At 39.8% G+C, this 138,171-nt stretch overlaps 4 protein-coding genes and 1 long non-coding RNA gene across 8 annotated transcripts; 3 read left to right on the plus strand and 2 right to left on the minus strand.

Annotated features, from left to right (window-relative positions):
- Positions 1–11,252: 11,252 nt before the first annotated feature.
- Positions 11,253–114,683, minus strand: prdm6 (PR domain containing 6). 4 transcript variants are annotated; one of them, XM_056376517.1, is made up of 10 exons: positions 105,243–105,440; positions 103,014–103,762; positions 93,174–93,322; positions 92,149–92,307; positions 77,039–77,166; positions 42,566–42,690; positions 32,272–32,653; positions 21,348–21,524; positions 19,856–19,876; positions 15,237–15,353 (listed from the first exon to the last, which is right to left on the minus strand). In XM_056376517.1, the coding sequence occupies exons 2-9, from the start codon at positions 103,744–103,746 to the stop codon at positions 19,870–19,872; spliced, it is 1,860 nt and encodes a 619-aa protein (XP_056232492.1). In that variant the 5' UTR covers positions 103,747–103,762; positions 105,243–105,440; the 3' UTR covers positions 15,237–15,353; positions 19,856–19,869. The 4 variants fall into 4 exon arrangements, with proteins under 4 accessions (XP_056232491.1, XP_056232490.1, XP_056232493.1 ...); XM_056376516.1 differs by lacking the exons at positions 19,856–19,876; positions 105,243–105,440 and adding an exon at positions 114,517–114,683 and having other exon boundaries at positions 11,253–15,353; XM_056376515.1 differs by lacking the exon at positions 19,856–19,876 and having other exon boundaries at positions 11,253–15,353.
- Positions 51,071–52,352, plus strand: LOC130169630 (GTPase IMAP family member 4-like). The gene is made up of 2 exons (XM_056376530.1): positions 51,071–51,797; positions 52,183–52,352. The coding sequence occupies exons 1-2, from the start codon at positions 51,109–51,111 to the stop codon at positions 52,274–52,276; spliced, it is 783 nt and encodes a 260-aa protein (XP_056232505.1). The 5' UTR covers positions 51,071–51,108; the 3' UTR covers positions 52,277–52,352.
- On the plus strand, positions 56,842–59,260 carry LOC130169621 (GTPase IMAP family member 8-like). The gene has a single exon (XM_056376514.1). The coding sequence runs from the start codon at positions 56,906–56,908 to the stop codon at positions 59,210–59,212; it is 2,307 nt and encodes a 768-aa protein (XP_056232489.1). The 5' UTR covers positions 56,842–56,905; the 3' UTR covers positions 59,213–59,260.
- Positions 113,551–119,793, plus strand: ppic (peptidylprolyl isomerase C). The gene is made up of 6 exons (XM_056376532.1): positions 113,551–113,788; positions 115,582–115,695; positions 116,008–116,101; positions 116,250–116,317; positions 116,538–116,654; positions 117,559–119,793. Exons 1-6 carry the CDS (start codon positions 113,684–113,686, stop codon positions 117,685–117,687), a joined length of 627 nt encoding a protein of 208 aa, XP_056232507.1. The 5' UTR covers positions 113,551–113,683; the 3' UTR covers positions 117,688–119,793.
- Positions 119,794–129,622: 9,829 nt separating this feature from the next.
- LOC130168978 (uncharacterized) lies at positions 129,623–133,905 on the minus strand. Its single transcript, XR_008827764.1, has 3 exons — positions 133,818–133,905; positions 130,087–130,214; positions 129,623–129,770 (listed from the first exon to the last, which is right to left on the minus strand). It is a non-coding gene; the product is annotated as an uncharacterized LOC130168978 (long non-coding RNA).
- Between the last annotated feature and the right edge of the window lie 4,266 nt (positions 133,906–138,171).

The following is a 138,171-nucleotide window of genomic DNA, read 5'->3' on the forward strand; positions in this document are numbered from 1 at the left end:
CAGTATAGTAAGGCATAAAAAGTCAAAAAAAAGTCATAGTATATTAGGTCATAAATAGTCATAGTATAGTAAGGCATAAAAAGTAAAAAAAAAAGTCACAGTATAGTAAGGCATAAAAAGTCAAAAAAAAGTCATAGTATAGTAGGTCATAAATAGTCATAGTATAGTAAGGCATAAAAAGTAAAAAAAAAGTCATAGTATAGTAGGTCATAAAAAGTCATAGTATACTAAGGCATAAAAAGTCACAAAATCGACATAGTATAGTAAGGCATAAAAAGTAAAAAAAAAAGTCACAGTATTGTAAGGCATAAAAAGTCATAGTATAGTAAGGCAAAAAGAAGTCACAGTATAGTAAGGCAAAAAAAAGTCATAGTATAGTAGGGCATAAATAGTCATAGTATAGTAAGGCAAAAAAAGTCACAGTATAGTAAGGCATAAAAAGTTAAAAAAAAAAGTATAGTAAGGCAAAAAAAGTCACAAAATCGACATAGTATAGTAAGGCATAAAAAGTCATAAAAACGTCAAAAAAACATCATAGTATAGTAAGGCATAAAAAGTCAGAAAAACATCATATTATAGTGAGGCATAAATAGTCATAGTATAGTAAGGCAAAACATAAAAATCGTCATAGTTTAGCAAGGTATAAAAAGTCATAGGCATAAAAAGTCTTCTGGGGACCTTTTTCTCTCCCTGTGTGTGGTTGTGTTGTGTTCTCTCTAGGTCGCCTGTTGTTGACGTCTGACCCTGTGAGAGGGGATGCCCGTGACGTCACCGGGATGTTCTGGGAGTGCTCCACCTTTTCGCCGCACATTCCATGCTCCAGCTGCAAGCCATCTCTCCTGATCAGCTGGTCCCCCCTCTTGTCTCCACCCAGTGTATAAAAGAGCTGTCATTTGTTTGTCCGGGGCGATCTGTGTTGCCCGTACGCAGACTTGCCACCGTGCTGTGTACCACTACTTGTTTTGGTGGTGGATAACTGTTTAGAGTCGAGTGAAACTCTGTGAGAGCTAGGGTTCTTTTTTTTTGGTTGTCTAGCTTAAAGCTAAGTGCAGCTCTGTTTGAGAGCTGGTGTTTTGTTGTTTAGTTTTTCTTTTGTTAGCCGCTGGTGTCCTTTTTTGTTAATTGCATTATTGGGTGGCTCTGTTTTTCTTGTGCCGCCTCTCTTTTGTTTAACCTGCATACTTTTGTTAATAAATGATTTTATTTAACCCTTAACATCTTTGGTTTTATGTTACGTCCCTTTCCCTTAATGAGCTGGTTGTAACATATAGTAAGGCATAAAAAGTCAAAGAAAGTCATAGTATAAAGGCATAAAAAGTCATGTATAGTAAGGCATAAAAAGTCAAAAAAAAAAGTCACAGTATAGTAAGGCATAAAAAGTAAAAAAAAAGTCATAGTATATAAGGCATAAAAACTCAAAAAAACATAGTATAGCAAGGCATAAAAAGTCATAAAAACGTCATAGTATAGTAAGGCAAAAAAAAGTCATAGTATAGTAGGGCATAAATAGTCATAGTATAGTAAGGCAAAAAAAGTCATAGTATAGTAAGGCACAAAAAGTCAAAAAAAAGTCACAGTATAGTAAGGTAAAAAAAAGTCATCGTATAGTAAGGCATAAGTAGTCATTGTATAGTAAGGCAAAAAAAGTCATAAAAACGTCATAGTAAAGTAAGGCAAAAAGGTCATAGTATAGTAAGGCATAAATAGTCATAGTATAGTAAGGCATGAAAAGTCATAGTATAGTAAGGCAAAAAAGTCATAAAAAAGTCACAGTAAAGTAAGACATAAAAACATAGTATAGTAAGGCATAAAAAGTCAAAAAAACGTCATAGTATAGTAAGGCATAAAAACGTCATAGTATAATAAGGCATAAAAAGTCATAAAAACGTCACAGCATAGTAAGGCATAAATAGTCATAGTATAGTAGGGCATAAAAAGTCAAAAAAAGTCATAGTATAGTAAGGTAAAAAAAAGTCATAGTATAGTAAGGCAAAAAAAGTCATAAAAACGTTATAGTATAGTAAGACATAAAAAGTCATAAAAAAGTCACAGTATAGTAAGACATAAAAACATCATAGTATAGTAAGGCATAAAAAGTCAAAAAAACGTCATAGTATAGTAAGGCATAAAAACGTCATAGTATAGTAAGGCATAAAAAGTCATAAAAACGTCACAGCATAGTAAGGCATAAATAGTCATAGTATAGTAAGGCATAAAAAGTCATAGTATAGTAAGGCATAAAAAGTAAAAAAAAAAGTCATAGTATAGTAAGGCATAAATGTCATAAAAACGTCCTAGTATAGTAATACATAAAGAGTAAAAAAAAAGTCATAGTATATTAAAGCATGAAAAGTCATAAAAACGTCATAGTATAGTAAGGCACAAATAGTCATAGTATAGTAAGGCATAAAACGTCATAGTATAATCATAGTATAGTAAAGCACAAAAAGTCATAGTATAGTACGGCACAAAAAGTCATAGTATAGTAAGGCATAAAAAGTCAAAAAAACGTCATAGTATAGTAAGGCATAAAAACGTCATAGTATAGTAAGGCATAAAAAGTCATAAAAACGTCACAGCATAGTAAGGCATAAATAGTCATAGTATAGTAAGGCATAAAAAGTCATAGTATAGTAAGGTATAAAAAGTAAAAAAAAAGTCATAGTATAGTAGGGCATAAATGTAAAAAAAAACGTCCTAGTATAGTAAGGCATAAAAAGTAAAAAAAAAGTTATAGCATAGCAAGGCATAAAAAGTCAAAAAAAGTCATAGTATAGTAAGGTAAAAAAAAGTCATAGTATAGTAAGGCAAAAAAAGTCATAAAAACGTTATAGTATAGTAAGGCATAAAAAGTCATAAAAAAGTCACAGTATAGTAAGGTAAAAAAAAGTCATAGTATAGTAAGGCAAAAAAAGTCATAAAAACGTCATAGTATAGTAAGGCATAAAAAGTCAAAAAAAGTCACAGTATATTAAGGCATAAAAAGTAAAAAAAAAGTCATAGTATAGTAAGGCATAAAAAGTAAAAAAAAAGTCACAGTATAGTAAGGCATAAAAAGTCAAAAAAACGTCATAGTATAATCATAGTATAGTAAGGCATAAAAAGTCAAAAAAAAGTCACAGTATAGTAAGGCATAAAAAGTCAAAAAAAAGTCACAGTATAGTAAGGCATAAAAAGTCAAAAAAAAGTCACAGTATAGTAAGGCATAAAAAGTAAAAAAAAACGTCATAGTATAATCATAGTATAGTAAGGCATAAAAAGTCAAAAAAACGTCATAGTATAGTAAGGCATAAAAACGTCATAGTAAGGTAAGGCATGAGAAGTCATAGTATAGTAAGGCAAAAAAGGTCATAGTATAGTAAGGCATAAAAAGTCAAAAAAACGTCATAGTATAGTAAGGCATAAAAAGTCAAAAAAAAAAGTAATAGTATAATAAGGCATAAAAAGTCAAAAAAAAGTTATAGTATAGTAAGGCATAAAAAGTCATAAAAAAGTCACAGTATAGTAAGACATAAAAAGGTCATAGTATAGTAAGGCATAAATAGTCATAGTATAGTAAGGCATAAAAAGTCAAAAAAAAAGTAATAGTATAATAAGGCATAAAAAGTCAAAAAAAAGTTATAGTATAGTAAGGCATAAAAAGTCATAAAAAAGTCACAGTATAGTAAGACATAAAAACATCATAGTATAGTAAGGCATAAAAAGTCAAAAAAACGTCATAGTATAGTAAGGCATAAAAACGTCACAGTATAGTAAGGCATAAAAAGTAAAAAAAAAGTCACAGTATAGTAAGGCATAAAAAGTCAAAAAAACGTCATAGTATAGTAAGGCATAAAAACGTCATAGTAAGGTAAGGCATGAGAAGTCATAGTATAGTAAGGCAAAAAAGGTCATAGTATAGTAAGGATTAAAACTTCAAAAAAAACGTCATAGTATAGTAAGGCATAAAAAGTAAAAAAAAAAAGTAATAGTATAATAAGGCATAAAAAGTCAAAAAAAAGTTATAGTATAGTAAGGCAAAAAAGGTCATAGTATAGTAAGGCATAAATAGTCATAGTATAGTAAGGCATAAAAAGTCAAAAAAAAAGTAATAGTATAATAAGGCATAAAAAGTCAAAAAAAAGTTATAGTATAGTAAGGCATAAAAAGTCATAAAAAAGTCACAGTATAGTAAGACATAAAAACATCATAGTATAGTAAGGCATAAAAAGTAAAAAAAAACGTCATAGTATAGTAAGGCATAAAAACGTCATAGTATAGTAAGGCATAAAAAGTCATAAAAACGTCACAGCATAGTAAGGCATAAATAGTCATAGTATAGTAAGGCATAAAAAGTCATAGTATAGTAAGGCATAAAAAGTAAAAAAAAAAGTCATAGTATAGTAAGACATAAAATGTCACAGTATAGTAAGGCATAAAAAGTCAAAAAAACGTCATAGTATAGTAAGGCATAAAAACGTCATAGTATAGTAAGGCATAAAAAGTCATAAAAACGTCACAGCATAGTAAGGCATAAATAGTCATAGTATAGTAAGGCAAAAAAAGTCATAGTATAGTAAGGCATAAAAAGTAAAAAAAAAAGTCATAGTATAGTAAGGCAAAAAAAGTCATAGTATAGTAAGGCATAAAAAGTAAAAAAAAAAGTCACAGTATAGTAAGGCATAAAAAGTAAAAAAAAAGTCATCGTATAGTAAGGCATAAAAAGTAAAAAAAAAGTCATCGTATAGTAAGGCATAAAAAGTCACAGTATAGTAAGGCATAAAAAGTTAAAAAAAAGTCATCGTATAGTTAGGCAAAAAAAAAGTAATAGTATAATAAGGCATAAAAAGTCAAAAAAAAGTTATAGTATAGTAAGGCATAAAAAGTCATAAAAAAGTCACAGTATAGTAAGACATAAAAACATCATAGTATAGTAAGGCATAAAAAGTCAAAAAAACGTCATAGTATAGTAAGGCATAAAAACGTCATAGTATAGTAAGGCATAAAAAGTCATAAAAACGTCACAGCATAGTAAGGCATAAATAGTCATAGTATAGTAAGGCATAAAAAGTCATAGTATAGTAAGGCATAAAAAGTAAAAAAAAAAGTCATAGTATAGTAAGACATAAAATGTCACAGTATAGTAAGGCATAAAAAGTCAAAAAAACGTCACAGCATAGTAAGGCATAAATAGTCATAGTATAGTAAGGCATAAAAAGTCATAGTATAGTAAGGCATAAAAAGTAAAAAAAAAAGTCATAGTATAGTAAGACATAAAATGTCACAGTATAGTAAGACATAAAAAGTCATAAAAACATCATAGTATAGTAAGGCATAAAAAATAAAAAAAAACGTCATAGTATAGTAAGGCATAAAAAGTCAAAAAAACATCATAGTATAGTAAGGCATAAAAAGTAAAAAAAAACGTCATAGTATAGTATGGCAAAAAAAGTCATAGTATAGTAAGGCATAAAAAGTAAAAAAAAAAGTCACAGTATAGTAAGGCATAAAAAGTAAAAAAAAAGTCATCGTATAGTAAGGCAAAAAAAGTCATAGTATAGTAAGGCATAAAAAGTAAAAAAAAAAGTCACAGTATAGTAAGGCATAAAAAGTAAAAAAAAAGTCATCGTATAGTAAGGCATAAAAAGTAAAAAAAAACATCATAGTATAGTAAGGCATAAAAAGTCATAAAAACGTCATAGTATAGTAAGGCAAAAAAAGTTAAAAAAAAGTCACAGTATAGTAAGGCATAAAAAGTCATAAAAACGTCATAGTATAATCATAGTATAGTAAAGCAAAAAAAGTCACAGTATAGTAAGGCATAAAAACATCATAGTATAGTAAGGAATACAAAAAACATGAAGGCAATTAAATTAAAAACTAATTAACTAAATAAAAGTCAAAAGACAAGATTTAAAAAACAGTAAATAAAAGCTTCAATATTAAAAAGAAAATGTAGAGGGAGAAAAGAAGCAGCTGGAGGTCGGCCGCGGCGTGTAGGAACCAGACAGACGACACGTGTTATCACATGTACAACAACATGTTAACACACACACAGAGCGGCATCTGTGTGTGTGTTGACATCTGGGCCCTCAGTGCTGATGGTGAGCAGATGTTCTCAACTCATCCATCTACTGAGAGGAGGAGGAGGAGGGTGAAGAGGAGAGGAAGATAACAAGGAGCAGCAAAAACAAAAAATGTGATGCCGAGGTCTAACGTGAAATACTCCTCCGAGTTTTTATCTGAAATTCCAGCTTGTAAAACTTGTTTTGACTGAAAACTGAATTCTGCTCACACACACACACACACACACACACACACACACACACACACACACACACACACACACACACACACACAAGAACAGGATCCATCGTCGGGATTTCTGAAATATAAAAAACAAACATCATCAGGAAAAACAAAATCAAACTCACTTCCAGGTCCATTTAGCAGCAGTTCAGGAGATTTTGATCATATCACATGATCTTCCTCAGCAGACGGAGTTTGTTAAGTTGTCACAGAGTTGTGTGTGTTGCTTAATTGGGTGGAAAATCTGTTTAAATGAGTGTAAAGTGAAAAAGACAGTTATTCATGTTTTAACATCAGCCTGATGAACATCTCTTAGTTTAGTCTTCGGCTCTGACTGATCTGAGGTCTGTGGATGTTCACACCGATCAGACTGACGTCGTCACCTGTAAAACAACATGAGGAAGCAGCACAATAAAAACAAACAGTAACAACCACAATAATTCACAGAAAAATCACAAAAACAAACCTATTAAGCCACAAATCAGAAAGTATATAATTTATCATCAGGTCTGACAACATGAGGACGTACTGTCTGTTGCAAAATGAGCAAAATATCATGTAAACATTGCAGGGACAGCTTGTTGTTACCATGGTGACTCAAAGTCAGTAAAATCAATCAACAGTCAGTGATGTTGGGATTTGAGCTATCGTGTAATTTTGTGTTCCTTTTTTATTTGGTTTCGTCTTCCATATTTTGACCTTTGACCCGTATTTGTTGAGCTCTCAGGGCCACCGTAGCCTTCAGCGTGGATACAGAGGAGCTGTGAATTGAAGCCGTTTGATCTGTCGTCGCTGCTGCAGGATAAATAAGGTTCAGTTCAAATCTGTGCTGCCTTTCCTCACTGTGGACACAGTAAACACATGAAGCTGTGAGGTCGCCATGATTTCAAACAATTCCTCTGTGAAACTCATCAGGCAGCTGAGAGACACAGTTTCTACACACACACACACAAACACATGTATGACATCACACACATGTAAATACACACAATGTACAGCCACACAAATAACATGGAAACAGAACGAAACACAACGTGGAATACTTGAACAGCAATAAAAAAAACAAAAATGAGTAAAAACAAAAATGAATTGAATCAAATTTAAGGCCTGAAATAAAACTGATAAATTTTGTGTTAATACGGAGAACACACACACACATACACACACACACACACACACACACACACTCTGACATGTTTAACCCCGGTCAAGTTAACAACAGTCAGATTTTCTCACAGTGAAACTTTCCCACTTTTCTTCTTCAACATGTTTCCAATTACAATAAAATAACTCCACAGCTTCTCGTGTAATTGGTTTTGAAAGTGTGACCTCTGTCTACTTAATACCCCACCCCACCCCCCTCACCCCCCCTCACCCCCCACCACCCTCCAGGAAATTCCACCAAAAGCAAACCATTACACCCATTAAGCACACTTAAACACTGATGTCCTATTTTCTGTATTATCTTATTCTTCTTCTCTTGAAACTGTCACAGTTGATAAAAACATCCTCAGCTCCCAGTGGGGTGGAGTTTAACTGAGTCACTTCACATGTTTTTCTCTTTACACAAGGATTTCAGTTCTGGGAAAATTTCTGCTTTTCTTCCACCTTGTAAGTTACTTTTTACATTCAGCTTTTTTATTCAATATGAGATAATTATAGCTGTTGTCAAAAAATGTCAATAATGTTTTTTACATTTACTGTCAAAGGTGAGAACTACTGGTGAAAGAAGAAATCAGATCCTTTACTGAAGTAGAAGTAGTACCAGAGTGTAAAACTACTCTCAATGTACAAAAGTACCATCATTAAAACAAGTACCAGAAGTAAAAATATTTGTTCAGAATGGTCCATTTGAGAATGATGTATATTAATGTATATGATATTATTGCATTAAAGGTTGCATTGTGTAGCACGTTATTGTTGCAGCTGTAAAGGTGGGAGTAATGTTAACTAGTTTACATCCTGCTGGGCAGCTTGGGGGATCAATACATCATCATTTATTTGTTGATTATATCTCGTTTTATTTATCTGAATCTGCAAAACAACTAAAGCAGTTGAATAAATGTGGAGTACAAATTATTTTCCCTCTGAAACATGGTTGAGTAGAAGGAAAGAGAAGCAGAAATTGGAAATAAAAGAAATTTGTACTGAAGTTCAGAACTTGAGTAAATGTACTTAGTTACTTTCCACCACAGGGAGGAAAAAGTAATCTTTTAATTTAAAGCTGAAAGCTGAAAGAAAGATTATTTCTTAAGCTGCCGTGAGGAATATTTGTATATTAAGAATTGATCACATGACCACTTGTATAAGAAAGGGGTCAGTCTTGCAGCCACAGAGCAGCTTCCCCTCGACTTCACAGAGCCGAGTTTCAGCTCATTGATTATCATCTGGTTCTGATTCCCCCTGACAGCATCGCGTTCGGCCGCAGATGTTTTCAGAGAAACAGCTGTTGACAGCCTCTGTCCTGTACCTGCAGACAGACTCGGTCGGAGAGCAGCTGCTGAACACAGAGGAGCATTTAGCAGCTAAAGATCCAGATGTTTCCCTAAGGCGCTGGAGGAGACCAAACACAGAGCCAAAAGAAAGAGAGGGAACACTGGACTGAGAAGTTCCACGTGTCAAATTAACTTGATGTGCGTTTGTTTACATCTTGTTTTTGCTGCTCACAAGTTTGAACCAGATATTTTTTAAAGTTAACCTTTCCCCAAAGAGTCATTGAGTGACTGTTTGTTTACAGTAACCATGTCTAGTTCCATTATTTATAATCCATTGACATTTAACATCCCTGTGATGATGATGAGGACGATGATGATGATGTCAGTCCGTTACTCTACAGCCATTACTAACACTTGAATTTTTCTTTCCACCCCAACCCAGTTTCCAAGTGATCGATTATTATAATTATGTAATTACTTATTACTAATGCATCAGCTTGTTGCTGTTTTTCTTTGTTAAACGATGTGGATGTGTCTTTCACATTGTGAATATGTTTTATATTATATCAGTCATTCTTCGGGGGTTTCCCTCCCTGCACATTACTCTGCCTTTTTTTTTTTTTAACTTGTTCAAATAAATAAAAGTCAAAGTCGAAACAGTTAAAAAACATTATTTCCTCCTCGGCCTCGTTCTCCAGTCAGCAGTTTCTCTGTTTGTTTTTCTTCTTCCACACTAACTGCTTTTAATTAAAACTACCACTTCCATAATCTCATTACATGTAATGTAATCCAGACTCACATTAAAAAAAAAAAAGAAAAGGAAAAAGACTTGAAACCTTTGGTTCTGCGATCATTTGTTTGGCCTCTGGGTTTGGATCCGGTTCCCACGATGAAAAAACAGCTGTGATTGATGTCTGAAAACTCGACTGTGTTTGTTTTGGTGAATTTGTCGAATCCTCGCAGGAATAATCTCTGAAATCAGGCTGGAAAGTGGAAAGTCCAGTTTGTGTTTTCAGACCGACTGAGCTGAGGTCAAGGCGGGGCTCCGTGTGTGTGTGTGTGTGTGTGTGTGTGTGTGTGTGTGTGTGTTACAGATTATTAGCAGTAAGTAGAGGCAGCTGTTGATCAGTCACTAAATCTCCAGTACACATTTCAGTGACACTCTGAGGAAACAGAGTCGTAGGACGCTGCTGAGGAACCTCATCTTTTTCTTCAACGGTCCAATCACAGATGAGCAATAACTTTGACTTCCTCTGAGAACTTTCTTGGTGTATTTAAAAGCTGAAATGTCCCAACAATAAGAAACCTTAAAGCTAATGAACATCTGAAGCTCACTAATTAACTCGCAGCATCTCGTTTGGTAAATATGTTCAAAAATTGAAATGTAGAAATGAATTGATGTTTTACTGAAGGTTAAGTTCTGGACGTTTCTGGGTTTCTGCAGGTTCAACAACTTAGTTTTAAGAGTCAAGTTAAGACCTCTGTTCACGATCATACTGAAGTATGATGGAAAACCAGTGGTGAGTAGATTTGTCATTACACTGTACTTCCCAGCAGTATGTAATAATTTCTAATTACTATTTGATTAACTATTAATTGTCAGGAAATGGATGGATGGATTAACCAATTACAAATGATTAACTGGTTTCAAGTCATTGAGGTTTTGTTGATGATGTTTCTCGCTCCTGTAAAAGCAGCAGCAGTGAAAGTTTTTGTCCGAAACGTCACAAAACAAGAACGAACGGCCTCCTGCAGCTCAATCCACTGTCACAACAATCCAGTTTCCATGTTTTGGCTGCACCACAACGGCGAGACCAGCTGTTTCAGTCTAATGGTCCGTTGTCTGACAACAGAAACAGAAAAACATGCAAATGAGGAAAGCTTTATGGTGAAATCAGCGTTCACACACAAAAACATTTGTTGACGTCAGGCTAAAGAAAACATTCAAGTCTTCTGTGAATTAAGTTTAAAACTTTTCTTTTCGGGGGGAATTAAATTAAATGGTTTTAAGACTTTTCAAGCTCTGCAGATATCATGTGTTTCTTTGTCAGGACCAGTGAATTCCTGTAGCTTCCACTGGTCATGGCCAAGAAACATTTCAACACTTTACTCACTTTAAAACTATGATTTGTTGTTTTTACATGTCATTTTTCGAACCGATTCAACAAACGAGATACAACATGTTAATGAGACACTTCAGTGGACAGATGTGTTGAGCTTTGACAGAGTCAGGTCACTGTTTCCCTTTGCTTCCAGTCTTGGTGATAAACTCAGTCAGTCGGCTGCTGGCACGAGAGTGGTGTTAATCTCAATTTTTAACCTTTTGGAAAAGCATGTGAGCATTGTATTTCCAAAAATGTCAAACTATTCCCTTCAGTTAAAAAGCCTAAAACTGCCTCAATGAAAGGTATACAAACTCAACAATCAATAATCTGTTATATTCTGCATTGACTTCTTTGAAGGAACATTCAAACTTGCATCATGTTTGTAAACAATATAGAATAATAAAGTCACAGAGAGCGTTAGTGGTAAGAATCAAAACTGGATTTCAGCTTTATTTCCTATGGAACAACATCTTTTTGGTTTTTGATCTGATTTTGTCATTCATTTAAAAAAAAGGGGGGGGGGTGAGTCAGGGGAAATCATGCAAACAAGATTGAGTCAAAATGGATCCTTAAGAGTCTGTTTGACATGACTGTTTTATCTCTTCAGATTCTGTCAGTCATATTACAGAGGACATGATTATCATCGTCAGAGGCCACGAGCAAGATTCACCTTCTGTTCAGATGATCTGAGCGATTTCACTGTTACAAACATCAACACACCAAATTTAGTTTTGGGATTTAATTTTTCACTTTTAAAGAAGTTTATATTCTTATTTCCAACTTCCTTGATGGAAGATTGGAGTTAAAAAATATCCTTTTTTAAACCCAAGTTCTCTCAAACAGGGATTGTTTGAGTTTTATAACCTCACGCACACAGCAGAGAGGACTTTAAACATGGCGTTTAATAAAATGCTTATGGTATAAATGTTGGTTGAAGTTCATCCTCTGGATCCTGACAGACGTGAGCAGAAAGTGAATCTTCTCTGAGCTCTGGTTCATATTCACATTTGTGTTTTGTCCTTCACTGAGTCAAACTATTTCACCTCAGTCCCAGATACATCATATAAAATCCCATTGTTTGTATTTTTCTATATACAGCACAGGATGAATCTGCATTTTGAACAAAGAGACGTTTCACTGAGACACAGCACTGTTTCACTCTTAGTGACACAAACACGTCTGTGAGAGCTTCTGGAAGAGCAGAAGGTTTCACCTCCAAACACCTGGACTCATTAGCAGATCTCAGATCAATAACTGAAGAGGCTCCTTTCAACATCTGGAAAAAATATCCATGGGTAAACGCAGCTGGACGACAGCTCGTCACTCCACTTTAGAAACTTTCATGTTAAACTTATCAGATAGATCAACAGCAGATATTACTCCATCTGTCATAGAGGTTCATCACATGACTGTGGGTTAAGTCATAGTTTTCTTATTATTTCCACATGTGAAATGTTGCATTAAAGTGAACTTTTTTTTTTGCCATTTTCAGAATCTGGAACCTGTTGCCAGATAATTACAACTGTCATTCACCTTTTTAAATGATCTCTAGAGCAGCAACATGATGCTCCTGCAACACTGTGTAACTTCAAACAGACAGTAACAAAATGGGCCTGAAGCTGGTCTGACTGAGGCTGGTTCTCCGCCAAGCCAGATATGGCAGACATTTATGGGCCGGGACCGGCTCACCTTCGTGGATACTAGTTTCCAATGACAATAAAACTATATATTTAATTTCTCGGTGTGTGTTAACATTTCTACTTACAAGCTTGTAACCAGTGTCATAGAGAAATACACTGATCCGCCATAACATTAAAACAGGTGACTGGTTTTACTGTCGTGGCTGATTGGTGTAGATCCTGTTCATTCTCAATCATTAGCAGTTACTTTGAATTATTTTCCAACATTAAAACCAGCCACCTGTTTTATTGTTGTGTCTGATCGGTGAAGGTCGACATGACACAGGTTCCCATGGAAACAAACATGACAGATGAGAATAAACTTGATGGAAACATCTTCATATCTTTTGCTCATCAGCGTTTTGTATTTACATCGTCTACAGATCCTCAGAGTCATTTTTAAACTCTTCCAGATGTTTGTGTGATAAAAGGAAATCAGTTTTCCTGCAGTGAAACTTCCCTTTTACTTTTGGTTTGGGCTGTAGATTCACATCCACCAGGTTCAACACTCTGTTGGTCTTTGGGAGGAGAAGTTACAGTTTTTTATATTTATTATCATTATTAAAGCTTTTTTAACTCTCAGGCACAAAAACCTATTTGGTGTTCACGTAGTAACTGTGCTTTACCCTCACTCGTTTGAATACAAAGTGTATCGTAATGACACAGGACTATTTACACATCTGAGATTGCTTGTGAATGGACTCAAACTTGCATTGCGTAGCAAATATACTCTGTGAGAAGACACGTATCATGAAGGAGATAAATTTCAAAACCGAAAAAACATTTGCCCTTCTTGGATTTTATGATCAGATGATCAGGTGTCATCTCTGAACAGATGGAAACAATGTGAGAAACTTTCACCCTGAAAATGTTTTAAATGCCAACATGAGAAAAAAAACGTAAACTGACTTTAACCAAGTCCATTTAAAACCGTGCTTCAACATATCAACACGTTTCTTAATGAACTGTGGGATTATTTCTATAAGAAATCACGTCTATTATCTCTTCAGTATTTCCCTCCGCCCCGCACCATCGTTCTCCAACATCAGAGCTGCAAAAATTAAATAATCAACATTTGAAAACAAAAGTGCCCGAAGCATGATATGAGCAAGAAGATAAATATAATTTATGTTTCTTTTGTCCCTTCTTTTGCTTTTCTGTTATTTTTTTGTTATTTTTTTTTTTACAATACATACTCCTCGTCTTTTGGTTTGGTTCATTTTATGATGTAAAACTCGAGCGTCATCCTCGTTTGTGTTGTTGCTCGTTGTGCATTCTCAGTCTGTTTGCTTTGGTCGCGCCCTCCTTTGGCATCGCTGTTGCAAAAAGAAAAGAAGAAACCGAGAAGTAAAGCTACAGACAGACCATCAGTCTGAATTTTTTGGTATTTCATTGTTTTTGTCCCGGTTTCAAGAAAGAGTTTTCTTTGGAGGGAAACATGATGGAACATGATTCCCAAAAGTCTCCAATAAATATCCTCGTCCAAAAAAACTTTTTGTTTGTTAGTCCGCCTCCTCCGTCTGAAAGGTCGGCCGCGCCGCTGGAAGGAAAAGGATCTTTGGTTTGGTTGAATCAGGATTCTCTCCAGCAGGATGAACGCAGCTTGAACGTCGCTCCTCTCCAGAGTCAGTCAGTCAAGTCAGAAAGCTGCAAACAGTCAGACGACGTTCACACTCAAGACGCCAAATCTGAAAACACTCAACTTCATGTAGTCGTCCTAAAGATCTCCGTCCGCACTGAAACACCGGGAAGACAAGAAAACCTCTGTCTTCACTTTCCTCATCAGCACCTGCGACGTGTTTGAATACAGAGCAACTGATAAACAAAAATATTTTCATCAAATATTGCATAAATATTGTGATTGCAATATGAGTCACAATATCAATTGGAATTTTAATTTGTCTGTAGCAAACAAACATGTTCCTTTATGTCTGGTAGCGGTTGAGCTTCATTTATAATTATATGTCACAAAATTCTGACAAAATAAATGTAAAATTAAATGTTTTCTTTAATGAAACTTGATTATTTTACAAAGACTCAAACTATTGCGCTGGATTTTTAAATAAAAATGCAAAATAATCAATTAATAATGTAAACAATGTTGAAGCTGATGAGAACTTTTACTGTGTCGCAGTCACAAACATATTTTTTCAGATTAAATACCTTTCAAAGATCATGTGACACACTGGACCTTTACTGAAAAACGATTACAGCTCCATGTTGCACTCGGCCATATTGAGGTTTTGATTGTATTTTAATTGTGCAGCTCTACTGCAAGTTATATGAAGTAAATTGATAAATAAAAACAATTCCTGGTATTATTTTTAAAAGCATCCTCACTTTACTTTTACTGCCACGTATAAATAACAATTGGACAAGGCCCCAGTTTTACTGAGAGCTTTCTGCTTTCACTATAAGAATATTATAGTGGGTTGGAAAATAAATCGATGATTAAAATACTGCTGTTTTCTTCCCGTGTGCATCATGTGAAACTATTTGCGTCCATTAGATCTGAGACATGCGTCGGCCTGGTGAAGACAGAGTGTCCTCTCAGCTGTGAGTCAGTGGGGACTGAAGTGATGGACGCTCCGGTCGTTGGCAGGTTTTACACTGTGTGTGGACGGAGGGACAACACAGAGAGAAAAAGATGCGTTTTCAGATTCAGCTGGCTTCATGTGGATGAAGTCTCAGTCAGTCAACAGTCAGTCAACAGTCAGTCAACGGTCGGGGGTTAATCCACCTCGATGGACTCGCTGCTTTCGTTCACTGGTTTACACTCGTTGGGAAGTCGCTGATGGCGGCTGAGCTGAGTGGCCTGTGTGAAGCTGCGGTCGCAACGCTCGCACCTGACACACACACACACACACACACACACACACAGAAATACACATAGAGACACACACAAAAAGACAGATAAGAGACAGCCATTAGTTTAAGAGTTTTCATGTAGAGAAGGTCAGAAAAAACACAATGTCACATTATTAAAGAGAAAGGGAACGACAAACACACACACACACACACACACACACACACACACACAACACACACACACACACACACACCTCTGCCTGTTAACTCTAATATCCAGTGACAGTATAAAGTGTGTGTGAGGCCCAGCGGAGCAGCAAGCTGTAATTGTTGCCCTGATCTTCACAACCTGACCAACAAATTACACACACACACACACACACACACACACACACACACACACACACACACACACACACACACACACACACACACACACACACACACACACACAATCCACCTGTCAATAATCTATCTAGCAGGTTGGGGTCGGGATTCCCATCTCTCTCTCTCTCTCTCACACACACACACACACACACAACACACACACACACACACACACACACACACACACACACACACACACCAGCCTGATAAGGCAGCGTCACTGTCACTTCCAATAGAAAGAGAGACGAGAGGGAGCTTTTAGTCTGAGCAGGAAGGCGGTGTGGGGGCTGTTAAATGTATATAAATGTGTGTGTGCTGGATGAAGTGTGTGTGTGTGTGTGTGTGTGTGTGTGTGTGTGTGTGTGTGTGTGTGTGGAGGCTCTTCAAAGAGAAAGCTGCGTTGAGGTATTGGACTCAACAGCCCTGAAACAAGACTAACATGCTGTTAGATAGATAGGAGGAGGGGGGAGGAGGTGTTGGTTAGATAAGGGAGCAGAGACACATTTTTTTGTATCGAGCTCGGCTCCAGATTCGACTCAACAACAGACGTTTAGAGGCTTTTTGACTTCAGGGTTTCTTCATTATAAACCTGCAGTTAGTGTCAGTTTGTAACATGATCTCTGTCGATGCAGGAAACAGGATTGAGTTATTCATCTAAGCAGGACCGGAGACACAGGACTTCTTGGCTGTGCACACATTTATTTTTTAATTATTAAAAAAATATGTATTTATTATATATTTATATGTATATATATAATTTTATTTATGTATTTATTTATTTTTTATTATTTTTATTTTACTTATTTATTATATATTTATTTTTCTATTTTATTTATGTATTTATTTATTATAAAATAGTGATTTGGATTTAAACTTGTCTGTGCACCCTTCAGACCAAAACTGCCCCTGTTTGGACAACTGTGAAATAATGACACATTCATTTTTGGTTTTGTTGTCTTCTGAAGAATTGCTGAAAACATTAAATTAACACCTCACATATTACTGTGAGGGTCTGCAAGTCGCAGACTGGAAAGTGGAGCAGCAGATTCACTTGCACAAACTACTTCAACATGGTCAAGAGGATGGTTTGTTATTGGTCAATTGATCCACTTTCCCCCGTCAAACAAATCAACTGATCATGGTGATTTAATATGAGAAAGAAGAAAGTGAACTTAATAATAAATAATAAAATGAACAAACTTTAAGTGACCAATTCCTTTGAAAACTAGAGGCAGTAACAGAAACTACATAGATTTTGAATCTCCTACATTTGTTTTTGCTTCACGAAAACAGAATGAGAGAAACTGAAGACGTTTCCCATCAGACATCTGATTCTAGTGAATGTTATAATCCTGCATGAATGCATCTGATGAAACAGACTCCAACATGTTCCTGTAGTCACATGAGACCTAAGTATTACAGTTTGTATGTTATGTGTATTTAAATGTGTGCGTGAGGATCGTACGGACTCGTAAACAGCAGAATTCATTCTGGAAACATTTCCAGCAGATGGATCTTCCACTTGAGTCCTTCTCATTTTGTAAATTTCCTTAAAGCACAAGAAAAAGAAAACAGACGCCTGACTGAACGGAGCCGCTCTGCCCTCAAGGTGGACGTTCTTGCTCCTATTCGCCTGTAAATCTACAAAACCACAGCAGCTACCGACATCAAAGCGTCTCTGAAGCTTCTCTGTCTCAGTGACTTATCCACCAGGACAGACACGAGGACGGTTCTCCCGCAGAACAAAGACCCGAGCTGAAATAAGGCGGCTGCAGTCTGCTGGCTATTGACCAGCGGGGAAAAATAACTTTGAGCAGTTTGTCCTGACAAAATGACAGAGGCAGCTTTAATCAATTCTCTCTCAAGGATCAGTGAAGTTTCAGCTCACCTCTTATCTTAATCTGGTGTGTACGACAGGACAGAAGGAACCGCTGACGGGACCCGAAACAGACAAGAGACGTGTTCAAGAACCGTTAACAGCAACGTTTAAATTTACTGCTGGAGAATTCAGGCCACAACTCAAACAAAACACGACTTTTACTACAAAACCAGCACAAAAGTGTCACCGTTTTCTCCCAGAATTCACTGCTGGTCAACTCATTTAACATTTCTGATTCTATTTAATCAGGTGATTTACTGTGTTGCTTCTAGAGCCAAACCCACGGAGAACAAACAGCTGTTAGACTCTTTTAGCTGATTGTTGTGGTTCTCCAGCTCTGTCTCAACTCAATCTCCCCGGAAACCAAACAGCAGTTATTTACCTTTTAATCTTTTAAACCTGTTAATGCAGCTGTAAGATTAAAATATAAAATTTTTATAAAACATTCTGTACCTTGCCAAGACGTTAGCTGAGATGTCTTCATTTCGCGGTTTGTTGTGTAATTGTTAATAATAATTATCTTAGTGTGAGATTACCATAAAATTACTCAAATCCAAAACTTTTTGTTGCAGCTTGATGTTTTGAACATTAACAGTATCATAGGAAATTCCTATTATAAAGATACTCTGCGTAATAATCAAAGGTCTGAAGACAGATTGTACAGATTGTGAAGCTCCCTGAGGCTTATTGATGATTCAAGATATTTGGCTATACAAATAAAAATTGACTAGACTTGAATAAAATGCTGATATAAAGTTAAATTCTATTAAAAAGGTAGAGAGGAACAACGTTTTACTTCTCAGCGCCTTGAAGCCGAACAGAGCAACAATCTTGTAAAATAAAAAGAAAGGAGAAAGAAACCAGGAGCATCTCATTACGTCTTGAATCTACTTCCTCTTTTGCCTCCTTCAGATACTTAAAGTTGTGATGTTGATGTTGCGAGTGTTTGTTTATGAACAGCAGAGAAAACGGCGGCAGCAGTTTGACAGGCTCCACAGTCCGGCGAGTATCGGTGCTGAAAAGCTGCCGACCACACAGAATCTCTGCCTCCGTCTCCTCAGCGGGAAAATAAAGTTGAGCGTTTTCCTCCTGACAAAGTGACAGTGGCAGCTTTAATCTATCCGCCGCACCGTCCGAAAGGAGATAACTCCCCGAGGCCATCGATCCGCTAAAGATTTCTGACGCCCGTCCATGATTGTCTTTGTCCCGCTCTGCCTCCACCGAGACTCTGAAGTGCTGATGAAAAGGTTCGGGGTTTCCTCCGATTGCTTATTAAGAACGCTGATTTGCTTTAACCGTATTTCTCGCCTTCACTTTTTACACCGTGATCTCTTGTTCCACCACGCTCTTCCTCTCCCTCGTTTTCTCCCTCTTTCTTCTCGCCCTTTCACTCCCCACATCAATGACAAGTTCTCTGATTGCTTATTAAGAGCGTTAATTTGTTTCCACCAGCTTTCCCCTGATACGTGTCCTCGAGATTTCCCACAACTCAAATCCCTTATTTTGCTTTCTTCACTTTCTTTTATGTCTCTTAGTCTTTGTCCTCCTGCCCTCTGCCTGGAAGCTGACCTCCTCGTCCACTGGGAGTGTCCTTATTGTCCTGCACTGCTGACGGGATGACAGCAGCGTCCAGAAACCCCTAATTGCTGTGTGGCTTGTCCTCTAATGATATCAGTCTGCACAGAGTGAAAAAATGGAAATGAGCGGCCTCGGCGTGGAGATTCATTATCAGGCTGCTCGCTGCTGCGATCCGGGTTCTTCTGTATTTACACTGAATGTTGTGGAGCGTTTTGCTGATGCTCTCGTCCGCAGTGATTTACGACGAGCTAAACACAAGAACAAGGCGGGAGTTTCTTGATGGTCACAGACAGCTGATAGTGAAGCACGTAAAAGGTCAGAGGTCACGCCAGCTTTGACGGGAGATGCAACAACATATTTCCCATATTCCACAGAGGGATCATGAATTATGGAAAAACACGTAAGAAAGAAATAAAATTTTGTTTTTCTGTTTTTGAGGGCCTAAACAAATTTCTGCCCATCCCCCCTCCCCCGTTTTGTAACTACGATAAAATGTAAATAAAACAGGAGAATAAAAAGATATTTAAATGGTTTAGTTTCCCACAGGTCTCACACCACTGCTTTTTGCTCATATTAATTTATTTTTCTTTCCTCCATGAAGAAATGTCCAACGTTTCAAGCTCAAACTGGCTGTTCGTTGTACTTTTCTTCATGTAATACATTAATATGATATAATATAATAAAGATATAACTCACAAAGTCTTTTGGAGTCAGCACCTGGACAAGAGAGATGTGGAAGAGTCTTTTAACAGTTTTTAATTAGCACAAGAAAACAATAAGATTAATCAACATTCACCCAGGAAAAAGAGGCGAATGACAGTGACATGAAGTGTTTTTTCAGTGTTTAAATATTTGTAAAAGTAATTCCATTTTTGTGTCATGCTTTGTTAAGAAATTGTTCTATTGATTTAAGAAATGTAAATCACTCACAGGCCGATACGTCTTGAATATTAGTCTTTATAGTTTATTCTCCAGAGTGAAACCAGGTGACATGTTGTTGTCATTGAAGTTTCATTTGTTTTAACGCTCCGTTCGTTTACTCTGACTTGTCTGTTGTCTGGCTGCATTGGTCTCATTGAACCAACAATCAACACTGATCCTTATTTATAATTATGAGCATTTCTTGGTCATTTCATGTCACTAGGGTCAGGAAACGCCTTTCACATTAAAAGGAATCCATGCGACCTTTGACCCCCTGAGTTGATCTATGGATCACTGAGCTTCATGCTGCTCTGGACACAGTTTGAGAGTCATACAGCATCATTCTCACGATGGTTGTGTTCTGGAAAATCATCCAGCCTTTCTATTGATTCAGTAAGATTTCACTTCACTTAAAGAACTGTACGTGCTACAGCTTCTGGAAGTCTCCAGTTCTTATCATATAAGACGTTTGCAGTCTAAATCTCGGTAAATAAGTGGATGTTTCTTTTAGCACCTTCACAATAAAAGCCTTCTGGTTGTTAGTCAGTGGACAGTTTCTACTGTGAAGCAGCAGCAGCAGCAGGAAGTATTCAATTTACATCAGTTTAAAACACCAATAGATCGAAGCATGGCAAAGCAGAAGGTGTTATTACATGGCAGGTGTCAGTGTGTGTAGTTAATGGAGCAGTAACGTTTTATTTGAAAATCAAACTTTTTTTTTTTAAGTTTAAATTTATATTTAAGGAAAAAACATGTTTTAAAATAGTACAATAGAGTAATACTGGAACAAGACTGAAATACCTTCTTGTTCAAAACATATGAACACAGCTGGCAGCAGAGGTTTAATAATGTCTTGTTAACAAATACAAAGCGAGAGCTTATATTAGTGTTTAGTCTCTTTGTTTTTGCCTCACTGTTGTAAAGGAGTCGTCTGAAAGGTTGTCACCTGAGTGATTAGGTTTTGTTTAAGTTTGTGGTTTTGTTGGTTTCATTTGGGCCAATTAAAATAAATGATATGGTTGTTTTCATTCATGTTTAGAAAATGTGACATCAGCAGTAGCTCGGACGCCGGCACATGACAGCTGGGGTGTCAGGGAGAGGAAGTGAGGGTGTCAGCAGGCAGTTAACAGGATGTGGGCGGGTGTTAGCTGGGTGTCGTGTCTAAGTGAAAGTGGTCAGCCCAGCTCCAGTCTGCGGCGGGCGGGAGGGAGCAGAGGGTTGGGTGGGTCGGATGGGTGGGTGGCTGGGGGTACTCACTGTTACTTACTTGAACGGCTTCTCTCCGGTGTGCGTGCGGATGTGGTTGTTGAGCGTTGTGGCCCCGGCGAACGCTCTGCCGCAGTATCCACATTTGAAGGGTCGGTCGCTCGAGTGCGTCACCACGTGGTTCCTCAACTCCGACGGCTGAGAGAAGGACTGGGAGCAGTGGCCACACTGGTACGGTCTGAGAGAGGGGGGGGGGGGGGGGGGGGGGAGAGAGAGAGACAGGTGAGAACAGGAAGGTACAGAGGTGGTTGTCCAAATTCTAAAGCTGTAAATAAACTTGAATTAACAAACAAATAAGACAAAGAAAAATTAACACAACATTCAAATACACTAACAGACGTATAGACACATAAGAATAACACAACAACAACAACAACAACAAATGAACCATAAAAAACTCAGTCAGGGACAAAAACAGACGTTAGACACAGAAACAGACGGAGAGGAACCACAGTGTTAGGTCTATAAACACACACAGGGCGAGGGGAGTCGGACACTGCTCCGGTAACCATGGCAGCATGACCCTCATCAACAATGCAGGCCTAGATCATGACTGGATCATCTATCACCGCAAGAGTATGTGTGTGTGTGTGTGTGTGTGTGTGTGTGTGTGTGTGTGTGTGTGTGTGTGTGTGTGAGGAATAGCAGTGAGAGAAAGTGAGATAGAGACAGTAACAGAACAAGAAAAGAAGAGATATAAAGAGATTGTGTGTGTGTGTGTGTGTGTGTGTGTGTGTAGCCCAAATGAGAGTTCACGGTGGGAGAGAATCAGAGTGAAACAAACAACCAAACAATAGCTGTGTGTGTGTTAATAGAGTGTCCTGCTTCCATACAGCAGCAGATCTAATCACACACTCTTTCTATTTACTGGGTTGAACACAGCCTCCCAACATTATCAGCTGATTGTGTTTTAACTTGCAGGACTCTTCCAGCGTGGTCACAGTGTCCGCTCATATCTTGTAAACCTTCTCTGTTTTGGCCTTTTATCATTTTCAACCTTTTATTCCATTTACAGATATTAAAAATAAATGTAATAATAAAAAAATGTACACTGCAGGGAGATCGGCTCAATTGCATCGCACAAGACGTCTCAATAATTGCAGGCAGCAAACAAGCATGAAAACTGTGGAATAAAAAGAAGATGCTTGAAACTCGTGAATGTATCAACAGATTCTTACTCACTCGTAAGTCACAGAGTTTTTAGTCTCACACTAAGACTGCGGATCTTTCCCAAATAACTCTGTTTGTATTTATTTTGAAATGATTTTCCTTGTGTTCAATTTACCCTTTCCTCCCTCATGTATTTAATGCCGTCGTTACACCAAACAATTCACATTCCTGCGCCTCCCCAGAGTCGTGTCTGTGCTCGCTATCAACTCGGTTTGCTGCTTCCTGGGAAGTTGACAGAGAGCGTCACTATTTGCACGAGCCAAGAACGTCGAGACGAGAAAATAAAAAGACACATTTAAGAAGCTCGGCTGATCCGTCTTACACCAAACGATCAAATGATGCAACTCTAGTAAAACTCTCAAGATTTTGTTCTAACATTGGAAATTTATCTGTGACAGTGAAATCGTTGTTTGGTGTAAATTACTAATGCTATTGGTTGTGACGAGGGAGGAAGGACGTGGGTCATTAAGGTCCCAGATCCCTGAGACTGAGGCGCAGCTCAGTTTGTGTTTCAGAGGATCTCCTTCCTACAGCGACGAGTTGCTGTGCATCAGTCAGCAGAGCGTATTGATGAGCAGACAGCAGAGACACTCGCAGCTCTGAGGTGATTAGCTGCTGTCTGTCTTCTGTCAATCACATTAAGGAGCCGATGAAGAGGCTGAGATCCCGTTATTAAACCTGCTTGTGATGACAGTTAGCAGGGACACTGTTAACACTGTGATGATTAGTATCGGCTCCATCACTGTTAGGACTGTTGGCATCATCACCACACAACGGCACCTACAACCAACCACCGTCTCTACTGTTCAACTGAGAACTCATCATCAATATAAAATCCAATCAGTCATCATCTTTACAAACTGTCAGGTCATTGATTATTACTCCTACCAGCGCCGTCATCAATATCACACCTAATCATTTTCGATATAACTGTAAGCAGCAACAATACCGCCATCATCAATGCCACTAGTATCTTCAATCAGCAGCAGCTGCTCTGATGCAAAATCACAAAGTAAACTTGTTAAATTAATTTATTAACTGATCTTAAAGGAAACTATTTCATTCAAGGAAAATTTGACGACAGAATTTATGGAACAAAATACAAAATAATAACAATAACTGATGATATAAACTGGAGTGAATGCATGAGATGAGGTTTAAGAAAGATAAATACATAGATACTTTATTTATCCCCTAGGGGAAATTCAGGGGTCCAATAGCTCATTAGTAATAATAATAATAATAATTATAATAATAATAATAATAGTTAAGAATAACTGATAGACAATAATAATAATTACTTAATCAATACTTTTTAAATTACATTTTTGTGGATCACAATTATCAGCATCATCACAACATTTGGATCTGAGTGAAATACAGTTAAAAACACTGCAGTGTAAATGTGCTGAAAACTGAATTCAGGTCCAACAATGATTTTTTTTAAAGGTAACCCTTGTTTTTTGGAGACAAAATATTATACTCATGAAGATGTTGCTTTATAATTTTTCTTGAATTGTTTTGTTGTATTTAAAGTATGTGTTTGTTTTTCTGACTAAACGGCATTTTAACCTTAAATTCACGATGAGTTTTAACATGACATTCCTATATGAAGCTCTCATCGCCATATTTCTCCATATGTTACTTGTATATCCCTCTAAGACAAACATTACATGTCTCCCCTGTATCTTCACTGTGTTCTTTATTAGTGTGTATATTAGCTGTGTGTGTGCAGCAGAGAAAATAAAGTGACTGTGATTCTGAGACCAATAAGACAAAACTGTGACATCAGTACCTAACAAATAGGTAAACACCCCAGAACTAGAATAAAACAAATAGACCGACATCTTCACCGCTCCAATAAATCACAAACCCCTACTGTACCCTGAGAGGATGTACAGAGAACACACACACACACACACACACACACACACACAGGAAAGTAATAAGAGTAAAATAGTGTAATATAAAATCGAAAAATTCTCACTTGCAGTTTTCCACATAAAAGGCGTCTCGCCGTGGGGGTCGGTTCATTTATCAGCCGGCTGGTCTATAAGTTCACGCCTCAGTGGGCCGCACCACTATTTATTAGGTGGGTTTTCTATGAAGAGCTGCATTGATTGTGAATAGTTTAAGTTGATGAATGTGTGGATATTATTTATTAAGGCAGCAGGCCGGGAGATTAATGCCCGGTTATTGTTTATTACAGTGGAGAGAGGAGGGAGGAGGAGGTGAAGCATAAACACCTCCATCACACACACACACAAACACACACAGGTATGTGCATGTGAGGTCGAAATATTTGCACACAAAAGCACATGCAAATATGTTCTCGTGCACAAATGAATAAAAATCTGCAAACTTGTGAACACAGTCGTACATATGCATGAATGACCACACACGATTTTTACCGCTCTGTCGTTTAGCATGAACCTCACACAACTCAGAGAAGCAGGACAGGAAAACATCCTCAACAACGGAGGCTCAGTCACATTAGTGACAAATACAACAAACACAAACATGTGCTAAAGCCATGTTCTATACACAAGAAGTGATGAGAGCACAGCAGGGAGGACGTCACAGAGCGCTCCGGTTTAAAACACAGTTTGTTCAAGAGAAAAGTCGAACCTCGCTCAACTTTTGATGAACTTGAGAGATCACTTTGAAATGCGAGCAGTGTAACGCTACTGTTTACTCAGTGAGCAGGGAAACATTGATGTGTCAAAGTAATGAAAAAAACAAAACAAACTACAGTGTTTTGGCCACCTACAACTCATGAATTACAAAACTCAAACTAGACTTCCTGAATCACATTTCATCATCTCACAGGAACAAACGCAGCCTCTTCTCAGTCTGAGCGACCGGTTAGACTTTTCTTTTCTTCTTAAACACCAAAAACGCAGCAAAAGAAAAGCTTTGAATTAAACAGGGCTACAACTAATGAATATCTTTATTATCTTTATCATTTATACAATGTCAGAAAATAGTGAAAAATGCCCAGTGTAATTTCCCAGAGCACGAGGTGACGTCCTAAATGTCCCAAAAAGAATCAGATTATAATTCTGTACAACACTGAAAAGCAGAAAACCCTTAAAACTGAGAAGCTGTGATCATTTCAGCTCTATAAACAAATGAACTTTTCTTTGACTTATATTTCTGTGGACTTTACAACTGACGCTATAAAACAACCTCCCTCCCTCTCGCTCCCTCTCGCTCAGTACTGATGTTATTACTGTGCAGAGCTGAGTATCATCTCTCTTGGTGCCTGTTAGCATCACACGGCGTTACAGCCTGACGGTGTTACAGCCTGTTGACAGCACAGTCAGCCAAATATGTTCAGAGTCAACACCGCAACAGGCTAACAAAACACTAAATAGATGCTTCGATGTGGTTCACAGGCAAACTAAAAATACTTGTTTTGGACGGGTGATGAGAGTAGAACCGACTGTGTCATTCCCACTTAGTATCGCCTCCATGTATGTGTGTGTGTGTGTGTGTTCATGTGTGTGTGCGTGAGATCTATAAAATTAGTCATTTTCAACACGTCTGTTAAATGTGGTTCAGGACAATAAACCTTGCGTCGCCTTTCAACACAACATGTGGTAACAACAACAGTGAGTGTCAACGTTGTCACTGTGTCCACACCTTTAACACATGAGCTGCTGAAAGAGGCAGAATGTGTGTGAGACCCGAACTACAGGTCCGTTACTAACAGTGCATGGGAATTAAGTTTCCTGGCGCGCACACACACACACACACACACACACACACACACACACACGTTTTCATTTCATTTCGTCAGGGGTCGAGATGGTGGTCGGTTTGAAAACAGTAAACTAAAAAATAAAAAATAAAATGTCCATGTTCAGGAGTTTCATCATCAGCTGTGTGTTGTGACCAAAACATCTTTCTGACTTCTGCACTGCCAAACAAGGAGAAACCCAACAAGTGGATTTCTGTGTCAGTCTCTCTCGTCAAATCAAAAGGAAGGGATTCTAGGCAGGTTACTTCATTGTGACTTCAAAATAAAAGCCCATATACAAGTAGCTTAAATGAAACAATGTATTTCCTGTCGACACCGGATCCGAGGCTCGATTAGAATCAGTGACACCAGCGGGTCTCAAATTGTTTTCACGTCGAGGACCCCTGAACTGACAAATTAGACACAGAACCAGATCTGACCAGATTCCCTCCCACGCTTTTTTCTTTTGGATGTTTTATTACAGAAAGTGTTTGAAAGCCACGACAAAGATAGTTGCACATTCTGCCCTTGTGTTACGTATGGATGGAAATATAGTGAAAATAAATTATTCCGCCTTTTGCTTGGGACCCCCAAGAACACCCTCAAGGACCCCTGGGGGTACCCGGACCCCACTTTGAACCACTGCTCAAAGCTTTTTACTTTTTCAAAGGATGCTCTTTTTAATCTGTATTTAAGCAATAAGTAAGTTCCATGAGCAAACTTTGTTTAATATATTATTATATATTATCTATAATATTCATTATAGATAATATCAATAAAATGTTTAAACATGTCTTTTAGCTAAATTTCTAGTTTCAGTGCTCTGAGCTTTAAGTTGATTTTAGCCTCGACCTCAGTGAGTCAGTGAATCAGTGTGTGTGTGTGTGTGGTGTGTGTGTGTGTGTGTGTGTGTGTGTGTTTGCAGCGTGCAGTGATGCGGGGTGAAGTGTGTTGATTGACCCGTATGGAGTCGGGCTAATCCATATGGAGTTATATCTGCGCTGTGAGGACGACTCCTCTGTCCGCCTCGTATGAAGACATTATTCCCCAGAGACCAGCAGCTATAAATCACTGCTCCAGCCTCGTCAATACCCAATCAATGGCTCTCTGAACAAACACACACACACACACACACACACACACATATATATACTGTATGTATGTGAGCAGACATGCGCACATCCAAATAAAATCACTGGTAGACCCCCAGACAAAAACATTACACTCCTCTTCCTCCACAAACATCCATCTCTCTCGTTGTTTCTCTCTCTCTTTCACTGTATTGACCAAACTATTAAAGCAGAAAGCTCATATAATGTCCTCTCATCAACCAGCTGCACTCATCAGCTCAGCCTAGGACTAAAACCAAGCAATATGGGTAGTGTAGTTTATGCAGGAGTTGTAGTCATTAAGGAGATCCTGCAAAGGTTTTTATCTATTGATGTTTTCCAAAGAACACTGGACACTTAAGCATCAATTTAGCGTCACTTGTTGTTGTTTAATGGTGCGTTCACTGCCACTCTCAACCTGCTTTTGGTTCATCTGATCAGGTGCAATGATGCAAGATGCCTTGAAATGTCTCGGGCCTCTCAGAACTGTAATGTGACTCTACTACATAAAACTAGATACGAGCAGCTGCTTTGAAAATGAACTGAACTGTGGCATCAAAACAAACAGCAACAAGAGACAAAACACATTTATACTGGCGTCAAACATGTTGAAATCCACTTGTGCAGATGCAACACAAAGTAGATTTTTGTTTTAGTGGCAAACATGACAGATAAAAATAGACTTTGAGGGAATTTCTACGAGCCCGTCCATCACAGTGATGGATCATTATCGGTTACTCCTGCGGCTACACACTGACAAAAAGAAAAAAAAGTCATTTTTCAACACATCTGTGTTAGTGTTAAATGCAAATGTGTCCTCAGTGCCTGGTGATAAATCTCCTAAATGTCAGCTTTTTATCAACAGAGAGAAACAGTCTTGCTTCGGCCTGACATGCAAACAGTTTGACTTAATTGTGTTTTGAGAATTTTCTCGGCTCCGAGCAGAAAGTGATGTGAAAACATGAAAGGAGCGACGCACCTTAACAACAATAAATCATTTATTATTTGAGACGTTACTCTGATTACAACAAAAGTTACGAGGCGCAGATTCTTACATTCTGTTGTTCTGAGGGATAAAAAGACGAAGCGTCTCGTGTCAGTTACACAACTGTCTCGTATTTGATTTGACTCAATGTGGACACAGTTCAGTCAGTACGTATTGATGCTGTTGATTACCCACAATGCTCCTCTCACATCAAAACTCCCCGTCAGCTGCAGCCCAGTAAAGTCAGGTCTGAAGACCTTCATTAGAAATACAAGCTGAGTTCAGTGAGAACTGACAGATCATGTTTGTAAAGATCTAATGATGAAGGTCAAACTCAATAAACAACAATCTACAACAAATATATAATTAGTGATAATTGAAAAAGGACTTAGAGTTTAACAGTCATTAGTAATTGTTTGAGGTCCCAGCGGTCTGGATGGAAAATACCAACCTGAGCACTGAACACGAGAGAAACCTTGCATCATCAAATGTTTTGTATCTTTGATATTTAAATGAGATCAAGGAGCTAAAGGATGCAGAAGGGCCAAAAGCAACATGGAGAGTCGGAGCCTTTGTGTAGAATATTTTACTTCTGTTTAATTAACTAACGCTGTACTTATTCATGCTGGACGGAACTGGTTCGTCATCATTGTATTGCATGTTAACAAAAAATCAGCAGAATCTGAATTTGAATCAATGCATAAATGATGCTTATTAATCTGTTTGACCTGTTGACGCTTCACCAACCAAAATAAATTATTAAGACAATTCAAACCTCCTTTAAATATCCCCCTGAAAATGAATCTAATATCATTAATATATAAATATATAAAACAAAAAGCTGGTGACATTATTCATGTTCATGTAGTAAATTAGCTCATTGTACAACGTTGAACATGCCCCATTACTGCAGCTCTCACATGAGTAACAGAGAACATTAAATATTTAAATGAACCACTGGAAAAACTGAGGAGCAACGAGCTGAGGCCAATTCATTGACAGATCATTGGTATGTAACAAAAACAAATGACAAATTTAACATTTAATTCCTCTGTAAAGTCAACTCTGTGATGATACACACTTTCAATCAGCTGTAAACTTTCTGTCCTCGGATATACAAGCGTGATTGTGTCCATATGCACATACATGCTTTATTCATAAACAACAAGCCTGCAGAACCAGACCTGAATTGTGGACACTGGAGATCAAAGTGCTCAGCAAAAATACCCCATTTTCACTAAAAGCACTAATGAGTGTTTTAAACACCAGTGCAGTAAACACATCAATCATAACATCAGTGGTTATTAATTTAGGTCATTGCTGTGGTTTATACTGAGCTGTTTTGGTAATATGTCAGACCTATAAGTGGAGATGCAGTCCGTTTATGTTCAGATGTTTTTCCTGATTCATCACTCATCGCCATCTCAGAACTTAAACAGTATCCTGCATCCTGACACCAGTTTAAAACTGAACCGAAAGCACTTCCAAGGCCTCATCGACATAAACAAACGGCTCCTCTGATGATGGATTTTGTTGAAATGACACACAGGGGAAAAAACGACACGGAAGAAGAAAAAGTTCAGAAAAAGAAACAGTCAGCAGAAAAAAACAAACCTGAAAGAGATGGAGCTGAGAGGTGGTGTGTGTGTGGTGTTTTTTTTCATGCTGATATAAAGAGCCATCAGTCTTCAGCTCCAAATGTTCCCATCAAGTAAACATCAATAAATATGTATGAAGGGAGAGAGGGAGGGCGAGAGAGAGAGAGAGAGAGAGAGACGGGGAGAGAGGCGTTAAAAAAATCAAGAAACAGAAAAAAGAGAGGTCAATGGTGAAAAAGCAGAGGGCCTGTATTCAGAGCAGCCACACTGCTCTAATGTCTAAAGACACAAACCTGCCTCTTACAGATGGATGACTAACCAAAATAAAAACAAACATAAAGGATGTCAGTGGAGCTATTCCACCTCGAACCTCCAAAACAGCCACAGTGCGAATGAGTGCAGTATGAAAACTCTTCTTCTAGAGCATATTCCCTGATGATGGTGAAGAGCACTGTTACTCCAGAAGTGTTTAAGCTAAAAGACCCTAAAACGTCCTTAAGAACCACTAGAACCACCTCGAGGACTTGTTGGACCGTCTTAGTTGTAGTCAGAATCTCCTGAAGGACGTTTAGAACCACCGACAGGAAACCAGGAACCTCCACAACGACCTTAAGAAACAGGACCTGTAGACCATCTTCGTATATGGCTGTAGGGTACGGCCACACTACTACGGTTTCGTTTTAAAACGCGTCTCTTTTTGCTACGTTTTCCCCTCCTGTGCCATGACCGTCCAGAGTTTTCGAGCACTGAAAACTGGGACTTTTGGAAACGCTGCTGGACCCGTTTTAGTTTGAAAAACTCCAGTTTGTGTCGTCGTCCGGACGACAGAAACAGAGACCTTCAGAAACGATGATGAAGACACCCACAGTCTTTCCCTGATCGGGTCTCACTGCCTCGACTGCCAGTGATGGAAGCGACATGGACAATGAAAAGTGTTACAGACCTCGTTGTCTTTGCTAGCAGCTGTTGTTCAGTTAAATTCTGCAGTTTAACACTGCAGCTCTCTCTGTTGTTCCTCCTTCAGAGTATTTTTTGCAACTAATCAACTGCAGAGTCGACAATCTGCTTCCTGTTTACACCGGATTGCACATGTTCAACGTGTGTGAATGATCACGCATGTGTGTGTTTTCAGGTGCTGAGTGAACGTAGATAGTTTCTGATACGGAGCTGAAACGCTCTTCTGGACGTAGTAGAGTGGACGTAGCCTAAATTGAACTAGTTGACGTTTTCCCTACCTAAGTTCTGTGTACAACGACGGAGCAGAGACATAAAATCTGCTTTGATAACATGAGGTCTGAAGTGGATGCTCCTTGACTCTTGACTTGAATCATCAACATTCAGGAGTCTGGGGGCAACAGGAGGAGAGGCTGAAGAGGGGGGCAGGACTTTGGCTTTTCATATGGACAGGTGACGCTGTGATGGACAGACTGGTCATACTGGTCTAACCCCGGTCCACATGAGTGTGAGGTACAGTGGGGCTTCAGAGCTCCAGGACTCTGTTCTGTTTGGCTTGTTCAGCTGAATTTTATCTGCTCCTCTGTCCCATAAAACCTTCCTATTGACAGGCAGCTCCACATCGACCCTCCCTCCCCCCTCCATATCCAGCCCACATTTTTCTTCCCTATGAGTATTAGTTTATTGAATAAGTGGCATCTGTTTTCCTGGCCCCGTCACCGTAAGGCGAGGTATTTCTCACTGACGCACAGCGCTGATTTATACGCCGCTCTGATTCTCCCCGCAAAAAATAAAGCTAAGCAAAAAATTTCCAATACATCCTCCGTCCCCCTGACACACACACACACACACACAAACACACACACACACACATCTACTCTTCCTCCCTCCTTCCATGCTGTATATAATTAAGTTGGCAGACGTTATACACACTCGAACGTTTTTACGCTCTCTTAACTCTCATCCACAAAGTCACGCTTTCTGTAACACAAACGTTGTGATGATGAGTCATAAATTACAACGACGTGTCTGGTTTGCCGGCGTCCTCTGAAAAACTGCAGCAACAGTTTAGAAAAACTCTCGTGCTGTGTCACATTCTTGATGTTAATGTTTCAGCTGTATGAAGTGTTTCAGGCTATATCTCAAAAGATATGGAGACATGGAAGTTGTTAAAGTGTCAATTTGCTTCCCTGGCTGAAAGGAAATGTCTTATTTAATTCTCTTTCAAGCCGTTATAGTTATAGTCTGAATCCTTTGAGTCCAGTGCCAGTCAGGACTAAATTAACTTACCTGTGTTTGTGATACTCTATGTATTGAGTTTATTATTATGCTGATGTTAATAAAGGCGTGTTCACAGATGCTCTTACCTGTCGGGATTCTGCGGACAGACGTGCATCTGCAGCAGGATCCTCTGGGTGAAGGTTTTGAAGCACTGGCCACACTTCCACAGGTGCCAGTCGCTGAACTCGCTGCTCAGCTGGCTGGTGGAGGTTGGGCTCGCCAGGACCCGCTGGTTCTTTGATCCCAGCTGGCCAAAACCAGAGTCCGACTGAACCCCGACCCCAACCTTGTCCAACAGGGAGAAACTCCGAGAGCAGGGGGAGTGGGGGAAGACCATGGAGCGCATGAGGGTGGTGGAGGGGGTAGAGGAGGTGGAAGACGAGGAGGAGGAGGGCTTGCCATTTTTGCTGAAGGACTGGAGGGACTCCTGCCTGGTCATGGCCTCCACCACCGTGGCTGGGACGTTCACTAGAGACCAAGAGTAAAAGGACAGAAATTAGTTGGTTACGCATGGATTTGTTGATTTCACAAGAATTTTGATTTTCAAAATAGAAGTTCACAGAAGTGAGAAAAAACAAAAAAAATTCTTACAACAGATCTTTGGGTTCTGCCAACATTGGTGACCGTTAAGACCACGATAATTTCAAGCCAGTGGCATCCTGACTTAGACAGGCTAGGGTCGTCTTCAGGCATGAACTCAAACAGAACATTTACATCACCTGTGTCCACGTTCAACCAGATTCTCTTACAGCTGTGACGAGCATGTTTCTACCTTTCTGAATGCTCCTTCATACCAATCGATGCTTTAATGTAAATGTCAAGCAAAATGGACAGGAACGAAAAAAGGATCTACGAGTCTATCGAGACTTCACCTGCCACCTCAGGTGACACTGGACCCTATCATCTGTCCTGGACTCCACCAGTTTGAGGGTCAAGGTGAAGCTCTACGTAAATCTCACATGGTAAAGAGCTGTGGTCACTGCCCAGCAGACTTAGACTTCCTTTGTAGAGTCTTAGCCTACAAAGGAAAGGGTGAATAGCTTCAATCTGGAAGGAGCTAAGAGCAGAACTGATAGTCCTTCGTGATGGAACGAGTCAGCTGAGGTGGTTCTTTCAACATCTACTCAGGACACATCCAACTAGGACGGGTCTACTGTGGCAGTCCCAGAACGAACCTGAGGGATTATTTATCTGACTGAGCTGAGGAGGACATGGCTGGGGACGAGGCCAGCTGGGCTAACTAGGCCTGCTGAAATCCTCAGAGGTTGGGCAAACCACAAAAAGTCAAGAAAATGCTAAATACAAAAAGATTTACTTGACCTGCTGTCACTGCAACTCAGATCTGGATAAGTGATGGAGAGTAAGTTTTGAGGTGTCTCTCTATGTGTCCAAGTTTTATCTGTCACCAGGATAAGTTGTGGTCCGTCTGCCATGTTTGATGAGTAAAAACAATTCTGATGATTTTGCTGCTGCGATGGAAAGTCAAAGGCAGGACCACATTGTCCGAACTGAGGCCAGAGCTGCCTGACTAGCTCCTGGTTCCAGTGAATGAAATTATGGGTCTTGTTAGACGGACTGGAGTCTGTTAGTTAGTGCAGTTACAGTGTTACACGGTTCCTCTCTCAACGACCACAGACATGTTTCTCAAGCTATGTCTCAGGGCCCAAACTGGGCCCCCAGTCTGATTCTGGTAGGTTACCACATGATGCTGGTCCTAGTTAGTTTTAATATACTTGGAAAAACCCACTGCAACATTTACTGTTACAACTGCTGTTGCTAATGCTGCTTCATATATATATATATATATATATATATATATACATATACATATACATATATGGCAAATGCAACTTCTACTGATTGAGATATCAGTATTAAGAAGATAAAGTTAAACTCAAACTGTATTTTATTTCAGTTATTGTTTAAATTATTGTGCATTTGTCCTTTGTGTATTTTATTCTCCAGGTTTTTATGTGTATTTTGATTGATTTTGCTTCTGTTTTGATAAGTGCTTTGTAAAAGAAATGTGAACATAAAGATAAATGTATTAGCAGAGAAGATGAAGAGATTTCGGATACAGAAGTGTTGCTTGTGAATAAAACAGTCAAGTACAAATTACATTAACAGGAAAAAAAAGACATTATATGAAAGTGTGTAAATTAGATTTTGGGTAAACCAGCTGATGCCAGTTGTCCTCACTTGACCCAGGATTCAGCTGTGTTCTGTTCTGTGGTCTGACAGACCTGGAGTCCATAACCCTTCATTATGTTTGAAATGACATTAAGAGGCCTTGTCTTACTTTAACTCGCTCTTTTTTCATTCTGTAAAACTGGTTTGCTTGGAAAAAAGTGGCCTGTGGATTGTTTCACTTCGACACCACAGAGAGAATTTGTGTCACATCCTCTACTGACAGTGAATGACCTTTGGACCACGGCCATGACCTGTTCTAAACCTTAATCAAATAATTTCAGTTCCTTAAACTTAATCAAATGTGAAACATGGCAGCAAAACATCCAACAGTACATCTGGACTTGTTCTGTTATGTTTACGAACATACCATGTACTAATCCAAGAACATCATATTCTCTTTGTTTTTCCTTGTTTTGAGCGTTTTACATGACAGAAATGAGCAGTGTGTCTCTAACATCACCCGTGCTGCACCTCTGCAGTCGGCTTGTCTTGACCATTTCCCATCTTTCATCAGCTCACCTCTGCCATCAGGCCACCAGGCTCCATTGATCCTCTAATAACCTTATGAGGAGATAATTACACCATTTGTAAGTTGCCCGACGGCACTATCGACGCCCGCGTTACGCGCCGCTCGCCCACACTTAATTCATTTTGCTACAAACATTGCATATACAAAAAATGCAAGTCAATACGGTTTGGACTGCGCATGAAATGCATCATCAAAATGGGAGAATTATGCAGATGCAGTCTGCAACATTGCAGAGTCTGTGTTTTCTTTTTTTTTATAAGGGGTTTGTCTCTTGCAGAGGGTGTGACATGAATACAGACGGAGCTCAGGCTCAGATCCAAGAGTACAAAGTTTTTACAGCCAATTTTCAAGCACAGTATCAGCCTCTATCTCTGTATCAGTCTTCCTGTTTATACATCAGTTCCATTATTTTAACACTCATCCTCCTCCTACTCCTTCTTTTCTTATGACTTGCAATATTTATTTATTTTATGAAATAAACATGAGCCATACAAAAGATGACGTATGATACAACAGAAACTCCCTATTCCCACATTCTACCGGTCAGCGACGTGGAGATGTGGGATTGAAAAGAGGCAGGACAGACAGACGTATGAGTTATAGTGATGAGTGTGTGTGGTTTAAAAAAGAAAAACGTCTTCTATGTGTCAACCTCTTTAAGCGATTCTGTCTTTTATTACCTCCACCAAGGAGGTCATGTTTTCACCCTTATCTGTTGACTTGTTTGTTTGTTTTCTCAGCAGGATTTAGCAAAAAGTGCTGAACAGACTTGCTCCAAACGCAGTGCAGCGATGGGGAATGGACCAGGGAAGACCGTTTTATATTTTGGTGCCGATCCTGTTAAAGGGGCGGATCCAGGAATTATTTATTTAATCTCGAAGGAAATAATGTTTTGATGTAAAATATCAGACATATTTATGATGCTGATCTGTGAGTTTGAACAGTTTGGTGCTGGTGACAGACGTGTACGATTGTTGGACCTTGGAGGAGGAATGTGCTCCACTGACTCATTCTAGTTTTCTGTTTACATCTGTCTTTTTCTCATTCAGTTTGACAGTATTTGTATTACATTCATTATTATGCAGAACAAAGTGAAACAGTTCGACTGAAAAAAAAAACTGAATTGACCCACAAAGTATTTTTTTTTTTTACAAATGTGGGAGAGAGGAATAAACTACCTGAAAACATCTCCCTGTATCGTAACTCACATGACCTTCTCACCTCTTATTGGCACAAACAAGGATGACTACAATGTGGGTCAGAGGAATAAGGGGTTTGACACACAGACACACACACACACACACACACAACACACACACACACACACACACACACACACACACACACACACACACACACACACACACACATACTTCAGAATAAATCCAGTGCTGGTTTTGCTCTGCACAAGGGATTTGTTGAAAAGAAAAACATATCAACAGCCTTGTCTTTTAAAATTATACATTACATTTTATATAATGAAATCAATAAAATCTAAGTGGCTAAATATGAAACAGACTTTGACTCCAGAATCTCTGTTTGTGTCTTTGCTTCCTCTAAATGTCTCTGTCCTCTGTCTTCTCTTTACTGGTATGAAGTATAGTTCAGATTATGTTGCAAGAGCTCTGTCAGTAATCAATAATGAAAACGTTACCAGTGATTATAAAGTCTTATAAAATCAATAGCGGGCAATTATAATATTGGTAATAATAATATGTCAAATAAAGAAGGGATGTCAGTATGAAGTACAGTGGAGTTTACTGCAGAGGAAACCTTCTCCTCACTCTTCCTTTGCTCTCTCCTTCTTGTCCTCCTCTGAACTCTCCATCCCTCTTCCCGTTTCCTTGAACCATCTTTTCTTCCTCTCCTCTGTTGTTTACTTTCTCCCTCTTCTTTCCCATCATTCCCGTCCTCCTCTACTTCTATTATTCTCTTCCTTGTTTCCTCCTCTCCCCTCCCCCTTATCTCTCCTCTCTTTGCCTTATTTTCTTCTCCCAAATCCTCCCTTCTTTCCTCACTTCTCCTTCACTTCACAGCATTTTCTCCTCTTTATCTCATGTTGCTATTAAAACACAACTCATCTCCTCATTACTCCTCCTGCTGCCGCTGGAGAACGAGAGGCTGGAAGACAGGAGAGAAGAAAATGTGCTAAAGAAAAAGAGGAGGAAACAAGGAAGAGGGGAGAGAGAGAGAGGGGAAGAAGAAGGAAGAGGAGAGAGGAGGAATATGAAGAGGAGTCCCCCCACTGTCAGTCCACATGTTGTTGTTGTTAGGCAGCGTCCGGGCTGCAGAGCGTCAAGCCGACAGGCTGTGATTGGATGGAACGTGCATGAGTAAACAACCACAGGGTGTGTGTGCTTTGATAGTGTGTTGTGTGTGTGTTTGGAGGGTGTGCATGTTTTCTTTGTTGTGTGTTGGTGTGTGGTTTGGCTCTGGAGTTTTCTCTTTTCATCTTTAATGTGTGTGTGTGTGTGTTTGAGTTCTTCTGTGAGTGTGTCAGTCAGTGCATGACAGCAAGTGTACAGGGGAATGTGTCTTTACTGGAATGTGTGTGTGTGTGTGTGTGTGTGTGTGTGTGTGTGTGTGTGTCTCATGTAGAGGGTCTAATGACAGCTGGGTTCGGTCATGTGTGTTAAACTGTCTACTTTTAGCGTGTAGAAAACAATGGCTTTTTACGGCCATTTTCTTTCAGGATTACATGTGTAGTCAGGATAAACAGGCAAGTAACCATTGGTAGCCATGGTAACAACAACTACATGCGTGACAGGGTAACACACTAAGTGCTTCAGCCTCGGGTCAGGTTCGGCCTGAACTGCACTTCAGTCTGACTGTGTTTGTTGTGTGTAGTTTAATTCACTTAAATGAATGAACTCTTACTGTCATATGGCCGAATATATTCAGACTGATTCCAGCTCTTAATTATTTTCTGTTATTTCATTAATTCAGACTTTAATTAAATTCCTTAGTTTCATTGACTCGTGTTGAATCTAAATCTCAGTGAAACAGATGCATGTTCTTCTCTCGGGTTTGTTCTATTTGTTCCTTGTTAAATGGCTTCAGTATCTATAATTGTTATTAATTAATACTATTTGTTTCTGTTTTTAAAAGATAATCACTGACTATGGTTTTAATACAAAACCATTCTCGACCTCATTGTCAAACACTTCATACATACACAAGCCTTGTCTTTAATTAATGAGGCTAAATTTAGGATTTAGATCACAGGAATACTTTTAAAATCACAGCTCAGGGACGTTGAGGATTTTGTGTCCATTAAATGCTGCAGTTGTTTTTGACCCCAATGAAAAGCTCTAAATTTTACCTTAGTAACAGACCTGACAGAATTGCCTTTGAATGTTCATTGGTGAATTTAAGTGGGACATCTGTTGATCACCTGCATTGCTCAGAAAGTTGCTGGTTGCCCTGTTGCCTCTGACTATGTGGTTTCTGCTTCAGGTCTCTGGGTTTATAGTCAGCTGCTTTTTGGCAGGACACTGAACCCAACACTGGTCCAGTGGAGACAGTAAATGCAACCTTGTATATTTGACAAAACAAACAGTGAACTAACGGATTCAGTGGATGGCAGATTTACTGACATACCCAATTTTGTAGGATTACTTCTTAAATTGTCACAAAAATGTTTTTCATTTTCATGCAGCAGGTTTTGGATTTGCAAAATTCATTGATAAACACACTTTGTGGATTGTAACGGCTTCAGTTTCCTCCGCTGACAGTCGCACACTGCAGTACAGAGCTACTGTGGCTGTACTGGTCAGCTCCCAGTACACTGTAAATGTGCTCAGCCAGTATTCTCTGCACTAATAAAGGTCAAAACTTTAAATGTCTGTTCCGCTGAGGACACAGAGTCACAGTCTGCTGTCTCCAGTGCAGAGTTTTGACATTACTCTCATCCTTTGTGGGCACAATCAGCAGATAACGATGACGTGGAAAAACCCAAAATGCAGTTAGTAGTTAAATGTCTTTAATTTGGAGCAGAGCTGCCGTCCTCCGGTTTGTACAAAAGAAGCATAATCTAATTTCTCTTCATTTGGATGTGAACAAACTTCTTTCACTGCAGGGTGGAACAAAAGCAAATCCCCCTGCCAGTGTGTGTGCTGGTGCACAACGTATATGTGTGTGTGAATGTGTGTGTTTTGTTCGTCTGTGCTGTTGAGGTCCAAATGTCTTCACAAGGACAGAGACGATGTCTAAAGCTGAGGACATTCTGGAAATGTTTATTCTTTGTGTTTTTGTTGCAGTTGAAGTGCAGGACTCGGGTCTGTGTGTGTCCCGTAATAAACCCGACCTACATGAAGGTTATGATGTTTAGTTTCTGTTCCAACTGTTTTCAAGAGGTCTTGATATTTAGTCCAGCCCATTAATATCAGTGAAGGCTAGCTAAATAACAGAGACGCCTCTGTATAATGTAATACAGTTCAACAGCACAAACTGATCACAAAGTGGAATCAACACATAGTAAAACTGCACATTATACCCTTCATGATTTATTGCAGGACTGTTGGGTCAGTATCTATTAGCCTTTAGCAAGGTGTTCCTAATAAACTGGCAACTGAGTGTCTGTCACTTTGGCTGGATGAAAGCAGGGAAATTGAATCTTTTGATGTCTAAAAATGTGGTTTTGTTTGCTAGTTTAAAGTCAGTAATGTGTAACACTGAAGGGATGCTTCCTGTTTATAAAGAAAGTGAAGGTGGAAGAAATAAGATGATGATTATCTGACACTCACTGTGCTCTGAGTTAATGATTGAAGGTCGTCACATTTTTAATCTACAGGCCATGTGAAACAATTATATCATTTGGGACATTTAAATATTCTCAGTTTGTCAAATTGTCTATGACACAAAACCGGACTATTGTCTTAAGTTTCAGCGCTCACCCCAGAGGAAAGGAAACACTGTGAGGAATCACTGATCTAAACGACAGTAACTTTGGACGATATTTGAGTTTGACAAGACCTTCTGGATTTTTCTGCTGCATTAATAAAACTGAGGGTGACGGAAATTCGTTTTACATAAGTATCCTGTCATGAAATGAGGCGATGAAGAAGTGGAGACTTTGACCAACAAGTGGCACAAGAAGCAAAGTCTGTAAGATTTATCCTGCGAGGACCATGAACGTGTGAGCCAGATTCCATGTTTCTATGTTTGACAGACATGAGCATCACTAATGTGGTTAAAACAAATTCTATATTCAATTTTTGTTGAAAGCAGGTTTTATATGTATGGGCAAAACAGGTCCTTCGTAAACAAAGAGTGTGTGCAGAGTCTGCCACAGTCCTGTCACTTTGAACAATGTCATGTAAAAGAGTTGTTCCATCTGTAAAACAAACCAGTTTGTGGCCAAACGTCTCTAATTTGCAATCAGCACGATCTCATTTCACTGCGACTCTGTGAAAGACGAGCTCCTAATTCAATTCCTTTCAATTTAGATTCCACAGATTAAAACTCCTTCATGTTTTGTTTTTTTTTTCTCCATAATTGTGTAAGAAAAAATATGTCAAAGTTTGTTTTTTCTCCCTGCAGCGAGTTTCTCTGTCAAATCCACAGAAAAATGGTTTGAAAGGAAAATATATAAACAGGCTGACTGAGCAGAAAACTGGAAGAGATGTAAACAAAAATAAATTGGTGGCAGAAAACGAGAGGATGGATAGAGAAGAGAGAGAGGGAGGAGAAAAGAAAGAGGAGAACAGAGAAAGAAAGTGGCAGAGACAGAAATGACGGATAAAAACTGAGTAATACAGGAATAAAGATGCAACAAAACTCTACTTTTATTAAATATAATTATTCCATGTTCCATATTTTGAATGAGAACTGTGTGACTGTTTGTCACTTAAACATTTAAACATTTAAACATTTAAAGCAGCTGAAATCAGGGAAATGTCGACTTGGTGTCATGTTTTTCTGCTTTGGAAGAGCTTAAATCTGATTAGAGCAAAGTGAGTTTTATAAAATAAACTTTTTTTTTTTACTTCACGGTTGAATGTAACGGGGAGGATGATGATTTAAGTCACTGTTTCAACAGGAGCTTTCTTTAACTCTCACCAGAAAAGAACCACGTTGGCAAAAATATAAGACGATATTTGTTTCTGTTGATTACGTTTGAAAAAGTATCAAAGGGTCAATTTATTTCTGCTCATCAGATTTGCTTTTGAATGGAGAGAGTACCAGAGCAACAGAGAGTGTTGCATTATGGGTTGTTTGTAGCCTTAATGTTGCTGGAGTAGAGGGTGTTTTCAAGTTATTTTATAGCGAGTCAGTCAGGCCTTTAAGCGTTTCCTCAGTCCTCTTTAACCTACAGGAGTTTCTGAAGGCCAGTGTTACCACAAAGGAAATAAATGAACGACGAATGAAGACGAGTTCACAGCGTTTCCTGACGACGTCACTGCAGAAATTAATCAGGTAGAAAAATCTGTCAAACAGCCGAGAATCACAGCTGATGAGCTCAGGAAGATGAAGTCTGAAAAATAGTGTCAGAGAAACTGACTGACGCTTCAACAGTCTGACAGGAGAGAGTGAGAGTCTGTGATTGACAAGATACACTAATGTGGGTTTTATGCATTACTGTATTTCATGTTCCACTCATATGAGAGAAAAGGCTTCAGTGACTCCTCTGCTTGTCTTCGTATTTCCTACCCTCAAGAAGTCGTTTTCTGAAAAGCTCATGTTGGAAAAGGAGGGGTCATCTTATAATCAGTGTCGTCCTATAGTCAGGACAATAGGGCGATACATTTATTCAAAGTGAATCATTTGATTTTGCAACATAGCCTGAAAATTGTCAACCCAAACAAGAACCATGTGGACGTCCAATTTAAAACATGAACATCACTAAATTAGAACCAGCAGGTTTTTATAAATCAGTTGAAGTATGTCGACATACGAAGGACAATCCTGGATGTGTATATTTTTGTTTACAGGAGAAGAAGAAGATGAGAAGTTTCAGTGGAAAAACATCTTTTCTTAAATGAAAGAAAAGAGAAGAGGAGAAAGAGGGAGATGGGATAGAGTGTCATCACTAGGCCACAGCGTGCCCACATCTTAGCAAATAAAGACTTCTTCCCGCTTTGTTTTGGCTGGCTCAGCTGGTCGGACATAAATCAGACGGCAGCAGGTTTGTAAGAAACCTGCGTTCGCTGCCTTGTTTTTGTGGCGGGCCGTAGGCTCTCTTCCAGTCACACAGTTTAAATACTGTCGGTAATAAAATTAAAAAGACATCCAAAGAAAACTGCTGTTTTTTTTCCGCAGACAAACCAGAATCAGAGCAGAGAGATGACTTGTGTTTGGAGCATTTAGACATTAAGAGTCACATTTAGAGACATTCAGCTGATGGTTTTATCAGTGTTCAGTGTTGATTTAACACAGGGCAGCTGAGGTAACTGAACCTCTCCCCTTTCAGTTAGACGACGATCTTTGCATCACTTTAAACACCTTTTCCTGACTATTCAACAAGTGCACATCTTTCACTTCCTCACTTCATCACCTGTTCTGCAAAATGAACTTATGACCTGATGGAGTTTTAGATGAAAATATTTTATGTTACATCAGTAAATGTCTTGTTTTTTTGTTTCTAGATCTGCCGTTCTGAAACACACGGGGAAAAATCCAACGAGAAAAGTAAGTAAGAGAGGTCATCAGTGTTTGCTCACAGTTTTCGTCCTGGTCGATGCACTGCAGCGGGATGCCGAAGAAGGAAGTGTAGGAGTCGTTGTACCAAACCAGCAGCTCCGTTCCTCTGGGGATATCCATGCACGCTCTGTAGAAGATACAGGACCTGCAATGAAACACAGACACAAACGTTTAATTTGAAAAGTGACATACAAATAAGATTTTTTACGACTGTTGTCATCTTTTTGAAATCATGGCGAAAATATATTCTGACAATATCTGAATAGAAAAAAAAAATGCTGTGAAGATGCAGAAGAGGATTCATGGGGATCTAGTTTAGAGTCTGAATGTGTTGTTCAAGTCAAGCTAAAGAAATCAAGAAAATAAACATAGAAAAATAATGATTTAAAAAAAAAAGAGAAGACAATGCTTCCTTAGCTAATTAAAAGCAAACAAAGTTTCTTTGCCTGTCTGTCTGTCAGAGAAAAATGTGAGTAACCTCTTCCTAACACTGACAGCTGATCTGTGGTTATGTCATGGATTTGAACTTGATGATGCCAAAAACCAATTGGAGATCACAAGAAGATTAAAAAGACAGAAGAACAGAGAAAAACATTATAGTTACAACATTTCTTTTGTTTTTTGTTTCCAGACCTGCTCCAGATCTTTGCTTTTTCATTGTGAAATAATTTACTTTTCAAGCCTGAAGAATATTGAAATTAAACACCAAACAAAAAACATCTGTCTTCTTTGAACTGGTCACAACTGCCAACAAAGGGTTACAAGTAGCAAAAGATGAAGCAGTTTCATCATTTTCTTTCCTACAAAACGACTTGTTGACCTTCTGGTGGTGCTACACGAGAGGTAAAAGTAGATGTTTGGACTCACTTGATCTGTCAGTCGGACATTATCATCATCTCTCAGCGCTGCCTCTAACGGGGCAAAGACAAACTGCTGACTAACGGTGCTGGATACGGGACAGCGTGACTCTGTCCAGGTCTGATTTTGGAAATGCCTCCCATCTGATAACAGCTTGATTTCACATCTGACCAAACCCAAATGATTTATGGGAAATATCTGGTGTCTCTCACCCTCTTCGGACCCAATTAATGACCGTGATGTTGTTCAACCACGCAGCCAGTGAGCTGACAGTTCCCGGGTCACACCACCGCTAAAACAACACCTCGTCAACCCAAAAACATCATTCTAACAACATGAGCAACCTCCACGTTCAAAACCACATTTTCATATCCAGCCCAAACTATTTTAAAACACTTTCCCACATTTTTTGCTCCCTCTGGTGCAGCGGGGTGTCAGACAGACCAGATCATAATTGAAAGGTCACAGGTTCAACTCTCACACGACTCCCATGCCAAAGTGCCTTGGAGCCAGAAAACAAATCGCTCTTTACAAACAGCTTGAGACAACCACTTAAAGTGAAAAGAGATGATATTTAATGGAAACCATTAACTGCTTTTCACTGTCCAGATGATTCAAAGCACACTGAATTTCCCCATGAGGGAAATGTTCAACTGATGAAGTTTGACTCGACTTCACCAAAACGACTCTTGATTCAATCAAAAGTCCCATTGAACCTTCACACTGTTCAACTGTGTCCATGTTCCACGACAGCGAGCCTCTGCTCAGCTGAGAAATGCACAAACATGAAGAACCAGACTACAACTGGATTCAGGAACAATAATTCCAATTAATCATGATTTTAATTTGAATATTGATTCTTAAAATCCGAAGGTTGGTCTTTGTGTTTTTACCTTTTCTCAGTAAACATGTGCAGTGTTATGTGTTGGGAGTGACATCTGTGAGAAAAGACTGCGCACTGATCTGAGCTCTCGGTGTGTGTTTGTGTGTTCGAGATATTATCTCCGGGTGTGAGATGTGAGGCCATGGAAGTCGACTGAGGTGTGTGAGGATTTTACGTTATTCAGTCTGTCCCTGCTGGTGTTTTGGTAATCACACATGCATTTACGTACCGACTTGAATCTTGTTTGAGTAAAAGTTTCACACAGAAGAAAAATTCAGGCTCAACATCACACGTAGTTATTGAAGCTGTTGAAAACAGGAAGAGAGCGAGTATCTCTCCCCGTGAATCTCTGTCCGTCTTCATTAAACTGTCAAACCTCTGGTTCGTCTAAATATTATCTTGTGTAACCAAAGCTTCAAGAGCAGATCAGAGCTGATATCCATTCCTAAACCATAGTGGTGGTTTTAACATGTTACCCCATTATCTAAAAAACATGTTTATGCTCCTGCCGATCATTTTCTAAATCAGAAGATCATTTTTAGTGTTTTCTTCAAAGTAGGTGTTGGTTCATTTGGTTTATATGAAAGACTTAAATAATCCATCACCGTCACAATTTAGACAATTTTTTCTGTCAAAGTGATTCTCAAGGGAAGAGGGAGATGAACAGAGAGAATGAGACTTTGAGGAGCAGACAAATAATTAAAGGAGAAAAAGATAAATAGACTACAAAATAGAGAAGACAAAAAAAAAAGGGAGGAGGAGGAGGATGATGGGAACTCTCAGTTGCATGACTTGATGCTTATTTAATGAAGTGAGGACACACCAAACTAAAATACCAAGGAGGAGGAAATGAAAGAAAGACTGAAAGGGAAACAAAGAAATAGAAGAGGAAAAGAGAAATACAGAGAGACTGAAAGGGAGAGGATTATTTATGCATTTCTGCAGGAGAAAATTTAACAGCTGTCACCGACAGGGGGAGGTCGAAATAACAGAAACACCTTTCAACCCTTTAGAGCTTTCCCAGTCTCATGAAGTTTGTTTTTTTGTTCAGGCTGTTCGAATGTGCTGATCCATCTTGATGAGCAGAAAACTGATGTTTACAGTAGAGACTTCTGGGATATCACTTTTACTATAAACAGTGGCAAAACAAACCGATGATGACAATACTGCTAATGACCTCTATTATTCTTATAGTAAAACTGCAGTAGTAGAAGCGCCCGACAGCTGTTAATGTGCACAGAGCACAATAGTTAACTTTTGGCCTTTTAAAAATCAACTTTGTCCTTTAACAGCCACAAGAAATCATACACATGAAAACATGAACAGATTTCCGCTTCAACTGTCCTAAAGTTTAAGAACAAACCTGCTCATATTTATGGTGGTTTTGGGTGTATTCTATATTAATTCTATATTAACGCGGCGTATAAAACCAAAGGGAAACATGGTGTGAATTAATTTCACACTTCAGCATTAAAAGTAGTATATCAGGGAAGTTTGCTGAAAATGAGGATTTATACAGTGTTAGTTTTGGCCACAATAATCGAAGTGTGAACTGTTCTGTGGAATCATTTGTTTTTCCCTGTTGATAAAAGTGAGTGAAAGAACTGGAACGATGAGAAATATTTGAGGGAGCAGGTAGTTCAGCCAGACAAGTCGAACTGAGCCTGCTGAGGATCTGTGTTCAAGTGTGTGTGTGTGTTTCATTAATTCTTTCCACACTGGGGGAGGGGCGGGGTGGTGCCGGACCCATGTGAAAACACAGCCAGGAGGGACCGGGCTATAAATCAAACATACCCGATGACCTCCCAGGATAAAAAGAGAGCGCGGCCTACAAACATTCAGCGGCTTGTGTGTATTTAAAACAAATGTATGTGTTTAATACATACATGCTGCTACATGAAGGCGGGGCTGTGTTATAAATCAAACACATCCCACAGGCTCTCAGGTATGAAAAATAAAGACCCCTGGTGTTGTGCCGCAGCGTGGTTGAGTTTAAAATCGTTCTTCTGGCAGCGCAGCGGGACGCAGTATCGTCAGCTCTCTGATCTCTCTTCTGTTTTCTGTTTTCATACAAAGCAAAACTCGCTTTATAATCAGCTTTTAAATAGTAACATTCATACGAACAGTGTGAGGTTATACATCACAAAACCCAAATACCTTACAGAGTGTAATAATGTGTCTACATGTGTATAAACATGTTTATATAAAAAATTCATGCTGACAAAGCGTCACAAAGCCAGTCCACAATCCCAGTGCGGCCGGGCCAACGCTGCGGCCATTTTCTGAGGTTTGTACAGTCTGCGACCAAAAAGACTTTACAGGCCATTAGATCATCCTTTAACAAGTCTGAGCTGCAAAATCCAGCAACAGCCAGTAATTTAAACGTTTATCAAAGTCAGTCACAGAGGAAAGAAAACATCTCAGTCTGTTCTTCGGTGTTTCGAACTTTGAAGAAAAAGCCAAAAGACTGATTTCTAGACCAATGGAGAAGAAATAAACCTGTATGCAATGCAGCTACAGAGAGTCTGAAGAAAGGGCTGTCACTTCTTTAAACAGGAAACTTGCTCTCATGAAGTCATTATCTGTATTAAAGGAAGCTGATGTCCAGAAGTGCAGCGTCATTATTCTACTCTTAAGACTAAAGGCTGATAAGTTGCACTTTAACTGATGACGTTATATTAAGGTGACTGTTTGTGGAAGGGGATTTTTTCTTTGAAAATATTTATGTCCATCAACAGGGAAACTGTTGATGGACATAAATATTCAAGCAGCTGTTAATCATTGAATGTTTACACGTTACACTGTTTCGATAGATTGTCTGTGGCCACTGTATTTCCTGGTGTGGACGGGTTTTACCGGTTTTCCTGAGCGTTTGATGGGAAATCACATGCACTCACACACCTGTTACCATCTTTAAGGGGAATCTCAAACTGCAAACTGCAAGTTGTTTTTCAATAATCAGATTCCAATGGAGTGTCCTCACGTTCAAGGTCATGTCTCTCACATGAGTCCCATTTCCCTGATGGAAATATAGCAAAACCCAAGGTCTTACCCAGCAGTTACTACTGTTATAATATAGATGTACTTGTTCACTCAATATAAAACTGTTCCTGATGTCAATTGACCTGTTAACGTCAAGTGGCCGTTAGAGGTTTGGGGGTGTCTGATGGCCGACCAAAGAACCACAACATCCACGTTTCGATGCCCAGCTGGGTGATATGTGTGTCATCTCATAACCCTCTCTCTCTCTGCCCTTGTTTCCTGTCTGTCTATAGACTATCTACTATCAAATAAAGGCATTAAAGCATTAAGGTGCTGCAGAGTGAAGTTTTAGTTGAGATTGTTCTTTTTCCATATTTAAGACAAAACCTGCAACAGTTGACCCGGGACTCTGAATCATCTAGTGATCTATCTTAACTGGCTTTAGCTGAGCCTAAAGTATGTTAGCCGATTAGTTTGGCAAATATAATTACACCAGCATCATATTTGTGGAATGACAACAATTACTATTGTTACAAAGAGCCAGTAATAGCCTAACCCATACCTCATAATAATACACAGCACTGCTTTTAAAAGACAGTCTTGGATGAGTTGACTTTATTTTGGAGTTGGGATTTAATTTCTGTCCTCTGCGATACAGTGATGCAGTAAAAATCTTATCTGGTGAGTAGATTTAATAACAATAACAAGAGACACATCAAATAATCAAGGAGAGGTGTTATAATAATAATATGTTGAATATGAAGCCTACACCTTAATCTGATTAATTACAGCAGTTTGTTGATATTCCACAGGTACTTTATTGTCTAATTTGTGTATTAAAGGGGAAATACTTTTCATATACACATATTCATATACATTTACAGTTACGTTGGGCAACTAAATCAGTCATATTTCTGTATATTAATCTCTGACACTACACCATAAATATATATTATTTTCCCTTTTTATGTTACAATACTTTTCAAGACATTTGACAACACATCTAACATATTAAAGGGGGAAAACACATTATTCACTGTCTATCTAAACTATAATTTAAGTTTTATTGAGTCAATATTTTTGATATTTTAAAACTGTTATGCCAAGTGGTTTCATATCCTGTTAAAACTGAATACTGCCCGCAAGTTTGTGAATTATCCAGAGTGACCAGGACATTGTTTCTGAAAGTGATTTCTTAAGTGTTTGAAATGTGAGATTTATGTACTTTACTTTTTTGGTTTACGTATCATCATTTTGCGTTTTTTTACTTAAACCCAACAGACACCTTCTACAACATCTCAAGTGGAATTTCTCCCAGACATGATGACGACATCTGCATCCAGTAAGTCCAGTATGACTCCCCATCACAGTACTGGTGTGTGAGTGAGAAGGAAGACTTTACCGAAACTCAGTCGCAGAGCAGAAATTAGGTCACAGGCACTGGGCCAAACCTCACATAAGACAGCTGCAGGCTTAGAGAATGATTGACAAGTTGACCATTAGGTGACGCCAATGTTGTCCAACCTTAAATTTACTATGTATAGCATTTGATGTGATCACAGCATCTTCCATATTATTCTGATTCTTGTAGAAGAATGTGCCACCCTGAGCCCATTCATCTCTGTGTCCCTGGGTTGAATCTGTGTGGGAAAGGGGATGTAGAAGCATTGCATCGCATCACATCACGTTGAAATCCTTCACATAGTTTTGTCATGTCCATTTTTTTTTGTTTTGTTAGGTCTGTCTAACATTGCTTTCTCTGGTAATGCAAGAATAAGTAAGGATAAAACTGATGTTACTGTGAATCTAATCTTATCTAATGGATTTCTAAATTGTCTTATCTTCACTAATGAACCACTTTATGATGTTTGATGTCTAAATACAATCAGCAGAAGTAAAAAGCTAAAATAAGGCTATAAACAAACTACACCACATGACTTCAACGTCACCACCAAACTTCAACTTGTAGTTGATTTAGCTCTGACTTCTTCTACAAAAGCCCTTCCTCTTACAAAGTTAGTAACAGTTTGTTTACGCACAATAAGGTTGTAAAGGTGGAGTGGTGAGTAGATTGGTTTGCATGTTCAACATAATGACGTTTAACGTCCCCGACAACCTCTGTAGTCTCATTTAGACACTTGTTAGCAACTGGCCTTTTTTAAGAAACATAAAAGTGGTATGCCGTCCTTTATGTGGTAGAATAAAAAATGAACATTTCTTCAGTGTTAGTGTGTTAACCACCTGAATTCAGCCAACTAACCCAAAACCAATGGACATAAACTCAGAGACTTTGGGCCAAGGAACTGGAAGTGCTAAAATGCTAAAAAGCGAACTAATTTCTGGGTTTTAGGACTCTGCACTCTGTACGCACCTTTTGTTTTTATCACAAATTGACATAGGTGGTAAACAGAAGAATCTCTACTTAGGGCAAAATTGGCAGCAGTATTCATGCAACACTTGCATGTTCCTCTATCCACTTAATAAGAAGAAACCTCTCTTTAAACCTGATGAAAAATCAATGCATGAATGAAAGAGAAAAAGAAGAAGATGACAATTGGAATTATTGAAATGTGTAATGATTTTGTTTTGTCTTATTGTTTTACAGCCTATGAACTCAGGATTGTGATAGTCGGGAAAAGCCAGAATGAAAAGGCAACACTATGCAACTTCATTACTGGGAAAAACGATTTCCCTTGTACAAAACCATCCAAGCAATCTGAGTATATACGTGGAGAGTGGAAGAAGAGACCTTTCACATTACTGAAAACGGCAGACATCTTCAGTTTGTCTGTGGAAAGAGTAAGACACGACATGAAGAAGTGTGTGGCTCAATGTCCCCCTGGACCAAATCTTCTGCTGCTGTTAGTGAACCCTTCTGATTTCACTGAACATGACAGACAAAAAATGATGTCCATCATGAGATTCTTTGGACAATATGTTTTTCAATACTCAATGATCATTGTAGCACAAAATGCTAGGGTAGAGAATTCCTCAGTAGATCAACTCATCCAAGACTGCAGACAAAGACACCACAGAATCAGTTTGGAAGAAAATACTTTTCTTGATCTTCAAGAACTGATGGGAAAAATGGACGACATAGTGAGTGACAACAGGGGACGATATTTAACCTTTACTGAAGAGACTGATTGCATGGAAGCATCTGAATGTGCTAAACTGCCTCTGAACCTGGTGTTGTGTGGGAGACATGGAGCGTTGAAGACTTCAGCAGCCAACGCAATTCTGGGAGAAAGAAAGTTTGGTCCACCTGCCAAGTCACAGTGTGTTAAACATCAGGGAGAGGTGTGCGGACATCAGGTTACCATAGTGGAGCTTCCTGCCTTGTATGGAAAACCTCAGGAGACAGTAAGGAACGAATCATTCAAATGTATCACCCTCAATGAACCAGAGGGCGTCCATGCCTTCATCCTGGTCCTACCTCTGGATTCTCCCACTGATGAAGACAAGAGAGAGTTCGAGACCATCCAGAACACATTCAGCTGTCGAGTCAATGACTTCACCATGATTCTGTTCACTGTGGAGGCAAATCCCAACTTTCCAGCAACTGTGAGGTTTCTACACGAAGACAGAGACATCCAGCAGCTGATTCAGAGCTGTGGAGGAAGATGTAACGTTTTCAACATGAGGGACAAGCTGCAGGTCTCTGTGGTGTTGAATGCTGTAGAAAATATAAGTGTTGCGGGATCCAGAGGCTTCACAAAGGCAATGACTGCAAAGCCTCGGATTAATCAGCTTACCAGACATGCATCGTTATTAAAGCCGACAGGTAATAAATATCAGAGTAGAGAGTTGCGCGTGGAGCAGAGGAGAGAGCCTCTCAGGATGGTGCTGATTGGGAAGACTGGCTGTGGAAAGAGTGCAACTGCAAATACCATTTTGGGCAATGAATGTTTTCGTTCTAAGGCTTCTCAAAAGTCAGTGACCAAGCTTTGCCAGAAAGAAGAGGGAGAGATTAATGGACGGCCTGTTGTTGTGGTCGACACCCCTGGCTTGTTCGACACGGCTCTGTCCAATGATGAGGTTGGACAGGAGCTTGTGAAATGTGTCAGCTTGTTGGCTCCTGGACCTCATGTGTTCTTACTAGTGCTGCAGATCGGCCGCTTTACACAGGAGGAAAAAGAAACTGTGGAACTGATCAAGAAGTTTTTTGGCAACAAGTCAGAAGACTTCATCATTCTTATATTCACCAGAGGAGATGATCTTAAAAATCAAACAATTGAGAGTTACATTGAAGAAGACTGTGAAGACTATGTCAAAACTCTGACCAGTGAATGTGGAGGAAGATACCAGGTCTTCAATAACAATGATCAGAGGAATCGTTCTCAAGTCAACCACCTGTTGACCAAGATTGAGGCAATGGTGAGGAAAAATGGCAGAGGCCACTACAACTCAGAGATGTTCCAAGAGGCAGAAGCAGCCATACAAAAGAAGATGAAGAGGATACTGAAGGAGAAGGAAGAGGAGGTACAGAGACAGAAGATGTCTCTTGTAGAACAAATCAAAGAAGAAATGTGGGAAAAGAGGAAAAAAATCGAACAAGAAAGAGATAAAATATTTAGAGAAAAGGAGGAATTCATTCGCAAAGAACAGATGAAGAGGAAAATGGCAAATGAAAAAAGAGCAGAGGAGCAAAGAGAGAGGAAAAGGCAAGAGGAAATTCAGAGACGCCAATGGGAACAAAAAGATCTGGATTTGGAGAAGGAAATTAATTCTCATTCAGAAAAAAACACACCTGCTGTTAGAAAGTTGATTCAAAACAGAGCAGAAATACGAAAGAAACAAAAGACTTGGTCCAAAGAACAGAAAGAGAAGTGTGAGAAAAAACTTCAAGAAGATCAACGGAGAAAAGAAGAAGAGCAAGCACAATTGAGAAAGCTCAGGGAAGAATATGAGCAGGAGAAGAAACAAAATGAACATAGAAGAAAAGTGGAGGATGAAAGACAATCCAAAGAATTACAAGAAAACTTTCAGAAGAAAGTGGAGGACATGAATAAGAGAAACGAAGAGGAGGCCAGAAAGCAAGCTGAAGAGTACAATGAATTCAAAGAGAGATATACCGCAGGCTTTGCAGCTCTGGTGGAAAAGCATGAGAAGGAAATGGAGGACATGAAGCTGAAGCAACAAGAAAACAAGGACTTCATGATTAAGCAGCTGAACATGAACAAAGCGTTTAAGAAGGACTTTGACGGACTGAAGAAAAGACAAGAACAAGAGATGAACGACCTGAAACTCTTGCACTGTTTCCTCAATAATGAAACTCTGAACACAGAAATCCATGAGCTGAAGAAAATGCATGAGGATGAAATAAATGACTGGATACAGGATCATGCGAAGAAATCCACAGGCAACTCTTGTATGATTTTGTGAGATATGTTGATTGTTTCCAACAGCGACAGTTTCAGCGGCAAAACTGTGAGCGTTTGGTTTAGTGGACTTAAAATATCAAGTGAGATTAAATTGTATTATTCCTGCTAAATTAGTGTTAATAGCGTAAATATATCATGTATCACCTGATGACAAAAACAGATCAATTCATTCATTTTGGTTTTCCAAGAAATTTAAATTTTTTCATCTATATTCATTATAACAGTTTATTATTAAATTTAACTAAACATCCAGGTTCACACTATAAATATATTTTTTATTGTTTAAGATGTGTTTATAATTAAAGTGAAATGTTAATACTGGATCTGTCATTTGTTCTCCTGTGCATATTAAAACATGTCCTCTTGTTTCTAAACACACTTCATCATTTTAAAAATGCATATAGATGAATAAAGTGTTAAAACTGTTTCATTTTGGTGAAACATTTTTTCCTTGTAGAGCTGATATATGAAAACTGATAAGCATGTTTTACTGTGTTCACAGTAGTTACAAGGGTGGCCATACTGAAACATACATTCTATTTTAAAAAGGTAACTGACCTGTATGGTGGCTTATATTATAGTTTGAAAAAAAGTACAGAATTAGACCTACAGTATAAAAGACTTGACTGTTTAGAGAAGGGAGGCATATTCTTCAAAAATATAGTGAACTATTGCAGGAAATAAAAATACTTCTCATCAACACACCTAGACTTTGTGTGGTCCTGCTGGTTCTACAGCCTTAAGATTTCACTACACAACACAAACTGAAACTCTGCAGAATCCTAGAGTACCTCGGTGAGCAATCATTTCATCATTCACTGACAGCAACACAGACACAGCAGAAAGTTTGTGTACGAAAAGTGTATTTTTGCTGTAAAAATACCACAAAAACTGGGTAATCCTTTGTTAAACAGATTCCATATTTTCCAGCAAATTTTCTGGGAACTTTCTTCCTCCTAAGAATTAGCTGGTATTTAGCTGTAATTTAACAGCTGGATAGATACTGACGTCTGTTTATAAACCAACTTTCACTTATCTACTACATATTTCCTTTCCAATGACCACCGAAGTGAATAGGCCTTTCTTGAGAATTTCTAAGTACTTTATAGCTAAATACGGGCCAGGAAGAAAGTTTCTAGGACTTTAGCTGGAGAATACAGTACCTGTTAAATAAGGCATTACCAAAATCTCTTATATTATATCCTGGGATCAAATTCTACTATTCTGCTCTTTTTTGCCATCTCCACCCTGGTCAACAACAAGCTCACAACGCAAGACAAGCAGCAGTTTTATGTACATTATGGTTGTGTGGTTTTCATCTGTGCATTTTTAAAGTTTGAAATATTAGTTATGTCCTTATGTCCATTTAAAGACTTGAGTTTGTCCTTGGAAGGTGTTTTTAGCTGCAGTTACTTCTCAATATGATGATAACTTATGTCTTGTTCAAGTGTCAGATTTCATTATAATGGTTTATCCTCTTTTTGTGTGGCCTGAATGTCTGAAAATCTGTGGATAAGTTTCATCTGTTCGGTTCTTTACCAACAACACTGTGACTGCTGTAGATTTGCTGTTGGAGAACCAAACCTTTAGTCCTGTGATTGTGTTTTTAGTTTTATATTAAAGATCAGTCCAAAGCAACAGATTGGGATATTTGTGTGCATATACAGATTGTAGTTTAGTCAGTCTGTTGCTCTGTTTCATTGTTCACATTCACATTTCCCAACTACAGCTAACCCATTGCACTGAATCCCTCTGAGGTAACAGAATGATGTAGTTAGTGTCCATAATTTCTACCATCTAGGTATAAGGATTGTTAAGTGATGAGTCAGTCAGTTATCCTCGACAGTTTCATTGTTGTTAAACCGGTACAAAGCTCCGCCTCCTAACCCTGACAGAGAGGTTGCCACGGGTGAACTGATTTCCATGCAAGCATGTACTTTCATGTATGAGCTTTGAGAAAGAGTGACACCAGGAGGATTTCACCTGGTGAGTACCACAAACAACAAAGCAAATTCAACAAATGTGTAAAAATGCATATAATCAATGTGTTTGTTATTAATAGGACTACAATCCTTGATCTGTTTACAATTGTTAACTGATAATTCTCAGGTGTCCAATGTCCAGATGTGCCTGGTGGACCAGGGATGGACTAAAAAGTAAGTGGACTATACTGATGAGTCACACTATATGTTATGACAAAAATTGTACCAAAAGAACAGTAAAGATTTTAGTTTAACGCTGCATGTTTTAAGTATGTGAAGGTAAAATAGAAAAAAATTATTGCCGGCAGCCTACAAGATATATGGTTTTATTTTGACACGTTGGCCTGAATCCTAAAATTAAACCCAGATATTTGTTCATATCATATTTAAGTGCTGATGTGCTTTAATATAATTGAGGCCATTGAAGTTAAACTTTGTGTATTAAAGGTTTTAGTTTTTCACTTTAATACTTTTGGCAAACAAAATAGGACAACAATTCTGTATTCAATTATATCAAATTAATATTAAATATACTATAACAAGACAAGGTCAAAACCGACTATATGGCTGCACAGTGTATGGTCAACATGCAAAATTCGGGGAGGTAGTTAAAAACTGTTGTGGAACAACTGTTAAAAACTGGCTCACATATTTTCATTCTGCTAGTTATTCCTGTGCCACCTTTAGTAATAATGATACATGTAATGAATGTAGTTTATTTGCTGCAATGGAGGTGAGGCTCAGTAACTGGAAGCGGCGCTTGCCTGCAGCTTCTCAGCAGCCAGGAAACCAGAGCCCTAAGCCCATGGTTGTCACCCATAGAAAGTCCAACCATACACTTGGTTTAGACCTGGTCTTCTTAAAAAAAAAAAAAAAGAAGGAGAAGAAAAAACCTCTAAATATAGCGACAAATGTGCTAAGTTGGCAACACTGTAGGCTTTAAAGGCCCCCTAACAGAACCTGTTTGTGCCAATTCATTTTGAAACAACAATGGCCAATGGAGAAACGCCAACTCAGTCTCTTGGCATTTGGCTGACCAATGGTGGAAATATGATCACTAAGTCAGTCAGTCAGTCAGGACCATTCCCGATCATAAGAACAAATATATTTCCGTGAAATTCTTACACGGAACCTCTTGCCAAGTTATGAGAGAACAGTCTATTTAACTAGTAGATACCTGAACAGTGAGGCAGGCAGAAACAGGAAGACTATAATTACATTCACCCAGCAACATAGCTGAGTGGCAGCATAATTACCATTACAGGAAGACTATTTTATTTACCACATAAATAAATATTTGATCAATTCTGCACACCATAACTTTCTTTAAAACTCTCCGTCACTGTTATCATTGGTTGTTGTTTTTCCTTAAACTCAAGAGACATAACAGTTTCTCCACCCGTACTCTGAAGTTTCCACCAAAGTGAAAATATGGCAGGATCAGCGACTGCAGCACGTGGTGAGTTCAGTAGGCAACCATTCATATGAAGCATTACAACGACATAATGGGCTAAATTTATGGTGTTAAGTTAGATGTTAAATTTTATAACTTTAAAAAAAATTATTGTGGTGGGAAAATTATATTCTTTTGTTGCATATGGCTTTTGCATTACAAAGTTATCCACCGGGAATTCTTTATTGTACATCAAAGACCTTGCTGCAGCACCAGTGTGGTGATCTTCCAAGATCCAAGATGAATCCAATTAGGCAGAAAAAGAAAGACAAACATAAAAGATTATAATGACAAGGAGCTAACTTGAATTACCTCAATGGTAAATGATGTTTTGTTTTTCTACAGTGTCCGAGCTCAGGATCGTGATGTTTGGAAAGAGCCAAAAAGAAAAGACAATACTAAGTAACTTCATCACAGGGAAAGAAGATGCTTCACCTCTAAAAATGATCATGAAACATGTCCACGGAGAGTGGAAGAAAATACCTGTAATAGTAGTGAAAACCTCAGATGTCATCAGTCTGCCTGTGGATAAAGTGAAACACGAGATGAAAAAGTGTGTCGTTACTTGCCCCCCAGGACCAAATGTTCTATTGCTGTTAGTGAACCCTTTGGATTTCAATGAAGAGGACAGAAAAAAATTCAAATTCATCCTGAGCTTCTTTGGTCCTGATGCTTTTAAATACTCAATGGTCATCAAAACACACAATGACATGGGAAGGAATTCGGCAGTGGATGAAATCATCCGAGACTGTGAACAAAGGCAGCACAGATTTGACTTTGATAAAATAGGTCTTCCCCAACATGATCTTCAAGCACTGATGGAAAAGATGGAGAACATCGCGAGTCACAACAGGGGAGGACATCTTAACTGTGCTGAAGGATCTTATCCCGTGGAAGCACCTGAATGTACTCAACCAAAACATCCTCTGAACCTGGTATTGTGTGGGAGATTTGGAGTTGGTAAGACATCAGCAGCCAATGCCATTCTAGGAGAGACAGCGTTTGGTCCACCCACCGGCTCATCAGTGTGTGTTAAACATCAGGGAGAGGTGAGAGGACGTCAGGTTTCCCTGGTGGAGCTTCCTGCCTTGTATGGAAAACCTCAGGAGGAAGTGATGGAGGAATCACTCAGGTGTATCTCCCTCTCTGATCCTGAGGGCGTCCATGCCTTCATCCTGGTCCTCCCTCTGGACCCTCCCACCAATGAAGACAAGGGAGAGTTACAGACCCTCAAAAACACACTACAATCTCGAGTCAATGACTTCACCATGATTCTGTTCACGGTGGAGTCAGATCCTAGAGCTCCAGCTGTTGTTAATCTTTTAAAAAGGGACAGAGAAATCCAGGAAGTCTGTCAGAGCTGCGGTGGCAGATATGTTGTCTTCAACATCAAGAACAAGCAGCAGGTCTCTGAGGTGTTGGATGCTGTGGAAAAGATGAGAGCTGTGGGATCCAGAGGCTTCACAAAGGAAATGATATTGAAGCCTCAGATGAATAAGGTTGTAAGACATACATCTGAACTGGAAACAGCAGCTTATAAAAAACAGAGCCCAGACCGCCTCAGGATGGTACTGATTGGGAAGACTGGCTGTGGAAAGAGCGCCACAGGAAACACCATTTTGGGCAAAGAATGCTTTCATTCTAAAGCTTGTCAAAGGTCAGTGACCAAGCTTTGCCAGAAAGAAGAAGGAGAGATTGATGGACGGCCTGTTGTTGTGGTCGACACCCCTGGCTTGTTCGACACGGCTCTGTCCAATGATGAAGTTAAACAGGAGCTTGTGAAATGTGTCAGCTTGTTGGCTCCTGGACCTCATGTGTTCTTACTAGTGCTGCAGATCGGCCGCTTTACACAGGAAGAAAAAGAAACTGTGGAACTGATCAAGAAGTTTTTTGGCAACAAGTCAGAAGACTTCATCATTCTTATATTCACCAGAGGAGATGATCTTAAAAATCAAACAATTGAGAGTTACATTGAAGAAGACTGTGAAGACTATGTCAAAACTCTGACCAGTGAATGTGGAGGAAGATACCAGGTCTTCAATAACAATGATCAGAGGAATTGTTCTCAAGTCAACCAGCTGTTGACCAAGATTGACTCAATGGTGAGGAAAAATGGCAGTGGCCACTACAACTCAGAGATGTTCCAAGAGGCAGAAGCAGCGATACAAAAGGAAATGAAGAGGATACTGAAGGTGAAGGAAGAGGAGATACAGAGACAGAAGATGTCTCTTGTAAGACACCACAAAGAAAAAATGCAAGACAAGATGCAAAAAATTGAACAACAAAGAGCAGAGAGAGAAAAAGTACTTAGAGAAAAAGAGGAGCGTATACAGAAAGAGCAGATGAAGAGGAAAATGGCAAATGAAAAAAGAGCAGAGGAGCAAAGAGAGAGGAAAAGGCAAGAGGAAATTCAGAGACCCCAATGGGAACAAAAAGTTCTGGGTTTGGAGAAGGGTGTGAATACTCAATCAGGAAAAACGGCAACTGTTGGCAGCAGGTTCTTTCAAAACAAACCAGAAATAAAAAAGAAACAAGAGACTTCGTACAAGAAACGGAAAGAATGGTGGGAGAAGCAACTTCAAGGAGATCAACAAGGAAAAGAGGAGGAGCAAACACAACTGAACAAGCTCATAGAGGAATATGAGCAGGAAAGAAAAGATTATGAACACAGAAGAAAAGAGGAGGATCAAATTAGAAGAGAACAAGAGGAAAAAGAATGGAAAGAATTACAAGAAAACTTTCAGAAGAAAGTGGAGGATATGAATAAGAAAAATGAAGAGGAGGCCAGAAAGCAAGCTGAAGAGTACAATGAATTCAGACATAGATATACTGCAGAATATGCAGCTTTGGTGCAAAAGCATGAGAAGGAAATGGAGGACATGAAGCAAAAACAACAAGAAAACAAGGAGCTCTTGATCAAACGCCTGAGCATGAACAAAACATTTAAGAAAGACTTTGACAGACTGAAGAAAAGACAAGAACAAGAGATGAATGAGCTTCAACAGAACCTTTACACACAAAACAAAGACATCAATGAACTGAAGGAAGCACATGAGGAAGAAATAGATGACTGGATACAGGAACAAATGAAGAAAGCAGAAGACAAGGCTTGTTGCATTTTATGAGATGTGTTCTCACAAAAGCAGCAGGGTTTAGTTGCACTTTGCTTTTGCTCTTGTATTGAAGCATGGAGTATAATATTAGCCTATTAATTATGTGTAATTAAGGGCTTCAATCAAGCATATTACATTACTTAGTTACTAATTTTGTTGATAAATACATATCTACTTTAGAAATAACAACAGAGAACTGTTTTGATTTTACTGAAAAAAAAAAAAAAAACAAATGTGCAAATCCTCTTTTAAACATTTAAAGGTCCTGTAAGCACCTGATGAATCTAAAAAAATGTTCTTGTATATGCAAATAAAATTTTCTTGTGTAAATTATTACTTGTAAATAAAAAATAAAATAAATAATGAGAAATTCAGTGTTTCAATCATTGTCTGGTAAAAATTTTGTTAATTTAACAGAGATGAGCTATGGCTTCTGATTTGAAAAAACGATGAGATGTTTTTGCTCAATTCTAACACAATAATGACGACCAAAGAGTTAATTCATTTAGAAATTTGTCTTCACCAATAAACTCATAACTGATCATGATTGGTAAAACAAGGATTTCATAATCCGATGCTACACTTGACGAACCAAATGACTGCAGATTGAAAAGTGCTGTTCAATGAACACGTGATATCACCAAAAATCAACATCACAATTAATTATTACATTTACCTAAATGATTAAAAATAACGTATGTAGTATATTACTGCATAGACCTGTCCACAAAATTCTCTGTCCTCGCTCTAGAATTCTTTTTCGTTGTGGTGAAAAACAAACAAAATAATGGATTATGACTGAGCAATATTTATAATATTTAGTAGTTACCGACATTTTCAGGTATTTCTAAGTAAAGTAAAATGGGCTCAATTTCATATTCTTGCAACAACAAAAATAAATACTATTATTAGTATTTGTATTATTAGTGTCAAGTTTTTTGGGCTAGTAGTAGTAGTTCATGCAGTAGTTTTACTACATGAAGTGACATCACTTCATAACAAATAAGCCAAAACATTACGACCATCTCTGTATGATACGCTGTTGGTCCCCCCTTGTGCCGTCAAAACAGTTCTGGCATCTTCCACTAAAAACGTTTTCCTTTAATTTGTCACATCTCTGTACCAGTCAAAGTGTCTTAGTAAAGTGTTGGGACAGCACATGCTGCCAGTAATTTTTTAGGTTTTTCCTTTAATTTGTCACTAATTTGTCACACTATCTGTGTTTGTAACTTCAGTCACATGCAAATGATAAAAGCTAAACTTAATGAGATTCGATAGGGGTTTGAAGGCATTCAGACTTGATAAGTGGATTTAATACTGGATTCAGATTCAATGAAGTGATGTCAAAATACAAACCCTAATACTGACGTGACAAAAATGAGGTCAGATAGAAAGTCATAATGTCAGTTTCAGTAAACTTTTTATCAATTGCCCAGCCCTTCAATTAATTGATCTGCTTCTTACAGGAATGAACCAGGAAGAAGCTGTGTTATATTTGGATTTTTTTTTTTTTTTCAGTATCATAGTATCTGTGGATGATTTATTTACCGTAACATGTAAATGCTTCCTTCTGTGGACAAGTTTTGCTTCTTTTAATTAGATTTGATGGGAAAGCAACTGTGCTCACAAACACCTCTTCCACTTGTCAGGGAGTTTCCAAATCTGCAGAAAACTGGAGGGCCTCAGATTAATGCTAATAATATGTTCCCAAACAAGTCCTGTTTCTCTGACAGACCATGAATCATTTTATCACTTCCGTAAATTATTAATCATGTATACTGGCAGTTGTTATTTAATTATCTGCTTGTTGTGCCATGCCCTGTTTATTTTTGCCTTGCCTACAGGATGGGAAACCCTGCCCTCTTAACTCAAAACAAAAAAGTTTGTCTTGGCTGAGTTCATCTCATTATGAAGCTGGGACTTTGATGTGCCTCAATGCAAAAATTATACAAGACTTTTGCCTGGTGAGTAAACAAACAGAAAATAAATTAAACAAATAAAATGTACGAAAAATATTAACAACATTTAAATGCATTATTGAAAATACTGTATTCTTAAATGAAGTAATTAAAGTTGTTTAGTGATTATCTCCAGGCATTGACTGTTCTGTTGATAAGATGGACCAGATGGACCAGTACATTTAATTAATGAAGTGAGATAACTTCAACAAAAACTACAGTAAGAGATACACTACAACAAAAGAGCAGCAGAAACATCCTCAGGTAAGTGCCACATGTTCAGGAGGAAATATATAGTAATTACTTTCGGCTACCAAAACAGTACCCTATATTTACTGTTATTACACTACAAAATTATATCTTAAAAAACTATACATGGAAACTGTACTTGAAGCTAACACAGGTGAGAAGTTCGAGAAGTGTTAGGAATTAAATCAGAACAACTACTAAGACCAAGATTAATTTCCAAGACAACAAAATCCACTAAAGGTAAAGCTAGTTAGCATGATTAAAATTACACCAATGCTTCAATGCTACAAGATGACGTCTGCTATTGAGAAAACAAACAAACAAAAAACAAAAAAACACAAAAAATATCCAATTATGAGCCCAAAGTTTGCTATAATAAACAGGCTGCTTACCTGCCTACATGCCAAATATAATGCCAACTCAGTTAAAACAGGACAAAGAGTCTATAGCCATATTCGAAAAACACCAAATTGTAAGTAAAGTCAAATATTCAATAAAATGAAATTTTCAATTGATGATGGCACTGGATGGACAAAGATCATGAATGTCTGCACCAAAATGCATGGTGATTCATCCAACAGTTGTTATATAAATAAATGCCAACTTGTTAGTGGTGCTAGAGGAAAGTTAGGTGATCACCAAAGTAATCAGAGGATGCCTTTAACAATTGCACTTGGGTTAGACTTCATATCAGTAAGGGCGTTGACATTATAAACATATATGAAAAGTAGCCAAGACATTGTCAAGCCATCAAGAAGAGAACGAATCTTGTGCACAACTGAGAATCTTCATTTGGAAAGCAAAGTAGATGTTGAATTGAATTGAATTGTTGTTAGTCTAGTTATTTTATCTCTGTATTTAATTATTGTAATTTTGGCTTGCTTTCTTAACCCAACAGACTCCAACCAACAGCTTTCCTATTTCAATTTGTCTTCCACAAATTGGCACCAAAGTCACATTATGGCAGCATCTGTATTCAGCAAGTATGGTAAGAATTCACATCAGTGACTATATATAAGAAGTCATGTATTATCACTAAGGCTCAGCATTAAAAAAGAAATTAGGTAAACCAAACAAAGAGGGGGGGTGTATAAGCTAGTCACAGGATTAGAGAATGGGAGTGTATTGGTGATGACTTGTTAATTTACCTTCTAGTAGTTGTTTAAATTAAGATTATGATACTTTGTATGCATAATTATGGTTTAAATATTTTTCTGAAAAATGTTGGCATGAACACACAAAAATGTCTGCAGTGAACATAATCCTTAGTCTTCAACACATGCAAAAAGAACCACAAAAAGCTAATAGCTAATTGAGTTGTGGAAATTCTAATGCTTTGGCTCTTGTTGTTTAGCAGCATCTGAACTCCGGATTGTGATGTTTGGAAAGAGTGAAAACGAAAAGACAACACTAAGTAATTTCATCACAAGAAAAAAAGACTTCCCTCAAATATCAAAGCGCTGTACAGCCACTCATGGAGAATGGAAGAAAAAACCATTAACAGTAGTGAAAACCTCAGACGTCTTCAGTCTGTCTGTGGATAAAGTGAGACATGAGATGAGGAAGTGTGTTGCTAATTGCCCCCCTGGTCCAAATGTCTTGCTGCTGTTAGTTAACCCTACTGATTTCACTGAAGATGACAGAAAAAAATTAAAGTTCATCCTTAGTTTCTTTGGTCAAGATGCTTTTGAACACTCAATGGTCATCAAAACACAAAATGGGGGGGGGCAGAATTCTTCAGTGACCCAAATCATCCAAGATTGCAAAAAAAGGCAGCACAAGATTAACTTTGACCTTCCTGATTACGATCTTCAAGAACTGATAGAAAAGATGGAGAACATTGTAAGTGACAACAGCAGACAATACCTAAACTGCACTGAAGGGGCTGATCACACGACAACACCTGAATTTCCCAAACCCCTTCCTGAACATGATTATCAAGAACTGATTGATCAGGTTGAGAACATCATGAGTGACAAAGGAAGACATCTAAACTGCACTGAAGAGGCTGATCCCACGAAAGTATCTTTAACTTCCAACCTCCTCGTGCATAAGGCTGCAAGACATGAATCTGTACTGAAGATGGCAGATGACAAACATCAGATTAAAGAACCTCTCAGGATGGTGCTTGTTGGGAAGACTGGTTGTGGAAAGAGTGCCACTGGAAACACAATTTTGGGCAAACAATGCTTTTATTCTAGAGCCTGCATGAAGTCAGTGACCGAGATTTGCCATAAGGCAACGGGAGAGATCGATGGGCAGCCTGTCGCTGTGGTTGACACCCCTGGCTTGTATGACACGACTCTGTCCCATGATGAAGTTAAACAGGAGCTTGTGAAATGTGTCAGCTTGTTGGCTCCTGGACCTCATGTGATCTTACTGGTGCTGCAGATTGGTAGATTTACACAGGAGGAAAAAGAAACTATAGAACTGATAAAGAAGTTTTTTGGCAAGAGGTCACAAGACTTCATCTTTCTTATATTCACCAGAGGAGATGATCTTAAAAATCAAACAATTGAGAGTTACATTGAAGCAGACAATAAAAACTTTGTCAAAAAACTGATCAAGGAATGTGGAGGAAGATACCAGGTCTTCAAAAACAATGATCAGAAGAATCATGATCAAGTCAGAGAGCTGCTGAGCAAAGTAGAAACAAGGGTGAAGAAAAATGGTGGAGGCTGCTACACTTCCGGGATGTTCCAAGAGGCAGAGGCAGCCATACAAAAGGAAATGGGCAGGATCCTGGATGAAAAGGAAGACATCCAGAGAGAGACAATGGACCTTAAAAGAAAACACGATGAACAAATGCAAGCAAGAAAAAAAGAAATGTCAGAACTGAAAACTAAAAGTGAACGCCAAAGAGAAGTGACTGCAAAACAAATCAATGAAATTGAAGAAAACTTTAAGAAGGAAAAGGAAAAAATGAAGAGAGAGGATGAAGAGAGAGAAGTGGAGGAAAGGAAGACAAAATGGCTGGATGACATTCAACGAATCCAGTGGGAACAAAGTCTTGAAGCTGAGGGGAAAAGAACAGAATATGAAACTGAAACAAATACATTTGCAAAAAGACAGTTGATGATGAACAGAGAGGATTGCAGAAAAAAACAAGAGGCATGGGAAGAGGAACGAAGGGAATGGTGGGAGAATTGGTATCGAGAAGATCAAAAGAGACAACAAGAGGCACAAAGACAACTTAACAAACTCAAAGAAGAATATGAGAAGGCAATAGAAAAATATAACTACTTAAGAATAGAAGATACCATCCGAAAAGAAGAACAGGAAACAGAACTGACAGAACTACATGAAACCCTTAGGGGAAATTTGTCAGCACTCAAGGAAACACATGAAGAGCACGCAAGAAAGCAAGCTGAAGAATTCAATGAATTCAGACACAAATATACAAAGGACTTTTCAGCTCTGGAGGAAAAGTATGTCAAGGAAGTAGATGACCTGAAGCTGCAGCACCAAGAAGACAAGAACTCGATAATAGAAGAACTGATCAAACACAAACCATATCGGAAAGACCTTGAAAGATTGAATGAAAAACAAGAACAAGAAATGTTTGACCTGTCACTTTCTACACGAAACAAAGACAATCTGGACAAAGAAATCAGTGAACTAAAGACAAAACATGAGAGAGAAATAAATAACTGGATTCAAGAGCATGTAGAAAAAGCCAAAGGAAAGGGCTGTTCCATTTTATGAGATGTTTTTCCTTAAGAAATGTCCCAACAGTGACAGTGACAGTTGTAAACTGCAAAACTATGATTTAAGATTTTTTTCTTTGTTACATTGGAGAATAATGTTGGCCAATGATAGTGTGTATTTGTATGTAATGCAGAATAATAAGGCTAAATGCACACCATAAATGTCTAACCCAAGGAGCATTTATTACTGTTCACTAACTGTCAAGTTTAGTGTACACAAAACTAAGAAAAACCCAAACAGTCGTTAAAAAAAAAAAATTGTGAGATTTTCTGTTTTTTTATTAGAATTTTTTTCTTCATTGTATGATTTATAAAGTTTCACCCTGTTTATGATTATGATCTGTCAAATATGCTGTCACATATATGTAAACAGACTGCAGGTTAGTAAAGACAAGTTTCATTAGCTGCAGAGTCTGTTCAGTCGTTTAAAACATTACTTTTACTTCTTTTACGGTTCTTCTAAAAGTTAAATCTTCAAACTGACATTTACATGTTTACATTATAAAATGTATATAGAGATATTACAGCATATTTTAACTGTATTTGTCAAACAAAACATACAAATGTTTGTGAAACCAAACCAAACAAACAATGCATAAAGGTATTGATCATATATGTATTTTACTTTACTAAGATATTTGTATTTTTCTCATTTACATTAATGAAGTGAAGTATTACAATTAAATTATACTTCCATTTTGATGAGGTAAAGATGTTTTATGAAGGATTCCAAGATAAAATGTATCCTCTACATTACAGGTCTCAGACTCTAATTTCTGTCTTTGTCAATCACTACATGATTTATCGATATATCTCTTGTTTTGTTCACCACCTGTGCTAAATGACTTGAGTTAAGGACACACCTGTGCTGAGAGCAGACAACCCTGATAAAAGTCTTTACATGCCACAGTGTCCTGATCTCTGAGAAACTCCATCTAGCAAATACGTGTTTCTTAAAACAAGGACCAGGGCTTAGTCGAGTTTCTGAAACAAAGATGTTTACATGTACATACATAACTATACACTGCAAAAATCTGATAATAACCAGCTGATGTGCAAGTAACGCACTTACATTTAAGCTCATCTCAACACAGTTGAACCCACAATTTTAATTGCACTTGCTTTCTGTAAGATAGAAAGATAGTGAGACACTAATGCATGATAAGATAACATCAGTCATCATCACCAGTCTATCAGTGCGTCAGTCTGTCAGTCAACCATAGCCGTTTCATTTCTTCATACCTGAACAGAGCTCTGTCTCACGAAGTCTGGTGATAAAAAGATGATCTCTGATATCAGTGTGTTGGTTTTACTTTCATTCTTGAGTTTTGATGAAGAGTGATACAACAAGAATTTAATCTTATTCAAATTTTAATGCATCAGCTCTAACAAATCCTCACACCAAAATGGCAAAGCAGGCCACAGGCCAATGTCCCAAAAAAAGGCCCTTGAGACTAGGGATGCCCCGACTGATTGACCGCCGATCATGATCAGCCAACTTTCATTTAAAATACGTGATGGGTGGATCGGCATTAATGCTCCTAGTCACCCATCACCTTAAGACCTGTCTTGTTTGTCCATGCACTGTCAGCGTCTTATCACGCAGCAACCTTAAACTTACCACGGAGCAAAATGATTTTACTGAGTTTCAAACTGTGCTATTTGTGCTGTTAGAGACTGTGAAAAAAAAAAAAAAAAAAAATTCTTTCAACTACAACACAGTACATGCAGGGCACCAAAACATGCTAATGAATTACAACGACCCTGTGTAATCTTAACTCCAACACCCACAAAAAATAGTCACATATGCGTCCAGTTAGGAGCGCTGCAATGTCTGCCAAAAATGATTGGTGATTGTTACTGGTATCTCTGGCAAGAAAAAACATGATTGGGGCACCCTTCTTGAGACGACTACAAAATTACAAACTTGAGTGTTCTCTCATCTGCCCCTTATGTGTGTGAATAATTAGTGCCACGGGTGCTCAGCTCCGAGGCACTCCTCTACAGCTAGAATAGCTGAGAGGAGTGCCGGAGCCCCGAGGCATCTATTAATCTTCTGTTTCGGGTTTATTATTCTTCCGCCAAATTTCGGCGCGTAACTCGTCCCGCAGCTTTGAGAAAACCCTGGTAATATATACATCAAAACGTGCGTCTTGATCCCGCAAGGGGTGCTATGACTTTTGGTGTTAAAATTCCAATTTTTCCCAAAGTTATTCCCAAAAAACTGGGAATAAATAATGCATTAGAAATTCATTGGAATTTTCTTAAGAAACCCACCTTTTTTCGACAAAATTGCACCTTTTTGCTGAGTCACCCAGCTCTCTCATACCTGCACGTAGAAATGTGATTCAAACTATAAAACGGAGGAAAACTTCTGCTCTCTCAAAAAGATAGGAACTGTTTTTACATAACATGTAAACTTTTCAAACTGTGAGCACTCAAAGGAGGAGTGCAAATCGCTTTTTCTTCAAAGTTAGAGTGAAAGCGTCAGTTGGCTAGAGTGCGTGAAGCAGTAAAAAATAACCTTTATTTTTATTTTTAACTCGAGCTCGCGGCCAAACCGTAAAAAGGAGACAAATAATTCTTTCTGAAAATGTAGACAAGTTGTTGGGATTCATAAAATGTAACTTTGACAGGCAGGGTCTGCACAAAATTTAAACGGGGGTGCCGAGTCCGGCAGCAATACCTGTCTCACTCTCATTGACACCTAATGTAATCGTCTTTTTTTTTCAAAGGAATCTCTCTCTGTCTTCGCACTGAGCTTACTCACTCATTTTAAGGAATATCTGAATAAAATAGAGACTGTAGAAACTTCTGGCTTCAGTGTCTGGCACGGTCTTTTCAGTTTTTGAAAAGAAGTAACTGTTTTCTCATAATTTGCAGTTGTTTTGAAGCCATGTAGAAGCCAAATTCTGGGCAGATTTTCACATTGCCATGGCAACGGCAGCTCCTGACCTGTGTGCGTGCGCCTAGCAACCAGATAACCAACTCTCCAAGCTCTGCTAGCTTTACATTAGCCGCATGTTAGGTCTTAAATTACATTTAGTTAGGTCTTAAATATGTAAGTCCATTTACTGCTTCCTTCGTTGCTTTTTGTTTTGTTTTGTTAAAAGAGTGAATGAAGTTGTGACGGTCTCCGCTGAGACAGAGGAGAGGAGAAGCTACTAGCCCTCTCTCGCTGTCACTTCTAGTCGCGTTGCTCTCCTCCCCGGTAGTGTTAAATTTAGCACCGAAAAAAACATAATAGTGGTAATTTAAATAGCGGTTCATGGGATTTATTAACCCTCAGGGGTCCCTCTGTCCTTTTTTGGACATTTTCTTCACTTTTCTTTTTTGATTTGCTGATCATTTTGGCTGTGTTACAGCTGAAGGTGTGGATTTCTGCAAGAAAGTGTCTTTTTTGACATATTTTTAAAATCTAATGTCAGTTACTGTTACAGGTCTATTATACACTGGTAACACATTTTGTACCCTCTGGGGTTCCTCGCGTCCAAAAAAGGACACACAAAGAAAATGCTATAAAATCATCATATATCAATATTTCTTTTTGCTTTTTTTGCATAAATCTCTTAAACCGCTCAAACCTACCAAATGTTTATTAGTTTTCAGGATTTTAACCCTTTAAATGCCAGTTTGAAGACATGTTGCCTCTTGTTTTATTAAAAAAACCAACACAGAATATGAGATATTTCCCACATAATACATGATGGAGGGATGTGACATTGTTTTATATCAGAGTCTTTTATATCAAGACATTTCTCAAAACCAGAATATGATCTGGGTGACTTTTGAACACTGGAAATAAATCATGTACTCATCCCGGCAGTAGCCCCCGTGGCACTCAAAATTTCCCTGGAATTTTCTAGTTTCATTATTGTTATACAGGCAGAATATTATAATATGTTTCCAAATTATTGCAGTTAACTTTTTTAAATAAAAAAAGTTGCTGACTCCCTCAGTTTTCTTGAGTTTTTTTGGATTGTCAACAGTGACATTTATGAGGACCAGTTAACTTAAGTGGTAGCTGAGTTTCATATTGCAATTCAACGAAAAATGAGGGTCAATGGTTCCGTGAAACCTGAAAATAGAACCCTCCTTGCTATGTACTGAATAGAGAAGTCTGTTATGAAATCAATTCTGAATAGAAATCACAATAAGAATCTGATTGTGTGATTCCCTACTACACTAACAAAAACTACTTGGTTATGGTTAGTGAAATGTTGGTTTGGAAATGGTTTATCCTGGTCCTACCAATTGTTCCTCCAACTAAACAAGACAAGAAAGAAATCAAAAAAATCCAGAACACATCCCTGAAGCCAACGACTCCACTGTGGAGTCAGATCCTACAGATCCAGCTGTTAACTTTATGGATAATAACAGACATGTACAGAGCTCTGTCAGAGTTGTAGAGGATACATTGTTTTTAACATTAAGGACAAGCAACAGGTCTTTGAGGTGCTGCATACTGTGGAAAAGATGACAGCTGGGTCCAGATGCTTCACAAAACAAATAACAGTCAAGCCTCAACAGAATAAGGATACAAGATGTAAATCTGAACTAAGGATTGCAGATAATAAACATCAGAGCAAAGCGTGTCTTAGATTAGTACCGATTTGGTAAGAATTTGGGAAAGAGTGCTAAAGCAAACACCATTTTGGGAAGAATGCTGTTACTCTAAAGCCAGCATGTGGTCTTTTACCAACTTTTGCCAAAAAGAAACATGAGATTAAGATGGAGAACCCACTGTCAGAGGCGATTCCCCCAGATTGTACAACACAACTCTGTCCAACGATTAAGTTAAACAACGTCAAATGTATCAGCCTGTTGGCTCCTGGACCTCATGTGTTCTTAGTGGTGCTGCAGATCAGTCGCTGATTTAAAAAAAAAAAAAAAAAAAATCCATTATGCATATTAGGAAAAAATACAGCTATTAAAAGTCAATACGGAAAAGTAAGCTAAGTACAGCATTAATAATCAGTTTCAGAATGAAAAGAGCAGAAAGATTTGCACATCAATTCACCTGATACTTCTGTTTATTCTTAAACATGAACCTGTGGCAGACATCTGGAGAACAAGTGTCATCTACCTAACCTAAAATTAAAAGACCTAAAATTATATTTGATTTCAACAACCAGACCAGACCAGACACCAAACAGTTAAGTCATCAGTCAGTTATTCAGTCAATTATTGTTGTTCCACTGTCTATAACAGCTAACCCTTCCTGTACAGAGCCCTACCCTCTAAATCTGACAAACAAGCTACAGTATGTAAGATGAACTGATTTCAGTTTTGATCTTTTACTTTCCTGTATGACTCTGCTGAAGAATGACGCAGTAAGAAATTCAGCTGGTGAGTTGATTATGTATGACTTTAAAAATTAAAACTATGCGTAAATTGATAAATGTCACAGTTTGTTATGAGTAAATGTGAAGTTATTTTGTTAGATAGTATATTTAATGCACATATTTCTAAGTATCATTATTATTATTTTTAATTGAAGTGACCTGGGTTGAACTTTGTGTATTAAATGTTGTACTATATTTATTTTATTTGTTTTGGATTTTAACAACTGAATCACTACATAAATGTATATTATAGTATCATAAAAACTGTAAATTAAGCATGATTATATGATCTAGAAAGTTGCTCCAAAAAAAGATTCATTATTACAGAAAAACTGTTTGATTTAATATTTTAAGTATGACATAGCAACCTTAATTAAACAATGTTTGTAAATTTATAATAAAATTAAAAACATACATAACAAATAAAGGATGGCTCTGACAGTGACATGAGACGATCCACTAAAAAGAAGATGTCTCTCTCTGTTTGATTTGTAAGAACTAAAACACTTCACAGTTCATTTGTGGTCAGTGAGCCCCGACTAATAGTAATGTTTTCTACACTGCTTTACCAACGGTTATTGATGTTGGAGCTTAGTGAACCTGTGTATTTTTACACCTTCAGTGCCTGAATTCAGTCTCTTACCACTGTACCCAATTAATATTTATATTATATTTCACTGTCACAAGCTAATTTTCACTGGTTCATGCAGTGGGATTCTGTACTGTAAAGGAACGGCTGTCTTAAAGGAGACAAGCTGCAACACGATCAGGCTGAGATGGATAAAACACAGCAGAGTACAATAATGAAAGGATCTGATTTTGATCTGCATTTTTTTATTAGCTGATACCAAGCCACTGAAATATGCTTGGATCGCCTGATACCGCTCTGCAGGATGTCTGTAGGATGACATCTCTATCCACTCTTTCTACTCAAGTTTTAGAAAGCTGACTACCTGCCCAGCAGCAAAGAACAAAGTAAACTGACTGGTTTAAATAAAATGAATAAAAATGTGAAAACGTGACAGAAAGTAATCTATGATAAATCTGTAACCACTAAATTTTCTTTAAAAAATTATAGCTACTTGCCTTTCGTACCCCAGTACCAGGATATTGTGGAAAGAAATGGTATTTTGGATTAATAATGTAAAATTCTCAGACATTTTTAACTTCACTTTCTTACACCGAACAGCCACATACAGTTTCTTCAGCTAAATTCTGACAAATTACCACGAGGTGACACCATGGCAGCATCAGCACCTGCAGCGTCTGGTAAGTTCTGGTAATCTTCCTTATTTAAAAATGTCCAATAGTAACCACCACACACATTTTCAGTCAGAGAACAAATGAAGTCCATCCTGAGAATATGGCAGTGGATTTAAAGATTCAAAACTGCAGCCAAGTTGGTTAGTTAGTTTGGGTGGGAGTAACCCAGGATCAGAATTTCATGTGAAACCAACCTATTTAACAACTTAACACCTGAATTACTGTGATGAATTTGAAGAGGAGAACAACAATGTGCACCAAGTCATTCTGTCAATTTGAAATGCTTTTTTGTTGTTGTTTTACAGCATCTGAACTCAGGATTGTGATTTTTGGAAAAAGTGAAAATAAAAAGGCAATACTAACCAACTTCATCACAGGGAAAAAAGATTTTAAGAAAATATCCCAAAAATCTACAGGAGCCCAAGGAGAATGGATGAAAATAACTCAAATATTAACCTCAGTCACTGATGGAGAGCTGAAAAAAAAAGTTTTGAAAACAGTATTGAAAACCCCAGATGTCTTCAGTCTGCCTTTGGATAAAGTGAGACATGAGATGAAGAATAATGTGGCTCTTTGCCCCCCAGGACCAAATGTTCTACTGCTGTTGGTGAATCCTTCTGATTTCACTGAAGAGGACAGAAAAAAAATAAAGAATATCCTGAGTGTCTTTGGTCGAGATGCTTTTAAGCATTCAATGGTTATCTTAACACATAGAGAGGAGGGAAAGGATTCAGCAGTAAATAAACTCATAAAAGACTGCAGACAAAGGCAGTACAGAATTAACTTTGGTAAAAAAGATATTCCTGACAATGATCTTCAAAACCTAATAGAAGAGATGGAGAAAATAGTGAGTGACAACAGGACACAATATCTAAACTGCACTGAAGGGGCTGACCTCATGATCACACTCAAATCTTCCAAACCTCCCCTGAACTTAGTGTTTTGTGGTAGATTTGGAGTCGGGAAGAATTCAGCAGCCAACGGCATTCTGGGAGAAAGAAAGTTTGGTCCACCTGCCGACTCACAGTGTGTTAAACATCAGGGAGAGGTGAGAGGACGTCAGGTTTCCCTGGTGCAGCTTCCTGCCTTGTATGGAAAACCTCAGGAGGAAGTGATGAAGGAATCACTCAGGTGTATCTCCCTCTGTGATCCTGAGGGCGTCCATGCCTTCATCCTGGTCCTACCTGTGGACCCTCCCACTGATGACGACAAGAAAGAGATAGAAACCATCCAGAACACATTCAGCTCTCGAGTCAATGACTTCACCATGATTCTGTTCACTGTGGAGTCAGATCCTGCAGCTCCAGCTGTTGTTGACTTTATAAGAAAGAACAGAGACATCCAGGAGCTGCTTCAGAGCTGTGGAGGAAGATCTGTTGTTCTCAACGTCAAGGACAAGCAGCAGATCTCTGAAGTGTTGGAGGCTGTGGACAAGATGAGAGTTGAAGGATCCAGATGCTTCACAAAGGACATGTTCACCAAGGCTCAGATGGAGGATGTCACAAGATTCAGAGCTGAACTTCAGGATGTGAAACAGAGGAGTGGGATGGAAGATGAAGATCATAGTCAGAGCAGAGAGCCTCTCAGGATGGTGCTGATTGGGAAGACTGGCAGTGGGAAGAGTGCGACTGGAAACACCATTTTAGGCAGAGAACATTTTCATTCTGAATGCAGCCCAAAGTCAGTAACCAAGTTTTGCCAGAAAGCAGCTGGAGAGATTGATGGGAGGTCTGTTGTTGTGGTCGACACACCAGGCTTGTTTGACGCAACTCTGTCCAATGAAGATGTTCAAGAGGAGCTTGTGAAATGCATCAACATGTTGGCTCCTGGACCTCATGTGTTCTTACTGGTGATGGAGACTCGTCGCTTTACAGAGGAGGAAAAAGAATCTGTGAAACTGATCAAGAAGTTTTTTGGGAAGAATTCAAGTGAATTTATAGTCATCGTATTCACAGGAGGAGACAACTTCCAAGATAATTCATTTAATCAATATATCGAAAAATTTGATGACACTGTCAAAAAACTGATTTGTGACTGTGGAGGCAGATACCATTTACTTAATAATAAAGATAAGAAAAACTGTGCACAAGTCACTGAACTAATGACCCTGGTTGAGACAATGATAAAGAAAAATGGCGGCAACTACTACACAAATGAGTTGCTCCAAGAAGCAGAGGCAGCGGAGGTGAAGAGGATTTTAAAAGCAAAAGACGAAGAGATGCAGAGGGAGAGGGAGAAACTTGAAAGAAAACATGAGGAACAATTGCAAGAAATGAAAAATAAAATGTTGGAACAGGAAGCAAAGACGGAAGAGGAGAGAAAACAGAGAGAAAAACAACTTGAGGAAAAAGAAGAAAACATCAAAAAGGAGCGTGAGAAAAGAAAAAGAGAAGAGGAGAAGAGAAAAGAAGATGAAAAGAAGTGGAAAGAGAACGATGAAAATAAAGGGAGAAAGTGGGAACAGAAACTTCAAGCTTTGGAGCAAAAAGTAAAAGCAGAATCAGAGTCGAAGGAGAAGACTGGTATAGAGCTGGAGCAGAGTAGAGAAGAGATGAGAAAACAACGAGAAGTTTGGGAAAATGAAAGAAAAGAATGGTGGGCGAACCGTCATGAAGAATATAAAAAGAGAGAAGAGGAGGAAAAAGAAAAAATTCAAAAACTCCAAGAACAGTACGAGAAGGCAAAGGAAGAAGACGAGAATCGAAGAATAAAAGAGGATCAGATGAGAAAAAACCTGGAAGAAACGCAGCGAAAACTGTTAATAGAAGAACATACCAGAAAAATTGAGAAAATTAAAAAGAAACATGAATCAGAGGCCCGAAAGAAAGCTGAAGAATTCAATGACTTCGAACAGAAATACAAAAATGACTTTGATAGTATGATGATGAAAATAGAAAAGAACAGAGACATGGTAATTGAACAGTTGATGAAAAACAACGCATCCAAGAAAGAATTTGACAAATTGAAGAAAAGGCAAGATCAAGAAATGAGAGAGTTGCAAAATAAGGTTTCGACTCATAACACAAAAGATAAGAGCAAAGCAACTGATGCTCTAAAGACAAAACACGAGGAAGAAATCAATGACTGGATAAAGGAACATGTGAAGAAAGCTGTTGAAAAATGTTGCATTTTATGAGATGCAACAACAGCAGAGAAGTTTCAGCTCTGACACGTTTTATCATAGATTTTAGTATCAAAGAATAAAAACATTAAATAGGATGTTTTTTTCATGATACATTTAGTATATAGTGTATATAGTACATACTTATATTGTTCTATTCAACCAATGGTCAGAGTTCAGCTAGAAATAATGTAGTAAGTTTGCTTAAAATTAATTTAAAAAATGCTGTACATATTTTCTTACTGTCAAACACACAGTTACAGTTAAAGGAAGCTGTGTTGAATTTTGTGTGCATTACTGAAAATAATTATAATACATCTAAACCGTAAATACAGATCTTTTCTCAGTTCCATAGGTTAATGAAAACAGACATGTCATGTTAGTTATGTAGGTCTCAACTGCCGGAAGGTGCGTTTAGTAAATTCAAATGTTATTATAAGATTGTGCGTTTGTGCAATTTTTAAGATGTAGGAAACCAGTAAAGGGCCAAGAGAGATTATATACACTGATATTTCCTTGTTTTCCCTATACCTAAGTAATATATATCATGACAAATATTACATGTTAAAGAAATGAAAGGCAGGAAAGTTTCACATGGTGGAAAAAATGAGACTGTGCCATATGTTAATTTTATTTTACTTAGTGACTGATGCCAGTTAAATATAAGGATCTTGTTGATTTTTGTCTTCTTTTTTTAATTCAGTTACAAATGATTAATACTGTATTTAGCATGTTAATGTTTTATTCTTTTTATTTCTGTTTCTTGGAAGGAGAGATGCTTTATTAGCCATTAATCTAAAACTGGAAATGTATGCTGTGTGTTTTCTTTGTTTTTTTTTTTTTTTTTTTTTTTTAATCTATCAAGTATTAACACTACATTAAAACTGATCAAAGATGGATGACCAAAGTATTCTAAATGCTGCCTGGCTCCTTTGTGGTTTGGAGCTGATATTTGTCTATTGTGAGTATGTTCTGTTTTTGTGGCAGCATGCAAAACGTTTGGGAGAAGAAATAAAACAATGTCTGTTTTACTTGCTTTGTCTGGTATGACCAGTAGCTAATGGTCTCTAATAGAAGATAACTTTAACAAACTTTAGCTGGATATTAATTTGAAAGTGACATCACTGAGTCGGGTCACTGACTTACCATCAAGCTAAACATTACCAAGGCTCACATGAACCTTTTAATGCTTTTATCACAAACGTAAAATGAATTTCCACTAGGGGATAAATAAAGTATCTATCTATCTATCTAAAACAAGAAGTGAATGCCTCATTCCTCATCTTATGGAGATATTTTCAATTCTTTATAAATACTCAACATTATTGCTTTTAATTTTTCCTACAATACACCATTTCCACAATTGTGAGAAATGGATTATTCAGCCCCGCCCAATTACAGTAACAGTCCAGCTCAGCTGCGGTGCATCCTCACCACACTAAACTTCTATAACATTTACAGTCCCATGTTTTATCTGTAAGACCCATGGTTTAATGCCTTTGATCATCGTCTGAGAAAACATCATGTCTTCACAGTGAGAGAAATAAAAGTCTGAGTCTTGGTCAGCGCAGCACAGAGCATCTCCTGGTGTGGATCTAGACAGCTCTGTCAGACCAAGTGTCAGCCACACTAAACGGCAGTAGAGGAGGTAATACCAGCATCTGCTTCAAAAGTTGATTATGATTAACACGGATTAACTCTTTAGTATTCAGCTTCATTATTATTTTTTTATTATTCTTATTTTTTTTGTAAAAATCCTTTTGTATTTTAGCCATTCAGAGTGTTTCTGAACAGTTCAGTCTTGACATAAGCATACAGTGGATGTTACACCATGTTGGATGGAGAGAATCAAATAACTCATTCAAAAATAAATGATTGTTTAGAACCATAACACGCCTTGTGATTTATGCAGGATTCAATCCTAAACTGAATACACCCCTTGTCATTCAAATCAAAAAGGTACTGTATTCTTGTGAACAATCTTTTCATTCAGTGGTACTCACCATGACACCTTGTGTGCATTTAATATATTGATGATTGATCAATATGACAAAAAATATTGTGATAATATGTTGGGCAATACTGTCCAGCCATACTACACAGTACATGTGAACACACTTGAACAATCGAGGACACTTTTGAACAACAAGTTTCCACCAAATGTCAGCCAGAGACTTAAAAAAACTTTTTCTTACCTGTACTGTACAACCATCATGTTCTGCTCCCCACAGTGTCTGGCACAGCGGATGTACCTCATCCAGCTGGATTTACTGGGATCATTACCATCAATAAAGTGCTGTAATGTCCCCTCTGCATCGTAGATCTGGAACACACAAATATACAGCATCGGAGTTAGTACAAGAGCAGTATACACAGGTAGAAGTGCTCTTGCTCATGACAACTGTCTGTAATCACCTGGATATCTGTAGGACATTAAGGTAAGACATATAGTGATTTTATTTCAAGAGTCTTTTTCTTGTCTTAAGGGGAATTACAGTAGATGCGTTTAAATCTTGTGACTGCAACTACTGTAACAATCATTATGGATTGGATGGATGGAACAATTTGTTAAATTTGATCAACATCCATCATTTACTTTATCCCCAACTCTATTAGTTTCAATACCTGTGCACATGGTGAAATCTTTAAATTCTTTGTTTTGTCGATCCAACTGTCCGAACCCTGAAGATATTTACTTTACAGTCACATCTTCACATCTGAGAAGCTGGAACCAGCAAATGTTTGACATATTTGCTTGAGATGACAATCAATTCTTTCAGTCAACATTGCTTAATAAACTAACAGTTAACGTGTTACAACAGAACTATTTATAGTTAAGTTTAGTTAAATTTTCTCATTAAAAATACATCATATCTCATCTCTGAAGACATTTAAGAGCACAAATCAAGTATCTGCTCAACAATCAATCAATTCTAACTCCATGATTAGAAAATATGCACCTGCAGTAAACCAATATTTTACAATAATTAGAACACTACACTTAAATTACCTTTAAATTATGCTTAAATTAAGTTTTATAATGATCCTAACAACAGCAGCACTGTCCTCAATCAAGTTATAAATCAAATTATGAAGCTTCAGATGTTCAACATTAATATAAAAGTAAACCTTGTCTTTCTACATTTTAATCTGGTAGTGTAGCAAATAAGGTAAGACATACAGTACTGTGCAAAAACTTTAGACCTATCACACTGTAGCAGAGAGGAAGCATCTGATTGGTCCCAGATTCACTGTGCAGCGGGATAACAAGCCAAAACATACAGCAAGAGCCATAAAGAACTATCTATATGAATAACTTGGCCTATATTTGCAGATTCCACCATTTAAAAGAATTTCCAGGTCACACAATCTATTGGGACACAGCCAGTAAATAAAACTGCAACTGGTGCAACTGTACCATCTTCTGAAGTTTAGGTTTCTTTTTTTATCAAGTTTAAATACAAATTAAATGCATTATTTATCCAAATACCTACAGTTTATACAGTTTTAACTGACGGACTCATATTAAATGGGTTGTTGATGTTGTTAAGTCATGTTTACAACTTAAATTCATTGCGGCAGTTAATGCTAATTATTTGTGTGCATTATCAGGGAGTCACTACGTCACACGGAGAACAAAGAAAACTGCGACGTACTCGTTTTAATGGCGCTAACACGTCGAGCTAATTAGCTAACAACGACCAAACGATCAGTACTCTAGAGTGAGCTCCATTAACTTAATACACATTTATCTGAGAGGAGAACAAAACAGCATATCGACCAACATTGAACTTTAATTATTCTAACCACACAGGGGCTCTTTAGATTACCAACGTGTAAACGACAGCTAACAAGCAGCTAGCTAACCTGTTGTCACTGACCGTTTCACTCGGAGAGGCACCGCCATCTTGTGGTGAAACTTGAGCTCGTTTTTAAGCAGTAATGTTCTATCACTGAGCAGCACGGACACGCCAAATATAATTTAACAGCTAATTAGTTCGAGTATTACAACTACTTTCGGTTTGGAGGCTAAATAAAGTACGTCTAAACGAGTAAATGTCCGCAGCAAACTTGACCTAGAAGAGCGCGTCCAAACGACTCTTCACCTGTATATCACTCCGCGCTATACTGAATTACTACATTACCAGCTGCAGGCGATGTGCGCAGCGTTAAGTAGTTCCTTATATCAAAAGTGAAAAGTCAAAATAAATCTCAACAAAAGAAAAAATATATGTAGATCCACACTTGCATGTTTAGCAGCTGACTGTATTGTTTGAACGTATTTTACCTAATTTTATGGATTATAGCTGATTATCATATAGGACTATTATACTGGAGATTGAACACTGTGCTATTCTGTGCATATTAATTATGTGGTGCATATGAATCTGTCCGGGGGCAACACATGAAAAATTATCCTCTAGACAAACTACCGTTGATTTATTCTCCAATTAATTATCAATTAATCAATTATCATTGTTCCTGTCAGATGTGTTTTTATTTATTTACATACGACAGAGAAACTGGACAAACTGAGGTAAAGGTGGACATGAGATTGGAAAATTTAATTTTAAAAAAATGACATTGGCAATAAATGAAAACGTAATGGGCTTTAAAAAGGGGAATTATTAAATTATGTATGGGCAAACTGTGCAACAGTAATGATTATTCTTTAATGCACTTATTTATTTATTTTATTTTATTTGCGATTGTTTTTGTGCTTTTAATGTTTGTTATCGGCTCATCGTTTCTGAGAAACATTCACATGTAATTTCATTCATATGGCTCCAGTATGTTTTCTTTTTTCTTCAATGTAAAAACAGACATTGTATATAAATGCATTAGGACACATTAAAGATCTGAGAGAACAGAGGGGAGGACAGTCAGATGTTTAACTGCTGAGGAAGTGCAGTCTCCTCTTAAAGTTACAGATCTTAAATCATATAAGATTTCACTGCCATGTTAAGGATATACAGAATGTCATGACACCAGTAAGTCCACCTTAAACTGGATAAAAGTTACACAGGTGTCACTGGTCTCACTTCAAGTATAATATAATGTAACCTTCAGTTAAATAAGTTCTTGCTCCAGAGTGTATTTATACCCAAAAGTTATTGATGAACTAAAAAGCACTATAGGAATATTTATGATAAAGCAAAGTCAAAATCTGTATATTTCTAGAGATTCATCACATAATAGTGTGATAATGTTTCACTTTAAGGTTTTAAGAACAAACCTCTGCAGCTGAAAATGACGACGAGTTTTGCACTTGCAGCTCAGACAAAAAGAAATAACTCCGGTTGATTTGAAATGTTTTAAACAAGCCTCCGCGACAAATCATTATCCTCTCCTCTCCGCCGTCAGGCCTTAGCTGTGATTATTACGGAGCCTGCTGGGTGTTAAACGTTATACAAACCTGATTTACACCTGCTTAAAAGCCTCGCCGCTCCGTCTGCCAGCGCCTCGGCCGTAAAAACAAATTCTGAGGTCTAAAAATACTTTTTCAGAGGGTAGCGCACGAAACAAGCTGCACAAACGTGAAACATAAACCAAACAAGACTCCATTTAAAGAAAGAAAGAGGAAGAGGTGTGAAGATCTGTCCCAACAACAGCTGACGAGAGTGAAATAAAACTTTCTGTGGACGTTATGATCTCCAGACTTCCTTTAGAGAGGCCGTTTCATACACATGAAATATTAAAATCTAATGGTCCGATTATGATTGGATCTTCACATTCCCCTGAGAAACAATGCCTTTAATTTTAATGACCCCATGACCTCTTCTCTAGCGCCCCCTACAGGACAAGCGTGACCTTGCCATAGTGTTGCTGAGGCTAAAAAACAACAGCGAAATATTTGCTGTTGTCTTGAACTGATGAGCTTATGACCTGTAGCATCAATCAACCATGTAAACTGGACTTTTTCAAAGTAAAAATAAAAATCTTTGGCATCTTCAAAACCAACTTATTAATAAAAACAATTAAAAAGTACTAAAATAAATCAACACAGATCTTAACCAGCGATCACACGACAAGTCGAACTCCCTCAGCCTCCGTCTCTGTTCATCATTAATCCATCCCTCCATCCGTCCGTGATGCGGAGTGACTGTATTGAGGAGGCGTTGAGTGTGTTTATAAGGTGATGACCTGAGCCAATAGCCGGCCTCTCTGTCGTCCATACAGCCAACAAACAATCGATGCAGTAAATGACTGCCTCATCTGTTATTCTCCGCATGTGAGCGCTCCAACGTCCGTCCGACTGTTTCATCCTCTCAACACGCATATTATGACTTTATGTTGTTTATTACTCAGAGTGTTGTTTTTTCACACACTGATCTTCATCCACAGACTTTTAAATAAGTTGCAATCACTGTTTTTTTTTAATGGCTGCATTTGTATCGTGCTTTTATCCAAACCTGGTGTCCTCATAAACATGGCAGTGTAAACGTGTGTGTTCTCTGAATCCTGCAGCTTTCTAATGAAACTCCTCCACTCTGCTGTTGTTTAAAGCTTTTGTTACTCGCAGCCATTTGTCACTGACGTCTGTTTAAACAAATCACGGTGCGTTTAACAGCCTCCCGCGTCGCGCCGCTCCGGCTTCCCTCTGCAGGGTGGGCCGCGAGCTGAAACCTCTGCAGCACAAAAACCTGAGCGAAGCCAAAGCAACGCACCTAAAGTTACTGAGTTTTAAATGTTAATGTGGCCGTGAAGTTCATCCATCATTCACCTGAACTGTGGAACAACTCACCAAGATTTATCTTATATTAGAGAGGAGGGGACTTTGAAAACATATCTGTTCAATTTAGCTTTTAGAGACTTCCCCGGCTTAACTTCCTCTCTCCATTTATATCTGTCAGCACTTTGAGCTGCGTCCTGAGCAGGAAAAGAGCTTTACAAATAAAGTTTATTATCATTATTATCATTGCATTAGTATAGAGTCTGGGCACTGACTTTAACAATGGTTAAACCTGAGGGGTCTCCATATATGATCTACATTCACCTGTCACCAGTGTTGGGGAGTAACTAGTATTATATAATTAAATTACAAAATAGCTGTGATTGTAATCTGTTACATTAAATGACTAATTACTAAGGAGTTAAATCTGATGATATAGTCTTCAGTATAAATCTGATCTGTGGAACACGACGTTGATTCTGTTGCTTTGCATCTTGTGGCCGAGCAGGAACGTCGTCTGCTGGCGAAGGTGTGGACAACAGACAGGTGACAGGTGTAACAACACTCACTGACTTGATTCAGTTTTTATTATTTCTGCAATCTGTATATCTTCCTCTGATTCACTTCTGAATTTGCAAACATGATGTACAAATAAAAGTCAGTTGCTGTGCTTTAAAAAATAAAAAACGTAAATAAAAAACGTCAAATTTGTGAATTTTGTCATGAGATTTTGTGGTTTTGATTCATTGATAAAAACTGTATTTTATAATATTCTGACTCTGTTAAAGTGCGGTATCACGCCTTGTTTAACGGAGCCACCTGAGCGTGACCTGCCGCTGACCGCACAGTCCAACGTCTCTCAGACCAGCAGCTGCTTTCTCGCCTGATGCTGTTCTGTCAAAGGCGTTTCGGCCGCCTGTGTTTATCGAATCCATCGCCACTAAATTCCATCTGCAAGACAAACGGCCAAATATAACATGTTGTTTAGTTCAACAGACAGAAAATGTTGCAAACACTGCCGGGCCGCCGGCCTCGCTTCACAGCTCCGCCTGTCATTTTCCATCTGAGCACAACAATCGGGACAAAACTGGATTTCTTTTTTTTTTTTTGTTACAGCTTCAGTTTCTTAAAACTCAATAAATTCTCCTTGTTTGACCTTCAGCTTCTCTGGACTGACGAGGCTTTCAGCACCGCACTGCTTCTTATTCACACACTGAGACCACACATCACAGGAGGAGGAGGGGGGGGGGAGGAGGAGGAGGGGGGGGGGAGGAGGAGGAGCAGGAGGAGGAGGAGGAGGAAGAGCAGGAGGAGGAGGAGCAGGAGGAAGAGCAGGAGGAGGAGAGAGCAGGAGGAGGAAGAGGAGGAGGAGGAGGAGGAGGAGGAGGAGCAGGAAGAGCAGGAGGAGGAGGAGGAGGAGGAGAAGAGCAGGAGGAGGAGGAGCAGGAGGAAGAGCAGGAGGAGGAGAGAGCAGGAGGAAGAGCAGGAGGAGGAGAGAGCAGGAGGAGGAAGAAGAGGAGGAGGAGGAGGAGGAGGAGGAGGAGGAGGAGGAGGAGGAGCAGGAAGAGCAGGAGGAGGAGGAGCAGGAGGAAGAGCAGCAGGAGGAGGAGGAGGAGGAGAGCAGGAGGAGGAGCTGCTGCAGGAGGAGGAGGAGGAGGGGCCAGGAGGAGGAGGGGGAGCTGCTGCAGGAGGAGGAGGAGCAGGAGCAGGAGGAGGAGGAGGAGGGGCCAGGAGGAGGAGGAGGGGCCTGGAGAAGTAGTTCATCATGAAAGTAATCAGCAGATTCATCAATGATAAAAACGACTCATTAGTTGCAGCACTATTGGAGATGAGCTGCTGTAGAGATGTTGAAGGGCGACGCCTTCAGATGATGTTGAATGTCCAACAAAGACCGAGACGTTCAGTTACAATGATGTAAAACAGAAAAGCAAATATTTGGGATTTTAATCAACTGTCAGAATAGTTCACCATTCATTTTCTGTCAATAAATTCAGCTTTGATAAGAAATCAAATTCTGCTGGAGCAAAATCTGGTCACAACAATAAAAGCTGTAACTGGTTTGATGTTGTGGCCGATCGGTTTAATTTCATTTTCATCAACATCAGAAACTTAACATCAGCTTCTCTGGTGTATCAGGTCGACACAGACTCAGTCACTGTCTGTGTCTCTGACCTCTGTTGACCTCTGTCAGTCCAACGCTTCAAACGCTGTTCAAACCTGCTGAACTTTAGTTTAAATTCAAGTGGAAAATGTGTCATTTCTTGGTTTGAAAATAAATAAATTGATGCACAAGATGTTTTCACAGTGCAGTTAAAATATAATATAATATATATATATATACATATTTAAGAGGTTAAAATTAAAATTTGAACTTACTAACAAAATAGTTTTGAATAAACTAATGTAAATGTGTTAAAGTAAGTACAGTTCATGAGGAAGTTACAGAGAGAAAATGTGATTATTCAAGTTTTTACAGAGACTGAAGTGAAAGACGTCAGAGAGTGTCTTACATTTACAAGAACCAGAGGACTGGAGGTAAGAGGAGAGGATTATCTCTCTCTCTCTCTCTCTCTCTCTCTCTCTCACACACACACACACACACACACACACACACACACACACACACACACACACACACACAAAGTGACGGCCTGTGTGTGTTTTTAAGAGGGTGGATTACTGCTCTCTCTTTCAGTCATTGATCTCTGCTGTCATTGCTTCACTTACTGCTCTGTCACACACACACACACACACACACACACACACACACACACACACACACACACACACACACACACACACACACACAAGATTTATGTATTTGCAGATGTTTATGTTCATTGCTGCAGCTTTCCTGCAAATGTCTTTTTTAAAATCTGTCGTTAGAAAGATGAGAAACAACCAACAGGTGCGACGTTTCTCTGCTTGGGGAGTTTCTGCTTCTCGTATTTGTTCAGGAAATAAATATTTAGACAAAATAAAGAAGAAAACAGCAAAAATGAATCTGAATCAGATGTTTGACAAACAGCTGTTACATGAACAAACATGTAGTTCCCTTTGGTCAGAGCCTGGCTACCTGTTATCCTCTGTATGCTAAGCTAAGCTAAGCTAAGCTAAGCTAAGCTGCAGCTGCTGGTGGTATCTTCATGTTTAACACACAGACATGAGAGTGCACTGATCTTTTCTGAAATGTGTGTGTGTGCTGAACACACACTCTTCTGACTGATGACTGTCAGAGAGCGATCTGCACAACCTCAACCAACAGCTGAGTGTGTGTGTGTGTGTGTGTGTGTGTGTGTCAGAAAGTGTGTCTGAAATTTACTGACACTGTTTTGACCTTTTGACCTTATTACAGAGAGTAAATCTTCTCCTTGTCTGAGCCGAGCACACGCTGAAGAGATACGCTGTGTGTGTGTGTGTGTGTGTGTGTGTGTGTGTGTGTGTGTGTGTGTGTGTGTGTGTGTGTGTGTGTGTGAGTGTGTGTGAGTGTGTGTGTGTGTGTGCAGACAGGAATGTGCTTCAGTTATCAGTTAAAAACACTTAACTGCAGCTCTGAAGCGACACTGGCATGTAAATGGCTGCTTCACCATCGGAGGACGATGTGTGTGTGACGAGTGTGTGTGTGTCTGAAATGTGTTTATCACTGGGTGTGTGTCAGTAGGTCACTAATGCAGCTGTGAGTCATCATGTCCGAGGGTGTTACAACACTTTCTCACACACACACACACACACCAGACCATCAGAGACTGTCAGTCTTCTTCTTCTTCTTCTTCTTCTTCTTCTTCAGTCCAAATCCTGTAAAACTGTTCCTGAGAGCCGATCAATGCCGCACGCTTCTGTTCTACAGCTAATCAATGAAACTCCACTAATTCTACTGTTATCTGCTCTCTTCATCGGCCTCCTCCTCCTCCTCCTTATCTTACCATGTCTCCTCCTCCTTCCCCTCTCACTGCCTCCTCCTCTTCCTCTCCTTCTTCCTCTTCCTGATGTAACCGTGCTTCATCCTTCTCCTGCAGGTGAACTGATCACGTGATTCTTCTCGTGGTCGTCCGTCTGTAGCCACAGGCTGCGTTCACGGTCGACATGAAACCAGAATGAAGCCCGTCTGTGACGTGCTGGTGTTCACTCCTCCAGCTCTCTCCGTTTTCTTTAACACAGCCTGACGTTGAGGGCTGACATTTTTCAGCAGTAAGCCTCATAAAGCGTGCCGCCATCGCTGCCATCAACGCCGCCGCCACCGCCGTCGTGCCCAAGAGCAACAGTCTGGGCCTCCACACAGAGCATCTGAGACGGCGCTGTCAGCCGACTCATAAATCAGAGGGGTAATAATCGTTCGGAGAAACGGATAATATTTGGATAACCGACCCCGATTCACCTCAACGTCGACAGCGGGGAGTTCAGTCTGCTGCTTTCTCACACAACGAGGACCCGGGAGGACGCCACCACCACCACCACCACCCGCCCCCCCAGACGGAGGTACCACCACCCACAGGACCGCAGCAACAAACTGAGCAACCTCCCACAATCCATCTGGTTCACCTGTCCTCCCGCCACAGGGTTCAACCTCCGTCGGTCTCCGACCATCAGCCCATCACCATCCACCCGACCCAGCGACCGCCGTTGTATCTCGCCCGCCACCTTCAGCGCTGACTGAAGTTTTACTCGTGACATTGATCCGAGGTCGAGGCTGAAAAGTCGTGATCAATGCACGTCTTCAAAACGCATCCAATGTGTTTTGTTTTTTTGTCTTGATTTGGTTTTTACACTTTGCGTCCTTCGTCTTTCGTACATCACATGACGTAACACCAGTCCTCACTTAAAGACGTGTTAATTTACAAAATTTACCAAAAAATACTTTCAAACAATAGTGTCTTTTTAAAAAATCTAGAGGTTATAAACTCAAACTGATCCTTCTAGTTTTAGGATGAGGAGGATAAAGACAGGAAGTTCTTATAGAACAATGTTTGAAGAACGTGGTTAAAAAAGTGGGAGGGGCATCAGAAAGAAGGAATGACCGCGGGCGCCGTGATGAACTTTCAAAGTCGGAGTCAAACCTGTGACACGAAGAGCACATGTAACCGTTTGTACTGAAGCTCCTACAGTCGCCAACACAGGAGAGGAAACAACCGGCGGCTCCATCGCTGTGTAAACACACACTGATCAAACACACGTTCACTCACACACACTCACACACACACACACACACACACACACACACACACACACACACACACACACACACACACACCCACACACACAGACACACTCCGTGTTATTCCAACACCAAGGTGCCGATGGAAAACCCCACTCTTTGTTCTCGAACCCCTGCGGTTACCATGCCTACAGGGTGATGTCACACAGCGCGAGAAATGAACTCGAGTTAACCCGACTCACCGAGTGGGTTTAACCAAACAGCGCCGGGCTGCAGGGCGGTTTTGCGGTGACCACGGTCTGACCTGAGACTCACATGACCCCCCGGGACCTGAGCAGAGTTTACGCCTCAAAATCTACAACAGAAAACGATGGAGGCGACAGACGGTCGACACGTCACAAAGTACTGAGATATGGACGAACACAGCGGGTGAAGGTGGGTGAAGGTATTGCAGGTGTGGCGACGAAAATTCAATTATAAAAAACATTTACATATATAGATATATAGATTATTGTTTTTAATGTTTTAAAACGAAACGATCTTCACAAAATGTTTAAAAACTCCTTGTATTGTTTTTCTTCCTCGTATTAAAGCCCATCGCTGTGATAAGCCGATGATTCAAACTTTCATGACGTCACTGCCGGACCACATCAACCACTCGTTATCCAGTCTGATCAACGTGAGATCAAAGAGTCAAAAAGGACAAAGAGGCTGAATCACCAAGTGACCCACCATCGAATAAAAATAAAATTACTGTGAGAGAGTTCCTACACGTTTCCCTGCTCCTCCAGTCGAATCCTGGATGTTCAGTCGTGATCATTTAAATAAGAAGTGCTCTGAGAACTCATTATCTGGTTGGGAACCTCTTGACTAATTTTCATATCTTTGACTGTTTGTGCGCCGTGACATGACAATAATCCTGTTTGCTGCAGTCGTTACATCACTTCTTTCACCGCTCAGCAGAAGCTGCCGACAGCACTTCACTACTAATTTCACAATAAGAGCTTTGTCTCACTGTATCCTCCAGTCTCCGGCTCTCAAGTCTCTTCAGATAAAGTGAAAACCCATTGAACCGCTGCATCATATCGATGCGGTCATTGCGCCTCAAGCAACAGGAAACCGAAACACATAATCTGACATAAAACCATCAACGATTACGTAATAAAAGCCAGAATACAGACGTTTAAACGGCCATGAAATACTGACATCAGTCAAGAAAACATTACAGCGGCTTTACTGGACGCTGCGACCGCAGACCAGTGAAAACACGAAGTCAATGGGAAATCTGTGGGGAATAAAACAGGGATCTGCTGACGGACAGACGGACAATCACGGCCGAGCAGCAACAGCCAAGTACAGACGGACGACTGTGATTCAGTTACAAGAAACAGAGAAAGAAAATAGTTTTATCTGTCTCATAACGTAAAAAGCCAAGATACCAACAGGCGCTCTGGAATTTTCTGAATCCTCATGTGTCTCATCATCATCCCACACTAACAAAATATTTAGCCTCAAACTGTGCGGCTGAAGTTTTCTCTCTGAAGTCACATGTTCGGAGCTGTTTTCTCTGACTCGGCGCTGACAGCTCGTCCTCTCTCAGATCTGTCCAGGAGGAAAACTCCCGTAAAAAAAAAAAAAAAAACCCCGCAGGACGAGGTCAGAGCCTCGATGTCAGGACGGGTCTCGTGTTTTCACTGCACATTCTTTTCAATCAAGACGGCCTCGAGGTTCGGACCGGGAGGTCACCGGTTCGAATCCTCTGGAAACATCCAGGCAGGGAAAGACTGAGAAACGGCCTCAACGAGAACTGTCAAACAAGTGGGAAGTATTTATTTGGCTTTGACTCGATTAAGATTTTACTTCTTTCACTAGGAGAGATTTATTTATCTACATATATATATATATATTTATTTATCTCGTCTGATTATTGACCTGAATCACTTGATTAATTCTGTCTGAAAACCTGTTCACTGATCTTTGTTTCCTGATCTGAAGATGACTGAAGACATTCCTTATTTACTACATTTTGATGCAAATTCATTTTAAACAGTTTCCAACTATAAAATTGTCTTTATCATTGATTAATGTGCTGATTCATTTTCTTTACATTCACTTCTTCTGTGTTTTATTTGAAGTGTTGATCAATAAGAAGATATAAAAACCATCTCAGTGTAGTTTTACATCTCCTCTCTCAGGCTTCTCTCTGGAGCTCTAGTGACAACAGGTCGGTGAGCCAATCAGAAGAGAGGAGGCTCTGGGCCTCTCTTCTGATTGGCTCACTGTTCTCTGAGTGATCCAATAATAATAAAGCAGATTTCAGGTAAAAACACTCAGAGAAACCAAATCCTGCAAGGTTTGGATGGTGGGTCCAGGTGGGCGGGGCTTGGTGGCTGCTTTGTTGTGACATCACAAAGTTCCAGAAGTCCTGACGGCTGGTTTTAAGGCTCAGTTTCTGAATACAGGCTGTGTGCATTTCTCTGTGGACTGAGGCTTTGATACTTTCACAGTATTAATATAGAAGCTAGAGCTGATCTATAATCTATAATCACACTACACATGGACACAGACCTTTACACTGGAGGAGCTTTAATGAATAATTCATAACACACTGTAATGTAGTTGTTAGCAGCTATAAGGATAATTTTAACTGTTTATTAATGTACAGTATTTATAAACAATTATAGTACTTAACAAATACATCAATAAACACTTAAATCTGCTTATAACTACATTACAGCGTGTTATAAACCATTTGTTTTAGATTTAATGAACATTAATTAATGTTTATATACTGCTTATAAATGCTAGATTGTGGGTGTTACCAGTTTCTCACAGCCAAAACAGCCAACAGCTGAAAACCCAAAGTATTATTACACATGTTACAATGAGAAAAGCAGCAGATCCTCACTGAGTGTTTGTCGTTTTAAAGCTCGTTTCAGCACCAAACTAAACTCTATTTACACAGTGCTGAGATCGGACCAGATGTATGGCATTAAAAAAATCACAAGAATAATATTGATGATAAAATAATGTTTGTGTTGAACTTTCTTTCTCATGCCTCTTTGCCACAGAACAGACCCCGGGAGTTAAAGGATCGTTCCTCCATAAACTCAAACACTGAGCTCGGCCTCGCAGGAGATCAATTTGTCGAGCCGTAAAATACTGCAGCACCAGAAAATCCTCCGCTGCTCCACCCGGACGTAACGGCAAGTGTCTTAATTAAAACTGGCCCTTCCTGGACACCATAGACAAAATGACACAAGCTCCCTGATTGGCTATAGGACACGCATCTCTTCCTGTTTTAGGGGGCGTCAATAAGCGAGTTTAACAACCAGTGAGTTTTAATGGGATCTGTGTGTAAAGCTTCTTCATCAATAGGCCTAATGACCGGTTTAAGCCCGGCAGCCGATAATCTGCCGATGGTTAGAGTCGGGTTATCGGATCGGCATTTCTCCGGGGCCAGGGGCTTCAAAGGCTGGTCGGAGACCCCACGGAGGGGTCGCAGGGTTTTCTCTGCCGGGTCCAAACACAACAACTGTATAAAGATGTTTGAATCCGAGTCTCTGTGGGTCCTGAGCTGTAAAACAACTTAATGTGGGCGATTAACCTAAAATAGACACATTTCACACCTCTTTGCTCCGGGATTCTTTCTGCTTGTTCTGTAACTTTTAAACAATAAAAACCTGCACACATTCATCCGTGGTGTAACTCAGTCTTATGAGTATTTCTACACCCACCTGCACGTAGACTTTATTGTTTATCACCTGACTGGTGCAGGAAAAAAATATATTTAGAAATGTTTATTTCTTTCTTTTTTAAGGTTGGATTTCTATATTTTTATAGAACACAGACATTTATTTATTTAAAGGAAAATATGTAAATTATTAAATTATATCTAATTATTTAAACAAAAACTTCCGACTTTAGTGGATGCAGGTAAACGAAAGAAAACAGAACAAATCTTTAAAATAAAAAGGTGTTTAATTAATACAACTGAGAGTCTCAGACATTAAATTACTGTATTTAAGAGGAGAAATAAATTATAGTCTGGTTCACACTCAGAAACTCTGTTTATAATTATTTCATCACAACTTAAAGATCAGAAATATCGGGTCTCTTTCATGAGAGAAAAATAATAATAGTGACTGATTACATTAACGATTAATGAAGTTTGAGAATAATGGTTTATTAATTTGTGGAAAAATTAATTCTATAGGAATAATACTTCTAATAATGAGAAAAATAAAGTAAATCTGCACAGAAGTTTTATAAAATAAAGTCTGTTTAAATCATTTAAAAAGATAATATTTTAATATTTGTAGAGAAAAAAATTATACTTAACAGTTCAGTCAAAAAGATTGATTTTACGTTTATAAAATATAAGTATCTACTTTTAAAATCTGCTTCTTTTGTAATAATAATAAAATATGAAAATATTTTGACAGCTCATTGTGAATCTGAGCAGCTACATGAATTTACATGATGAAGTATGATTGAGTGGATATCAGTCTTTGTTTATATTTCCAGAGTGTGGCTGTCATGACAACAGTTGAGGGAGGGTGTGATTCTCCAGAGACGCCATCTTGACCGGGAGCATCCAATCACATCGCCCCGCCGCTCACAAACCCGTCACATCAGAGACGCTGAGACACTAACTGCTGCTTCACTGTGACTCTAACAGCTGAGGAACAAACACCAGAACGGACTGAACCTCTCTGACGACGCAGGTTCCATCAGAGAAACTCATTCAATTCATTTAATGATTACAGTTGATGATCAGTGAACTCAACTCTTTCATAAGATCCTGACGGGACGCTCGCTGCTGGACTTGGCCTACAATGTCTTGAAAGCGCCCACCTCCCCCCCATGACCTCTGACCCCTGACCCTCCACCTCACACACACACACACACACACACACACCCTCCCCCCTCCCCCCACCACCTCCCCTCTCCCTCCTCCTGACGTCCTGCTGCGGTCAACAGCAGAGAGACTGATGTCCGGTCAACCGACGTCTGACTGACCTTTACCAGCGCCGCCACAAGGGACTCATCTATCTCTCTGTCTCCCAGCATCCCTCACCCCCCTTCCTACCCTCTACCCTCCTCCCCCTCCCCCCTCCTTCTCTCTCTCTCTCTCTCTCTCTCTCTCTCTCTTCCCCCCCCAAGTGCTAATGCAGCTGTTTATAACTGCCACATTGACTTTCTCCTGCCACTGTATGTAAATACAATCTGCTCTGATCAATGGACTGAAAGCTGACATGACGCTGACCACAACACAGACACACACACACACACACACACACACACACACACACACACACACACTGAACTGCACAACCTGACACACACAAGTACACAAACACATATTCACACAGAGCTCAGGATAAAACCTGTGAATACGACGCATCTGCTCCCTAAAAGAATAGAAGTGACCTGAGCGTGCGGCCACAGGAAGTGTAGAAGAAGAGTGTGACACTCACCTCCCACAGGTGTCGCGTGTTCCTGACGGCTCCGGACTGCAGTTTGTCCAGCAGCAGAGGGACTCCCTGAAACGGGCCGATCCAGGTTCCCTGAGGAATCCTCTGAGCCGCACAGATCCCGTAACCCAGACCAGGAACTGTACTGGTGCAGAGACACACCTGAACACACAGCCACAACACACACGTCAAAAACACACACAAAAACAATCCTCCCTTTCAGTTTATATATTTCTATTTTCTGGAGCGCCGGGAGCCAACAAAAAAATGTAAATCAAACAGTTTCTGCAGCAGCTCGTCCAGATGTTCTGTAAACACGTAACACACTCGGGCCGCTCGGAGGGATTACTGGTGTTGAACACATCAGTGGTGATTCAACAGTCCTCTGGGCGCTGGGCACAGAAGTACCAATCATCATTCATCACCATTATGTAATAAATAATCTGCCAACGAAAAACGTAGGAAATTTAAACTTTTTCTAATATTTTCTTTTCCAAATGTTCACGTAGGATTTTGAAAGTAGAAATATAAAGAAAAATAGAAATAAAGAACAATAAAAACCTAAATAATCCAGTAAATAACTTCAACACTGTCACGTTGACACATTATAAGATCAGTGCTCATCAACACGACGCCTCTTTAAGGACGTTTCCTGCTGATATGTCATTGGTTGTTTCAGAGGGAGGAGTCACATTCTGAGACATTGCTGTGGACTAAAGTTCGTCAGCCCTCGGGGGCCCCCCTAACAGCCTGACGGGGCCCCAAGCAGCCGCCTGTTATAAAGACTTCAGAAACAGCAGCTGTTATAAACGGTGACGGGAGGCGGCGCTGCGTTCACTGCCCACAGGACATCTGAGGGGTGACCACTTCACCTGCTCCTCCTGTTTCAGATGTTACGACATTTTTAAATTTAAAATTTAAAAATCTTTGTTAGAACAGAATCTGATCTTGACACAGTAAATGAAAACTGTTCTGATGTTGACAGACAGACAGACAGACAGACAGACAGGTGGGCGGAGCTGTCTCACCTCTCTGGGCAGGTCTCTGAGCCAATCAGGGACGTCCGGCAGGGTGACGGGAGCCGCCGAGCTGCTGGTGCCGACGAGTCGACGCAGAGAGTGAAGAGGGCCGTGCATCGGACACTCGCCGTTCCTGTTGTCCGCGCACATGTCGCAACCTGGAGACCAAGATTAAACAGACTTTAACCTTTTATAACAATAAAGAAAAATCACACACACCAACACAAAACATTTACTCATGCAGCATGAAGTTTACAAGCCAAACTTCGACTTTAAAAACAAGACAAAAACATTTGTAACTGAAATGAGATTTTTAAGGTTTGAACGCTGAGTTTATGTCCTGAGTCTCTGATTTTAATCATTTTATATCATAATTCAACAGTTTTTTGTGTATTTTAAATTTGTTATTCTATGTCACACCAGTGTTTCCATGTGTTTTCATTTATTTTAAGTGTCTTTTATTCTGACATCAGCAAATCCTTTTATCCACGGCCCTTTTCTTTGTACAGGAGACAGTAAATGCAGCGTTGATGTTGAATTTGAGACGTGTGGACCTGCAGGAACCCTGAACGCATCGTGTAAACTAAAAGATTTCAAAAGTGCATGAAGCAGCAGAGCAGGTGGAATGATTCATGGTTCAAACATTGACCTGAAGTGTTTTTGTATTGGTGTTTACAGTCAGAAGATGAAGTGATCCTTCAGCTCTGGCTCCTGTGGTCGCGTAAAAAAGTGAAAAACCGAAACTGAAGGAAAAAGGGAAAAAGGAAAGACGGAGCAGGATCCTGACGAAGTCCAAATGAGGGAAACAGTCCTCTGTGTTTTTCCAGGTTAAATGTGGCGAGCAGCGTATTGCTGGGAATTAGCGAGCGTCAACATTTACTCAGAGATGTAGTCTGACAGTAATGGATGTTAATTGACTGTAGCAACATAATGAGAGATTATTATCTGGACAGAAAACTCCCACAGAGCCGCGCAGAGCAGGAGAGGCCGAGAGGAACAGGATGTTAATCTTGCTTTTTTTTTATGTTTTTCCCAAAATTAAATATCCTCCATCTGAGAGAGCGACGGCTGTTCGACACCATGATTGATTGAAGTTAATTAAACCAGATTACGCTCATTTATAAACCACTAAATGTAGCACAGGTTCACGGCCGAGTAAATGGGAAAAATCTCACAGGCTGAATTCTCCACAATCCTGCAGCTTAAACTGAGAGTTTTATTCCAGTGTGTGAACTGTTGGAACCAGCTCAGCTGATCTGAAGCACCGGATCAATGTACGGAAACTCATTAGTGTCAAATAATCACGTTAACGCATTACACTCACACTTATGATAAAATACTGATCAAATAGTTTGAACAAAGAACGAAGAATCATCGGAGTCGTCTTACGTTGTAAAATCCCACAGGTGCTTTTAAAACAAAATCTGTTTATACTCGACTCAGCAAATCCCATTAAAAACCCAAAGCATCAGTGTGTCGGTCCGACATGATGACGTGATGAAGGAGGATGTTGCCCAGGGCGACGAGGCGACTCACTGATGGGTTTCATTAGTTTTAGGAAACAGTGGCGGATCAGACACAGCACCTGTCAGTCTGAGGCGTTCACTGACAGGTCTGAATGTGGGAATTTTTTTATTGTTGACAATGAGAAAAGAAGGTACATTGTGCAGACACCTGTGTGTTGTTAATATTAGTTGAAACAGAGCTCAACATCTGGACAACATCTGGACAAATGTGGAGAATCTGAACATGAAGCAAAACTCATTCAATCAGTTCAATTCAGTGTTTTTAACAAAGACTTTCATGAAGTTACTGATGTGTCTGAGACACCACAGAGGAGACGAGGAGACAAGGAGGCGAGGAGACGAGGAGACAGAGGAGACGATGAGGAGACAGAGGAAACAGAGGAGACAGAGGAGATGATGACGAGACAGAGGAGACAAGGAGACAGAGGAGACCGAGGAGACAGAGGAGAGAGAGGAGACGACAGAGGAAACAGAGGAGAAAAAGGAGACAGATGAGACAAGGAGACGAGGAGACAGAGGAGACAGAGGAGACGATGAGGAGACAGAGGAGATGATGATGACACAGAGGAGCTGATGAAGAGACAGAGGAGACGAGGAGACAGAGGAGACAGAGGAGACGATGAGGACACAGAGGAGCTGATGAAGAGACAGAGGAGACGAGGAAACAGAGGAGCTGATGAGGAGACAGAGGAGACGAGGAGACAGAGAGACAGAGGAGACAGAGGAGCTGATGAGGAGACAAGGAGACGAGGAGACAGAGAGACAGAGGAGACTGAGGAGACAGAGGAGACGAGGAGACGATGAGGAGACAGAGAGACAGAGGAGACAGAGGAGCTGATGAGGAGACAAGGAGACGAGGAGACAGAGAGACAGAGGAGACTGAGGAGACAGAGGAGACGAGGAGACAGAGAGACAGAGGAGACGGTGAGGAGACAAGGAGACAGAGGAGACAAGGAGACAAGGAGACGGTGAGGAGACAGAGGAGACTAGGAGACAGAGGAGACGAGGAGACAGAGGAGACAGTGAGGAGACAGAGGAGACAGTGAGGAGACAGAGGAGACAGTGAGGAGACAGAGGAGACAGTGAGGAGACAGAGGAGACAGTGAGGAGACAGAGGAGACAGTGAGGAGATGATGTCACAGGTTTGATCTCAACAGAAAATAAAGACGACCACACAACAACAGGACGACGTCATCACTCAGCTGCTGCTGCTGCTGCTGTTTTAAATAAAGTTTCATCACATGAAACACAAACATTGTGGAGCTTCATAGTCACTGTATTAAAATCCACGAGTCGCTGTGATTTTCATATATTTACAATCTAGTTCTGAATCAGAACAATTATTTTTGAACATTAAACTTTTTAATATGTTGTTTTCAATAAAAATACTTTTTAATATATTACATTAGGTTTTGCAATATAATATACATCTATATATTTGTTTTAATTTAAATACTATTGATTAAAAGTTATTATTGAATGTGTCCCTTTTGTTCTGCAGCTAGATGCTAACATCCGCACAGAAACACTTCCTCCTTCACACTGATGAACTGGCTGTGAACTTGTTATGGCGTGTTCTCCTCGCCGCCCATCATTCAAACTCAGTATTCTGTTACATCCATCGCCAGTGTTTAGACAGCGCCGCTCTGCCTCTGATCTCCGAGCGGCGGACGCCATCTCCACTTAAAACGTCTGCGGGCAACTTCCTACCACGTTTTACTGACGCGGCTCCGTCCACAAACTCAGCTGCTTTTTCCTTTTTCTTTTGTACCTTCCTGAAGAAAAACCTCGAAGCCGAAACGTTTTTATCTCTGCAACAAATTATTCTGAACGTTCAGGTATTAGTCTGCTTCATAAACACAGCAGCAGCTGACTCCTCGCCTCCTCGCCTCCTCACTTCCTGACTCCTCGCCTCCTCACATGTCTGCTTCCTCGCCTCCTCACTTCCTGACTCCTCGCCTCCTCGCCTCCTCATTTCTCTGACTCCTCGCCTCCTAACTTCCTGACTCCTCGCCTCCTCACCTCCTCACTTCTCTGACTCCTCGCCTCCTCACTTCCTGACTCCTCGCCTCCTCACCTCCTCACTTCTCTGACTCCTCGCCTCCTCACTTCCTGACTCCTCGCCTCCTCACCTCCTCACTTCTCTGACTCCTCGCCTCCTCACTTCCTGACTCCTTGCCTCCTCCATTCTCTGCCTCCTCGCCTCCTCACTTCCTGACTCCTCGCCTCCTCCCTTCCTGACTCCTCGCCTCCTCACTTCTCTGCCTCCTCGCCTCCTCACTTCTCTGACTCCTCGCCTCCTCGCCTCCTCGACTCCTCGCCTCCTCACTTCCTGACTCGTCACCACGACGATCACTGAGAAGGTCGAGGTTCAGCAACAAGCTGCTGGATTTCTCCTCCACAGAACCATCACACTTCATAAAGTCTTTGGTTGTTAATAGCTGCGTTTGTTTCCAACACAGCTGTGAGTCCAGATGAGGACGGACCACACAGCGAGAACGCCGCTCCGCTCTCTGAACCCACAGCGAAACAAAAAGCTCTCTGGAGCTTTTCGCCTCTTTTAGCTACTATTTTTCATTTTCCGGGACATTTACTCTCCGGTTCAGCCTCAGGTTTCATCAGGAGGGAAAAAAAGAGAAACTGTCCTCGAGCAGCCGACGCACTCGGTCAGAAAACAGCTGGTGGAGACCAAACTCTGAGCTAAAAGAGCGGGAAACCAAACAACACACGAGCCGTCACGTCGCTCTGTGTCGATTTCTGCTAACATGTCGTCCATGACGACCGAGCAGGAAAAACTGAAACGCTTTTATTGTTAATCTAAGTTAACATTTCCTGCACCTTCACAATAAAACATACAACATACATGATGGTTTTTAAAGCCTGAATTTAATGTTTCTACTAAATATCGTAAAGTTTGACTGAATGTAAATTTAACTAAAGTTATTAATCATCCTCCTCCAGAAGCAGAAACATGGCCGAGTGTTTGAAACAACAGTTTTTAAATTTAAATACATTTAAAATCAAATTCAATCTACAGATTAAACAGATAAATTAATGGATGAAATGTGGATTTTACAGGAAGTGTGTTCGGTTGTTCCAGTCTGTTTTCTTTTTATTTTTTGTGAATTAGTTTCGTAAGAAAAATAAATAGAATTTCAGAGACGTAATCACGCCCTACTTTACAATACGACTGGACTTATAAATGCTTTTTAATTTGGTTGTTGACACTTTATAAATCATAAATAAACAATTATAAACATGTTATAACACAGTTTTCACACATTGATGCAGGCTCACTATTTGGCAAGATCAAGTTAATGCTCACTACTCATTAATCTGACTCATGAGTTAATACCACTGATTAATAAATGTTGATGTGTTTCACACTTTATTATAAATAGGCATCAGTTAGAAATAAATGACGGGAACAAACGCTGATGAAGGAGAATATGAGGCTGAACAGTACAGATACATGAGGGCTCACTATTTGGCAAACATCAGGTCATTGTTTCCCTTTTAATCTAATGTGTTGTATCAGCTGATTTATAAAGTGTTGACGAGCTAATTAATTATAAACCATTCGTACTAAAGAAATACATTCTACAGTGTGGGCTCGAAGCTGCTGAAGTATCATTTATCTTATTTATGCTCGTGTTTATCTTTCGCAGCTTTTAACGTTTGGGAGAGAAGAGGAGAAAAAGTTGGAGCAAATTTCAAGTAGCAAGAAAGAACAAGTTCATTTTTCAATATTTAACCAAAACGGACTTTTGTGCAGAAGAAGCCGACACGTCGGCGTGTGGAGGCAGCAGGTCCGTCTGTGCTGCTGTTCAAGAACAACGACTCGTCCCGTCACCTGAGCCTGAGCGCAGCCGCCACACAAACAGGAAGTGACATGAAATCTGCTCCTTTGATTTAAACTTTTTTTTTTTTTAAGTGTAAGTGAGTCAAACGCAGGTTCACTTGTGTGTGACATGAGGTCAGACTGAAAACAGGCGGTCAGAGCTGTGTGTGTGTGTGTGTGTGTGTGTGTGTGTGTGTGTGTGTGTGTGTGTGTGTGTGTCTGACTTTATTAAATTACAGTGAAGCTGCCAGCTGACGTTGACTCCAGATGTAAACTGGAAGAATTGATCTGTGTCTTGTATCACAGCGGAACACGTTCCAGCTGTCTGATTACTTCCTGTTGGACGTTTTATTGCTGGAACGTCGAGATTTATTGAATATAAAAATCCAGACGTTTATTATTTCAAATGATTCGATTTAGATTTTTTTTCTTTTTCTCCCCTTATTACACTGACCACGACACACAGGTATCAAACAAGAAAACAAGAGCTGCTGAAGATTTTCATCATGGAGTTCGATTATTGATTGTTTCTATTATTGATCTGTGAACAAAGGTAAACTCTCCACTGATATTCAAACTGTTAGAGACCGACAGCAGACAGAAACTTCATCATGAATCTGCTCGTGGTTTGGAAACAAAAACCAAACTAAAGATTCTTTAAGTCTGACTTCACTAGTCAAGTCTAGTTTTATTTAGTCTGTAAATGTTGTTGTAGAAAGTTTTCTCAGTCAAGTCTGAAAAATCATAATCATTATAATTATTAAATTTATCTCAGCTCTTGTTTTGAAACGAAACTAATTTAAAACAGAAAACATCTGCACGACAAACTGAAGGTGTGGAGTTTGACTGATGTGGCTCTGATGAAGAGATACTGCCCGAGTGCATTCTGGGAAATGTAGGATTGAGTGCTGTCAGGACATGTCAACCTTACTCTGTCACTCACACGTCAAACCTTTATAGAAGTGTGATATAAAATATTAAATCACATGAGTGCTTTTTAAAAAATCATAAAATTGAACATTTTATTTTTTGATTTGACTCTTTGATGAAATGATTAACTCTGACATCAGGGTCCAGTCTTCTACAAACAATCTGTATAATTCAGGTGCAGAATACTGAGTTTTATCTTATTTTATTGTTTATTTCTAATTATAATTCATTTAAATTTATTTAAGTTTGAGTTTAATTTATTCAGCTGATCTGAAGAATCAGAATCCGTCTTTAAAAACTTTTTATATCTGACTTGTGTCATAAAAACCCTTGAAATTTACAGAAATATATACATTTATATAAAGACGTGACTTCAGTCAGAACAAGAAAACATTATTTTATTTAAGACAAAATGTTTTTCACTGCATCTGGACATTTAAATGAAACTCTGACTTGTTCTGTTACTTTATCTTTGAATGTGAATTTATATTTTATATGGTCAAAATACAATAATTAGTGAATGATTTTAAATAGAAAATAATTTAATTCAATATATTAAAACAGATAAAAACGTGACTTTTTTAATTCTTTTTGACATTTATTATTATAGTTATTTTTATTATTACCACTATCATTATTATTATTGGTGTAATTAATAATCGAGGTCAGACGGTGACACGTGAGGGAGTGTGTATGTGTGACTGCTTTATCTACACCCCCCCCCCCCCCACCCACACACACACCCCAGAGACCTCAATACGGCGTGTTGGGATGATAAATAGCGGGCCGGTGGCCGGTGGATCGATCCCCCCCCCCCCCACCCCCATCCACCCCGTCCTCCTCCTCCCCCCACCCAGCCCTCCCCTCTCCACCGCGCCCCCCCCCCCCCCCCCCTCTCCCTCTCTCTTCCACAAACACAAAACTATATACGGCAATTAATTCCTGCTTGTCCCTCCATCCCTCATCGGCCCTGCCGGCGCGTATCGACGCAGATTACTGCTGATGGTCCGTTTTATCACCGCGGAATACACACACACACACACACACACACACACACACACACACACACACACACACACAGTGGTGTTTAGGATCGCCGCCTGAAAGCAGAAGCAGCGATGATGATGAACTCTGAAAGTTGCGCTGCAGATGTCAGAGCGCGCGGACACGGACACGGACCGATCACAGGAGCATTGTGGGAGCGGGAGAAGCTCCGTGACACCGGCGGGACGGAACCGGGACAGGACAGGAAGTACTAAAGTCATAAAGGGCCGTTATTACAGGCGCGTTAATAACCTCAGGCACTTATAGAAATATTATAGGAAAAGCATCAATCAATAAGCTGATAGACTGATATATCTGTAATAGAGTCTGAACACATCACGGAGAGGAAGATAAAACACGTTCAACCTGCAACACAATCACTTAATATGAGACTTTAAACGGATTATAGCTGTTTTATTAATATTAAAATAGAACATAAAAGAATATAAATGAACTGTGACGCTCAGTAAAAACAAAAATACATCAGATATGTTCTAATGAAACCCTGATAATAAACAAATGAAAAATGTATCAAATATAATGGTGAGACAGAAATGTTTAAATATCAGACTCTCATCTACAGAATAACTATGAGAGAGTTTTATAATTATATACTGTCATATAATATTATTATTATAATAATAAAGCTCCTCAGATCTTGTTTATTACCGGATGAAAATCAAACGGAGTCAACGTGTAACAGGCAGAGTGAGACCTCTGTCTGCAGAGAGGAGCGGCTTTAAAACTACACTTCCACCTTAAAAAACGCTCCACAGTGTCAGGCACGAGACCTCACTTTGGTCTCCACGTGCGCAGCGGGAAACGGGGAGAGGCTCACACCGAGAGGGCGCGCGCGATTGTGTGTGTGTGTGTGTGTGTGTGTCTCTGCTGTTAGACCGGAGCAAAGGGCCGCTGAGTCTCTGAGTGTGTTTTAACGTCTGACGGGACACCCCGACCTCTGTGCGTGTGCGTGTGTGTGTGTGTGTGTGTGTGCGTGTGCGTGTGTTATGCATGACGGCGCTCTGTCAATATCTGTCCACACACACACACACACACACACACACACACACACACACACAGTAGAAATCAAAGTTATAAAGGAGTTCACGCGCAGTAAAAACGTGTTTTTCTGCTTTTAAAAAAAAAAACTGGAGGAAAAATTTCAGCAGGAAAATCTGTTAAAATAATAATTTAACTATAAAAGTTGATTTAAAAAAAAAGGATTTTAACATAAACATAAAAAACGCTTCTGTCTGTTTAAACGCTTCTGATGAGCGTTTGATTTTTTGCTCCTGAGCTTTAGAAAAACTCCTGAAATAAAACTAATATGTAATTAATCGATCGCTTTAATTGGAGATTGGTTGACGTCATCAGGGATCAAACAGACAGGACGGACAGGTGCAGATAAAACAACATCTCTTATTTCTCTAAAAGTGTGAATGAAGTCTGATGAACTTTAACTCGGAGCTGGTCTGAACTCCGACCAGGCTGCTGACCTCTGACCTCTGACCCCCCCCCCCCCGCTCCCCCCTCCAGCTCCTACTGTCCAACACAGCAGCTGTCAAACCAACTGTAACACGTCACACACGGCGTCATGACGTCTTTTCAAACCCGCTGATAAAGGAAAATATTTATTTGTTTAATAGAGTTTCATAAACAGGTTTAATTCATTTTATTTACTAAATAAATCTGTTATACTTTAAATTTCAAAATGTATCACTAATTTAAATTAGATAAGAAAATTATTTAAAAGTGGAAATAATCAACTTTAATTATCATTAATTAATTTCTCACCTGCTTTATCTTATTTTTTTTATTTCATCAATGATTTTGAATCAATTTTTTGCTGCAATTAAATTAAATTAAGGCCTGACACTAAATTTGCAGAGTTTTGAATAAATTTACATTAAAGAAATATTTTAACAAGCAGAGTTAATATTTCTGTAGGATTTTATTCAGTGTTGAGAAACACAGTAACACCAGGATTAAAGGTTCAATATCTCCCTGTGAAATTATAAATATTACATATATAATTATATATAATTAGGAATTTTCTTCTGATAATTATACAATCATTTAGTAACGCTATAAGAGATTAATTAAAGTAAAATAACACACACACACACACACACACACACTCACACACACACTAAATTAAAGAAAGAAAGAAATATTATAGAAATAATCAGCAGCAGTGATTAAATGACTGTGAAGTAATTATTGATCATCAGACGGATTGAACGCAGCACAGACACTGTTCGTTTACAGTTACAGGAATGTGATGGAAACTGATGAGGAATAAAACAGAGATTAAACAGCGGAGGGTCAAAGGTCGTCGCCGAGCGACTCGCACACAATCTGTGCCTCACTGAGAAAATGAGTTTGACTCTGACGGAGCGCCACGTGTCCGTCATCAGCGTTCAAGATGAAGGAGTAGAATCACCAAAAACACAACCTCTCAGTGACAGGTGTGTGTGTGTGTGTGTGTGTGTGTGTGTGTGTACGTACGGTTGTTGATCTCTCCCGTGTGGTTGCTCAGTGGGATGATCTCCATCCTCTGCTGTCCGTACAGGTAGTAGTCCAGCTCCTCCGACGTCAGTTTGAACCTCGTCGTTGCTCCTTTCCCGCCCTCCTCGCCGCCTCCTCCGCTGCTGCTGCTCTTCACGCTGGACGACACCACCCCCACCCCCCCACAGCTCTGCTCTTTGGCCTGATGGAGGAGCCCCACTGCTGGGTTGTGACCCTGCTGGTTCTCCGGGGGGACGACCACCACCAGATCTCCTGGTCCTCCTGGTCCTCCTGGTCCCCCTCCTCCTCCTCCTCCAGGACCTCCAGGCCCAGCACACACCGGGGCCAGCGCCTGCCCAAAGAGAGCGATCTGCTGGGGCACGGGCAGCTGGGAGAGCCCTGCGGAGGCAGAGATGGAGATGGAGGAGGACGGGGTGAGAGCTGCTGCTGCTGCTGCTGCCGCCGCCGCCGCCGCTGAAGACGAAGCTGCTGAGGAGGACGTAGAGGAGGAAGAGGAAGACGAGGAGGTGCAGTGTGCGGAGGCCAGGAGGTGGCTGTGCAGGCGGGACTGGCGCAGGCTGTCCACGGGGATGGAGAGGCGGTCAGGTGGAGGCGGCGGCGGGGCCAGAGGAGCCTTCAGCTGCGCCTGAGGGAAGAGCTGCTGCCAGTGCTGCAGGTAGGACGGGTCCACCTTGAGGAAGGCCGAGCCGCTCGGGTCGCCCGGCTTCAACATGGCTGCCCACCAGCTGCTGGGAGGAGACACGAGAGGACGAGGCGTCAATCATCAGCATCAACACACATGGAGACAGTGGTCAGAGCAGGACGGGGACGTGGAGGACACACACACACACACACACACACACACACACACACACACACACACACACACTCGTTGTTTTACTTTAGGTTTTAAACACACTCAGAAACGTTAATGTCACTTTAACTGAACTCAGGTCTGAAAAACTAAATCTACGTCAAAGTATTAAATTCACTCTCTCACATTAAAACCCAGAATTCCTCCGTTTCACCTGATGTTCAGTGTTTCAGCTTCACCTCTTTATTTTAAACATCATCCTCCACGTTTCATCCACATTTTATATTTTAGACTTTCAGCGGATTATAATTTAAAAAAATTAAATACATGGATTTGATAAATACTTATAATTTTTTTTAAACTGTAAATTGCTGTAAGGTTTAGTTTGAGGCGTTGAGTGAAGAGTAGAAAAAGGACACAGTGTTCCAGCCTGTTCATACATGAAGATCATTTAGAGACGAAATCCTCTCTTTACCTGTAAAATAACATTTATTTTTCATCTTTATTGGATTTATAATCTGAATCTGAATCATTTACGGTGATAATTAGAGATCAGAGACTCAGTGAACAGTAAATTTATGTTTCAGGTGTTTCACACTCAGTCTGATGTGTTTCAGGCTGCTGCAGATTTAAGAGAAAATACAGATTCCACTGCTGAGGAGAAACTTCAGCATCAACTCTGCGTCTATTTAAAGACAAATAGAGATTTTGTTGTTTGTTTCTATTCTCATCTGGTAAAAACGAACAAATGAATCTCCAGTTTTCTCATAAAAAGCAGTAGAATAAAAGAGAGCAGGCAGCTCAGCGACACGCATCATGTTGTGTCTCTTCATCCTCATCATCACTGAGGCTGCAGGACTCACTTTATTCTCACATATTAAAGTATTTTACATCTCCTTGTTTTTTCTCGCACACTTTATAATAAAGAGTAAAGTCTCTTTCTGGGAGTAAAAGCGTCTGTAAAACTTCATCTCTGGGTCATAAAACGTGAATAAACTGTGGAGCCAATAAAGCGCTCGGTATAAACGGAGTCCAGCCGGGGTGACCCTGCGCCTCAGCCCCGCTGCGCTGCGCTGGCTCCGGCTCGGATGGTTGTTGTTAAACGCGGATTTTACGCACAAAAAAAAAATAAAAATAAAAACCCGCTCCAAATAAAAGCAAGAAAAGGCGCGCGCACACTTTGGATCACTTTACAATGTGAAGCAGCCGGTGAGTAAAAGTTTCACCAGAATAAATAAACAGATGAGTCCGGGTAAGTCCAAGTCAGATCAGCGGTCCGGCGTGTTGTCCGTGTCCGAGCAGAGGCAGCGGTGGGCGGGTAGAGACGCTCCGGAGTTTCCCCGAGATGTTGTTGTTTTTTTGTTGTTTTTTGTTTTTTTTAATGTGAAAGTTGTTGGAGCGCAGAAGAGGCTTACTGCTGTCACTGTGTGTGCGGCTCCTGCGCGCTGATTTCCGGGCAGCGGTGGAAGGTTGGTCCCTCCTCCGGGCTGCGGTGAACCATCGAGGGGAGCCGGGACAGTTCGCTGCGTCCTGCGAGTCTCCGGAGCCAAAACTACCGGAGCGGCTGCTGCACGAGCCCCTCTCTCTCTCTCTCTCTCTCTCTCTCTCTCTCTCTCTCTGCTTCCATTCACTTGCCCTCTCCCCTCCCCTCTCTCTCTCTCTCCCTTATCTCCTATAGTCTCTCTCCCCCCTCTAATTATTTCTCCCTCAGTCCCTCCACTCTCACACTTTCTCCTCTTTCTCTCCCCTCCATCCACATCTTCAAACTCTCTCTCTTTTTCCCCCCTGTTTTCCCTCTTTCCACCCTCAGCGTTTCTGTTTCTCTTTCTCTCCGTCATCCCTCCATTTTTCTTTTTTTACTGCCTTTTCTTTTTCCTCCAGATTCCCTTCAGTTCAATTCAGATGATCTTTATTGGCGCTAAGTGCAAATGTTTTATATGAGCAGAGCGACAGGAAACGTGGAACTGTCTCCCTGCGTCTCAGACTCCGAGTGTAAATGAGCTCAACAATAAAATAGTTTCATCTTTGTTCATATTTTATTTAAACCGAAGAATCGAAGCGTCTCTCCACACAAACGAGACAGTCACGACCTCTGACCTCTGACACATTTCATATCAAATGTTCAGTTTTTCACATGAAGCTGCTGCCGACAATCAGAGACCTGAACTGATGAACCACAGGAAGTGTCACCTTCTAAAATGCCCCCCCCCTTTAAACATATTCACTGAGTTTTCTATTTATTCATTTTTGAATATTAAAAATTCTGTATTTGATATGTGATCAATACATCAATAAAACCTCACTCTAAGATATCTGCTGTTCCATCATCATCGTTTATATTATTATCATTATTATTATTATCACAGCACCTCTACAAAAGGTTCTTCATGGAGCTTCAAAAGGTTCCTCAAGTAAGAGCGAGTTCTTCTAAGAACCTTTTCTTGAAGGTTCCTCAAAGCACCTTCAGAGGTTCCTCCACTGTTTCAAATCGAAGAACCTCCAAAAGTTCCTCAAGCACCTTTTTGTCTAAACAGTGTCGTGAACATTTTGGTTACTACGGTTACGGTTCATCCAACAAGAAGCTCGAACTCCTCACGCTCAGATCGGATCGCAATGTTTCAACCAGGTGACATATATACTCCTAACGTCATGTCAGACCCCGACCAATCAGAGCTCGCCGCCTTTTACGACCTTGGGCCGACGTACAGAGGTGATCGGCGGGGCGTGGACTTCACTGTACCGCCTGACGCGACTAACAACACCATTCCTCATTTCCGTGTTTTGCAGTTGTAAACGAAGGAGTGATCCAGCTGTCGGTTCTCGTCAGAGATCTTCAGACTCAACGCGGGAAGAAGAAAAGATTAAAACACATGACTCCAGAAAAGACAAGAAGAAACCTTCAGACCCTCGAAACTACGTTTATATGCAGCTAACCTGCAACAGCAAACGTGTTTTACAGGAAACGTAATTGCGACCAGATCAAGTTTTCTATTCTATAGTATAAACTGTTTCCTGGTCGTGTTCAGACTCTCACAGGGAAACATCCTGATCTGGTTAAATCCTGTTTATTTACGTCAAAACCAAAACCACCATCTTTCACTGACTGAAGAGCTGCTGTTGACGGGACTCCAGATGTGAACCTGGTCTGTCGTATCACAGTCCTCCAGCAGCAGCAGCGACTCTGTTTCCATTGATAAAAGCAGCCAGTACTTTGTTCGTTAAAGAAAAGTCGACTCGTAACGTAATCCATTTCTAGGAGACAGTTGGTCGCACTCGACACTCATTTCCTTCCCGTGTTCCCCGCGTCCTACAGGTTTGGGATATCGGGACTAAACTTGCAAGGCTAAAGAGAATTATTGTGACTAGTTGAGCCAGTAAAACCACTAACATGTTCGCTTGTACGTGTGCGTTATTTAATTAATTAGCTCTTGAAGCTAGCTACAGTTCATATGTCAGTTAGCTTGTTTATTAGCTGCCAGGACAATTAGTTCACACGGTTGATGGAACAGACGGAGCAGTTTATACTCTGACGGCTTTTTCTTCTTCTCCGATTCCATTTTAACTGACTGATTTATCATTGTGAACGGTGGCGTGAGCGGGTGTTCATACGGGCGCTACGACGACGTCATGCTACGCCCGCCCCTCACTGCAGAGAGAGGACGGGCGTTACCCTCAGCGCTACAAGGGGCCGCTTGTTGGGGGACGAGTGATGCGAACAAACGGGTGTTGTTGGTCTGACGAGGACGGCGTCTGTAGGTCATTGTTGTTTTTAACAGTAAATTCTCACAGACGAGTTCTACTGCAGTAAAAACCCTGGTGTGGTCAGTCACCTGAATATCTGCTTTCTACAACAATACAAATCACTAATAGTTTTATTATTATTATCAATTAATTTTATTATTATTATTATCAGCAGTAGTTCATTTATTACCATTATTGTTACTGGTCGTCCCACTGTAAGCTCAACTCCTGCTGTCTTTCTCTTTAATTCACTGTGTGTGTGTGTGTGTGTGTGTGTGTGTGTGTGTGTGTATGTGTGTATATGTGTGTGTGTGTAGATAAGACACATTACAGCCGAGCTCATTGTATTTCTAGGTCTGACTTGTTATCCATGACCCCAAGCTTTCCCACCCCTCTGCTACACACACACACACACACACACACACACACACACACACACACACACACACACACACACACACACACACACACACACACACACACACATATAAAGCATACAATATGTGTGCGTACATCAGTCCATCAGTCATTGTAAGCTGCCGTGGATAAGAACATCAGCTAAATGCCTGAAAACATAAGTGTGTGTGTGTGTGTGTGTGTGTGTGTGTGTGTGTGTGTGTGTGTGTGTGTGTGTGTGTGTGTGTGTGTTGTTATGACTGGCGTCGCCCTGACAGGACCCATTTGTCATCCTCGGGACCTCTGGTGGATTGATAACGAACAAAAACACAAACATAAGCGTCTGAAAATGAACTCTTGTCGACTTAAAGCGACTTTTTCAGCGCCGAGGAATGTGGAGCAACAACAGGCCGTCTGATTGGCCGAAGCGCAGGTTCAGGGTTGACGGTAGCCGGTGGGGAAACACAGGGTTGGTAGTTTGAATCCCGACTCCTGCAGAAAGTCATTTACACTTGAACAAGTCTTTAAAAAAGGAATTGGAAAAGCTAGTCTCTGTCAGAAACCTGGTTTTTATGATTCACAGGAGAAACTCACGAGGTCTCAGCACTTTCCCTCGTTCAGCTCCTTTTTTAGTAACTAAGGTCTTTTTCTGAGGAATTAGTTGTTAGTCACTTCAGGATTAAACTGCAGGAGTCACATCTCTGGAATCACAATAACTTGTAGATTTAAAGCTGTTTCTGTGTTCAGCTCTACAGTGGGACAAAATAATGAAGACACCAGCCGAGAGGCGACAACTCATAAATCCACTGAAGCTGCGGAAGAAAAACTGAACCACAACTTCTAAACCTAAAAACCACAGGCCTTATTAAAACGACTTTATAGACTCATAGATTTCTATTAATCTCATGAAGAACAGGTCAGTTTGTAGATTAATATATGAACGTCTTGTACTTCCTGTTCGATTTCTTCTCCAACGTCTGTGAGAATAAATGTTAAAAATGTCTCTAATTTACTTTGATGTGGAGCTGATGAAGGACGAGAGCAAATGAAATGATTCACTCTTTCTTGCCAGCATTGACGTAATAAACTTCTCGTTCAACATATTTCAGTCTGGACCAAAGTGATGGATGGACCAATAGAAACAACATCGCCACCGTCAGAGCCACGATGCTAACATGCTAACATGCTAACATGCTAACATCCCTAAACACTGCTGTTGAAATCGAGACATTAATGGAATTGGTATTAATCCGTGGGTCCCTGCAGACTTTCTTTAGAGTTTCACTTCTCTGTTAAAATCACAAGAACTAGAAATTATTCTCCTTTTCATAAGAAGATACTGAGATTCTCTCAGAGACATTTCACTTTATTTGATTTTATTTTATTATCAATTATTATCTGAAATTCGTCTTGTGTTTTTTAAACGTTTATTTTGACCAGCATTAGACAATGAAACATCATCTGTATTATAATGTTTTAAAGTATATAGTAAATGAAATTAAAGGCATTTACAGACATTTCAAACAACAAGGAGAAAAGCTCTAAATTTCAATTTATATTAATAAATAGTTGAAAAATTACCTAATTCCAGTTTTCTTATTATTCTTGTTTCACATTCACTCCCCATCATTTATGTTGTTTTCACACTTTTGAGGTTGAACTCTGTGTTTTTATCGTAATAACTGACATTTGAGTCGTTTAATGCTGTTTTTTTTCTCAAAACTGTTTAATTGAAGTTATTTATGCACGAGCCCACTTGTTCTAAATGTACATAAACTATTATTTTTCCACCGTCATCATCATCATCATCATTAGTCTAAAGGTCCGGTTGGTTTCCATACTGTGGCTGGGGATCCTCAGCTCGAGACAGAAGGAAAATAAAAAAGGAGAAAAGCCGAGCGGGAGGAGAATTAGGTGTTTTCATCCATTGATTAATGGCTTTCTAAAGCAAAGCACATCGGAGGAGCCGGACGATCAATAAATTAACTGCCCAAATTCATCATTTTCTACAACAAAAGCTAATTATTTAGACGGCTGCAGGAAAAGAAAAAACACGATATTAACAAGAGTTCATTTAGCAAAGCTGTGTATTCCTGCATGTGAGAACACTGCAGAGCGGCTGTTTACACTCAGGACCTTCATGTGTCCAACAGCAACATGGAGGAAGTTAAACCGAGACCATCGTTCGCCTGAAGCTGGAAACACACTCACATTTTAACCCTGATGATTGTAAAAAGAGAAAAGACAAAAAGGTAAATGTCAGTGTCAGGTAAACTACAACTACTACAACATCTGGAGAAAACAGTTTAAATGATCAATAAACTGTATTTGGTATTATGCCTACGATACCTGCTAAACATCACTGTGTTAGCATTGTCACTGTGAACGGGTTAGCACGAGCTAATGAGCTAATGTTAGCGGCCGATGTCAACGGAAAGACTTGTTGAACATCTTTCAACTTCCAACAAGACTGTCCCACTAGTCATCTGTGCGCCACAGTTTTGTTCTGTTGCTAGGCGACACCAGGTGGTCGTGGAGATGATGACAGGAGCAAAGGGCCGTAAGTCAGGAGGAGGATGTGGTGGACGGATGGGTCGACAAAAACACCCACCATCTTTTCCTCAAACTCACCGAGGCATGACGAAAAAAAAAAAGGAAGAAAAAATGCATTCTCGTGGTTGCTAGGCGACAGGAGTCACGCTTTGTGACGCGGCGGTAAGCGGACGGGGACAGCTGATGACGCAAAGCAAAACTCGACTACGAAGAGCCACACCTTCGTAGACCACGCCTACTAGCTACAGGACAGTCTGTTTAATTTACAGGAAATTAAAGGAACGGTACGTAACTATGGCAACACAATTCAAAACGAGGACTGGACGCTGCTCTCAGTTTCACTCCCTCATTAACACACCTGTGGCGCCGCGGCTCCAGGCGGTGTCACAGGATGTGTGATGCTCACTGGCAGAACCGACTTTCTCCAACACGAAATTATCTCAAAAACAATGGCTGCTCATTAATCTGTGCACGTTTTTCTATGATCAGAGTTTCATCCGTTCTCTACCGATAAACTAAATCAGCAAATTCTTTTTCCTCCAAAACCACATTCAAGTGGATTTTCCTGCTCTTGCTAATGTACGGCAAGTCAGAGCGGCCAAACCTTCCGTCAGTGCTGCTTGTAAACACAGCGACAAGTAGATCATTTCAATTATGAGCCGCTGATTTATAATTATGTGTCTTTTATACACGTGTAATTTACATGGTCATAAACAGGCGACTGAAATTTAAGGAGGTTTAAAAGGTTCATTTCCACGCCGCGATAAATGAGGCCTTATTGGTTTAAATCCATGAGGGTTAGTTAGCACACAGCTGACGGTAATTCAATTAAAACGTTTGCATTTCCCCTGTTCACTCACACACACACACACACACACACACACACACACACACACACACACACACACACACACACACACACAGCCCTCCTGTAACCTTGGTATATATAAATATACAGGTTTAAAGCGGTGTCACTTTCATTTACATAGGAGCATGTTGTTAAGGTCCCGCTTTGACATTCAATTAAAACGTTTACATTTCTGCTTAATTAATTCAGCGGATGGCGGGAAGAAAAGACGAATGGACGGGCCGCTTTGACAGGAGACCGATAACCGTGTGTGTGTGTGTGTGTGTGTGTGTGTGTGTGTGTGTGTGTGTGTGTGTGTGTGTGTGTGAGTGTGTGTGTGTGTGTGTGTGTGTGTGTGTGTGTCCCGGCCGTGGTGTTAAGGTCACAGCAGGCTGACTATTATAATTCATCTCTATAGACATGTATTCATCAGGGACTTATATTCTCTTTTTCAGCTTTATTTCCTGCAGCTGAAGCCGAGGTGTTGTTAGTGCAGGAAAGTGTTTAAAGTGCTGTAACACCTGACTGTATATGGACTCCATTATTCCTCTGTTTATTTTTTAAAAACAAACTGCTGCAGCGGATTATTGATCTCTACACGCTGGAAAATGCATTTGTTTGTCAATCAGGATGAAAAAAATTAAATCGTCAGGATCTTTTTTCTTTTCCTGTTTCAATTATAAAACAGAATTTATGTTTTATTATTTAACATTTTACATCACCTGCATTTAATCTGTGCATTAAATTCCTTCTTATTTTAAGATCTGAAGAATATTCTGTGCTAATATATTTTTGATTTAATGGTTTGGAGGAGAACAGGATCTGGAGGTCATGTATTTTTGGGGGGTTTTACATTTAACAGTTAAGTTTTTAAGGCTGATAACAGCATCTTTAGATTTCTCCACCAACACTGTGTTACTGGCAGCATGGAGAGCTCTTAGCATAGAGCGAATCATTTCATGGAGAGGAATATAAATATAATCTGGCAGCACGATGAAGAAAACGGAGACGACGCTCTGAGAGATAATTAAGAGTTTAAATAAAACAATCTGATGAATGTCTTATTTACGGGGGGTTTGTGGGACTTGGACTCTTCAACCAGAGAAATATGGACAGAAACAATATAATATTATGATTATAATTATCTAATTTCACATGATAGAAGATCATTCATGGAGTTTTCATGGTGTTGTTACGGTCGGTCGGACCAGCGATGGTTCCTGCTGTCATAATTAAACTTGATGTTTTTTCTTTGTTCATCTGAAAGTGTGTTTAAAGATAAATGAAATGGACGTTCAACACAGGGCCTTAAGTTTACATGTGATGAGTGAAATGTGTATTTGTCTGTATGAAAGGAGTGAGTGTTAAACGATGCGGCCTGTAGAGGTGACGGCTCCTCCAGCAGACAGAGGGCGCTGTGGTTGACGGTCACGCAGATGAAGCTGGATTTAAACTTCATGTTGGAAAAAACTATAAATTAGAAATTTTACACACATGATAAAATCAGTCGGCCCCTGCTGTTGTTTAACCTGCTGCTGCTGCAGGTGTACCTGTGTGAAACCCTCCAGGTGTGACGTCCTGCTTGTTACCACATGGTACCAACGCACCGACGTCACTGTTTCTGTCAGGTCCGAGTGTGAGAGGTCGACACAGACACATCAGGTGACCTTTGTTCGTCCAGGACCCCTCACGTTCATCACGCGTCCCCCTGCAGGGTCTCCAGCCACAAGTTGGGAACCAGTGATTGAAGTCGTTTTCAGTGAGTCTTTGTTTAGTTTTAATTTAATAAATGGAATTAAAATGTGTATTTTAAGTGGTAAAAAAGAGGTTTTTTTTACTGAGATACATTTTAGTTTTTCAGTTTGTTGCTTTAGATTTTGAAAAAACTACAAAGAGACGAAGGTCGATTCACATGTTCAATATTTACAGAAACTAAAATGTGTTTCTTCCTCTTCCTCTTCCTCTCCTCTTGTCTCCTCTCCTCTCCTCGTTTCCTTGTCTCCTCTCCTCTCCTCTTGTTTCCTCTCCTCTCCTCGTTTCCTTGTCTCCTCTCCTCTCCTCGTTTCCTTGTCTCCTCTCCTCTCCTCTTGTTTCCTCTCCTCTCCTCGTTTCCTTGTCTCCTCTCCTCTCCTCTTGTCTCCTCTCCTCAGTGGGCGGAGCTCTGATCCAGACTCAGCCCACAGGGGGGGAGTGGTCTGGTGATGTAGCCGGGTTCGGAGCGCTGTCTCCCGGTCAGCCTCCCAGCTGTGACTCGCTGTGATTTCTCCCCCCTCTCCGTTACTCCCAGCCGGGGCCTGCCGCCGCTCTCTCCGGTCCAACATGGAGCTCCGGACGATCCTGCCCGCTCTGCTCTTCCTCTCTGCCGCCTCTCTGCACTCGGTGTCCGGCGCGGCCACACGGACAGGACCGAAAGTCACCGAGAAGGTGGGTGATGATATTTGCCGCATTTATTTGCATTAATCGAAACCGCTCTCCCCTCCTCTCCCTTCCTCTCCTCGCGCATCTTCTCGTGGCGAGCAGCTGTGCGCGCCGCCGGAGCCAGAATAATAACGGCTATACAGCGCGCGCGCGCGCGCGCACAAACACAAACACACACACACAGAAACAGAAACAGAGAGACGACGTGTCCGGTACCAGCGGGGGTGAGGGTTGGGGGGTGAGGAAAGGGGGGGGGGGGGGGGGGGGGCACTTGTCTCTGCATTTCTTTATCACAGATCTTTTCAGAATATATGACACAATCCAGACACACGCGCGCGCGCACACAGCTGTACACGTGTCCATTGGGACGCGGCTCAGTGCGCAGTGTTTGGCCTCGGGCTGCGGGGTCTGGCCTTCTTGTAAATGTGCTGTGTGGGGGCCGTTAACCAGAAACACACGGAGCCAGTGAACGCATCACTCCGCTCTGTCTCACTAAGTCATTCAATTACTGAGGCGGAGAGTGGAACAGCAGCACAACAACACCTGCTTTTAACCCCCCCCCCCCCCCCCCCCCCCAACATCACACATCTAGTCTATTTAAGTCTATTTATTTCACTTCATATTATTATGAAAGGTGTTTTAAGGAGTAAACAGAGCATGTTAAAGTTTGACTGATTCACTTTCAGTAAAGTCCGTGTGAGTTTTTGCAGTAAAATAATTCAAGGTCCACTTACTGGTTTCTTCTGAAGCTTTCAGCCTCCCTCAGTCATGTCAGCAGGTGGAGCTGGTTCAGCGGTCAGCAGGTGACCTGAGGATCACAGGTGGTTGTATATGAAGCCCCTGGGATCCGTTTAAAAACCTGGAAAAAGCCAGAGTTCATGTTTAGAGCACGACTGATTTATTGATATGTGCTGACATGAATACTTTTATTAAGAAGCAATAACGCAGTGGAAATGCTCGGGTCAAGTTTATATAGGAAGCGTTTAATGTATATTTGATCCTTTGTTTTCATTCAAGTTAAATATAGATATATAATATATTCACATATTTGTTCCTATGTTTTTTATTTATAGTTATTTATGTTAATAGTTATTTTATTTAATTCCCAGTGAAGTTTAACGTTTCAGTCGCTGATGTCACTTTGGACAATAAAGTTTATTGTTAAACTGTAAAATATCCTGCTATACATTACATATCTTTTTCACAAGTCTATTCATGTTATATATTATATATGGTAAATATGGTTAATGGACGACACTTGTATAGAGCTTTTCTTAGAGACCGCTCAAAGCTCTTTACAATACTTGCCACATTCACTCATTCATACATCACACACTCACACACTGATGGACGGGAGGAAGCGGGGATCGAACCGCCGACCTCCTGATCAGAGGACGACCTCCTGAGCCTCAGTATATCACAACATAATGTAACAGTCAGAACAGTATTCACAATCACATGGTGAAACTCAAACTCATGTTGAGCCACATTTGTATTTTAGTGTTGTGAAATATTTCTGGGCTCATGCTCCGACAGATTGTGGACATGAGAGCTGCGGACATCGTGTCTGCTTGTAAGACCTGGGGTCAGTCACACACAGGGAGGATGAAGTTCATTATATTATATAATATTCTAAGTAAAAGGTAAATGAAGAGTAAAAAGTTGAATCACATTTTCTTTTGAGGAGAAACTTCCACAAAACAGGAAAAAACTGTTGTGAGTAAATAGTTATTCTGACTGACAGGCCTTTTCTCTCTGTGTGTGTGTGTGTGTGTGTGTGTGTGTGTGTGTGTATCCAGGTGTTTTTTGACATCACGGTGTCGGGTCACGAGGTGGGGCGGATCGTCATTGGGCTGTTTGGAGAGGTCGTTCCTCTTACTGTCAATAACTTTGTTGCCCTGGCAACCGGCGAGGTAAGATCTATATGAACACACACACACACAAAGTTCATGTGTGTCATTCTTCTATTTCATATTTTCCATTTGACGTATTTTTCCTTATTTATATTGATATTGCATATTCCTTTTTGTGCAGCTAAATTATTCCATGATAAACTCCATGAAGTTTATCCATCAGGAGAAAACGTTCCATCAGCCACATGATCCAAATATTTGAAGTAACTCTCACGTCCTCCAAAAAAAAAAAAAAGAAGTATTTTAAAAACTTCATCATTCGACTGTGAACGCAACATCAAATCACAGCGTTGTCTCCGACTGTGTTCACAGAAAGGTTACGGCTACAAAGGCACCAAGTTCCACAGAGTGATCAAAGACTTCATGATCCAGGGGGGAGACTTCACCGCCGGGGACGGGACCGGAGGTAAGGACGGCGCCTGACGTGTCTCTGTTGACGTCAAACTCACGGTGTGTGGGTCGCTCACACACCGAGGAGACAGAGTGTTTCTGTGAGACATGTTCCAGGCTTCTTAGATTTTCCTGTTTATTCATCAGAACTTTTTTCCGTCCAGGTCACAGCATCTATGGAACGACTTTCACAGATGAAAACTTCAAACTGAAGCATTTAGGAGCAGGATGGGTGAGTTCACACACACATGAATGTTTCTACTGCTGTATTTGTGAGGACCGTCACTGACAATCACAAACCTGTAACACGCACCAATAAGGAAACATCAGTCAGTGTTTTAAACCGAGTTTTGATGAGATGAGAGGATCAGACAGAACGTAACGTTTGTGTGTGTGTGTGTGTGTGTGTGTGTGTGTGTGTGTGTGTGTGTGTGTGTGTGTGTTTGTACCAGGTGAGTATGGCAAATGCGGGTCCGGACACCAACGGGTCGCAGTTCTTCATCCTGGCTGCCAAAGCTCCGTGGCTGGACGGGAAACACGTGGTCTTCGGCAAAGTCCTGGACGGGATGGTGGGTCGGGCCTCAGACGCTTTCCATAAAGCTGCAGCATGAGGCTGTTTGAAAAACAAACCAACATATCAAAATGTGCCGTCACATGTTTTTATTTTAACTGATCCTGAATCAAACAAACACTCCGACAACATCCTCATGAGGCCTTCTGCCACGGAGGAGCTGGCTTCCTATATAAATTCAGTGGCTCCACCCACTCAGGAAGTAGCCCACAGACCAGGAAGAGGAAGGTTGGGAAGAAGTCCCGCCTCCTTTTAAAGAGGAATTCTGTCATCAGTCTTTCTAAAAGAAAACACCTCATTTTACACTTATCTTCAGCTCCAGGTTTCAATACTGGCTTTGGAAATATCAGCCGACAGCAAATCTTAACATAAAGTCTGCTTACTGGAGCTTTCAGCTGCATCTTGTGGCCTTCATCCAGTCCACAGTTTGCTTCACTGTCGGGGAGATTGTTTAGTTGTTTTGTGATAAACTTGAGCGATAAAGATTCAGCTGGAAGCTCGGCAAAGGTTTTACTAAGAGCAAAGGATTTTTCATATTATATCATATTGTTGTTACTGTTAGCAGTTTGTCGTTAGCATGCTGTCAAAGCCTTTTGGAGCTGTAGTTGTTGAATCCTTGTAAAATGAAAAGTCGTAACAGGATGAAATGCTTTTCAGCGGCCTGGTGTAAGAGCTTTTATTTTCTACTTATTTTTTCATGCTCAGTTGATAAAGACAAGAATCAAAACCAGGATTTGACAATAACCTGAACTGATGAAATCTAAATAATACTCATCTCTAACCGCTTGTTAAAACTTATCTCAGGGTTAAAAGAGTGTATTTAAAACAAAATGTTAACAGCTGATACGCGTCTTGTACATTTGTGTTGAGTGTATCTAACCTGCTTGTGTCTGTCTCCTCAGTCTGTGGTTCACACCATCGAGCTTCAGGACACCAACGACAGGAACTTGCCGTACACCGAGTGCGTGATCGTCAACAGCGGCAGGATCCCCGTCAAAGAGCCCTTCGTGGTGGAGGTGGAGGGCTGGTAAATGCCACTGTTACACGGCTAGCTGCAGAACTAATGCAGCGAGTCGGTACTATATACTGGTGATCAATCAGAAATCATTTGCAGTTTGCCAAATTCACATTTTCATATTATTACTTTTGCAAATTAACATGCTAATTCTAACATGCTAGCAAGAAGGGTTGGGTATTGACTGAAATGTTTTGATAGCAGGGCTGATTCAGTATTGATACCAAAACAATACATGTATCCGCAAGTTTTGCTATTGCTACATAGCTAACGTTAGCATTAACAGCTGAGTTTACTTTGCTTTGCTATCATGATCAGAAATCACAATTTAAATCAGGAAGTATTTGCACAAAGTGTAAACAAAACTAGAAACTGACTCAGTTCCAGTTTTCAGTATTTGAAAGTTTTTGGTTTCAGCTGGTACCAAAAACAGACGGAGGTTCGATACCCATCTCTATTAGCAAGCTAACATGAACATGTAGCATTGCATTCTGGGTGTTAACATGCTTACATGCTAACTGTGACATGCCGCAGAGGCTAAATGTTACATGCTAAACATTAGCGTGTTAACATCCAGTAGTAGCAACATGCTAACTATAGCCTGCTAACGTTAGCATGTGGATTAAAGACGAACATGAATTCTGATTGATCTCTACTGTATACAGAGATTATATAAGTAACATTTTTAAGATTAAGTTATTAACAGAACATATCAGTGACACGGTAGCTGTCTAACAAATGTCTGTGAAGGGAGGGAAGATTTTTATCAACCATGAGACGACAGGGAAAAAATTGATCTGTGGTATTGACTGAACTTTTACTTTTAGTTTAGAACAGAAGACAGCGTCATATCAAAAAGTTAAGATGATCATAGATAGTAAAGGAATTATTTTTCCAATGTGCTCTTGTAAAGACTGTATACTCAGGTGAGAACCTCGTATCTCCAAAATGGCTGCTTTTCAGGATGGTAGCAAAATTAGCCTCAATTTTAAGATGAAGTCGCAGTGAAGTCAAAAAGCAAGAAAAAAATTGTATTTTTTTTTAGTTTCGTTTATTTAATTCAAAGTCGGTTTTTATTGCAACAGTTTTGTTAGCAGGTTTTCATTTATTTGAAACATAACATAAAAGGTCCCATAGAAAAGCATGTAACATTTCTTGGAGATATGAGGTTTTCAACAGAGGGGAGTGGCGGCAGTTCTGTGTGTTCACTATTTATCAGGTTCACTGTGGTTCATGCTAGCGGTTTTACGCGTTAGCATACTTGCATATTTAGCGGATGGTGCCGGTTAGCATCATCTCTAAAACTCTGTATTAAACTAAATAACGAACACACACTTTAAACTGCCCTCATTTCGTAACAGGAAATAGACCGAAGAGCATGTTCGATGAAAAAAGGTTGTTTTTTTAAACAAAGGTTTGGTGCTGTGAAATCAAACATGACAGATATCATGTAAACTTGCACTTACACAATAACTATGTAGCTCCTCATTAATCTCTTATTGCCAAATTATCTTGCACTTCCTATGCATCTAATCAATATTTAAAAAGCTTCATTTCAATACTTGTTTATGAACATATGCAAAAAAGACTTACAGCCTCTGTAGCAAGTGTCGAATGGCATTCTGGCACTTTATGATTTTTATCACTTTCACTTTATCACCTTTTCATGGGTTTGAAGCATCTTTTCTTCCTGATGCATTATGCACCATATCATGTTTGCAAAAACTACAGCACAAATTGCACAGGATGAAAATGTTCAAAAGGTGTGGAAAGGAATATTAATACTGTGTCTGTTCTTGAAATAATGAATTTAAATGTTGTACCTTGTGTTAGAGGTGTATTGTTGCTGACTGTCACCGGGTCAGTGAACTCATTCTGACTGTTAATGTTTTATCTTTCCTCGTTGTTCGTTTTAATGTTGTTTGGGTTGTTTCTGCTAATGTTCATGGCAGCATTGTAATCTAATAAAGTCTGAGCTTCCTCACGCCACTGAAGTTAATGCAGCTCTTAAAACCTCCTTACCAAACATATCAACAGTTGTGTTTTCATTCTTTATAACAGCAGAAAAAAAGGTGCCAACAGGTGTATTTTCTACAATAAACAATATGCTGTTGCAAAACAAGCTGAGAGATTGTGCAGTTATTTTTGGTGTTTCTGTTTCTGGTTTCCCATGGTGCATCAGCTGTTTAATGCAGCGTTCAGGTGTTCAGCGTTATCATGTTGCATTTAGCAGGTGTTCAGGTGATCATCAGTACTGGTAAATACATCAACTGGACCAATAAAAAAGCCACTGCATGAATGTAATGGAAACAATGGAAACCAGACATATACTCAGAAATGTTACATAACTAAATATAACTTATATTTACCTTTAAACTCCCGATCTCCATAGGAATACATTCATATTGGATGAGCCCATGTTTTGGTACAATGCGAACTTTGGTACCAGTTCGGGAAATGGGGAGACGTTTACATTAAATGTTATGTTTCTGTCTATATCAGCACACACCTGCTCTGTAAATCACTTGCTCCTTTAAGAAACAAATCTGAAACCAAAAGGGAGAAATTTATGTTTTATTTTCGTTGGTTCCCTGATGGTTTGGGCTCCGTCTACGTAGCTGGAGACCTAATTTGGTTTCAGCCGATAAACGAAGAGCCACACCTTCGTAGCCGCCGTAGATCGTCTGAAGGATACGCCCCCGCAGCTCGTACCTACGTTTAAAGGTGCTATTTGTAAGTTTCGCTACTTATCCAGCGTTAGCAGCTACTTCCTCAGCGCAGAGTGGACGCTACAGTCAGTACCAGAGGCAAACCGGGCCGGTGCTAGCTGGTTAGCATGCTATCCTCAGAAGTGATGGAACCAAAACGAGTTAACACTGATGTTGCTTCAGTGAAGTTTGATGCTGAACTCACAAAACGTTGGCTATCAATACCAAAATGTACGTATTGCTCCTTTAAGCAGCAGCAGGAAACTGGAGAAAGAATTTTACTGTTACAAAATCACACTGTGAGTCACAGGCTGTATTATGACGTGTTACCAGTTTTACCGCTTTAAATATAGACAGAGTTTATTATATAGACACTGTTCATGGCAGCACAATAGTTATCATTACTGGTAACTACCACTCTACATTCAGACTCCAACTTTAATGCAGGGACCCTCTTGCGGGGCCAGTTGACCCAGTCGTGGGCCTGCAGGCCGCCGTGTGAGCAGCGCTGGCGTTAAACGGTGTAATTATCGTCGGTAAAAGGTGAAGCTGCAGAGGAAGGCCGAGAGCTGACAGCTGATCTCTCCGCGCTGACACAAAACTGCTGCTAATGAGAACTACAGCGGGTGATTTGTTTTCCCCTGTTCTACAACACACACACACACACACACACACACACACACACACACACACACACACAGATACAAACAGATAAACAGATACACACCTTTACGCACACACACAGGGGAGGAAAACATCTCTGAACACAAAGGTCAGAACAAAGCAGAAATCTCTGGAGGACGACGGGAAGTCGACAGAAAACGGGGAAATATATCACGGCCGTCCGCTCGACTCCTCCGGAAAAAAGTCAGATCTCCACAAATGAACTAAATCCTCCTGATTTTCACACTGACACCTGTTTATTCCACAGCAGCTGAAGGTGACCGGGCTCTGGAGGAGGCTCTACTGTGTTTTCTGAACATTTGAAATCATCAGAAAGGCTGTTTCGAGGTCCTTCGTCCTCCGTATTCTCCATCTTTATTTTCCTGGAAAGCTGCTACATCCTGATGCTTTTCAGATGAAACGTGCTAATTATGAATCTTTAAATTTGATCGGTTTTAATTCTTCAGAAAATTAAAGGTTTTGTAAAAGTATTTTCTGGGTGTTTTTCATCTTTAATAGATAGTGATGGTGGAGAGAAACAGGAAACCAGAGAGAGAGTGATGCAATAAAGCTCCCTGGACCGTCCATATGAGTTTTAATGTGAAAATCCAAGATTATCAAAGCCAGAAATACTAATTATTAAGAGCAAAACATTTGAATAAAGGAATAATTGTGAATGAAAAACAAAGTTATAAATAATACATAAGTAAATAATTTTTTAATGGGTAGATTTGTGTTAAAAGTTTGAATCAATTCTATTTTTTCTCTTTGTTCAGAACTTTAAACAAACAGAACAGGTTTCAAAATAAAAGGAAAAGACTAAAGTATAAACTGCCTAAAATAAAAACCAACTGATATAAATGTTTTTCGTTATTAATTTAAATGTTTCCCTCCTATCTCTAGTTTGTGGTTTGGTTTTAAATATATTGTCTTTTCCTGTTATATTTATATTCTATATATTTATGAATTTAAGCACTGTGAGCTGCTGCTAGGTGAGTTTTCTTTTAAAGGTCAATAAAGCTGCAGATGATGATAAGTTAAACCCAAATTATTGCGTAAAGCTTCAGACTGCACCATGTCAGCATTTAAAATATAAACAGCAGCACAAACTCTGTGAGAAATGTCATTTTCTGATCCTCTCCTCTCTTTGAAACATCTCAGCTGAGTCTTTATTTTCTGGCTGCTGTTGTTTCATTTTTCCGCAGGACCACCAGGTGAGATGGACGGACAGACGGACAGACTACCGCCTTAAACATCCACTGCCCCCCCCCCAGCACGCCGCAGAGAAACCCCCCTCTGTTTGTCAGCCGATATAACAAGACTGTCTGAACCCGACGGACCAGCAGAGAGCAGGAGACGGAGGGCAGAGAGGGTTTAGGAGGACGGAGGAGAGAAATAGAAAGCGATAGAGAGACTCGAAGAGAAAGAGACAGAGACGAGAGAGAGAGAAAGTGGTGGTGGGTTTTTAAATGGTCCGGAGGGATGCGTGTCGAGGAGGAGGAGGAGGAGGAGCAGGAGGAGAGGAGAGGAGAGAGGGGAGGCTCCCACAGCGACTGCTAGTTGTTATATTGGGGATCTGTTAGTGGATCAATGTAAAAAGAAAGAAAGAAAGAAAGAAAGAGGGAGGGAGAGAGAGAGGCTGTGTGGAAGGATGACAGGCCTCATTACCACCAAACCTCGGACAGTGATGCCTCTGTGTGTGTGTGTGTGTGTGTGTGTGTGTGTGTGTGTGTGTGTGTGTGTGCGCACATTCTTACATGTATACTGTGTGTGTGTGTGTGTGTGTGTGTGTGTGTGTGTGTGTGCGCACATTCTTACATGTATACTGTGTGTATTCCCAGGCCAGCAGAAGCCTATTTACATGCATGGGTGTGTGTATGTTTGCAAGATTGTCTATCCTTTCTCCCCCTGTATAACTGTATGTGTATGTGTGTGTGTGTGTGTGTGTATGTGTGTGTGTGTGTGTGTGTATGTGTGTGTGTGTGTGTGTGTGTGTGTGTGTGTGTGTGTGTGTGTGTGTGCGCTCGCTCCCTGTGGGCCTCTGTAAGAGAAGCAGAGGATGATGGGACAGAGTTGTTTAAAGGTCAGCAGCAAACACATCATCAGACAGAGAGAGCTGCCCTGAGAAGTAACAGCTAACCTGCACACAACCGCAAACTAAACTAACCCACAACCACAACACAACCACTACACAACCACAACACAACCACAACACAACCACTACACAACCACTACACAACCACTACACAACCACAACACAACCACTCAGACTGACACCGGAGGATCCCTCCGGTGTGTGCCCGCTCAGGCCAAGTGCAACGTCCACGTCACCTCATACTCTAAATGAAAGCGTTGTGGTGTTACAGAGACGCTCCGGCCGACAAATCATGTTCTCCAGACGGAAAGGAAAATGTTTGTGAACGTTTTTATATATTTTTTTCCACTGACAATGAAACACAAAAACCACCAATCCAACGCATCATATCTCTATTGCAATATCTGCCAAAATAATCACAATGTTTTGGGGGTTTTTTGCACATCGTTCAGCCCAACTTAATAGTGGCGCTACACAAAACCCTTTTTATTTTCCTTTAATCAACACATTTATTTATTAAGACAGCTGTCTGCACCTGAGCGAAGTCATTTTTGTGTTGAATGGTTTCTGGAAGGTTGGAAATCAATCCAGAAACTTCTCGTCTTCTGAAGTCAAGTCGTTTTCTTTCTCTAAAAACTTTACAAAGTCCGCGAGGAGATTTGTCGGAGCTATTCTGAGGTCCGGTCCAGTCTCAGTCCTCACGAGCGAACCTGCCAAGTGAAGCTTGGAAGTGTTTCGGGTCTGAAGGATGATCAATACAGTGAAATGCATTTGATGGTTTTCATTTCAAAGCTGCATTAGTGGGAGACCAGGTGCTTTTAAAGCAGCTACCTGAAATCCAGGATAAACAAAGCCGCGTGGTCGTAGCAATACCTCCCTCTGATTGGCTAAATGTATCATTGTGTGTGAAATATTTCATTCTGGGCGACTTCCATTTTCTGACATTATAAACCTGGTTAAAGATCATCTCTCTCCAGTTCCACCACCTCATTAACGACACCCCCGCCACGTGTGGAGCCGCTCACCTCGCCGCCGTCACCTCGTCCGCCACTCGATGGTGACGACGTGGAGTCTCGGCCTCCTCTACGACAATTATCACCTTCTTCTCCCTTCTTTTCTTCCACCTCGTCCTTCCTCCTCTTCTCTGACTGCAATTAGAGAGAGGAATAATCATATTGACAGCGCTGACAGGTCGGGGCAGGAGAGCAGGAACATGAATAGTCACATGTGTCAAAGGCAGCGCCAGGAGGAGGAGGGGCGGTCGGATATATCAGTGTGTCTTATTGTAGCTTTGATATTATGACAATGACACACAGTCAATTCAAATTCAGAATCACTGAGGCCACCAGATCCTATAAATGCCCAGGAATTAGTCTGCTGACATTTTTACACAGACGTATTGACATCTAACACTGTAGAACGGTTCAGACTGAGACTAACAGACCTCCGCTGTACTAAATTATATATCGACATACTGCACACGGAACAAGACCATGAGACATGATGCTGTGTTTTTATCAAGGCCACAGAAGCTACTCATGTATGACTGGGTAGCGGGTGTATGTTAAAAACACTGACGTTTTTGGAAACATGCATGTTTGTACACATCCAGGATGTATTTAGCCTAGCTTAGCACAAAGACTAGAAGCAGGGGAAACCAAAAGCCTAGCTATCAACAGAGAATAAAACACACTTTTTAACATGACAAACATTGTAATAAAGCTATCACTTAATTATCATCTCTTAATTAAACAATATTACAGTGCAAACTACTGAGCCTGCAGCACACATGTATTTTAATATTGTTCAGTTACCCAACCAAAACAAAGAGAAGAGAAGAACTAGAGAAGACTAGCTAAATCACCACAGACATAAAATACTATTAACATGAAATAATAAAATCCATATTGATGTGAAAACGTTTCTCTACAACAACTAATCCTCCATCGTCTCACTGCTCATGACTGAGAACCAGTGTTTGTAACATTAGATCATATATGACGATTTATATTGGTAATGAAATGACAGGCCGCGCTGTCGGCTAGCTGACATTAGTTAGCTTAACTGTCACTTAAGGCTAAGGTAAGAAACTAGGTAACATTAGTTAGCTAAACTCTAACTTAGGGCTAAAGTTTGTTACATGCTAGCATTAGCATTCATCCGTAGACTTGACACAGTCTAATTCAGAAACTCTGAAGTGCATAAAGTGAAGCTAGCTAGTTAGCTACTGGTACTTACATTGACCTACAGTGTCTGTGTGACACAGGAGTTAGAGATTCAGGCCACACCCCTACTGGGAGTGAGGCAGGGGAGACAAGAGGTTAACCTAACGTCCTGGTTTAGAAATGGTACGGTCCACTTTAGGGGTGTCTGAAATCGTTTTACAAGATACATCCAGACATGAATATGGGAAATATATTGTAATATTTACAATTACAGTTAAGAAGGATATATAAATGTTTGAGCCTCAATAAACTGTTGTTTTTGGGGGGTTCAAGTCTTAAACGGGGGGGGGGGGGGGTCAGACCACCCCTCGTGATTTGAACCCTCCTTCTCATGTCATATTAGTGAGGAAAGTTAGTGGTTTCACCTTGCAGTGTGAGGCAAAGAGGTAAATTACAAACAGCTCTTATAAAAATAAATTAAAACTTTTATAAAAGTCTTTTTATGCAAAGTTGATTTTAATTCTTTTTACCATTAAAAAAAGCGCCAATCATTTCCTTTCTGTTTTAATTTACTGTGTAGACTTTTTTTGTGTTTGCAACCATGCAAAACAAACCTTCTGTTTAATTCTGAATTACAGTTTATCTTTGGGTTAACTACAGTAAAACTTATTTTTTCATGTTTAACTGTGCGTTCATCTTCCAGCACTGTTTGTCCCATTTATATTCAATCCAACACTAAAAGCTTATTTTCTACTCTTTCTTTTCTTACACACACTCTTGCAATGACCCTGAACGCCTCTCTCTCTATGCATTTTATCATTAACACCTAATTGACCAGTAATTCTCCCTCCCATCCGTATGCATTCCTGCATTAAAAGCCTCATTTCTCCTCCACTTCTTCTCACACCCACACATATTAAAACCCATTTTCTGCCTCTGTTTCTGTCTTAACTACATGCATTCCACCATTAAAAGCCAATTTTCCGACAGCCTCGCTCCCATCTATATGCATTGCTGCGCTGAAGCCTAATTTTTCTACTTTCTCTGCGCCTCCTCTCCTCTCGGGCTCCATCAGTTGGGAGGAGCTGGCCTGGGAAATCGTTAGCGCTCCTTCTCTTTAAATTGGGAAGGTGGACGGCAGGTGAACATCGCATTGATCGCCCTCTCAAGGCCTCTTTCTCCCACCCCCCCACCCCCTCCACCCCTCTCTCTTGCATCCCTCACCACCAATTGTCTGGCCTTTACTCCCCCCCTCCTCCCTCCTCCTCACATCACCGCCAATTGCTGGCCATTTTTCCCCCTCCATCCCTTCCCTCTTCTTTTCTTCGGATGTTGGCGGAGGTCACAAATTTACAAGAGCGAGTGGAGGGGTGGGGGCGGTGTTGCTGTCTATCTGTCTAACAACCACCATCATGGGGCGGAAAACAGAGATATGTGGAGGGTTGGAGGGGGGCCGGGGCAGCAGGGGGTTATGGGACAGAGATAGCGGGTGGTGGCGTGGGAGGAGGGAGTGGGGGGGTCGGAGTAAACATAGTGATGATTTCCCCTGAGTTTCGTTCATCCGGACCGATGAGGAGGGAGAGAGACAGAGAGAGAAAAAGGGGGAGAGGAAGAGAGAGAGAGAGAGAGAGAGAGAGAGCAGCTGCTGTCCTGTCACTGCCGGCAACCGTAACCGCGGTGACACCTCCTCCTCCTCCTCCTTAGAACAAGAGAGAAAAGAGAGAGGGATGCTGCGAGAAAATCGAAATGCTGACACACACACACAGATATACATGCTGCTATCACACACACACACACACACACACACATACACACACACACACACACCAAACCCCTCAGCGGGCCCCTCGGACACCTCTCATCGTCCAATTAGAGTCCTAACTGAGAGGAGAGGAGAGGAGAGAGCTTCCTGTGTCACACATTATTTTTTTTAAAGTACTTATTTGTTGTTGTTTTTCCTGATTTTTTACTTTTATTGTTTTGAGTTAATGGCTGCGGCTGCGTCAAATGTTCCTCCATTTATCAAGTTACTCTCTTATGAGTCATACGGCCTGAAGACACAACAAACTGTAGATAAACCAAAGCATTAGAAAAACTTTGAGGCGCTGGATCGAAAGTCAGAAATCACTGAACAGATTTCAGTTCATCCAGTAGTTGCTGAGACATTTCTCTAAAAACCACAAAGGTCAAGCTCATGGTGGTGTCAGAGAAAAGATCAGATTCATCCTCCGAGTTTCATCCAGGTCTGAACCAGATTTCACCCCAGTCCATCCAACATCTGGACCAGTGGTGGACCGACAGACCAACCATGCTGCTAATGTGGCTCAAAGGTTTAGGGACCGCACTGAGCTGTTGTGAGTGTTTCATTGTGTTTCATTGTGTTTCATTGTGTTTCAGTGTGTTTCAGTTGTGTTTCAGTGTGTTTCATTGTGTTTCAGTGTGTTTCATTGTGTTTCAGTGTGTTTCAGTGTGTTTCAGTGTGTTTCATTGTGTTTCATTGTGTTTCACTGTGTTTCATTTGTGTTTCATTGTGTTTCAGTTGTGTTTCAGTGTGTTTCATTGTGTTTCAGTGTGTTTAACTGTGTTTCATTGTGTTTCAGTTGTGTTTCAGTGTGTTTCATTGTGTTTCATTGTGTTTCACTGTGTTTCAGTTGTGTTTCAGTGTGTTTCATTGTGTTTCATTGTGTTTCAGTGTGTTTCAGTGTGTTTCATTGTGTTTAACTGTGTTTCAGTTGTGTTTCAGTTTTGTTTCAGTGTGTTTCAGTGTGTTTCATTGTGTTTAACTGTGTTTCAGTTGTGTTTCAGTTTTGTTTCAGTGTGTTTCAGTGTGTTTCATTGTGTTTAACTGTGTTTCAGTTGTGTTTCATTGTGTTTCATTGTGTTTCAGTGTGTTTCAGTGTGTTTTTCAGTGTGTTTCATTGTGTTTCATTGTGTTTCAGTGTGTTTCATTGTGTTTCATTGTGTTTCATTGTGTTTCAGTGTGTTTCAGTGTGTTTTTCAGTGTGTTTCATTGTGTTTCATTGTGTTTCATTGTGTTTCATTGTGTTTAACTGTGTTTCAGTTGTGTTTCAGTGTGTTTCATTGTGTTTCAGTGTGTTTCAGTGTGTTTCAGTGTGTTTTTCAGTGTGTTTCATTGTGTTTCAGTGTGTTTCAGTGTGTTTCAGTGTGTTTCATTGTGTTTAACTGTGTTTCAGTTGTGTTTCAGTTGTGTTTCAGTGTGTTTCATTGTGTTTCATTGTGTTTAACTGTGTTTTCAGTTGTGTTTCAGTTGTGTTTCAGTGTGTTTCAGTGTGTTTCATTGTGTTTCATTGTGTTTCAGTGTGTTTCAGTGTGTTTTTCAGTGTGTTTCATTGTGTTTCAGTGTGTTTCAGTGTGTTTCATTGTGTTTAACTGTGTTTCAGTTGTGTTTCAGTTGTGTTTCAGTGTGTTTCATTGTGTTTCATTGTGTTTCAGTGTGTTTCAGTGTGTTTCAGTGTGTTTTTCAGTGTGTTTCATTGTGTTTCATTGTGTTTCATTGTGTTTCAGTGTGTTTCAGTGTGTTTCATTGTGTTTTAGTGTGTTTCAGTGTGTTTCAGTGTGTTTCAGTGTATTTCACTGTGTTTCAGTGTGTTTCAGCGTGTTGACTGAACAGAGTTCATTTCACTCGCTGGGTTTCAATCGCAGTTTTGCGCAAAATGGAAGCAACTTTTTAGAAAAATCGACAAATAACAATTGTGAATGTTCTGTGTTTCCATTGAGTGATGTTATGAGAATAATATGCAGTTTTCTCCTCTTGCAATATCATTCCAATTAAATGTGACAATGGATTTCCAGCTGTCTGTCTCTGGGTTGGAACTGGTCCAGTCCAGGTTAACTGGTTTTAACTGTCCAAATCACAAAGCTTCAGTTGCTTGTTCATTGGCCGATTTATCTATACTTCCACCAAAATAACAGTGAGGTCAAAGACTTTATCGATTCACCATCTCGCTTATGTTTCCAACATGTTTGTCAAAAACAGCAAATAAGCTCAGTCCCAGTCCGTCCATCTATCACAGCTGATCATAGATCTGAAGATAAATCCAAAATAATGTTAAAGTTTGAATTTCAAATCATAAATTAGAAACATTTACAACAGATCAAAAAATAATCAAATTTGTGAAAATGTAATTTACAATAAATACAAAAAATGACTCCTAACCGCAGGCGTCACGGCTTGAGTTTGAACATTTAGTGAAATATTGCTTCATGGAATCGTCTGAGAAAACACCTCATGGCAGAGTATAGTTTCTTTTATACTGTTTTTTAATTTTACAATTTCAAATTGCGCATTAAACAGATTAATGGAAACACACCTACCGATATTACCATTAGTGTAGTGTAAGCTTCTTCATCCTTTTCTTCTTCACCCTTCTACTTCCTGTTCGACCATATTTGTGTGTCAGAATGATCTTATTGTAGACGATGTGTTAACTGGTCCTCAGGCCGTTTCCTGTCAGAGAAGAAGTAGATCGGATATTTTGGAAGAAAACAAAGTTGTTTTGAGAATAAACATAATTTCCAGTGGACAGGACTGATATAAATAAATAACATGATTATAATTAAATAAAATTAAATAAAATTAAATCAATTAAATAAATCGAATAAATTTAATAAATAAATAAAATTAAATAATTAATAAATATTGATAATACTTGAGATTGAATAACAGTAATAAAGCAAAAATAATTAATCAAAGAGAAAAAAAAGATTACATGAAAATTTACATCAAACGAGGTTAAACAAAACATTGTGTGCGGTCGGCTCACGTGAGAGTTTGCGTCATCAGAGGCGTCCACGCAGCCTCCGGTTTGTTGTGTCCGTTCGTCTCTACATGAGACGCTGCACATGTGTTCCTCCAGACGGACTGGGAAGACGTGTAACAACCACTGTGCGTCTGTAAGCGAGCACAAGAGAAAATGTTTGAGACTTAAATAGACAGATGACTAAATTAAAATGTCGTAGCAGCCGAGTTGAAATGCAATAAAACACAAAGACAAAAATACACAGGATTCAAGTAAACAATAAAAACGAGCGGAAGATAAATAAGAATAAATAAATATGTTGACATGGAGCAAAGAGTGAGGGTGAGTCACAGAGATGATTGCAGAGTCAGTCGTCGTAGCATCAACAATAAGATTCGTTTTTTTACTGAACTCTCCTCTCTTTACTTTCTCTCTCGTCCTCATCTGTCCTTTTTCTCCTCTCTCTCTCTCTCTCTCTCTCTCTCTGTCCTCACCCTCCTCCCTCTCTCTCTCCTCTCCCTCTGAAACTAATTAGCAGTGAAGGCCGGAGCAGAGGGAGGGAGACGTGAGGAACGAGAGGAAGAAGAGGAGAGAGAGAGAGAGAGAGAGAAAAAAAGACACTAAAAGTAGAAAAAAGATCCATATTAGATGTTTGAGCGCTGGTTAACCCCGTGAGCTGTAAACAGCCACAACACACACTTCCTATTTGTTCTTCCCTGCGGTTTCCTCCCTGACCACCGTGAGCTGAACTTCACTCTCCAGACGTCTGAAGCTTTCAGACGACCGTCACTCTTTCTGCTTTTATTTATTTCATTTCTCCTTTCTTTCTGGTTTTACTCACTTCCAAACATCCCCTCTCTTTCTTCCCTCATTTGATTATTTTATCTTTGCTATTTTGTCGTAATTATTTTATTCAATTTTTAACATCCTAACTTTTATTTCTGGTTTCACTCACTTTAAAACATCTCCTCTGTTTTACTATTTTATTATTTTTATCTCTATCCCTCTTTCGTTATCTTTGCTTTCCAGTCTTTTAATGTTTTTATTTATTACTCTGTGTGTGTGTGTGTGTGTGTGTGTGTGTGTGTGTGTGTGTGAGGGGGTGGGGTTGGTTTTTATTGTTTTTATTCTGTTAAGCACTTTGTTATATTGTGTCTATGTTGTATGATTGATTGATTGATTGATATATTCTACAGATGTTGTGTGTATGATCCGCTGTATTTCACACTTGTTTCAGCTCCAGCTGGCGAGCAGCAGAGTGAGAGAGTGAGAGAGTGAGAGAGTGAGAGAGAGAGAGAGAGAGTGAGAGAGTGAGAGAGAGAGAGAGTGAAAGAGTGAGAGATGTTTGGCAGGTTGCTGCTGACTCAGTGGAGACTCCTGATGCAGCGTCCAGTCTCTCTCTCTCACTCTGCTGGGCGTCGCTGTGACCGACGGAGGCGTCTGCTGCACAAAGTTTTCATCCTCCCTCGTCTCCTCCTCCTCCTCCTCCTCCTCCTCCTCCTGCTGGAAGCTTATTTTTCTGTCAGTAAACAGCTGATCGGCCGAGCCGTGTGATGCTGCAGCCGCTCGATAACATTATGCAAAACTAGAAAAAATATATAAAGAGGAATGTTGGAGGAGGAGGAGGAGGTGAGAGGAAATCAATGGACGAACTGCTTCAAATCTGGTTGTACTGTATGTATGTGTGTGTGTGTGTGTGTGTGTGTGTGTGTGTGTGTGTAGTTAATGTTGTGTTCATGCAAATAACCCACAAAACCCTCTTTTCCTCCTGTTTGGTCTAAACCATCTCCTTGTTCCAGCAGCCTGATAAACTGACTGTTGTAACGCCTCGTGGTTGTTTCTAAAGGCTGCAAATGATTTGTCGTCTTTTATCTTACAAACTTATATTTATATTTATATATTTATATATATTCATATAATATATCATAATACAATATTCTGGCTTTGCCTCCACGGTGGCGACAGTCAGAGCCGGAGCCATATTGTTTCAATATCTCAGTGACACCTTGATGGAACAAACATTCACAGGGACTCGAGGATGAACTGATGAGATTTTGGTGGCTAAAGGTCAAAGGTCAATGGTCAAGGGTGAAGGTCACCGTGACCTCACAAAACATGATTTTGACCTTGTGATTGTGATATACTCCTCGAGATCATGATGGTCAAAGGCATCACAGCAAATATTATTATTATTATTATTATTATTATATTATTATTATTATTATTATGTTGAATATTGGATGTGACTCTGGGAAAACAGGGGTGGAACCTGAAAGCAGTCTGAGTGGCGGAGGCAGACAGTGTCACTGTGATGTGACAGTGGCGTGGAGACGAGGGGACGGTCTGGTCGGTCCTTCAGCGCTGTCACACTGGATTCATTCAGCGACAGCAGAGTTGAGCTCTGGCAGCGCTCACGTTCCGATACACGATCAATAGCCTCTTTATAAACACAGATGCTGTTATATTGCCGTTAATCAGACCCCTCATTATGGCGCCTTTGCTTGTTTACACCGAGACGAACAAAGCCGCCACAGTGTACGAGTCGAGAGGGCGACGGCGTCCGGGAGTCAGAGGCGTGACGTGGAACACAACAGTGTCGCCCCCCCGGTCCCGCCCCCTGGTCCCGCCCCCGCCCCCCCGGTCCCACCATGCCGGGTCTGCTGTTTACAGAGATGCTGGCTCTGTGATCACCTCTGCCCCCCCCCAACACTCCCACCTTGAGCAGGATGTGAGGGGCTCATGAAGCTACACGTTTCTTTGATGTAAACACTCCGCTCCCCTTCTGGTCGCACTCTGTTGTTTGTGTCCTCACCCTTTTCTAATCACCGTGACGATAAATAACTTTATTTGACCGACAACATCTGGTTTTTTATGTCACTTCCTCTCTCTCCAGACGAGCCGGGTCGTTACTCGTGTGAAAAGTTGCAAAAGCTGTGAACTGAAGCATAAAAACAGGCCTCAGGTCACAGTTACACTGTTCACACGTACAGACTCGCACGCCGCAGTTACGACGGCGTGACGTTCTCTGTGATCCGAGCCTCGAGAATCATGGAGGTGATGAGCGCCGCTGCGTTGGTGAACTCAGGCTTCGTCCACGCTGATACGTTTTCATTTTAAATCAGCGTTTTAAAACTAAATCAATCTGCGTCCAGACCAACTCACACGACCACGTACACTGAGCATGTGCGAGCCGGCGTAAACAGGAAGTAGATTGTCTCCTCTGCAGTTGTAGCATTAAAACAGAGAATGTAAGTGAACAGCAGCTGCAAAGACAACAAGGTCAGTGACACTGTCATTCATCTTCATGTTGTATTCACCACTGGTAGTCCAGGCTGATGACAGCCAATCAGGAGAGGCCGTGGGTGTGACCTCATCGTTTACAAACGTCTGTCCAGACTACAACACAACCCCTGAGTTTTCAAAATAAAACACAACGCCAGAGTTTTCAAACTACAACACAACCTCAGAGTTTTCAAAATAAAACACAATCCCAGAGTTTTCAAAATAAAACACAACGCCAGAGTTTTCAAACTAAAACACAACCTCAGAGTTTTCAAAATAAAACACAATCCCAGAGTCTTCAAAATAAAACACAATCCCAGAGTTTTCAAACTAAAACACAACCCCAGAGTTTTCAAAATAAAACACAACCCCTGAGTTTTCAAACTAAAACACAACCCCTGAGTTTTCAAAATAAAACGGGGCCAGCAGCGTTTCTGAAACTCGTGGCGTAAATACTAACCCACGTCACTAACCTTGACCTCCATGAGGCGGACGACTGTCGACGGTCTCGTTGTTTCAGTTCTCGTTCGATGTCATCTCAGTTTTCTCCGATCTCAGCTGTTAACAAAAAACATTTTTTTTAAATGAGTTTAGTTTAACTTGTTTTAATAAACAGGAATTATCCTTTAATATTTTAATATTTTCTATATTTAAATATTTTTTTCTAGTTGCTTTTTATTATTTCTGTCTTTAATAATAATTAAAAAAAAAAAAACAAGAATTATAACAAAAATAATAGTAAGGTTTCCTGCTTATGAAAATCAGACGACAAAGAGCTTCACAAGGATAAATAACAAAACAAACACGTCGACAAATGACTCAAGATAAAAAATAAAACAATAAAAACAGTAAAAATAGAAACACAAGTAAGCGATGTGAAAATATGTGAAATATTTAAAAGATTAATCTTTTAAATATTTCTTTCTTGTCTCTTTAGTTTTATTCTTTGTTGTAATCCTGTTGAAACCATGTGAAGAACTTTGTAACTTTATTTTGAAAAGTGCTGCCTAAATTCAGTTCCTGTGATTGAAGTGACGGAGATGTGATGGAGCTTTTTTTTTTTTTGAATGAACTCTTCATGTCTCAGCTGCTCGAATCAGAGGCGACGTTCGCTTGTTAAAACTGAAACCACCTACAGAGAGAGAGAGCAGGGTTTTTAACATGATGGAGCTCGCTCTCTCTCCCTCTCTCTCTCTCTCTCTCTCTCCCTCTCTCTCTTTCCCTCTCTCTCTCCCTCTCTCTCTCTCTCTTTCCCTCTCTCTCTCTCTCTGTCTCTCTCTCTCTGTCTCTCTCTCTCTCTGTCTCTCTCTCTGTCTCTCTCTCTCTCTCTCTCCCTCTCTCTCTCTCTCTGTCTCTCTCTCTGTCTCTCTCACTCTCCCTCTCTCTCTCTCTCAGTGGGATGGATGGATTTTTCGTCCTCCTCCATCTCTCTTATTGTTTTCACACACCAGTAGGACGAGATGCTTCACTGAATGGCCTTAACACCCCGCGGACACGAGAGAGAGTGTGTGTGTGTGTGTGTGTGTGTGTGTGTGTGTGTGTGTGTGTGTGTGATCTTTACTCACAGCAGGAGGTCTGGAGATCAAACACACACACACACATACACACTTTAATGTACTCCACTTTATTGGCATGATTGTTAAACAGAAACAGGATATTGTGAAAACACACACACACACACACACACAGACACACACACACACACACACACACACACAGTGATAAATATGATGCTGGCAGCAGATCAATACGACCAAACTTTGGTTGAGCAAACAGCGATCCATAAAGAGGACTAACACTCGTTTTCCAATCGCTCCATCTCTCTCTCTTTTCATCTTTTTCAATAGTCAGATTCTTGTCTTTCAATCTCTCTCTCTCTTTTCTCTTTCTTCATTTTTATTGTTATTTCTTTTAAGGTTTTTATCTTTTACTTTTGTTTAATTCACTTTTTTCTATTTTACTTCTTTTCTCTCTCTTCAGTCTCTCCATCATCTCGTCTTTCTTTTTCCTCTCATCCTCCTTTAATCCCACTTTTCCCTCTTTCTTGTCATCCCTCCATCTTTCTAATTCTCAAACCTCACATCTCTTCATCGTTGCTTTTACTTCCTTCTTTTTGTTTGTTCGTCTCTGTCTTTCTTCTAATTCTCTTTCTTTATGGTTTTATTCCTCTTTCATCCCCCTCTCTTTTGTTCTTCAAACCACCTCCCTCTTTTCTTTTTCTCTCTTTTTCTATTTTCTGCTTTGATGACTCTGTCTGTCGGCGGAGGTAAAACCATCTGATGGAGCTTCAAAGGAGAAGTCTTCCTCCTCTTCTTCTCATCCCTCCTTTCTTCCTGTTTATCCCTATCTATCTATCCTGTTTGTCCTGATTGTGCTCCTTCTCCCTCCTTTTAAGTTACACTTTTCTTCTCCTCTCTCTCTTTACGTTCTCACTTCCTTGTTTCATCTCGACTCCTTCTCTCTTATTTTTCCTGTCCTCCATCTTTTCATTTTCCTTATTCTCTCTCTCTTTATCGTCTCTTTTCTTTCCTTTGTGACTCTCTCATGTCCTCTCCTTTTATTTTCCATCTTTCATCCTTTTCTCCACTTCTTTTCATCTCCTCCTCCTCCTCCTCCTCCCTCCTCCTCCCTCCTCCTCCCTCCGTCCGTCAGATATTGTTTAAAAAGCGGAGCTGCAGTTTGATGGTTAAAACGCTGGCAAATCGATACCTTCACACATGACAGAACGCTGGCGGACGACAGGACGGAGGGCGAGCGAGTCAGGGATGAACAGAGAGAGAGAGAGGGAGCGAGGGAGGAGGAGGAGGGGAAAAAAATAACAAGCTGACAACGAGGAGGCCCTTATTTCCACAAGCTGAGATGGATGGATAGCAGGGGGACGAGTGTGTGTTTCTATCATTTCACCCTCCATCCTTCCTTCCCTTCCCTCTCTCTTTCCAGTCTATTACTTTTTATCTTTTTTTTTTCAGTCCGTTCCCTCGTGTCGCCCGATTCCTCTCCGTCTCTTTTTCCTCCCTCCTCCTTTATTTTATCCCTCCATCTCTCTCTTACAATCTTTTCCTCCTCTTCATCACTTTTTTTTCCTGATCATTTGTTTCTCCTTAATTTCTTTTCTTTCATCCTCTTCCTGTTTACTCTTTTCTATCTGCTTCCATCCTTCTTCTTTTCCTCCGTAACTCATGTTTCTATTCCTCCGTTTTTTTTTTATAGTAGAACAATAATCAGTGTTGTATTATTATCAGTCAATTTCTCTCTTACTGATATTAAAGTTAACTCTTTGTGGTCTGGTCGTGAATCGTCTCTTCAGAATCAGCAGCTAATGTTCATTTAAAATGTTCATTTCAACAGGAAATTCAATGTTTAATGGCCAAACTTGGATTTGATTTTTTCCAATTTCATCTTAATAGGATTGTTGATCACTAAATTAGCAGCTAATTTTTTATTTTATCTAAACATTAGAGCCACAGTCTGCAGCTACTGTTACTGAAAATATTATATTTTATCTAAATATTATAATTAATGACCAACTCAGCAGCTTGTGTTCACTTTTAAAATCTTTTTTTCTTCAGCGTTGGCGGGTGACGTTTCAGTTCACCTCAGTGCTGAATTTGTGACGGGCAGGATTACAGCAGCTAATGTTACTCTCACTTTTTTTATTTTCCACCGTCAACAGATCTGGAGGCCGAACGTAGCAGCTAAAGTTCATGAAACGTTTCCATTTGAACAGGAAATTCAATGTTCAAAGGACAAACTTAGCAGCTCATATACCTCTGATTTTTTTCTTCCAATTTTGTCATAATATAAGAAGGTTAATCACCAAATTAGCAGCTTATATTAATGACTTTTTAATTTTATCTAAAACAGTCAGCAGCTAATGTTGAAAATGTTTTATTTTATTAAAATATTATAATTAATGGCCAATTTATCAGCTAAGGTTAAGGACATTTTTATCACTTTAGTTTGTGTTTGTCAAGTGATCAAATGTAAATGTATTTAATAATAAAAACATGCTGTGTTCAGAGGGTTTTAATATGATACTGATGTATGTGAACAGACTGTGTGTGTTTTGCTCTGCTATTTTTTTGCAGTTCATCAAGTCACCATGAATTTAAAATCACCGCAGCGTCGCTAGCTGAATGTGGCTGATTCCAGCTAAAGAACCGTTCCGATCTCGGGGGCCGAAGCTGGGCCAGCGTTCGGTTTTAGAAATGACCCACATGAAACTCTGTTTATCATGACCCAGGTTACGAACTGAAGAGCCAACGAGTTAATGAGCGAATCAGCTGATAAATGACAGAAAACAACACAGACACTATTGTGTGAAAGATTATGAGCTGGTTGTTCTACGTCATTCTTGGCAACACACGACAATGTTAACTCTCAGCTGGTACGTCCAGTATGTGAGAAAAAGTAACTGTTACGTTGGTACGTTATTTTTGCTGCTTGGAAATTCTATTATTCTATTAATATCTATTTTTACGAGAGAAAATTTACATTTGTACATTTACACGTTACATAATTTCACTTTAAAACACGAATCCTCAGAAGATCTTGTGTGAAATTCCTGGATCTGCTCGCTGTTCGTGCATAAGTGTAACAACTCAATTCTGGGAGAAGATCATGTGTGAAAGGTGTCACACACGTTTAAAGGCAAATTCTAAAATAATGGTGAAACAGTAAAATAGGCGAGTAAGAGAGAGAGGAGGAAAAAGAAGAAGAAAATGAAAAGAAGAAAAAAAGGTGTGATGCTTCATATGAGAATAAAGAAACAAACTGAGAGAGAGAGAGATGAAAAATAGAAAAAGAGAAAGAGAGCGAGAGCTGATT

The sequence above is a fragment of the Seriola aureovittata genome, chromosome 5 (assembly GCF_021018895.1).
Source record: "Seriola aureovittata isolate HTS-2021-v1 ecotype China chromosome 5, ASM2101889v1, whole genome shotgun sequence".
NCBI lineage: Eukaryota > Metazoa > Chordata > Actinopteri > Carangiformes > Carangidae > Seriola > Seriola aureovittata.

Excerpts from the sequence above, each read along its gene's own strand:
- LOC130169630 (XM_056376530.1), top strand. The coding sequence starts at position 51,109 with ATGGTGCTGATTGGGAAGACTGGCTGTGGAAAGAGTGCAACTGCAAAT. Across the intron at positions 51,798-52,182 it reads GAACAAATCAAAGAAGAAAT|GAGAAGAAACAAAATGAACA; the intron begins GTGGGAAAAGAG and ends GAATATGAGCAG.
- LOC130169621 (XM_056376514.1), top strand. The coding sequence starts at position 56,906 with ATGGAAAAGATGGAGAACATCGCGAGTCACAACAGGGGAGGACATCTT.
- prdm6 (XM_056376516.1), bottom strand. The coding sequence starts at position 103,746 with ATGTTGAAGCCGGGCGACCCGAGCGGCTCGGCCTTCCTCAAGGTGGAC. Across the intron at positions 42,691-77,038 it reads ATGATGGTTGTACAGTACAG|GTCCTGTATCTTCTACAGAG; the intron begins GTAAGAAAAAGT and ends GTTTCATTGCAG. Across the intron at positions 15,354-21,347 it reads ACCGGAGAGAAGCCGTTCAA|GTGCGAGCGTTGCGACCGCA; the intron begins GTAAGTAACAGT and ends TGTGTGTGTCAG.
- ppic (XM_056376532.1), top strand. The coding sequence starts at position 113,684 with ATGGAGCTCCGGACGATCCTGCCCGCTCTGCTCTTCCTCTCTGCCGCC. Across the intron at positions 115,696-116,007 it reads TTGCCCTGGCAACCGGCGAG|AAAGGTTACGGCTACAAAGG; the intron begins GTAAGATCTATA and ends CTGTGTTCACAG. Across the intron at positions 116,655-117,558 it reads GCAAAGTCCTGGACGGGATG|TCTGTGGTTCACACCATCGA; the intron begins GTGGGTCGGGCC and ends CTGTCTCCTCAG.